Source organism: Megalops cyprinoides, chromosome 10, assembly GCF_013368585.1.
Source record: "Megalops cyprinoides isolate fMegCyp1 chromosome 10, fMegCyp1.pri, whole genome shotgun sequence".
NCBI classification, from domain to species: Eukaryota; Metazoa; Chordata; class Actinopteri; order Elopiformes; family Megalopidae; genus Megalops; species Megalops cyprinoides.
In genome coordinates this window covers 15910609-16053957 of record NC_050592.1, presented here as the reverse complement: position 1 = coordinate 16053957, position 143349 = coordinate 15910609, and the positions used below count along the sequence as shown (strand labels likewise).

Sequence of the window (143349 nt, the reverse complement as noted above, 5' to 3'; positions counted from 1 at the left end):
AGACTACTGTGAGCTCAGTATTCAGACAATTACCAATTACTTTTTAAACGAATTAAATGTACCTGTTTGCGGATATTAAAACTTAGAGCTCTAAAAAATCAGCCTCTGACTTGGCACAGTCCCCAGTTTTGACACAGAGCAGACGCAGGGTGTTGCATTGGTAGTTCGTGTGTATATCTACCAGACGTACATAAAACAGTACTAACATATTAAAAACAATTGGTTATGTACTTTTTCCTTTCCACTCACTAATCGTAATAATTATTTCAGATCAAGACATAATAATTTGAAAGTTTTCATAATTGTTTGTAAAATCCCTAGATTGAGATCCCTAGATAAATGTATGTATGTAGATGGATAATTATGTAATTAAAGCTGTAAAAGAATAGCCGTATGGCGCGATGGGGTATGAGGAGATGTATGGAGTAGGGTGTAAGGTGCATGTCTATCAGTAGGTGGTTTTGACTAATAACACCACAGTTCCTTGCAAACAAGGGAACCAAAGTTTATTCGTCGTTTTCTGAGTCGAAATTCAAATCTGTGTCTGAAAAATACTATAGAATAATACATCTTATTTTCCTTGTTTTCTGCGAATTTCACACAAACCTTAACATTCCAAATACCAACACTTGGTATTTGAAATATCACAGTAGGTGATGTGTGCATTTGTGATAATAAATGGAAAATTGAAGCATCTAGTTTCAGTGTCGTTTTGTGTCATAAAGTAACCTGTGTTTTCCTACTGGAAGGAATTGGCTTGTTCAAGCTATCTGAGAAATTGTGAACATTTCCATCTATTAATAATGAGATGCAGCATCCTTCTTTTCTCTACGTCTCTACCGTCCATAGGCTACTTCTTCACCTTTCGTCTCCATCTAGTAATCCTGTGCCTCAAACCTCCCATAGCAACATACTTTTCACTCTCTTACATTTGTTATTTATGATTAACTGAAAGAAAAGTTATATGTAAACAGTTTTATGTAAGATAATTAGAAGTTGAGGTCATTTAAAATTACTGGAGGACTGTTCTCGGACTGCTTTAACAGGGGAGTGAAGGTACGGTATTCCCAAATAATTTAATGTCGCAAGTTAAACTTTTAGATGAGTCACACTGCTGTGGTATTGCTCTTGTAGGCAAATTATTTTTAACAGATTTGCCCAGTGATAAAACGAACAACATAACCGAGTAAACGAAACGCTTCAAATCACTACGAAAAGAAGCATCTTGCTTCTGCAAAATAGTAATAGAATATTTGTCGGCGTTCTGAATTGTCATCCGCTGTTGGAGGATGGAGGATAAATATTTGTTAATTGCTTTTGATTTCTCTATGTGGTTCTCCGTTTTGAATGGGGTAAATAGCGACAGTGAATGCAGAAACTACAAAGTAAACATACTCACGTTACGAATGACAGACGTTTAGCAAGTGGATTAACTGCTGTCCCCGCAGCTGGAACTGCGGCGCGCTCACGGAACTCACGGGATGAGTTTACAAAGAGCCCTCCTCTGGGAACCGGAGCATTACTCGTGTACGCAAGACACACCGTCGTGCTTTGCAGAATGAGTTGTATGCAGAATGAGAACTTGTTAAATCAAGCTCTTACTTTACAATCCTGGTTGTGGAGGCAAACACTTACATTAGTATGTGAGGAAGATAACTCATTTTCATGTAGATGCTCGGTGCTTGAGATTGCAGCTGAATCCATAAGTGTTTTGAAAGTCATTTTTTAAAGATAATGGTTTACAATACCTGATTCATTCTTTTGTCTCCACATAATACCGTTAAATGGCTATCCAGCAGGGAAACACCTCTTTGTAATATTCGCATTACAGATTGTGGCAAAACATGTGCTAAATGTTCATAATTTTACCTTAAACCGAGAATGCGCCTCATAGACACTCCTGGGTTGACAAGAACTGTGAGAGCATATTATAACGTCGTGCACTGTAGAGGTAAGAAGAGTGTGTTGAAAAACACTGATATGCCAGTATTTGTATTTTCAGTGAGATGTCGTAACTCCGCGTGGTAAAATATGCAGGTTTTGCAGACTTTTAAAATTAATCATGATGCAGCAAATGATATATTTAAGACACATTTTGGGGGTCAGCCGATTACTTCTGACAGTGTTTTTAACATGTTTCAGGACAGGCCATTCACATCTGTTCTCACAGTTCCGTCAGATCCTCCCACTAAGTCTGCGTGAGAAGAAAATGAACACTCCAGAATGATATTTAAATGTAGTTACTGGTTTCTTTGTTGATTTTTTTTTTTTGAAAGGCAGGCACATGTAACTACCGTTAATTCATTCTTCAATCTGTAGCGCAATTCTTTACAGGTAAGATTTTGTATTATGCAACTCACTGCGGTTTCATGATGTGTTTCAATCAGGTCCACCATTGGCTTTGCTATTCTTTCCAGATAACTTCTTTTTTAACATCATTTTGAGTCACACTTGGGGGTTTCAATCAGGTCCATAAGGTCTGCCAAACTTTTGAGGAAAATGCACAAGGCAGAGCCAAATTCATCAGCAAATGGAACATTCTTCTCATTTTTGTCACTTTTAATAATTTCTAGTCTTACCTAACTGATCAGTGAGTTTTCTTTTTTCACAACCCACATGCTTGTTCCATTTGTGTCTGGCAGACTTTATCTATAGCCACAAATGTAGAGCCCTGCTTCTGTTGTCAAATAGATGAAGCTAGATGGTGCAGTAGATACAACATTTATGTTGCAATCTGGTAAGGAGGCACAATGACACAATAATGACTTAACAGCACTCTTTCGAGCCCATTTCACCCACAGACCTCAAATCAGAATTTCCAAAGCACAGATCTGAAGCTTATCAAGAAAGCAGTTGGTCTGGGTTCTTTGATTTTGCATTGAAAGAGCTGGCAGGGCCATTTACAAATAACTTTAACCCAACCAATATCTGTTCAAAACACAACTACAGACCTTGCATATTTTATAAATTACTCCTTGGCGAGCTATCTAGTGATAATTTAGATAGCAAGTGTTATCTGGTATTTGATAATCCATTATGCTGACCTCAGTCCCCTTCCCTGAGGAGGTATGACAAGATCTGGGTCAATACAGCAGGATATCTGGGGCGATACACTTTTGCTTTCATGATTTCACTTCTGACACTTTGCGCTCACCTCTGAGATGACACTATAAATGACACTTTACATTCAATTATATATACAGTTCTAAATAATGCATCATAATTTTGATTGATTTGTTTTTTTAGTATTGTTTATTTATTTTGCCTCTCTATCAACGTCTAAGATCTTTCCAGTGCAGTTGTCATTATATTATAGCTTGCTTGCTTACAGTCATTTTTTGATCAGCGTGATCAGAACCCACAACTGGTGAAACCACTTGGCACAACTCCTAAATAAAGACATTATTATCTAATTGGAAAAAGTCACTTGTCGTCACATCACATGGATATGTCATCATCTGTTGCAGGTTTACTGGTGCACATCAACCATTGTGTGTGTGTGTGTGTGTGTGTGTGTGTGTGTGTGTGTGTTGGGTGGGGGTGGGGGGGGTGGGGCGGGGTCTGGCTGGCTTCATGGAGACATAAAGGCACAATTACTGCACAGCATCAACATCTCAAAATAGTAGACAAGCAGTTTGCATAGCAACATATGTATTTTTAAATGCAAATAATTTAATGCTAACTAATATTATAATATTGAATTTAAGGCTACGTATATATAGTTTCCACAATGACTAATAAACTATCCCACTGACAACTACTTGGCCAGTATACCGCCACGCCAAGTTGACTGAAGGTGTTATGAAAATACTTATAATTTATACTCATAATTTAGTATAGTTCTCCACAGTTTGTTTCACTTGTTTCATCTGCATTTTATTAATGAGACCAACAATACACATTGTTTCAGGTGGTTTCATATGTTTTAAAGGTCATATTTCTAGCAAATGACAGAAACTGAATCTTTGCGCTGTAGGCACAACTTGCATTGCAATTAAGTATTTTTTGCTCCTTTCGACAATTAATTTTTGTGGTGTGCATATTTCCAGATAGGGAACATGGGCCTTGATATTTATTTTTATCATTTTCTTACATTTCCTTGCACAATCTAAGATAGTCTCTAAGATAGTCTCTTAGCAACAGGTGTGTAGCTGTTGTCCGTAGCTACTGGTCTGTAGGAATGTAGATTTTTACTTTTGGCCAATTCATAGACTGGTATCACCACTAATGTAATGTCTAACATACAGATAATGCATTCATATATGAAATATGAATACCATAAAATGGCTGAATTAAAAATGAATTACATAATATTTTAGGATCACTAACAAAGGTAGTAGTATTACACTAACACTGTGGTAGTGTATTAGCCCCAACACTGAAGAAGAGAACGCTTTCTCACTTACTGTGAAAACATTAAAATGATTTATTTTAGCCTTGCTCCTATTCATCACTTTTAATTGTAGCACGAGGCTCTGGTAGACACAAGTCTGACTAAAATGCTGCTTCTCTATTACATAATATTCATATGTTCACTCATTTTCAGAATGTCAAAACCCTGTGGTTCTCCACCTCTCTCACAATTATGAATAACCAATCAGCAGGGCAACTGCTGCCTAGTTAGCAAAAAGTACTAGTCACCTACCACCGCTAGGTAGCAGCTAGCTGGAAAAAATAGTCCAACTTAACAGACTTTTATATCCTTCTACATGGTGCTGTCCAAAATGTTACAGAATTAATGATTCTATATTCTAATGTCCTATCGTTTGGAAGATTGCACTGTTTAGCTGCCACTTTGCCAGACTACTTCCTCTTTTGTGGGTCCCAGCAACATGCTTCGATCATACCATACTGTACACCATAATAAAATAAAAAGTAAAAAATAAAAAGTGTCAGTTTACATATGTCTACACTATTGCGCAATCCTGATGAAATTTCTAGCTCTGCTCTGCTATGTCTGGTAAGTCAGTCACTCTCTATAGTATTTTGCTGGTTTTCTTGTGATGTACTGGCAGGCATTCTATATTGTACCAGTCATAGATCCTTTTGTAGGGATGTGTGAACAGGGAGACATTTTGCATTTCCTCCTCACATTAAAGTTGCCTTGTTATGCCAAGGCATGCTAATGGAAAAGGGGTACAACTATATCTGGAGCTAATTGTTTTTAACCTCACCTCATACAGAGCTGGCTGTAAGTGGACATGGCCTTGTAAGTGCTGCAACATACAAGTGCACCTGGAAAAATAAGTGGATATAAGCTTTTGGCAGTGTCAGGAAGTGAATATGTGTTAAAAGCAGTTAGTCATAATATACATTAGAGGCCATCTGTTTAAAATGTGCATGTAATGTTAATACTCATGAAGCCATGTAAAGCAAAAGTATCTCTTGCTTGTCTGTTAGTCCCGGGGAGAGCCTTTTTTTGTAAGTGCCATGTAATCAATGTTTCCCCGAAAAGTTGAGATTTGTTGTGGTTTACAGGCACCGCACAAAGAACTGGAAGTTTCATATTCACTCACCTGCTGACACCAACAATGTCTTTTTTTCTCAATGGTGTTCTCTGTCTGATTCACCAACGCGTGTAGCACTTTTGAAAAAGGCAGGGTGGTGGATGGTGTGATAAACAGCCAACAGCTCAATGGTTCTATGACAAAATACAACTCAGGAAAAGTGCTGAATGTATCAGGCACTCTGGAATTAATCTTGTAAAGGGCTTTGACTTGATCTGTGCTTCACAGAGACACAGCCATTTTATTTAAAAATGAGAGGCTTGTAAGACTGACACGGTTAGATCACAGAAGGTGAGTAAAATAGTCATCTTAGAAGAATCAGTTGGAATAAAATTGGGCTGCTGGAACTAATGCAGGTTGTTCCACCTGTAACCACCAGGGGGACTTATGCTGTGATGGTATGAATACAACCCCAACTGGCAAAACTCCAAGGGGAGTCTGCCCTATAATGTACATTGCATATACATTTGTATTCAAGTCATTGTAAAATGAAACTCATAACATAACCCAATCAAATTTTCCTGAACACCATCAAATACATATGTACTGTTGACATAACCACCAAGGTGAAATATCATATATGTATCTTAAATACTTTTTGAAATACAATTTCTTGAAGTGGTTATCTCTCCCCATTGCATGTCCTTGTGACTTTTGTAAAAGCTTTTTTAATTGTGTCCCTACATTCTGTGATAGATAAAGCTTATTCAACAGTAGTAGCAGCATATTTTAATGTTGGATTTTGACTGTTAAGTTCACAGTTTCACCATTCTTTATGGGGGGTTAACTTCCAAGACCATATGAAGGGTCTCAAAATGCTCATGTCACAGTAACAATACATGGTAAATTTTACTTTAAGCTTTTTAGAATTAAATAAACTATAGTTCATCAAAAAATTTAAAGCAAGGTTATTTTCCAGTTTCCGAGCACATTGCTTCTAAGTAAAGGTAAAACAAATACATAATGATCTTAATTTAAAAGAATAGCAGACGATGTGGTCCTGAAACATCTGTAACAGCATTACATTGCTGGAAGGAAACTGGTGACAAGTCAGCTACCCTAGAATTAATGTTTACATGCACAGTAGTATCTAAATGTAGTTGACATCACACAACTTTAAAAAGTAGATACATTTTAATCACAGGCATTTTAAAATAAGGCAGCAAAATCTGTATCTTAATTGCCTAGTATTTATGTTTTACTGGTATCCTTTATTTCTATGTAAGTTGTGCAACACTTGGGGACAGAGTGCTACACAACGTCCTCACCAGAACACTCTGCAATTCAGTTTGTAATAATTTCAATAGCACAATCTGACAAGACAATACTACACAAACTCCTCACCAGCAACAGTCAGTCACCCATCAGTACACAATCGCTTCATTAACGCTGCATTGAACTACACTGCTGCTCTTCATCCAAACTCAAGCTGACACTCTGATATCACTGCGGCAAGCATCTTGCGTACTGATGGTGACAGGGGTCGAGTGTCCTGAAGCTACTCCACTAAAATGATCAGTTGTGGCACTGAAACTATAAAGAGGGGCTGTAGCCCTGATCCCGTTCTGTGTTTTCCAAGTGACCTATAAACGTGAACGTATCTGGGGCGATGGGGGCTATGTTTGGATATCTAACTGGATGTGTCATGGCATATTAAACATGCACACGCTACCACTGAAGCTCCGTTAATCGCCATTCATCAACCTCAGCATGATGTTTTGCTTTGTCGGAGAGGAGATCAGAACAATGTTCTAAAGAGCCAATTTCAAAGATGAAAATGATATATAAGAATGAACTGGAGTGGAAAACTGACTTGAAAGCAAGCACAGCGGTAGCTCTAACAATGTCCCAATCCGTTGGACTTAGCCTTCTATAAAATTTATGTTTCTTTGTCAAGCTAATTGTATGCTCAGAGGTCTAATAGTGTATCATATAAAATAGATCCTACTCCAATTATGTCACACCACACACACACTTTATGTATATATGTATATTCCATTAACATTTTATTTTCTTACTTTCAGGTACATTCATGAAAGGTTGCAGTGCAGCAGGACCAGATCACAATGAGGCAGAAGAACATGAAATAGACAATGTAAGGATATGTTATACTTTATCTACCTAAGAATAATTATAGTAGCTTTTCTATGCAAGGTTCCACAAAATTACAGTAACAAAATTACAGTTACAGGAAGACACATTTTTCCACCTTTCATAAAGATTATCCTACTTTTCTGATTATCCTGCGATTATCCAGCTACTTAAATGTGTGTCCTCTCCCTAGTGATAAACAGACTCTGATTGGCAAGTTACCTCCTGTCAATCAAACAACTCATACTTTTTAACGCATTTATCCCATTATTCTTGTTTAGAATTCCAGCCCTTGAAAGAAGTGCCTTGTCTGTATGAAAAATGAATGTGCTGAGTACTTACTTGGTTCCTCTCAAGTACTGTCATGTTTCTCAACAGAATGCCCGAGTCACAGCATGCCCTCATATCTCAGAGAGTGGTCTATTACCCCCGCTTAATTAAACTAATCAGATTAGCCAGCTCCAAATTCATGCAACTGGATTTCTATGAAGCGGCCTTGAGTGGTGACTGTCGCGCCTGAGTAGTCATTATTAAAGGTAAACTATTAAAGAGAGGCACGCCTCTCAGACTGCCAGACATTTGATGTGTTAATAATATGTCTATTTATAAATTAAATACATGTGACACTTTAAAACCTGATGCAAACTTGTTAACCATTCGCTGTTTCTTTTTAATTTAAAGTGGCAATCTTTATTACCGTGAAATATTATCTTTGACCGTTAAACGTGACTAATAAATATCTGGAAATCCACTGGTTTGTGAAATCTAAGTATGCTCTCTGATCATTGCATTACATTATTTATTTGCTTAGCAAATGCTCTCACCCAGGGTTATTTGCATACATTATAGCATGTACAGTATATTACAGAAAAATATTTACCTATTATCCATTTATACAGCCAGATACTTACTGAGGCCGTTCAAATTAACTACACTGAGCAAGCATACAACAGTGAGTCCCACTTAGGATTGAGACCTGCAACCTCTGATTACAAGTTGAATCCCTGTGACACTGCACCGCGCTGTCCCATGTAATGATTGTAAGTATTCAATCGACTTCTACCCATTGTGCAGCTGATCAGCATCTGCATAGATCTGAACTTATGTGATGAAGAATGTTGGAACCTCTGTACAATTTGTGTCTACTTCTACCTAGATAGAAGGTCTTTACTTTTATATAAAGTCATATTAGCTGTGCGTCTTCTAAATATGTTAAATTTGCACTGCAATTCATATGTATAATATATTTTTGATTTCAAATAAATACCATCAACAAGTGAACAGTAACATTTCTCAAATAATTCTGACTTTAATGAAATGTACAGTCATGTTAGATCAGTTTCCCAAAAATTCTGAAAAATGTTTTCAGAGACATTGGTACTATGGATATCAATATACAACAAGAATTAGTGTGTGCGTGTGTGTGTGTGTGTGTGTGTATATATATATATATATATATATATATATATATATATATGTAAAATAAATCAAGATTTTCAATATGTTTTCTATCAGATCAGGTTATCAGTATTTGTTGAAACATTTACTTTTTGCTGATGTGCAGCATAAACCAGTTGTTATGGAATCTTGCCATTGATGTACATAATTATATATGACTGGAAAGCATGCTATAACCATGGCAACGCCTGTGGATGCCACAGCACACCTGTGCTTGGGCCAATCAGGGAGGTTTGGAAATCCACATTCCAAGTGTCAGCTTCATTAAGGCCATCAAAACACTTCAGTGCAGCATTTAGGCCCTGATTCAATTAACATTTCCTCTAAGAAAAGATATGTTTGAGAAAGGGTGCCTAAATCCACAAAGAATGATATTTTACAGTGATCAACATAGAAATATCAGATTTTATAAATCCATTAAGATTTTTAGAAATATCTCATGATATTTTCCCCTTGAGAATTTTATCATTTAAGTTTTTGTTCTAGTTTCAATGATGAGAGCGTTCTCAAGTCCTACATTAAAATTCTCCTTCAAACCACTTTTTCCTATGAATGCAGATTTATGCACATGGTCATGCACCCACCGATATATAATCATTTGACCTGTTATATCATCCATGCAAAGTCTGTGACATACTGTCCCTTAAGGTTTTCTGCGAGTGCATCCATTTCAAGTGCCCTATTTAACACCCTAACTGTACATTGATGATTACAACATTGTCAGTAAGCCCCTGGGTTTTTAAGAGCTAATTATTTGTCTGATCTCAAATAGGTTTTTCATCTCTTCTTTTTCGACTGAAATCGTATAATCTTAGGACATGGTGGGTTGCTTTTGATGATGTCTGTGATTCGTTTCTTTGGAAGAATGGAAGGAAGTCCTGGTGATTCTGGAACAGGGCAGGCCCCTCATCAGCCCTCTTGCCTACGGTGATGACGACAGACTGTAATTGCATGTATTGCATTTATCAAATGGCCTCATTAACATCAGCATTGTTTCTGCAGCACAATTACAGTAGATCCAAGAGAAGCCATAACACAATTACTGCTGTGAGGTGACAGGTGGGGCCCGCATTCTCTGTCTTTAGGGGCCCTGCAGTGCCTGGGTAAATGGCAGGATCCAAATCATTTTTCACACTCCTGTCATTAGCTAGTAATGATTTGATTATTTTGTTGATGAATCTTGATATAAATCTCTTTCACAAACACTACCTCTTCGTATTAATCAAAACCATTAAGGCAAAGCAGTCAGAGCAAATTAAAAAAAAAAGATTGCTTGTCTAAATTAAAAATTACAGCAATACATCATCAATACACTTTTAACCCTTCCCTCAGTATAAATGTTTATCATGTAAACATTTATAAATAATATACCGAAATTATATAGCCTATTATTTATTTTCTCTTCGGAATGTAAGAGGGCGTTGTTCTGCGTTTGCTGTTCTTGGACCAGGTAGTGTGTGTGTGTGTGTGTGTGTGTGTGTGTGTGCGTGTGTTGAGGGTTCGGGGCCATATATCTATACAAGGATACAGACCATTCCAACATCAGCATGCAGGCTGTTGTTCTGATATTTTTGTTTTTGTCATTATTAAATGAGATGGATTAATCCCCCGGGCTGTCAAATTCATAAAGCAGTCCAACTCCCTCACTGCTGAGAGTGTGCAGGTGGGTGAAATGGGAGGTTGAGAGTAGTGTTTCACTTAAACCTGCGAGTGTTCACATGGGCAGAGTGAGCTTGTTTGGGAATAGAACGTTCCTGTCTCCATGGATATGCTGGCTCTGGCTCAGCATTCATTGGATATTAGTATGGTGGAATTCTGATGGTGATATACTTCCCAACATAGCACACATCACTACAGATCAATCTATCTCTTTCTCTATCCCCCCATTTCCTCTCACTTCCACACTATCTTCTCTACTCTATTATCGATGTAACTATGTTTGTGCCATGATATTTTTGGGGTTTTTTTTGTCATAGCTGCTGAATAATTAATCTCCAAGACAAGGTAGTGGGAGTGGGAGTTAGGCTGTAAGGAGGCTTACTGTGGCATCAAACCCCATCTATTGTACAAGGTTTGGTACCACTGTATGTTTTTGGTATGAGAGATATATCTACTCTGTACTGTGACATTGGAGGTGACGTATTTACTACAGCCCTATTAATATAATTGAATGGCTATTTGGTTTCATTAACGACTTTGAAGAGAGTATGTCCTCTTTATGTGGTATTGCTTTATTGCCTAAATGTTATATTGTTGATGTGATGATGTACAGAATGATTTGAAATACCATAAGTTCTTTGCTGAACTAAGTAGCAGTATTTGTGACAGAATTGATTGTAGATATCTAGATACAGTATAACATCATTCACAGAATTTATTGATATTTTTTCTATTCTAATCTAAAACACAACTTAGATGAAGGCTAATATGTGTTTCTCAGGCTTCAAGGCACAGTAAAAATGTTTCAGACCTGCTGATGGTCAAGACAAGCTCGCTTTGAAATTTCATCATTGGCATAAGATTCAACTTCGCCTGATAAAGTATTCTAAATTCTGATGCACAATACCCTTCATTATCACCTTATAAGGCAACTGTTTTTTTTTACAGCTTGACACAGTTTAAATTTACATGTATAAGGGCAGCTGATGGGTCATGGGTGTGTGGGTCTACCATGGAGGGCCTTTTGACTTACATCAGCATCTAACTGTAGGCTTCCATGTGATGCAGTGATGTGGTGCATAAGACCCAAGCTTATGACCATAAGGTTATAGGCTCAAGGAGTAGATGCAGTGCCTTTGTATCCGAATGCGATCTGAATGTCTTTGGTAAATATCCAGCTGGTTACACAGATCATGTAAATGTGCATAAGAGGCAGTGGATAAGGGCATCTGTTAAACATTGCTGATTGACAATTAGCATTTTAGGTGCACTTGTATTTCAGATAAGCAGAAAGTCTGATGACAGGCCGAGACCGTCCTGTTCAAAGACACAGCAGCGGCATGCTTTGGTTTCCGTGCACGCAGCCGTGTCTGGTGGAAACATTAGTGCCGTATCCTGCTCCTGAGGGGAGGGTATGTGAAGGCAGCTCAGAGTCAAGACTTTGCCTGTGTGCACATCAAGGCACCTCACACACACACATCCCTTTCCCCCCTTTTGAATTCCACATGACGCAAATAGCCCTCGGTGAAAGCATATCATAGCCATCCATTGCTCTGGGACCCATCGGGGACAGCCAATGCCAAGCGCTCCCGTTGGCCGAGATCCCCTTGGGGGCCGGGGCTTAAGTCTCCATGGGCCAGTAAGCCTGCAGGCCCCCCCAGCCCTGGGAAATGTGGCTAATTGCGAGAGCCTTGGCAGTGGGTCTCCCCTTGCCTGGGGTCTGTCACAGCTAAAGACTCCTAATGTTGCCCAAATATGGAGCAAGTAGGCCTGAAATGTTGGGAAAGCGTGTCTTTTGGTTCATCTGGATCAGCGTCGATAAGGGCCGCTGTCCATTCCTCTCTGCTATCAGCACCTTGCATTGGTGTCTGAGAGGCGAGCGCCGCGATGCGTGTGTCTGCGCTGCGTGCTGGAGCTCTCTCACAGTGCGCCTCCGAGATGCCAGAGCTCAACGGCGCTTTACAAACCAAATTCCTATGATTTATCACACCGCCGCGGACGACTCGATGGCAGCGCTAAGGCCTTTTCGGGAACAGTTTGTGAAGAACCTCGGCTCTGGAAACCGTCTTCTTTCTCCTGATCCAAAACATGTATAAGGAAAGATTAAGGCAGGATCACAAAGGGGAGTTATAAAAAGAACATGAATTTGAAAATTAGGAGCGTGTTCTACTGGATGGACTTCTTATGTCAATCTTGCTTATATATAAACAGTTTTCACTGGTCACAGATATTTGGTCATACAGCACTGGGCAGTGATGACCCACCCATACAGAGCTCTTGTGAACATGATGAACACCCTTAAACTTGCATGTCTGTCCAGCAGCAGATAAGGTCAGAGGACAGCTGCTCGCTCACACACTGGCAGACAGAACTAGGAAGCACAGTCAGATAAAATGCATCAGATCAAAGTAATTCACCAGTGCAGTAAATGGCAAAGCATCATAGACAGCCAGGAGCAGAGGTCTCTGGGCAAGAAAAAGGATGCTTGGACGTTTCCCTTCCCATTCGTTGGATGAACAATAGTGACACCTGATGATGTGCCAGTCTGAGGTAGTTGAACGGAACTTCTGCTGTTCCACATGAGTACAGCCATTGCGTCTTTGTAAAAACAAAAGGAGTAAAATGCAGTGAAACAACATCTCCGTGTTGTATGAAGTGCCTCACATAATATCAAAAGGTAGCATTCTGCTACCTGCGCTTACCTTCAGGGGAAAACCTGTGAGTAGTTCACTTCAGCTTGTGGTTTTGTTTTCGTCAAAGGGGAGGGGGGGAGTCCAGTGGAAATACCCAGAGGGTGGAAAATTGCACTGTCAAGTCAACAACCCAGTAATGTAATTAAACTGTGAAAAAGTCTCAAATTTACTTTCTCTGAGATTCACAAGGTCTGTTATCTGCATATCTATTTTCTGTCTTTTTCCTTTCTTTACAGGAAAAATGTACTCATTATACAATATTGTAAACTGAATTTGCAACCAGAGGTTTACAGTTTCATAGCTTGGGTGGAATACTTCTATTCCACTCTTGACCAAAGCCATTAACTATATGCTGCTTCAGTTAATATCTGGCTGTGTTAGTGGATAATATGTAAAAAAAGGGAAAAAGCAAGTCATGAAAGCTGCCCTTGTTAATGGTGACTGCTGAGCAAACAAACAATGCAGTGAAAAAAAAATTGTTTTCAAACTGAATTCAACATTAAAATGGTATCAATTAACCTGGGATTTTAACACTGACCTTCTGGTTGAATGGCTCTGTAGTGGTCTGTAATGGAGAGTGAAATATTGCCCGACAACATGATGAAATGTGGTCTGCATTGCAATGACAGTAATAGAGTAACAAGCCGTTATTACCCACAACTCTTCCACCAGCCAAGGTTATGACACTAAATTATTATGCTACAGTAAAACAAATCAGATGTAACCAGGTAATTGCTCACATTAACACCCCTGTATGTCTCAGTGGTATAGCAAGTCTCCTTTTTACACTTTTTAATTAGTATCGATAACACCATTTAAGCTAATATGCACACAGTCCAACTCGCTAACCCAGAATTCTCAGGATTGTACCATGCATACTCTTTTTTTTTCTACATCTCCAGGTGGTCACTGAATGCACACATTGTTCTCGTAACATATCATCAATTTATGATACCTGCTACTGGAATTATTTTGTTCTTAGCTGTGAATTCCTGTCAAGGAATAGGAAATCAAAGTAATTTTAACTGAAACAGGTTGTTGATAGCTCTACAGATCACATGGCAAGATATTTCTCTGTAGTCTCTGTAATAATCAACTTATTTCAACATAGTATTTTCTGGTATACCATGGAAAGGCTGGTGATGATTAACTTCAGATATGGTGTAGGAGGTGAAAAAAAAATCTGCCACAACAAAGAAACCAGAACACAAGGTATAAGGAGAGAAGAGTATAGTTCGAGTCATATCATCAGTGGGAATGGCATTAACATGGTGTTCACACTGACTGTGACATAGAAAATATTAATCTGATTACCACACACTGATGACTGTACCTTTCAGGAGTTTATCACTATCTCTGTATGTTGTGGGAATGCATGGAGTGACTCTAATAAGTATCTTTTAACAAGCACATGCTGTGCATGACATGGCAATGTTTTACATTTGCATCTTTTTCAAAATGTGAAGAATTAAATACAACTTTGCCATTTATAAGCTACCAGTGGCTTTGTTGCACCCAGTGAAACTAAAGCTTCAGAAACCGGTGAACAAAATAACATTGAAAAAGACTGAACAACCCCACCATAGAGCACTCAGGCTAGAGTAGCAGTATTTCAATCCAAACATGGGTTTTCATCAGGTGCTAGCCTCTCAAGTGAAAGCACTCCATCACAGGTTTTTTTTTCATTTGCTGTTAATGTATGTAATTAAGTATAGATTATTAATAAATAAACTTAATAGTTTAATGATAAATACTCCAGACTGACTCCATTATTTTTAGCTGTATGAACAGACATTAAAGGAGTGAGGGTATGTATGACTGTTGAATATGTGTGACTTTGCGTGACATTTGCACGAGTCACTGTGTGTGTGTGTGTGTGTGTGTGTGTGTGTGTGTGTGTGTGTGTGTCAGTAGGTGTGTGTGGTTGTCTGGTCCCCTTTGGCAGGGGAGTACCAGGCAGAAGAGATTAATATCACCAGAGCGATGAACGTGTGTCAGGAGAAGACAGGTCATTGGACCTTGCTTTGTCTTCAGGCAAACAAAGAACAGGAAGAGTGGCTGGTACCTTATGGTTCAATTCAGTGCAGGGCTCATGCAGTTGTCTGGGACTGTCAGAGTGAAAGAAATACAGTCCTTGCTTGGTAACCTGGTTACATCGTTTCAAATAAACCATGTATCATATTTCACCTTGAGAGTACAGATACACCAAGATGTCGCATTGCAAGGGTGGCTTAAAGCATATGTTAAAATAATTCTTATGAGTTGATTTTTTTTTTGTTTTGTTTTTGCTGAGTTTTCAAAATCCCCTTTGATCACATGGCACTTCTGGACATGCCTATATGGAGACAAACCGTAATTCACACAGTCTTATGCAAGAAACGAGATTGGGATTTATGATATCAAACTTTTTCAGTAGGCATTTTTTACAACCTAAAATAGTAGATTTGATTACAAATTTGTGACAAAGTTGGGTTGTTTTTTTTCTGCACAAAATTATTGTATTAGCACTTGAAATGTTCTCATAATACACGTCCAGTGCACTGTCTTTATTCCAGTGTGCTTGCAATGAATTAAAAGAGGAAAAAATGCTTTCTCTCTGCAGTTGTCCCACTGGACTCTGGGATTGACTGCTGTTCCAGCACTGCCTGTTTCTCACAAAGTGGCCACCAGGGAGCCCCAATTAGGGGTTCCCATGGAGAACTGTGTTGTTCTAATAAGTAATGCAGGTAGACAATGAATCAATTAAAATACTGCTGACCTTCCACGGGAACATGAGAGGAGGAGCATGCAGTACACAAAATCCTCTTAAGCCCACACATGGACCTAACTTACTGCGTGCTGCTTTCTTCCGCAAGCATTTTATCACATGTAATATTTAACAGTTGACATGAAATTAAAAGTCTATTCTTGTAGTCACACACAAACATATCTCACACGATTGTTTTTCAAAGTGTGTACTGTATTTCAAAGACATCAGGATTCATTTTTTTCAATCTTAAGAAATCAACAAAGCTTGAGATATCTTGGATTTTAAAAACAAAATTGTCTTTTTGGTTTGCTGTTTAAAACAAACTGACTTTCTTGCATTTGAAATTTTCACACTGAAACAATACTTGGATAAGCACAGATAAAAGAAAACACAGTGTTGCTTTCCAGAGGGAGATATAAAAAGAGGTTAAAAAGGCAAAGGAGCATCTGCATCTACTGAATAACTTATATATATATAGGGTTACTGTTTTGCTAATGAACTAGAAAGGTTTGAGAAAGATGCTTGAGAAAAATAAATACAGGCTTGGGACTCTGCTGTACACAGCACATTGCAAGAAACACTTGCATTGTGGCCATGGTGCAGATATCCTGGTACTGATGCCAGTGGCAGGTCTTTCATTTTCCAGGCTGTATTTAGGTTTATGCATTTTTTACCTTCACCACTGAAGTTATGTTTTCACACCTTTGTGTGTGTTTCCAACAGTGAACAGGATAACTGACGATGCTAGGGGCAGCTTTGCATGAAACATGTCAAATGATTGGCTTTGGGATATAGAGGAAATTATTACATTTGAATGTCACTTCAATAACTGTTATGGGCAGCAGAGGTATACAATCTGCTGGGTGCCACTCCAGGTAATCATTCCTGTTGAATTTTACAAACTTTTTACATATGTGGATGGTGTCTCTGTCACGTTTTAAAAAGATGTTAATAAACATATTCATGAACGTATCTAAATCTTGTTTACTTAAAAATGAAATACAGACTGTAGACACATGAAAGAGCAAAACTGTGCTAAAATTAACATCCAGAGACAGACAAGACATAAATTATGTAAATTCCACAGATTATAGCAGAACTCAGTTAAAAAAAGCAGACTTAATCATTATCCTGAAGAGGTTATATATGTTTAAAATGTGCTGCTGGGGGTTTTTCAGGTGAAGATTTGCTGCTAGAAAACCAGACATGCTATGGGACATATGACACAAATATGACTCTTGAATGACTAACGCTAAACAGGACTATTGAAATGCCTGGACTAACAGAAACAGCATGTCTGGTGATGGCAGCAAGTTGAAAAAAAAACAGTTTTTGTATTGTATTATTATAAATACATGTTCACAGAATAACTGATGTGTGCATTGTGTTTGTGCTATATTGCTTCTGTAAGCCATTGACCTGGAATAGACAGAATTTTGTCTGTGGTTTAAGTATTCTAGTTAAGTATATATAGGTACACCCAGAAATATTTAACATTGAATTTAGGTAGGCGGTGGGTTTTCTTAAAGATCGTGTTTGTCCTGCAACTCGACGTTTGAAGTTAGTCTCACTACATGAAGCTGTGCCTAATTTAACACATACTGACAAATTGTTATTTAATGAGGGGTGGGTTTCACATTATACCTAGTGTAATTGTCACGATTTGCAATGCATTTGCTTTTGGAATTTGGCTTCAGTCTCAACAGAGTTTGAACCCTGAGAATGTTTTGCATTATACCTGTGACACACAAGGCTCACACTGTGAAAAAGGAAACTTGCAAGGGAAAAACAACAAATTCCCAATGGACCTGTGCAGTGCATCATGGATGTTTACCTAGCCTTTACTTCTGTGAAGTAACTCTCAGCAACAGTCAACAAAGATGTAAAGATCAAGAGGAAGCAGTGAAGGCACCTCGAGAGGAAGGAAGGATAATGAAAAGTTAGATTGTCTGAGACACTCCCCCCTCCCATTTTGAAAATAATTTATACGTGAAATTAAATTCTGCACACAGTTCTCTTAATTTCACTTTAATTAAACAATACTCTATAAATGGTGCTTTCAGTGACCAAATGTTCATACACAGCAAAATGGAGGGTCCCCAGCCATTAAGACTGAAATAAAGTTAGTCCCTGGGGACTACGCCAGTATCTGATCTACCTAAATGACAACTGATGGTTTCAAAAAGATAATTAACTTTTCAATTAAAGGCGCATCTGACATTGCAGTGGTTTCTTCCAGCACAAGTAGTCTGCTATTTAAAGAGGGAAAGAATGCCGCATTATCAAGCTCAATACCACACAAGCTTTGTACTGGTATAGCAGGGTTCTCTTGTGCTTTGGTTTGAAATGATTTGCTTAGCATTTTTAACCAAAAATAACTTCATAATTTGAAGGTTTGTAAATGAACCTTTCTACAGTCATTTTTATGGTTCTTTAAATGAGGTAATTTTAAATTAAATTAGGAAAGTATGTAATCACGCACATATTTACTTGCCCTTAACTTGTCCTTATTTGCTCAATGCTGCATCATGCTGCGTGTGTGTGTGTGTGTGTGTGTGTGTGTGTGTGTCAAAGGTACAGTGCAAGATTAATAATTGCAAGCAATTGCAGTAACAATTGAATAACAATTGCTTGTACAATTACAAGAGTGATATCACAGTTGCACCACCTTGCAGCAGAGACTGATAAGATAATCATAGATGCTGTCTGAGAGATCTACATTTTTGTATTGTTTTGTTGACAGTCAAGACAAACACAGAGGTCAAATGCACTACTGCACTAAAATGTTCAGATAAAAACTGAAAAGTGTATTGTATCCAGAAATAAAAGGAGAATATTTGTGTAGCTTGGGCCTCTGAATTTTCATATCTCAGTCCAAATCTGTCATATTCTCTCTGTAAGCAAAATTGCTTACTAAGACAATTAAGGTAAACTGATGAACTATGCATATAGCAAGACACTAGAAATGCTTGTTCAATGTTTTAAAATGTTTTGTTAAACGCTTTATTTTACAGTCTACAGATACCAATTATGTTTTTTATCACTAAAGCAGTTCATTTTATTATATGTCAATAATTTCATACATTTTTAAACAATGTAAAATATTCACGTATTACTTTGCCTTTGTCAGTGCAACATCTAGCTGCTGAATTTTAATCAGGATCCATTGCCTCCAATTTCAAACATTTCAGCCATTGAAGTCACATATGAGCCAAGTATATGTTGTCTTAAATCAGCAGTTAACCTGCCACTACATGTTATCAAACTGTATATCATGGCTACTACTCACTATTTGGTAAGTGGACAGGTTGTATTTCCATTAATACAGTAGGAGCTGTGGGAAGGCTTTTTCTTTGCATAGTACAATTAGCTCAGGACAAACTGTGATAGCCTGATTAATTGATTGGCTAACTTGTTTCTTCTTGGCACCAGCCCACAATATAAGAGTTAGCTTCTCAGAGAAACCTCAAACAAATGATTTATTGGTGTGTCATTAGAGAGTTTCAGCAGTGGGGCTTGATTTCCATTGGCAGATAGGCTCTTGATGAATGCTGTGGGCAGCAGGGCATGTTTTCTCATCGGAACAACATATTCTTCGCTGTCAACTGAACAAAATCGCTCATTGCACACTTTAGTATGTGGTGATACCCATGAATCAACTCATGTATTTCCAAGTCATCAAAGAAAACAGATTTGTCTTTGCTGTTTAGAGGTAAATGTAGCTTGCTCACTGTACACAGGACAGCTATGGCCTTCACCCGTTTCTAGTGCAGAGGACAGTTCCACTGCCCAATAACAGCCAGTAATGCCTGCAATTAGACATGCCTGCCAACTGTTCGACTTTCAAAGGAGAAATGGACATTGATTCACCGAAAGTAGAAGCCATGGTGCAGTCTGCATCAACTATTGTTCCAAGTATCTCCTTCTTTGATCACTGTATTTCATTTACAAACCTGAGAACATCAGGAGGTTTGTGTGTTGTGTTAGGCACCTTAAAATTAATCAATTTTCAGCTGATCTGATCAGCACTCACATAAAAAAGGTTGGGCAGATATTCAAAGGTAATTTTTTTTCTCATGGCTCAATTTCAGTTCAATTACTGGTCTGTGGTTGATGTGAAAGGCTAATATTGGCTACAGTAGCCAACTGGTGTCCTGGATGTGAGTGATTCATTCACAAACTGAATTGTCATTGCCTGATTGTCCAAATTTTCTCCTCCCCAGCAAAATATATTTAAATATCATTCCCCACGCCTACAGAGAAATTCAAATTACAACCTCACCAGTTGTGAAGGAGTGGTGACATCACACGTTTGATCTTATAACAATATATAGAAACATAAACTAACCCTTGACCCCTAACTAAAGACTACAAAGCTGTGCACAAAATCATCTATGTCTTTATTAGAGTGTGACAATGCTTCAGTAATGCTTCAGTATGTGCACTCTGTTTTTGCAACAAAAAGTAAAATATAGAGCAGACTATGTTTCCAAGGTTACTTCTGTATTTGCCTTGAGAAACAGCAGCATAGTAGTATCTCAACTGAAATACAAGGATATGATTCAGATTTAACTTGAAATCATAAAAATATCATCTGAATTTAGTACGAATGACACACAGAGTCATTGATTAAACAAGCAAAACAGACATACCAGTGTGGAGAGCATTTGGTTTGCGTTGACTAAATGTGACTTACATGTATCCTGCTATATTTTATTGTATCACGTCGCTGTTTATTTAGAAGCCACAGCATCACTTGAATGTGATGTTTTTCATTTATGTTTGATTATTATTTCCTCCTGATATTAAGGCGCACTATGTTTAATTGTAGTGGCTGGATGGCTGTAAAGCAATGCAGAGCCACGAGTCGAGAACAATGGGGGAACGTTCATCTGCTCATTAGGCTGACAGTCCTACACCTGGGGTTCATCCAAATCAGGGGTTAAGAGTCAAAGAAATTTGTACGATAATTATTGACAAGCAGATGCTATAAAATAATTTATGATAATGCAATCATAATAAACAGCTTTGTGTTTGAAGGAAGAGAAAATACTGTCCCCGCACTGTCTTTGAGGAAACCAGTTATTCTATACTTAGCAATAAGAGACCATAACACTGCAATGACTCAGACAAACACACACACACACACACACACACACATACACACCAAGGACTACTGTACTGTAAGCTTTTTGACAAATAATCATTTGTGTTAAGAGACAAATAACGCTGCATAATGTGTTTTACGAACAGTGGGTGTTTTAAAAATGGCCAAAAAACATTTATAAAAATAGAGCAAATAGAGCTATTTAGTCTATTTATATTTGGGGTCACTTCTTCATTCTCCCTGTACCTGTGTTAGTTACTTGTAGGATGTAGGAGCTGTGGTCATGAGAGCAAAGTTCACCACAGACCATGCGCCTTATTTGTGCTGATAGCTATGCTGTAGCTGTGGTCCATAAATATCCACATTATAAAGAGGAGTTCAGAAATAAAACAGGAGTGGCTGTAAGGAAAAAAATGGCAGTTTTTGATTGAATTTACATATTGTCAACAGCTGCGAGACACCCTATCTGCCATTCAAAACGTGTCAGGAATTACGGCTTTTTTTTGTTGTTTGTTTGTTTTAAATTCCAAGAACATGCATTAACCCCCTTCTAAGGTGCAAGAGTTCTTTCAGTGTGAGCAAATATCACAACAAAACACGGTTGTTTGAAGCAGCAACCTGGCAACGGGAGGAGAATAACCCTGCACAGGAAGAAAGCATCCATGTTATCACGCGCACACATGTGGCCTCTGTGTGAAGATTAAGCCGTATTCATCCCCGGCTGCCGTCACTTCTGCCTCAGTCCATCCCAGATATGGCACAGATTCAGCTGGGAACCAGGAGAGGAGCTACCGATTTACACACACGGTAGGAAACCGGGGCGTACAGAGACAGAGAGGTGTGGCGATCCCAGTCGCCCTGTTTTCCTGAGTGTATGGGTGTGATTTTTTTTTTTTTCCCGTGAGGTAAATTGTTAGAATGGGAAACTACCATCACACTCCCCTGGTTTTTATAATCACCCGCTTCTCCTTATGGGTTACCACACAAAACAGACAAAGCTGGGAATGCAAGCTTGTTCAGCTTTACTTTCAATACTTTGTGTCACAGAAAAGTAATAGTCGATACTACCCAGAATGAAAGCCAATACTCGGGATAGGCAAAATTAGTGCCTGGCCCTAGGCAGCAAGGCTGCTCTATACTGATTTCATTTGACCCAGGTTGGCCTGGATCAGGCCGCTGATGCTGCAGCACAGTATCGGGCTTAGAGAAGAGGCTTACCCCACTGAATCCACTGTGGGCCTCTCAGTTTACAGAGCCCCTATTAATCCCTCCATTTCTGTTCAAATTGTGAGACACTCAAAGGAAAACAAATAAATACATGAGACATACATAAAAATAGCTGACCATAAAAACCACCTACTTGGAACATTCAGAAGTCTCATTTGATTATAGGAACTGCCCATTTGTGCTGGTTTTGCAGGATGAAAACTCCCTAGCCTCCAAATTTTTTGAAACATTAATGTTTGGCCTTTGTGCTGTGATAGCCTTTAGTCCTCCCCAATGTACAAAACTGCATATGAGTTACAGGCAAAAAAATATAGAAATATTTTCATGATCTCTCTTCACAAAATATACAGCTCAATTAAGTTGTTTACACAATAATACCTCAAGGTTAACTACCACCACGTTTATTTAGTCTACCACCTTGAAGTTTTCTAATCAGATATATGAAATATGAAAAAAGACTGAGATGATGATAGCCAATAGAAGGCCTATGAAAACATACTTCTAAGTCACAACCTGTCATAACAATGGCAGAAATCATGGTGACATCTAGGTAACTGATCTTTTTTATGTACAGGAGATTTGGCCTTACAATGCAGGCATCATTTGACGGTATTGCAAATGCCTCCTTATTGTTTCACATAAATTTGAACATTTACACATGAATGGCATTTACAAAAATGTTTTTAGATGAATATACACATTGTTATGGAATCCATAGTGATGCATAGTGATTTCAAAGGAAAGGACCATATAAGTTGACCCAAAAGTTTACTCTGACATAAATGAGATATGGGAGCCTACATTTGTTGGAACTCCTGCAAAGAAATTTGAATCGATCAAGATACAATATCCCGAAATAGCGATGCTTTCAGTTTACCTTTTTTCGCATCTTGGATAAAGGACTGCGTGCGTACTGTGTGCTCTGTAGATACACTGAAAATGTCTGTGACTCAAAGCTGATATTAGGGGCTGTGAGTAATCACGCTTGTGTGCTCAGGCGTGAACAATGCAGTAACACATCTGAACGTTCAAGGTGAAGCGCAGCCGCGTTTGGCGTTTGTGTTGTTTTTGCCGAGGGGTGCGCTTCAATGGGCACAGATTAGGGCTGTTGTGCCGCGGCGGTGATTCCTAAGTGTTTTCCCTGTGTCAGTAATTTTTATTTTTGAAAAATCACTGGTGCAGTATATTAGCCATAATTTATGTTTATCGTCTCTTGTACCCGAGTTGACTTCAACAAACCGTTTAACACTTAAACCAGTGCATATGGCCTCCCTAATAACTACTCTGCTTGAAGGAGCACTTTACAGATTTTAAATCATTTCTTTGGGCAAACATTAATGAATTATGTCACCAGTGGTGCAATTTGAAAGTGCTTATTACCTGTGGTAATTATCGAAAGACAGGAAGCATTTTGGGGATGTGGAGCGCACCTCATATTAAGTATTCCTAATGAAGGTAAAAAAATAAAGACTGTAGGACTTATCTGTTTAATGCTTAGAGAGTAGCTGATGTCTTCATTGAACTGATACCAGTGCAGGGCTGTTGTTGGGTGATTTTTGTGATTGCTATTCATAAATTATTTTTCTAAAGCTCATTGCAAAGCCTGTATATGTGAGAATGTAATATTGGTTAATATCTGACAAAAAAAAACATTCTAAGGACATGACATATTTTCCTGCATTGCTGTTAAAACAAGTACAGTGAAATAATGTCATAACAAAGCCAACAAAGTTCTCTTAACAGTAAAGCATTTTGGCTACTTAGAAGCTACAAATTCAGAATTGCACACTTTACAAAGAGGGCACAATACCTTTTTTTAAGAATAGTCATTAACTAAATTACCAATGGACTATCAAATTCATATAATCAATTTCAAAAACCAGTCCAGTTCAGATTTTGGAAAACAAAGGTCAGTGTGAAATACATCATCTGGGTAATTTTCTACAGGATACACTATATTATGTAAGCTCTTGTACAGTCTCTTTAGTTTTAAGTGTAGAATGTAATGTGAATAACAAGAGTTTGCATGTATATGTATGTATTTGTGTATGCATGTTTGTGTTTATGCATGCTTATGTGTGTATCTGTGCAAGTGCAGGTATGCTTGGATATGCATATGTGTGTATGTGTATGTGTATGTGTATGTGTGTGTGTGTGTGTGTGTGTGTGTGTGTGTGTGTGTGTGTGTGTGTGTGTGTGTGTGTGTACCTAGGTCTTTATCTGTGCATGTGTGTCTTTGTGCATGCTCATGTGACTATTTGTGCGTGTGTACATGATTCTGCATGTCTGTGTGTATTTGTGCATATGCATGTTTGCGCCTGCCTATGTGTGTATCTGTGTGGGCATTTGTTGTTTGCATGTAGCACAGTCAGGACAGAACACTCTGTATACTGCATCAGGCCCTGAAGTGGTTTTGTAGCTCTCCTCTGTAAACCACATTTGTACAGTCAATTACACTCTAGAGCATGGCCTATTTGCTTCATAATTTCATAAACTTGCCTGCAATTTGGATTAAAAAAGGGCCGTTAAATGATCATGTCATGTCACAAGTAATATTTCTTCATAGATATTGCACATTATGAACATGGACCATTCAGGTGTTCAGCTGAATAAATGAAATATTATTGCCTTTTTTCCACATTTCTCATTAACAGTGTGTTCAGATTTTCCACAGGCATCAGTATATAGAATCTTAGTGCTTGTTTTAAGGAAAAAAGGGCCAGAGTTTGAACATATCCCTGCAGGTAGCCATTATTACTATATTATATTAATTTCTTCCTACTGTAACATGTACTGTACATCCTGTACATTTGCTACATTCTATTACTCTAGTCATATCAGAAGCATATCTAATCTCATATCTAATTTACTCCATTACTCACAGATTTCTGTTTGTTTTACTAGACAGGTGGTATAATAAATGAGCATGTTGTCTTACTAACACTAACAAGTGTTTTTTTCATGGCATTTGATAGTGTAGGTGAATGTAATTGTGAAATGTACTGTTGGAAACAGTAATGAAAGAACAATTAAAATGGAGTTTGTTACATGGCCTTCCAACAGATAATTTTATCAAGACAACTTGAACAATCTTATAGCAACTCTTTTTCTGTAAAAAAAGTTCAGTTTGTGATTTTCTAAGGCTAGCATGGGGATTTAAACATCCTGAAACATGCAGTTTTAGTCAACTATTACTGTATAAGCTGTGAAGGTGGGTTGAATTTAATTAGAATTTCAAGATTCATTTGGCAAATATTTCAAGGTAAAAAGCAACAAACTAAAATGAACAGCAGGACTGGCAAGCACTTGAAATGGATGTTGATAAATGGCAGCAGTCCTTGAGGAAGGCAAAAAATATAATTATTTATTTGGAATTATTGTCCATAACTCTGAATAATTTATAAAACTGGTTAGTAAAATATTGAGAATTCAAGAATTGTTCAAATTCTTACATGTGTACACACGTGTAATTAACACACATACTTTAAAATTAATACGGAGTTTGTAGTTTATCTCTGAGATGTATTTAAGCTTTAATGTACAATCTATACATGTGCAGCAAGGGTCATTTAAAATATGAAAAATATATAATTGCATGTGGAAGATTTTACCTAGCTTACAGGTGACAAGAAGCACTGCCTTTTCATAACCTCATGGTTTCTGATGTTGCTAATTTTGTGACATTGTTGTCCATTTGATGAAAACAATAACGTGACCACGCTTCCATAGTCACATGCAGTGTGACAGTTCACGCTTACAGGTGCAAAGGGCTAAGCTGACATGCATGGTGCGGTGCAGACGGTTCAGCGTACTTCGTGTCACACCCTCAGAGAGTCACACTGCGGTTCATTCTCCTGCGAGACACCAGGAAGTGGCCTACTTTTTTTTTTCCTGCGACGCGCCTGCCCGCGCGATGTGATCTGAAGATGAAGCTCTGACGATCGCTGTCATCCTGTGCTTTAAACCCAAGGAATGGTAAGGCTCCAGAATGTGTAGGCGTGGCACGCGTGTTCGGAAGATGCACGCCGCACCCCGGCGCATGCTGGGGCCTCGAACTCGAGATTACATCAGAGCTCCTGCCTGCGCTCTCACCCACATGCTCCCTCACAAACACGCTCCTGCAGCCAACAGCGTCACTGACAATACAGCAGCCCAGCTTTATTTGGGACTCAAGTTGCCACACGGCAGCATTTAGTCTAAGAGACACATACACTAACACAAACACATACACACACGCACACACACACACACACACACACACACACACACACACACACACACACAGACACACACAACCACACACACACACACACACACACACACACACACACACACAGACACACACACAGATGCATTGACCTATTTAACCTGCAATTCTGACAAGTGTTAACCTAATTCTGACAAGTGAATAATATACTTTTCAGTATGGCATTACTCAGAGAACTTATTTACTTATATTTTCACCTTTCAAACAGCATCAACTTTTATTCTGCTTTTTAAACAGTTTATACAAACATTTTACACTTCTTTAAAAAAAAATCAATAAAGTTATTTATGACTTACCATCTGTATCTGTCATCACAGACACATTTGAATGTCAGTGAGTGCAAATGTGGTGCAGCCCTCAGGAAATTCTTTATGAGTCTTGTCTTGAGGAATAGAATCTACAAGTTGTATTTATTTCTGGAGAGGAAAACATTTTGGGCTCATGACAAAGGTGTGAGCTGTTAACACCTCCTACCGCTAAACCGTTACATATTTGTGTAGGCATACAGAAAACATATCTCGTGCACTGAAAGGGGGTTTTTCTGACCACAAGTGGCCACAGATGACATATTGTTAATACACTTACTGGCTTATTTTTCTGGCCTTACCTTGAAGAGTCACAGCATTTCTCATTTAGACTCTAGGCCTGTGTTCACTGAAGCAGACTGGGAGCTCCCTAGCCCTGCTGGTGGAATGCTGCCCCCCCCCCCCCCCCCCAATCCCTCTGTTCCCTGGGGATGAAGCTGCCTCCCCACACCCTCTCATCGCCCCCAGCAACACCTGCTGTACCACAGGGCCGAGGGCTTCTACTATCACTGGAGACAGGCATTGAGGAAAATAAGTATTTGCTGGTGAGAGTGAGGTGGAGTAAAAGCAACAACAGAAGGGGGTGGCTTTATTGGATGCATGTGGAGTTTTGGATATTCCAGCCCAAGTTCAAAATCATTGCACTTGAACAAATTCCATTTTGCGGTTATATAAAAGCACAGCAGAAAAGAACTGATGGAACCTCTTTGGTGCCTTAAATACTTTAAAGAGACATTGCTCCCACACACAAAAAAAAGATGTATCTATACTGACATTCCAGCCCCAAAGAATCCAGAATGTAACGAAGGACTGTAGTGTGGGGGACCAGCCATGTGGCGGCAGTAGAGAGCTCCGGGTGGCACTAATCAGCGGGGTCTAAGGGATAAAGGCTTGTTTGTGCCACGGGGCATTTAGTGCTCATGAAGAGGCAGCAATGAGGGGCTGGTGGGAGTGGGCATTGTTTGCCGTGGCCGTGTGTTATAGGATTGAGCTCAAGTTTCCTTTGTGTGTAGGTTTTGTTGCAGGATTATGTTCTTTGAGAGAGTTGTGCAGGCAGGCACACAGGGTGGGGGCGGTGAGTGCAGGGGACGGTCGGGGGGGGGGGGGACGGGGGGAGGTGGAGGGAAGGGGGGAGTGGATGTCTTTGTTCCGACCGACGATCAGGAACGAGACAGATAGCGGAGTGCGAGCGCCTTGGAGAGGATGTCAGTGAGCAGGATATCAGGCCATGTAACCAGCCGTGTAACAATTTTAAATCAATTTGCTTCCTAAGACGGAGTCGATCTCCAAAGGGACCTTTCTCAAAATGCACCAAAGGACTTTTCTTTCACAAAAAATAAACATATGTAAATGACATCTCCAGTTTATTTTCCCTCTCGTCACCACTGATTCTGCACAACTGTGAAACCTGCCTTTCCCTGTTGGATTATTGTGATTATTTAGCGTTGACTTGAGGTGAATTTCTGAACACTCATTGACCAGGCATAATGTGCCATTTATTCAGAGAAAAGAAGGTGTCACGTTCAATGACAAGAAATGTCAGTTTGACTTTTTGTAGCATTGTATAGAAAACTCAAGCAAACTTAGCTCTCCAACTAATCTCATGCAAATTAAATTTACGTTTTAAAAAAATGATTATTGGTGTCTAGTTCTTCATCGTTCCAGTTACATTCAGTTTTTTTTTTTCATGTGTCCCCATTTTTAAAACACTTTTAGGTGTCCCCAAAGTGTTGAAGCACCACATGGTACATTTGCATAGGATAACCAACATATAGCACATCATTTGCACGTCTGAAAGTACACTTGAGTAACCGTAATTACACGTGACACCAATTACTCTGTTACTTTGTATTAAATTATAATGGAAAATTCCACTAGAGAATTGGAGCCTAATTGCATCTTAATTTGCATAATTTTGCATATTAATTACATCTCGGATGAATAATAAATTTCAGCAGATTTTTTAATTTATGCATGGATACAAAAACAAGTTGAAAAATAATTTGCAGAAAAAAATCAGAAACTATTACTAAGAGCATTTGCACTAATTTTTCTCATTATACTGCGCCAAAGTTAAAGTGAAGCATCTTCTCCAACCTGATCCTAACGCTTATAGTACTGTAAGAACGCGTGTAGCTTCCCTGCTTCGGTGTAGTTTAGAACGAACACACAGGCAGAAACTTGAGTGTGTCTATGTGTGGGGCGCACATGTGTATGTTAATTACTGAAGAAGAATTCAAAGCATTCTTTTGGTGACTCACTGCCACAAGGGCCAGGGAAGTAGCGAATAGAAAAAGGTGAAATTGAGAATTAAAATGATCAATCATATACCTGAATTAGCAATGAAAAGTCTCTTAAAACCATTGACCATTGTTCTGTGGTAGAATGTGTCGATTTCGCCGGCCATAAATTTCATCATTTGTTGATAGTTGTCCACGTTTTTACGTAATTTATGCCCTTCAACTATTAACAATAAGTCTATCAATCTACAATCATCGATGAACCTAAAACAACTTTATTTCACTGCAGCAATATTGATTTTGAATGTCACATGAAATACACAGTTGATTTAAGAAGTGCACACTCATAAAGCATCTATACTCTAAAATTATATTGTAAAATTTGCTAACGGCAATCATGCATGTGTAAAATCATGTTGTTATTCCCCCATAACATGTATTTATGTATTCCTGTTGCTCTTCGTGTTGTTGAAAAAGTTATTGTGGTTATCATCGTCACTATAAATAATCATCTTAAATACTGTATATTTTCCACATTTACGCATTACAGGCGCATAATCAGTTTACAGAATAGCATTGTCTTTTAAACATGGATTATGCTCCTGAAAAAATAGTCAACGCAGCTTTTTAAAATGAACTATTTTCCAGCGTGTGAAGACACGGTTGCTGCGAGGAATTACCCTCTTCCATGGGGCCACAATGTTTGAACGCTCCACTCGCTGCCCAGCACCGTACGCGCGTACATGAAAAGTTGAGCGTACTTGTGGACAACAGTGCCTCCTAGTGGCTAACGTAAAAACATAGAAAGCCCCTGAAATGGTACATGTGGAATGTTTGTACTTTTGTGGTAGGTGCTAAAGCATATCAACACAATAATGTGAATATTCAAAATATTTAAAATAATAACACGTTGACGTTCAATAATAATTTTGAAAAGACATCAAAATCTGAAATATGCTCCAATGACCGCAGCTTTTTATTTGTTTAAGTGGTCACTGTATAATGCAAAGGAGACAGCTTTTAGATAGTCATGAACAGAATACAGATTTGGCTTTTCCTTTTGTACTATTAGGTATAGTAGTTTAATAAGATTTGCATCAAAAGGCAACAGAGAAAGCGGTCTTTAATAGGAAATAAATTGCATCACCGATAATCGGTTTGACTGTGAGATTCATACTACATTCAAGCTATGTCTAGTAGAAAATATAGGTTTATATGAGAAGTGTACACGTATACAAATAATATGCAAACCCTCGGTCAACGCGAGCTGAGATCTTATTAACATAAAATATAATTCGGCTCTAGTTCAGTGGTCAACTCTATAAAATTCATTTAATCGTTCTTAGTTATGTGTTGTTTAATGTTTAGAGCCTTATATTTTGCACCTTTTCACACTTTAAACGAAAACGAAAATATAGAGGAAACAGGTTACCAAAAAGAAACCACATGTATTTGTCGTCTTTGCATATATTATCGAGCTAACATCATTATAGAAAAGAAAAGCAACTAATTAAAATCGGTGTGGAATCAGTGCAGCAATAGATTTTATTATTCTGTTCCATTCAATTGCCAGATGTAACAGCGTTTCGAACTGACAGAGGTAATTACTATAATACATCTTAGAAAGGTTTCCATATCTGAGCGCAATTTCAATAATCAAGTACGGTGGTAGCAATTATTTATCAATAAAATTAGTTACAGTACTTAGAGGGGCGGGTATAAGCGCAGGTGTCCCTCTATACTGTTTGGAACAATATCTCAAACCTGAATACATTGTCGTCATTATTCCCATATCCACTAAAAGATAATAAAAATATCATGCAGACACAAATGCTCGTGACCTGTAATCACCAGGAGCAGCGTGAATTTAATGATGTTTTGGTCTACTGATCAAATTTACGCTTTACAAACAATGATTTTTGCACCTGTGCAGCGAATTCAACGGGACTTTTTTGAAAACAAAGCTTTCTGAATACACACAGAAGGAAAGAACATAGCCTACGTATATTCATTACTGGAGAAGTTTAGTCATCCAGCAATTTTTGTCGTTTTACGCCAGAAATACAATCTTTTGGAGTAGGCCCATTTCCACTAAAGATCTACTTTAACTTCATAGTTGGTTGACTGAATCGAAGAATGAGTTTGATCAACCTGGCAGTGGTGGTGGTGGTGGTGGTGTGTGTGTGTGTGTGTGTGTGTGTGTGTGTGTGTGTGTGGGGGGGGGGGGGGGGGGGGGGGGGGGGGGGCAGCTGTAAAGTCATCTTTAACATAACTGTTCCATATGTCTACTGCTGGTTGACTGACAATTTGTATTTTGTGTTAATGTCTACGGTAGTTGTTCGCTCACTCGTTGAAAACACCTCGTCATTATTAAGAGATGCAATTAAGATGTCTTCAGCAGGTTTAGATTACAGCTCTGACCTGCACCGTGCTTACCACAAAATAGCAACGCGTCGCCTTAGTATAATTACCGCGAAATCGCTTTGAATGTGCTGTTGCACAGAGAGGACCTCCGTTTTCTCTCCATCAGTAAGGAACGTACAGATATTTTCCTATCGCACTAGTGTGGGAGAAAATGGTAGATATTTAGCCATACCGACCTCTGTGGAATTAGCTTCCTACCTAACCACAGACTGTGTTCGATTTTATCTGCCCCCAGCATACCCGATGACTCCCCGACCAATGCAGCAAAATACTGCTACATGTGGAATGAAAAATCTGAATATGGCACTGTGCTTCCCTCTACCGGACGAAGTCCATAGTTGATCAGCTGTGTTGTGTTGTTACGCAACGACTGTGGGTACAACGTGAGATGGTTGCATAAGGTTGCCGGAAGAACAATTCGGGCTTAGACCTCATATACCAATTTTGCACACAGCATGCTCCTTTTATCCACGTTGTGTGCGACCGCCATGGCGTTTTCGTGATGCAGTGGTTTACGTTAATCGCTGCCTTTCGTGAATTTGGTGGAAGAGCAGTGCGGACGCCTTTGGCCTGCCCTTGGAAGCTAAATACGACCAAGCAGCTTGCGAGCCGTCAATTTGCGTATCAACATACATGCTGCCTGCACACCGAAGAAGCGGGGGCTGTCAAGCTCAAACTGCATAACCTGCGGAAACAGAATGTGTTTCTTGTCGGTCAGAAAACCAGACAATACAGTACAGGAAGTGATAAGGAACCGAATACTCGCAGTCATCCGGGCATCACTGTGGTGGGAATACCGGATCCAGTCTCGTGGATCAGAAATAAATGTGTATTGTTTTTGATTGAACTTTATTTTGGCCTTAGTGTTTCATCTGCGGAATTCGACAATGGCGCTAAGCAGGTATTTTAATATTTACAGTCCTATTAAAAAAACAAGGATTTTCTGGTGCTATCTCATGTATACTACTGTCCTTTGCATTACAGACGTTTGGATTACATTGTCGCGACAGCTGCAAATCAGTAGAGGATGCCGTAATTGTAATGATTCTAAATAATTAAAGTTCGATATTGCATGCAATGGTACATGAATTGCAGATTCAGAGTAAATGATGCTAATTAATTTCCCTTGTTCTTTAGGCAGTGGTCTACATCTCCAATCTTATGTCCCTTGGCAAGTTTGAAGATCTGAGAAGCGTGGTGTCAAACGAGGTACACCTCCACATGCTTAGTTATAACAAATGAGCTCAAAAGTAGCACACCATGTGTGCTCTAGTACCAGGCTGTGGAATAATGCCACCTTCTCCCTGCTATGTTTCAGGCCTTAGATCATGCCAAGATGAGGTACAAAGCTCTCACAGAATCCCAAAGAAGAAATCTTGCCATTGGACTGGATGATATCATTTTTCTAATTCCAGAAGATGTATCACTTTTCTTTGACAGCAGAGGTACTGATAGTATCATTCTGGTCTATTGGAGTGTGGGTGGGTGTGACAGCTGGCCCAGTGCCAGGAGAAAATACAGAGGGGTGCAGTTGCAATCCACGGTAGGATAAAAAAAAGTAATGAATACTATGTAGACATTGGGATGTAAGGAGACAACTGGGTGTGCACTGAGGTCCGTCTGGGGTTGCAGTGCACCCCTAAGCACCCCCATAGCGCTGGGCCTGTGTGACAGTGTGTATGTAGCTTCATCTGCTTCTCATGGTAGGATAGGCTCTTGTTTGAAATCCTGTCTTAAGGCCAGTATTAGAATTTCTTTGCTTATGATACACCCCAGAGACACATAGAAAATTACAGCAGCTTAATCACATGTTCTTTTACCCAGACTTGTCAGTGCAATATTTTGAGCCAAGCCAAAAGGTGTTGTGTAGAGCATGCAAGCATTTGTGTGATTAATTTGTAAATCAAAACCAAACAGCCTAGCATTTGTAAATATTTAGAGACTGGGGAACCTCTGTCTCTGAGAGTTCATAGTGAAGGGCATCACATAAAAATGTCTGTGTGTCTCTCCAGGCAGAAAGTTCTGCTACATCCTGATGAGATTCTGGTACCTATCGAGTGCAGACTTGCCAGAGGACCCAGAAAGCACACGGATATTCAAGGTGGCTGAGACAGAGGGAGAGGACCCCCCGAAGAAGATTGTTACAGCGGTCTATGAGTGAGTGTGCAGTGTGCACCATACTGGCAGTAGTAATGTTCATTCAGCAGGTTTTTAATGGGTTCAAGACAAAAGAAACTTCTATTAAATTATGGTAATTTAGTTACTTTATTTGATTAATTTCCCCCCACAGCGCTTTGAGAAACATTCATTTTTCTTTCATTTTTACAGCACATATACATTCCATGTGATATGGAGTGCCTTTGGTTCCCTTAGAAAAATATTGTATAGGTATTTCCTGTGCACAGGGACATTTTTTACTTTTTACATACTGATGGGAAGTCTTATATTAGAGTATAGTCCCTAAACAGTATTTTGTCAAAATTATGGCACACATACACAGGGAATAACAGAACTTCCCAATTTTATTCGATGGTTTGTTTGGAGTAAGCTAGGTTTGATCTAGTCATGACCTCAGCCAACACACAGGATGCTGCCTTCAATAAGAGAATTTGGCATGCCAGGGCAGAATACTTGAGTGTCCAACACAGGTGACTCAGCTGATTTCTGTGACTTGAGTGCACTACTATGTTCACAGGTATGACAAGTATAAATGTATATAGTAGTCATTTGTACAGCATAATTGTGACTAGCCCCACCTGCACAAACCAGTGGACCCCACTTGCGTCAGCTACTCTAAATTAATGCTTGATAAATATCTCAGCCACATACAGGGAAATGGACCCTGCAACACTCTAAAAGAGTTTCGAACTCATGTGGACCTTCTGAGTGGGTGTGCATCAGCCACAGGATTTTCTGCGGACGCAAACAGCGGCAATAAATCCACTTTCCAATCCACAGAGAAGGACACGCTTTCCGAAGCGCTGGGATCTCAAATCCCGTTAGGATTTGGACCGAGACATGTGGCCGTCACAGAGATTGCACTCCTCCATATTGCGAGGATCTCTCTTCCATTGTCTCTGGTTTAAAAGTGGGCACCTGTCCTGTGCAGGCCCGGGCAAAGTCCGGACAAACTTAAGCACATTGACTAAACCAGAGGAACACAGCATGGCGGTAATAACGAGGAATCTCAGTCTCATTATGAAGCTGGTGATTTGCATTCATTGCCTTATCACTCGTTGCCATACTCTTGATATTGAGAAGCTGGAATTCTTTACCACAGTATTTGATTACAGCAGAGGTTATTATAAGGCGAATAAAGAGCTAGTGTGCCTTGATTTAGGTGCAAAAATATCCTTTTGGATTTGCTGTAAGAGCACAGAGTATAAATATGTCAGAATAATATTGGTTTTGTCAAAGTTATGAACCGTTCAAAATTTTTCCATAGGTCCCTTACATTGCTCAGTTTTCTTCAGACTGTCACATTGTCAGGATTTACACTTATATTGGTAGGAGATTGGAATTATTTGTAAAAGTTTCTTGGAATAATTTAATACACATTAGAATCACACCAGGAAAACTGTTTGACTGGACATGATTTGCAAGAACCTCACACACCATCTCTGTATTAAATATTTTCAGATGAGGCCTAGGTATCTATTAAGATGTAGATACCCTTGGTGAATTTCTATGCAGGTATGATAAAGCAATGCCAAGTAGTGAAGATAGTTCTATGCATTATCTGATCCATATTTGATCGATATCATTTTAGATTTGATCTTCATATGTTTCCCCTCATAGATCAACTACACACTGTGTGTCTTGAGAAGGTGCTCATACATTTAACACTGTTGACTGTGCTAGTCTCTGTATCCACTGGAAATTCATCCACTGAGAAGCAACATTAACCCCTACTCACAAACACGCACACACACACCAACCTCAGACCTCCTGTTTTTACTTGTAAGGGTGTGGTCACTGAACCTGTACTCAGTCATTATCTGGTTTTGCCTTGTAGCTCTGACAGCATGGGTTCTGTGTTCAGGGCTCAGTAACAATTACTTTTAGTTTAGGATTTGGTTTCCTTGATTCATTACATTACATTACATCGTTGGCATTTAGCAGATGCTCTTATCCAGAGCAACATACACAGGTTACAGTTTTTTACATGTTACCCATTTATACAGCTGGAGATTTACTAAAGCAATTCTGGGTTAAGTACCTTACCTAAGGGTATAACAGCAGTACCCTGGCGGGGAATCAAACCAACAACCTTTTGGTTAGTCCGGCTCCTGCTCCTTACCACTATGCTACAATGCTGCCGGGCAGTAGCAGTCATATATTCCAGATAGGTGTTTTTATTTTGTTTTGTAATATGGTGAACTCTAATGGGTAGCTGTGTCACAGTAGCTTGTTGTGTTATAAACCCACTTATGGCTTGAATAAGACACATAGTGTCAGTGTGGTGCATAGTTACTGCAGGGTGTAAGAACCTGAGCTGGATGGTGATATATGGGCCAAGCTGACGTACGTCTTTCATGGCAGGTTCCACCGGGAGCTGACGGACGGAGCCGAACCAGAATGGACCGTGACCAGTATATGGCACTGGAAACACCTGGAGTGAATGGGAATGATGTTGAAGTGTTGCTCGCCTTTCCTTTGGAAAAGCGCTTTGAAAGAGACATGTGCCTACCTGCAGCTGCAGAAAACCCAAGATTCATTCCATTCACCACAACTGAGCAGAAAATGGTCAATGCAGCAGAACCAAACTAATTCACTTGAATTCCTAAAGTCCTGATGACCACAGGCAAAAGATATTCAGACCACAGAACCAGATAGAATACTCATTCTGATTCAGAGAAACAGTTTTTCGTTTTACAGGAGAACAATGTTCAGCCTTTCAGGTTTTTTTTTTTTTTTTATGAGCATATTCTCTGTCTGCTTCAGTGCCTGGAATTTAAGATGTATCACTTGACTGAGACCAATAAAATGGTTAAATGGATCGAATGCTTTGCTAGACATGAAACTAGGACCAAAATGTTATCCTCTTTCTTTGCAGTGGTGATATAATGAGACAGGAGCGATCACAGAATTTCAGGCTTATGACAAAAAATGGTCTTGGGGATCTTGATCTGTGACTGTATTTTCAGAAATATACTTTTGAAGGGTTTGAAGGTGCATTTTAGGTAAATGGATCACTGCTTGAAATGTTCCAATTCCCACTAGTCTTTGCAAACTTTAGTTTTACATGTCAAGGGGGTGCTGATGAGTCAACCATAAATAAGGAGAGCTATAAAAAGATCCCACTTAACCCTGCAGTAGGCCTTCATAATCATACATCATATCTGTATGAGCATGGTCTTACTACACATCCAGATGAAAAGGTAGTACTGTATGTCAGCTCACATGTTCATATTTCAAGAATGTGTTTATTATATACTGTACAACAATCATTTTGAACACTTACTAGGTAGTAATGCCTTGCTTGTGAAGATATTTTGTATGTTTTATGATAATCCCCTTTCTTCCCTTCCAGTTTCAACCCACAGGCTGAATAATTACCACATCTCAGGGGCAAACATTTCCTCACACTCAGCTCAGTGTGTTCCACTGAAAATAATCGCCATTTATATGGAGCATCAATTGTACTCTTACCACACTTATTTGTGCTTCGAAGCGTTTGTGCACACAGCCACCTCTGCTCTGTAGTAGTTTTGTGATCAACAAACTCAGTTGAGTTATGCCAAAGTTACCTTCTGTATAGCCAAAATGTTAAGAAGCTTTAACTGGTCATTTTTTAAAACTATTTTGCACAACAAGAGTCGTCCTCTTTCCAAAGTCCAAAAGTTTTTATTTTTTAATGCAATAAGCATCCATCTGTTATGCAAATATTGAAATGTAAAAAGAAAAGGTTTGAAAAGTTATGCCTGAGAGTGGAGTTTTCATATAATTGAGGCGGGGTTTGAGAAAATGTGGATCACCATTATGCTCTGTTAATAGGAAGTGCCTTCCAAGCCTTACTGCAATACACCAGCTTTGGAAAAACTGTTTCACACCAAATACCGTAGGAAAAACCGCATGTAGTCCGATTTCTGTATTTTGTCTTCCCTCTTTGCATATATTTTTTCTTGCTACATGTAGTTCTCTATCTGTGTGTGTTTCCTTTTTCTACATGTAGGTTTTCCCCTCTGCGGGTATTTCTTTCTCTGTACATATACTCCTTTCTGTTTCTTTCTGGACATGTGGGATTTTTTTCTCTCTAAATGTAGCCCTCTCTCTGTAGTTTTGTGTCTCTACATGTCGCCCCCCTCTATGTGCTTGTAGCCTTTCCTTGTACAGGCAGGTCGTTGTACTCTTTCCATGATAGGATGACTAAAAGTAGCAAAGTGATACATGCATAATCTCTCTGGCTTTTCACTTAAATGTAGAAGAGGACCATGGGGATGCTAATACATTCTCAGACATTATCATTATGCTTTACAACCATGAATTTAGATGTAGCACCTGAGATGATACTTCAGATATTCAGTATTTTGTGATATTTTCCCTCTTTCATTTGTGTTTTTGTATGTGTTTAAGTAGTACTGTTCAGCGATCACAGGTACAGTATGTGCATATGTCAGTGCTATTTAATTTGCGTTTTTGAGGCATTCCCATTATTTGTGAGGTTTTGGTTATGTATAATTTCACCTGGGTTAACCTTGACTGCTTCAGTTGAAAGCTTGTGAGGAATTATATTGGTATGTATGTACAGGTTTGAAGGGTTTCAGTGCATGTGTGTGTTCATAGAATTGTTTCAAATTTATTTATCAAATGCGATCTCATAGTCACCAAATTCTCACAAGCCCAAAAATTCACTGATGGATGATAAATTGTTTTGCTTCTTATCATCAACAGGGGGCGTTATAGTTGCACAAACTGATCTGTCAGACCAGCTGCTGACAAACCCTTCTAGTTCTTAGCCTGAATGTCTGTTATACAAAATACAAATTGCACCCTCAATATTTGTATTGACACAAGACACACAATAGCTATTTTGAACTATTCTGTAGCAAAAAATTACAAAATCCATGAAATGAATTAGAAAATGGTTAAATAAATGAATGAATGAATAAGTTACTATTGGCTGCACTATATCACAACCTGAGAGAACACATGAAAAAGAAGAGATTAAAGAATGGTAACTTCTTGCTCTGTTTTTGACCCAAGACATGCAAACAAAAATAGATATTTACTCATAAGTGGATATGCAGTGCCTCCTGCTTGAAGCACAAATCTTAAATGTAGACTGCCCTAAATTCCTAGTTAAAATGCATGCTATGTGTCTTAATTCCCCATTAAAATATATGCTATGAGTGTCACAAAGACATATAAGGATCTGAACCTCTCTTGTCTGAAATGATTTGTAACATGGGGCTTTTATGCCCTGTTATTCCACCTTTAATGTCTTGTCTCACTTGTCTCCCTCAAGTCTTAGCTCCTGCCTTGTGATGGTCCTGTGAATATTTACTGCTTTTTACTCCCATATCTTTGTGAAGCCTTTCAGCAATAATGTGCAGCCCCCTAATGGCTTTCCTGTGAAATGTCCCACCTAATTAATGCAGCAGACAGTAGATAAAACCAGTATTCTGTAGAGAGTTTCATCATAAGTGGTGGCAAAGCGCCAAGCTCAGTTTACTCTGAAGAAGAAAGTGAAGATTGAGTGCTGTGATCGTCCTAATAGCGCCGCCGACAACTCTTTTGGAGCTGTCAAGTGAACACAGACCTGTCAATCACTGCATAAAAAAGATTAGTAAATGGCCAGAACTGTCAAGGTCTGTAACCCTATTGTATGTCAGGAACTACTTTTTAAATGGCTTGTTTGCTCATGATAGACTATAATGTCAGTAATTGTGGTCCTGAAAACGACTGTCTACGTCAGCAGCAATGACCATCTCTATTTCATGAAGACAGCCTCTTGTTCCTGCAAGTGTGTGAAGTTGTATTTCAAGATCAGTGATGTGTTTTACGTAACAAGGAACCAGTGACTCTAGGTATGTGACTGAAATCTCTCAGTAGCTTCCAGGGTTGTTACCAGGAACCCCTGCATATGGACATAGGAAAATGGAATTCATAAGTGAGAGGACTGTTCATAAAAATATCTAAAGTATTTTATTGTACAATGCAAATTGCAATGCAATTCAGCACATTTTGTGACTGAAATGCCCCAAAATAATGTGAAACCTAAATACATTTTCATTTACACTATTTAATGAAAAAGCAAAATGTGATATGTCAAAACAACACATTTTATTTGCAAACATAAATGCCATAGTTGTGGGTTTTACAATGCATAGTCGTGTTTTTACAATGCATGCTATATTATTGAGTCATCTAAAACTGCTCTCAGGTGCTGTATTATCCTTTGTATAAGGTGCTACTATTAAGACTGCAACGGTGGAGATGGGCAATCATTAAGTCTATTTGCATTGCCTGTTATGCAGACAGAAAGAGTATTAAGCTGATTTGATTCTCTTTCCTTTAATAAACATTAGAAAATCCTAATGAGAATGCGAACATGTTTATGTAGAGTAAAGCCTTTTGACATAAAGCATAAAATCAGGACTGTATCCCTTTGATAACCAGTCTGTCAGTAATTACAAGTGGAGGTACAGCTCGAACAATAGAATGGTATAATCGCATTGTGGATTTTGCCACGGTGTGATTGGCAAATAGTCTCTGTTCATTTAAAGCCTTCACAGATTAATTTTGCCGAGCAGGCTAATATTTAACAAGCCCTCATTTGAAGGACTCATTACGACATGTCTGAAGCACAGCCTAATAACAGCCTCCCTATTAGAGCAGCAAGACGAGCCACGAAGGAGCTTTCACATCTGTTAATATGACACTGACACAGGGCCATACTCCTGAGAGAGTGCAGGGAGACCTGCCACCAGCAGAGTCACAGAGACCTGTTGAAACTTGTGAGACAAGGGAATCTGTGACTCTCACATGAAGCACTAGACATACCCACAATGGAATCCATCGCCAAAACAAAAAACATGCAAAAGAAAATGAACCCTTGATATTTTACCGGCAGGATTTTTCACAGTATGAAAGTGTGTGATGTCCCATAATTTATTTTCTAAATGAATTGTTTGCATTTCTTTTGTCAATGTACTGAAATGTCCCTTGAGTGGAAAACAACAACAAAAGGAAACCACACCCCTGGGAAAGTGCACTGGCTTCGATTGTCTTCAGACTGTAGGTACGGGACTGCTGTCTCTCTTTATTGTATTACAATTTTGCCAGTCAGGTGCAGCACTGCACTGCTGTTATTTTCAAATTGCCCGTATGTTGTATTTCATTGATGGAAAATGAAGGCTAATTATATAAAATGGAAATACAGAAAATTATCGGTTGGTATAACATTTTAGCTTGTGTACTGATTTAAGCCTTTTACAGTCCTCCTATTGTGGAACTGACTGTTAGTGTAGTGAAATACACTAAAATTGGCAACCTGTTCAAAACAATGGAATAAGTCACATGACCAGTAAAAAACTGCCCGAGTGAGCCCCATGTATGTGTCTGGCAATTTATATTAGGTGACCCCCCCAGACAACATACGACAGCCCCTGCCAAGTAATGAGTTAGAGTACCGCCACAGGCCTGAGGCCCCCAGGGATGCAAGGGAGCCAGAGTGGCAGAGCTCTAATTGCGTCACATGGCTCTGTGCTCCTGCATGTGCTTTGAGAACTATACAGGAGAGACTCTCATGCAATGCAGAAAGGGGTTTCACAAGACTCAGAGATCGGCGATCTACTATTCAGGACAAAGGACACGCCAGTGTTCAGTATAATGGCCACTCTAACCTAAGTTTTTGTAAAATTTAAATTACAAAGAAAATGGTTACTGATTTACTGATTTATTATATCTTAGGCTACAATGCACATATTATTAAATAAATAGGTATATTTGTGTTAAATGTTTGTGTATCGTTTATATTATGCCTTGCATGTGCCCAAAATCACTTTAAAATAAAAAAGGAGGCAGGGTAATCCAGACCATTTTGCATTAGGGTGGGGGTATCAGAACAGTTTAACAGTTTAATATGTATGTTTGATAAGACAATCCAAAGATAACTTGGTCAAATGTTTTGTACTTCCAGTTGAGTAATTGGATTATCTCATTCAGGGCTACCTACTATAAATAGCACTATGTTCAGGGTAGGATGAAATCAATTTGTCATCTAAGGTACATTTAAGATTAGTTTAATTTTGCTTCAGAAACACAGAGACGACATAGAAGAAATGTTGATAAAGCATCCATGTTGCAAGCTTGTGACAGATACTGCTCAAAACCTCTTTCATCACCTTTTGACGTGCATTTAACATTCTGTTATTCTTCTTTAAATTTTGAGAAACATTTCATTTTAATGGTACACCAACGTTGCAGTCTGATATTGCATTTCGATTCAGTTTATACAGACCGTAAGATCAATGCGAAATGTCGTTAATGGATTTCTACAGTGGCTTCCTTTGCAGACCCGCGCACCTTAGAAACTCTCGGATACTACCTGGCTCGCACCTGCGGGGGTCATCTTAAACCAGACTTTTCGTGCTCGTCACCGCAGCCTATCACAAAACTGCTCCGTATGCGTGCAAGTGTCGCTTTCTGTAGTCATTATGAGTCGGCTGAGCGGAGATTTGGAACTCTTTTCGCATGCTGCGGTCGTGCGCTTCCTCACAGCAATATTACCGTGCCGTGTCTCACCTTTGTTACACCTTTAATGGGGACGTCCACACCTCAGATCAAAAATGCCTGTTATGAAAGGATTACTAGCGCCTCAGAACACATTTCTGGATACTATTGCGACGCGTTTTGACGGCACACGTAAGTCGTCTGTATTGTTTATCCGTATCACAGGGGTTGAAAGAACAATGTAGGCAACTTCACGTTGTGAGACCATAGAAGTAAACAGAGTTTACAGCTACCGCAGATTAGAATGTGCTCTGAGACTTGAATTGCAAAAGTCATATAATCACCACTTTTGGCGCCAACATCTTATAATAGACATAAAACTTACGAATGCAATCCAATTTAACGTTACGTAGCTATTTGGTGTTTTCTATTACAAGACATCAAACAGTAAAAAACAAGCTGATCATAGTTTACAGTGCATTTATAAGTTTATGAACGATAATGTTTGATGAACTTTTTTATCCTGCAGCTGAGTTACAGTGTTAGTGTTGTGATGTTATTTTATGGCTGGTTTACTGTGCATATCATCGCACACTGTTGGTGCAAAGGTGAACGGAGCGTTTAGCCGGTCATTTTAGTGCGTTGTATCTTCTGCAACCTTTCCCTCTGAGTGCACGAGGACATTTCTCAGCCAGCACCATGGACAGTAAATAGCCTACGGAGAGGTTCCCCTTATCTGCGTGTTTCCCGGTCACTTTCTAGGTACAATCATAACTGGATAACATTTGCGTACAAGAAGGGGCGATACCATTACTATTCACTCCAGATTAGTGGAGTGACAAAAAAACCTTGCCATATTACGTTTAGCGCACCATAAGCGTCCGGTAAATGATAACCTGCAGAATACGGAGATGCTTTCATCACGTCCCACGTAATGTCTTATAATTACTATCTGCCTCGTTGTTGACACACAGACAGTATCGTATCAGCGAGCCATGTGAAATATGTTTAATGTGAAACTCTATCAACACTTACTGAATTTGACAGTATTCTCAGATAACGATAGTGGGCATGTAGTGAAGGATTCTTGGCTCCAACAAGATGGTTGGAGCACATAGCCCGGGTGCTATGGTGTGTCACGTTGTTGCTTTGCCCAGCACTGGTGGACAGAGAGCGTTGCTTCTTGGGTTATTGACAGGAAGTGTAGCTCTACATTGGTATCACACTGCAACCTGACAATGGTAAAACAGCAAATCATGACATTGATATACAACCAAAATCAAGTGTGGAGATGTTGTAAAGGAAGCAAACTTGTAATGGTAAAGGTGTTTGTTGTATCCCCAGTTGGGACTGATGTGTGTCTCATTGTAAAACATATATTCACCTTGCATCCAGCTGTGTAAAAGGTCATTTGTAAATATATGTAACCAGGTGTAAGCAATGTAAGTGACCTTGGATAAGAATATCTAACCAAACAGTTTGCAATGTAAGTGTTTATCTTTCCCAAAATGATCAAATCAGTCTCACAGTGTATATTGTAAAATCTCTTATAGAATTTTCAGTTGGAATCAGTCATATTTAGCTCTGATGCCAGACTTCAGTACTCTGCAATGCTTCAGAGTGTCTTCAGGATGATGGTGCAGGTTACACCAAGCAGTATTGTCTTTGAAGCAAGATGTCTTCTGTTTGGTTTGGTACAGATGACCTCAGTTTGAGAATACTTCCCTTCTTCTCATTTTAGCATACATTATATAATTACAGTGACTGGTTACTCAGATTGCTAGCATATATTACACTTTCCTTTTTATTCTTGTATGTAACTGTACAGTAATCATTAATGATGCAATGTCCACATATGACGTGTTACCATCACTACGGATTTGACTGAATAATACTGATATTTAAGTATTTAACTGATATTTAACTGATATAATACTGAATTTAAGTAATGTTACTAAAGGAACTGTTTTTCTCTTTTTACTTGAAATTTGGAATGCATACTCTTTGTAAGGATTTCAGTCAGTTTAGTCAAGATACCACAGACAAGTTATTAAATCAACAAAAGTGGTAACTGCTAACCAATGAAATTGGAATCCTCTTAGATATTCCTGTGGTTCTTACTCTATAGTCCCTATACTAAAGGGCTATAGTGTTAGATTACATGTAGGCTCTGTGGAATGTGTATTCAGCTTAAGCTTCCTCTTTTGCCTCTTTGTTGTGTCATATATCTGGACTTACTTATGTTTATCTGGTCATATTCCAAGATAATACCCTAACAGCAGTATGATAATGTAATACCAATGTAATAATCATAATGTACTTAGACTAGAGTTTCTGACAGCATGGATTTATGCAAAAGTTTATATCTGTGTTATCATGCTTTTGTCAAAGCCAGAATGTCAAAAGGTGCAGATCTGACAGACTTTCTAATGTTTGATATGTCTGTGTGATGTGTGAATTATATCATATATGATATCATACATATATTTATATATAGATATTTTAATCTTTTCAATATGGCTATTGCAGTTTAACGGAATCACAAAAACTGGCTGAGAAACTTCTAGAATACCCTCTGGCAGGATACTTGAATTGCATCAGGAACATGGGTGATTTAGTGTTCTGCATGAGGGTGTTTGACAAAACAAAAACGTCATATAATCAGTGTTAACAGTGCGGCATCGATTTCAGATTCCTGTGTATTTTTTAACGCACGGTTCAGAAACATCTCGTCAGCACAGTTTGTGTTATTACTGTAAAGTCAATCCTGTTTCTGCCACTGGCTGTGATACCTTGAATTCCAGGGAGCTGTGCCTGAAAAACACATTTAATCTATTCTGCCTTGTGCAGGGAAATGATGTAGACCTGCTGTCCTTGACTCAGTGGGAAAGAAGATTACATTTGTGCCCATTCAGGTGAAACAAAGAGGCCTTACAGTTTATGATAACTATTTTTAATAATAGTTTTCGGTCTAATGGGTATAGTTGAATACCCACTGGATATGAGAGTTTATTTATGATCTGTAAACTTGTTGAAGCACATAATTGATTAATCTAGCTCATTAAACACAGGATGGATAATTGAACAGTCATCGAGATTTTAAGTAAGAGCATAAATTCTGCATTTAACCACGTCAGTCTTGTCTTTAAAAATGAATTATTGCCTTGCCAAATTATATAAAGAGACACATAACAGACGAAGTGGTGAGCTTTTAGTTGAGGTGAAAAGTAAAAGGAAGAAAAAAAAAAGAATTTTAGAAATGGCTTCCTGTGGCATTATCTCCATACTTCATACTATCCATACTATCTCCATACTGTTTTATCTATATCCCGGATGATGCACTGCTCATGTTCCCTTGAGCAAGGCTCTTTGTTTGAATTCAGTAAACATTACGTTGTATAAATTAAATGGATAGCACATCAAATGTATTCTTTGTAAGTCACCATACACAAATGGAGTCCCCTAATCTACTATACTTTAATGTAGGCCAGGTGTCTATTTTTAAACCACACTCAAGCATGTATATATTTCCTGAAGTGTATTTGCATAACCTCTGATACGGTATATGCAATGATTTCAAAGTTCAGTTTTAATGAAACATTGTCACATGATTAAACGTGTTGCCAAAGGTTTTGGACAATGCATACTGCACATCTGATTGAATTGAGGCTATACACAGTGGCTTCATATGAAGCAGAAGGGAAAGTCGTGGGTTTGGTTAGAGCATCGTTTGTGTTTCTGTGGACATTAATCACATCTTCTGGAAAGGCTACATGCAGCATGTATCAGATAACATGTATATGTATTAATCTAGAATATGAAGGCTTTTGCTGTTTACTATAATTAAATGTCGCTCAGTTTTTCCTGATTCCTACAGAAGTTGTGAAGATGCCTCCTATCTGCAAACACCTTGCCTTCGTTACTGGATGTGATGAGATATCACTGGTTTCATCTCATCTGTTTGTCCTCTTTTATGGAATGCTTTGCACTAAGGAACACCTTAGAAGGGGCAGTGGGAACATTTCTGTGTGATGTCATGGTATACACCAAATGATGAACATAATTATTACTGATTTTAACGGCTCTATATGCAGGATGACGTTGGGTCGCTGTTCATTCACAATGTAGCCTACAGTCAAAATATTTTATTTATTTATTATTTATTAAGTCTTGGCAACAAGCAAACGAACATTCAACAACTAATGTTTATTGATTAATGTACGCTTACTAACTAAATTCACAAGACATCATTTTGAAATTGTATTTAAATGATATAATGCTCTGCAGTTAAACTGATTATTGGATTAATACAAAACAAATGCTAATTAATACGTCTTGTAAAGTTGTGTGGGAGTTTGGTCACAGACTCTGTGAAGTGTGACACGATTAGATGAACCTTTTGTCGCAACTTAAGTCAATTCAGCATATTAGTGAATTAACCATGCCTGAGCGTCACGTGGTTGCTTAGTTGAACGGTAGTAAAATGGAAGGAATAACTGGTAATAAAAAATGACAAAACGCGAATGCACATTAATCTATCAACCAGATTATGGCGTTCGAGGGTTTCGACATGGATTAGTCCACACTTTATCCCCGGTTTATCTGCACGCGTTGCGCAAATTTACGTCTCTAGCGGTTTCATATGGTGAGTAATTATTGCAGTGTGCTGACACTTCTCCGAGTGAGATCGCTGTGTGTGTGTGTGTGTGTGTGTGTGTGTGTGTGTATGCGCGTGCACATGTGTGTAATGTGATTAGTTTCTCAAAAGCAACAGATTTAATTAAGCTTTTTTATGATTCACACTATGAAGCAGATTAATAGAATTACATTGCAAATATGTGTTTAAACCTTGTCTAAGATTCTAGAATTAAGACACTGGAATTAAGTAGGCTTTTAATTCTGATGCTCAGAGAACACATTACTTGTCCCACTCATTTACACAGTTAGTACTAGTATGTGTTATAAATGGAATTTTTCAGATAGCCAATGATTAATATGTTGAAATTTATATTCATGTACATTTGGGAAAGATTCCTATTTTCAACAAAACCCTTGTCATGATGGAGGTTACAGTAGCCTGAATAAGTAAAGGTTGGCTTCTCAATGGCCATTGGAGGCACCTATTTCATTAATGTTTAACTATTCGATGTGTTTCAGTATGGAGAACAGTCTTATTCATTTGTAAGGCTAATTCAGGTCATAAGTATATGGAACAACCCCTCAGGGATCCACCTTCAGGAAAGTCCCCCTTGCGGACAATTCATTCATATCCAGTGCTACTCTGCCCACTCATGTCCTCATTGGTTACAGGTGTGAGTGAAGCCTCTGCTGCATGGAGCCACCTTGTGACCTCCTTACCTAAATAATTGAGCATCATCTTTATGTGGTCACTATTATACATACACACTGACTGGCTAAAGAATACAATCAACTGAGAGCCCAGTGTATAGATGGGTCTATGTCGCACAGTTTTAGAGGACCCTGATTGGTTGTGTCGGGTGTGATATCCCAGTACCATTATTAGAATAATGCAAAATCAGTTTGTCAGTGTTGGTCAGAATCTTCAATAATAGGGGTGTTAGCTGTGTTTTCTGGGTAAAATATGGGTAAAAGACAGTTGGAGGCTTGCTTAAGAAAATTATAACTAACACAAAAGTGTAGTTTGTAGGGTATAGTACATTGTTTATTGCAGCAAGCTAAATCATGTGATCTCCACAGGTTTAATGTAAACCCTATCTGATTTATTCAACAATAAGAAGTTAAAGTTATTATTGATACCTGTACTGAATTATATGGATTTTATCAAATAAAATGCTTCAAGTACACAATTATAGAAATGGAACGTTGTTTACAATAACCTGTGCAGGTTTGTCCTTGATTGTCACTATAAAACTCATCGTTGTACAATGTGTACTGAACTATAAAACTCATCCTTATGTAATGTGTACTGAACTACAGTGGTTTATCATCCCAAAAAGAGGTCAACTGCTTTGGCTTCAATTTTACAAGTGAATAACCATGGTCTACTTAAAAGGTGTTATTAATTTAGTAATATGGTGATTATTCTCAAACAACATGTTTGTTTCAAAGTCTTTAGGTTACACAATGAACCTGGAAAAAGGCTCTTAATATTTAGGTGCCTACTGCTTGATATGATCAGCCAGCCCAGTTGAAAGCCATTTGCCATGTTTTACTGCATGTAAAAAAATCCCTATATACATTTGTAAAGCCAAAGTGTTCTTGGAAACATAGAATTTATTGTTCATGTTTTATTGTATTAGGCAACTTTTTTTATTTATTGATTTTTTTTTGTTATATTATCCACCTCGATTCCTATCCAACTATGTTGCATCTTAAGGAACTTTATTTCATCATGCATACAAGTTTCTAATTAAAATGACTACATTTCCAATAGTTTAGGTTTGCCAGATGGGCATAGCTTTAACACCACTTTTCTTTGCTGTTGTATTTATTTGCACCCCTGTTATTACACACCAGTTCTTAATTACACAGACACAAATAAATTCCCTAAATTCCTGTTCTCACAAAACATTTTGTGGTCTCACAGTTATATTATCTTTTGTGTGTGTGTATATATATATATATATATATATATATATATATATCTGTCCAATAGTTTCAATGAAAGCTAGTTTAAGTCTCAAGGTTTCACGGGGAAAACGTCACCAAAGTTTCCCTGTGTAGCGGTATTTAGACTAAACTTGGCTTAAAATAGCACCGTGTTGGCAAGATCATTTATTATAGATTCCCTATGCAGTTGAAGCAGGGCAGAGTAGTATTTCTCTCATACAAAATTTTATTCATTCTAACTATCAGTACACCAAGGGTTCTGTGCTTTCATGGCATATTGAGGACTTCCTGTAATTAAACTATTCCTGGGATTTAGAACAAGCTATTTTCATTTGTTGAATTATGTGATAAGTTAATTTACCACCAGTCTAACATATATTAAATATAAGATCTTTATTAGCAATAACCTATTTGAAAATTCTAGGTCAAGACTTCTATACTTTTTCACATTCTATGCCCTTTTTAGAAAATAACTATAATCACAGTGTACGTTTGATATTATGGTATCAATACTCACATTTTGTTTTATCTTTGAGCAATATGCTTAATTCACCCATCTGAATAAATGGGCAACGGAAAAAAAAACATGGATTGTATTTTATATGCTAATAAATAATGTACTGTGATAAAAATACTTCTTGTATATAGGTGAATTCTACACATATCAAAAAGAATGGCACAAAATATCAGCCTGAGAAGCAAGTCACTAGTAGGGGACTCCGTCAGAGAAACAGTTATTTATCTTGGTTTAATGAACCCCCTGCAGACTGGCCAAGAAGAAACATCTATTTATATCCTGCCATTGATTAAAGAGGAAGCCAGGTTTGCCTTTCGGAATTTTCATGTCTCCCAGAGAATATGTGTTTTCCACTTAGTCATTGCAAAGCCTTTAAAACACCCAGGGGGCCCAAGTGAATTATTATAAAATAATATTAGAAAGGCTTTAATGAGGTCCTTCAGTGGTTCATTGAATGAGAGCCTGTTCTGTAAATGGATTCTCATCACATAATTTGGACATTCTTTCCTAATAGTGCTGTGTCAAAAGCATTGATGTACAGGAGGAAATCTGCTCAATTAAAGATTTTTTCCGTGGTTTTTATTTCTAAAACTAGTGTGAGAACTGAACAGGTCTGTGCACGTTTTCTCCTCAGATCTATAAATCAGCTACAGGTGTTGCAGCCTAAACTGCAACTGAGAGATGTATAACTACAAAACAAGAGTAAATGATAAAAGACTTGGCATTTGTGCTCATGCTACATGGAACATGCATTCCTCCCTCTCTGTCTCTAGGGCTTTTACAGACCCAGCTTTTAACCTACATAAAGTTTGTGACAAATAACCTGGCCCTGGTTATATTCTGCTCTGTTAAACAACTCCTATGTGCTGTGTTGTTGTAAATCCAAAAGCTGAGTGTGAAAGTTTATACGACAAACTGTTGTAACCAATTTCATTGCCACTGCATTCTGTTCAAGACATATTCAGTACCATGAAATGTTGGATCCGTCATGACTCTCAGCACAGAGGTCTATAGAGAGGGAAATTTCGAGAGTCTTTGACCTCTCCACACCTACCACATCCATTCTACTAATAGCCCAGGTGTTAGAGTACAGACAGGTAATAAAACTACAGGCAGCGCTGCTAAATTAGGAATGGAGGTCAGGCTTTAGCCTTAACATTTCTGACTGTTTCACTTTCATCAGAATGTGTCCGTTACTGCAACTTGGAAAAGCAACAAACCAGTCTGCCAGTGATGTTGTACAACACAAGATTTGAGCATTGTGCAGAAGACATTGGTATATACCAAGACATTACTGGAACTATTACTGCTTCACTAAAGCAAGGTCTCATACCTGAGTGGCCTTTCTTATCCTCTGAAGAAGCTCTGGACATGCTTGAGAAGCTGAGGGTGTCCATATCAACACAAAGACTTGTCATTTCCCATTTCCAGGACTGAAGTTCACGGTCCCTTGTCTGTAGGTATGAACCACAACCACAGCTGTGTAAAAGTGTGAGGACCTTCAGTCCTTGTACATACGCTACTACAGTGGCTGTGTCAGGGGCATTGTACAGTATCAGATATGTTTTCATTAAAGTACTTGATTGATCGATTGAAAAGGTGGGCAGCAAGCTCAGGGTGAATTCATACAGTTCTATGGCCAACTGGCCAAAATATAGGAAGGTGTAACGGAGAAAGGTATATTTCACACATTGTTTTTCGGGCCTCAGCATCAACAATTATGGAATCCACTGAAGAGTAATATAATTTTTTATTATTCTCAGTTAATTTCCATATGGTTTTCTGTGTCATAAGACTGAATATGGATGTAAATCCAATCAATTAAAAATCAATAAAATGTAACAATAGACCTAACAATACAGGAACATTTTAAATATCAAGATATTTAATGGAAACACTATTTATGCATATTACTTGGAGCAAATTTCTAAAATGCTAGATGAAAAATCAATCATCACTGTCATGGAAAAATTGCTAGCAGGCACAATTAGAATGTAATTCATTGTGAAGGGGAATGACTTAGACCAGCTCCAGTGAGGCTGGGTACACTGCAGTGGTTGCCCTGTTGTGGCAGGAACCGTGTCACATGCCTCAGTTGGGTTTTTGAGCTTCTATTCCTAGTCCTGCATAAATAATAAGTTTTCTCATTACAGACACACAGCCTAAACCAAAACTGGCATTGTTAGTTTAAGACTAATGATTAATATTAATGTGCTTTTCTTTGCACAGTGTTTACATTCAGAAGTGTTAACTGCAAGCCATCTTAGGTAGAGATTAGTTTGTATACAAAAATGTGTAAGAGAAAAGGTAATTATACATGGATGTGACTTTTGGATGTGCTTTGTGCTTTACAAAGTAATTTGTGTCAATATTAAAATGTAAATGCAAGCTTGAGATACAGTGGTAATTGCAAATGGACATCTTTTTGTAATGTGCTGCACTAATGGAATGATGTATCTGTTGTTCACCTTTCCATTAAAAGTAATGACAAGTTGATGCTCTCAGGAATTTTACTTTAAAAAAATAAACACAAACTTTCACAGGACCAATACACTACACACAAAAACCAATACACACACTCTCACTTCAACAATTGTCACAGATATTGAGCAGTGCTTGTCCAGTTCTCGCTTTTCTGACCCACTTAACTTTGCTAATGTCATTTGTCCTGCGATACATTTTACATCTTTCTGTATTTGTAAAAGACTTACACAGTCTACTTTGTGAGCTGTGAGAGCAGTGTTGCTCATCTCCTTTCATTTTGCTGCAGAGAGCTCCCATGAGCACCCTCTCTTGCCTAGTCGCAAACCCCTAAATGGGAATTCAGTCACAGACCACCCCGAAGGAAACTATTCAGACTCACTTGACAGGACCTCAGACTTGGTTTGTGACAAGTTCTAGAGTCTCCATCCTGTATCAGAGCTGTGGGACGATGGGAATATCAATCAAAAATATAGCCTTTGGCACCATGAATATGACATTTTAATGTCCCTTTTCATATATAGAGTTTTATCCCAATGGGTTACACAAACATTGTGTAGCAGTCGGCCATTTTTTCAGTTTATTATTATGAGCTGACATGAGACATAGACTGGTTCAATACTAAAAGTAGCATTGACAATTTAGCAAGGAAACCTTTAATAAACATGTCATAACTCACCAGGTAAAAGCATTTTCAAACTGCAGTCCAATTTTTATGAAAATTAATCATGCACAATAAATTGTAGCACTAACATAAGCATTTTGAAAAATTTTGCTGATAATTATCATGAACAAAGAATTATGATGAAAGAGAATCAATGAAAATAGAGTCTACTTTAGGCTGCTTTGTTCAAACCTACAGTTCTATAACCACAATTCCACAATGCTCCTTTTTATTTCTGTTTTTTTTCAGATAGTAACTTCATCCTGGCAAATGCACAAGTGTCAAAGGGCTTCCCGATTGTGTACTGCTCTGATGGTTTCTGTGAGCTCACAGGCTTTGCACGCAATGAGGTCATGCAAAAGAGCTGTGCGTGTAAATTCCTGTATGGAACAGACACGAGCGAGCAGGTCATCCTCCACATCGATAATGCCCTCGAGGAGCGGAAGGAATTCAAGGCGGAGGTAACCTTCTACAAGAAAAATGGTAAGCAAAGAGGCTTTCAACGTCTATGAGGGTGTGTATTGCAGACTCCATTCAAAATATTCCATGATGTTTTTAGAGCTTTAGACTGAAATACTCACCTTTCTCAGGTCATTATAAAATACAGTGCCCCTTAAGATATAATAAAGCAATAATACATGAGAGAATGTGCGTTATTGCAATTATTGGCATGAGGGTGTTGCAGTCACTATGTATGAAGCGAAGCTGAGTTCCATTGGCATCATAGAGTTATGGCTAATATCAGCTTGGCTGGAATGACAAGTTGACCAATCAGATTACATGGCCAAAACTATCCTTTTTATAATGGAGGATATAACACAGTGTTGCAAGTTATATCATGCTATATCCGTTATATGAGTTATATCAAGCAAGTCTATCAGCAACTGCTTTTCTGATGTTTTTTAATCTATTTGTAATTCTGCTCCATTCTTGGAAGGACATTGTCTTTTGATTGTATGTTTAAAGGCTCATCATATTGGATGTACTATGTCATATATTGAGGTCATATGTAAGGAGAAACCAGTACGCTGTGGAATGATTTATAAACTATTTTTGGAAATTGTGCACATTGTGTTTTTTGATAAATTTGGTTCATTTCTCTATCAGGATGAATGTTCATAAATTTCTCTACAAAGACATGAAGAGATTTGCCCACTGGCCATTAGGGAATCCTCAGTGGTGCTATTCCAGCATTGTTCCAAAGCTTCCACATAATTGTTTTTAACAGGTTTGTTTTCCCAAGGTTATCTACAACCTCAGAGGTGAAAGCAATTGTATCAAATGGATATAGGGGGTGGCTGCCGTCCCTGTTACATTGTGATGTGATTACATCCCTATAACTCTAAAAATATTTCATATGAATGATGGTGCTATTGAATTTTGGGTCTAAGAGGATAACAGTCTTCATCAGCAGCTGCCTGGTGACACAGGAGTTACAGCATTGCACTTACAAACCAAGAGTTGTGGGCTGTGAATCCACACTGAAAAACTGAAAATACACAGAAATAAGTTATTATCAATTATTACTTGTAATTACTTATGGAACTTATTTAATGAAATACAGGATCCCATGTCAGTCTTACATCTCAAGTTTTTGTGTTTTAATTAAAAAATGTGATTCATTTCAGTCCATGATGGTGAATTTTATAGTTGTTTGCATTTGTTCCTTTCCTTTGTTATCCTCTTGAGTTATGCATGTCCCCAATGCCACTTGGTTTCTTCTTCAGTATCTATGCTCAGTATTTATTACTGAGCTGTGATGTGATGTAGAGGCAAAGTGGGAGAAATGGTAACAAGCTGGTTTAATTATGAATCCTGAGGGGACAGCAGAACCAGCAGGAACTGTGATGGACAGTCTGCAGCAATCTCTCTTTAACCAAAATCCAGGAATCCCTAAATTTTCATCATAATTTGTGGCACAAGACATGGTGTCTGTTGTTAATGTTGTTGATCTCAATGGAAAATGCCTTATGGAATGTTTACCCTTCAACTATATCTTGTGAGTTAGTTGTGTTTTTTAAGCAACATATCTCCACAGGTAATTTATTCTCGTGCCTCCTGGACATAGTCCCCATAAAAAATGAAAAAGGAGATGTGGTTCTCTTCTTGGCATCATTTAAGGACATCACAGATACAAAGGACAAGATTATTCCTGAAGAGGGCAGGAAGGAAGGTCAGTATGAGGCTTATTATTTAATGTCGTATACTTAGGTATGAGTCATGAGAACTCAGGCACTCTCCTGCTGTATATGCTACTCACAGGTGATAAAAAATTAATACAGACATTATTTATTGCTGATCCCATTAAGCAATTCAGAAGTCATATGTTACAAACCTTTTTTTATGAATTAAACTAAAGCTAAGCAACATGTTGTGCATTACAAGGCACCTGGGCTTTGCTATGAAAAGCAAAATCCAGGAACTGTGTGTAGTTGAATTAAGAAGTCATGTATAAATCAGCCTTTTAATAGCATTGGACTTCATGTACACCTGATAGGTCCCAATACAGATTTTGCCTGTGATTCATGTTTGGATACTTAACATTTTCCAGAAAACCAGAAGTGTCAAACTTACATATCAAGACACTATAGGATAAAATAATCTTAATGATTTTTCCTCACAGAACAATTCCAAGGTTCCCTTTAACATTATAAATGTTATAGTAATATGTAAATTATATGTAAATTGGTTGTAGACACTTAGATAGACAACTTTCTTGTGGTGCTCCATGGAAACCTGAATTTACATGAGGTCAGGGGATTCCTGCAGAATTCCCCCTCTTAGGTAACCCAGATAAAAAGTAGTAGTCAGGCTCTGCTTGCCATGTGTCGGCTTTGCATTCCGATCAGCAGATCCGCTGCACAGGTGGGACTCCATCATGCTCTCTGGCTCACTGCTGTGCAGAGGCAGCGATTGGCATCTGCACGGAGCCGGGCTTCAAGCCCTCCTGTGAGAGAGAGAGGCAGGCCCGCGCTCACTTTCACTCCCTTTCCCGGGGCTGACCTCAGCGGTTATTAAGTGAGGGGAAATTCATTACAAGCTAAAAATAAGCACGCCGCTTCGGCAGGCTCCCCGGCGGCTCGCAGGTTTATAGATTATTTCTGTCTTCTGCAACTCCTGCCTCGGTCCACTTTTCCCGTGCATCAATAATTAACCGAAAATCGGCTACAAGGTCATAGCTCCTAATAAGAAACGCCGCTGCGATGCCACCACTGAGATGCAGTCATGACATTGCGTCAAACATTGCAATGTAATATATCAGCGGTCTGTCCAAATAAGTACTTCTCAGTTAACAAGTGGCTGATTATAATTTGAATTCCTCCTGTATTTATTCTTAACTGAAATCCCTTGATTGCTTTATTCTTATCCATGTACACAATAAGCTGATCATTACACGGCACCAAACTCAGCCTTTGGGTTGTTAATACCCAGAGTTCATTTTAGTAGGATGTTGTAGATACACAGGGAAATATTTCTGATAGTGTGGGGTATATCTTATTGTTAACGAGGATGATTAGCAAGGTGATTCGGAGTATCACACATTTTCCTGTGAAATTATATAGTGTATATACATAGTTCAAGAGTCTACAGTCAATTTATGCCATGGAGGAATAGTTCTTGGTTGCAATAGCTGCTTGAAAGCTCATTGTTTTCATGTGGAACTGGGGGTGTTAATGTTATCTTTTGACAGAGAGCAACAAAGGTAAAGTCAAAACACAGTCTCCCCTCAGTTCTGCTCGAATTCGAAGCCGCACGGTTCTCTATCAAATCTCCGGACACCTGCAGAGCCGACAGAAGAAGAGCAAAATCAAACTGAACAAGGTGGGAGCATCCCATTCTTACACACACAGACTCAAACCTGACTACATTTGTCAATATGTATATAATCCATGCAAAAGCAGACTGATGCTCCACATAAAAAGATGCTGAGAATACCTCTGTCTGTGTGGCTTCCAAAAATCCTTGCATCAAAAGCATATCATTGTGACAGAAATGAGAAATTAAGCTCTGATAAATTTCCAAAATTTCTGTTTGAATACAGTCACAATATAACATGACAGCAGTATTGCTTGAATGTAGTATTACCTTGATTCATTTAAGTGTCCTCTGAAGCATTCTTTCATTTCATTGAGGTAGTGGTTAGATAACACAAGGATTGTGTTGCCACACAGTAAAACATACAATGACCAAATAAAAAGCATTCTGAATCTAAAACTGACTAAAAAAAGTTGCTGTGGTTACATACCGTGTAATTTATTCATTGGGGAACTATCCTTTTGATGGATATGAATTGATAAAGTATGCTTTTTAAGGTCAGTGATGGTGCTTTCCTCTTGTCCTTGGACAGAATGTGTTTGGAGACCCACCGGCACTTCCAGAGTACAAGGTTGCTGATGCAAAAAAATCAAAATTCATCCTGCTCCACTTCAGTACCTTCAAAGCAGGCTGGGATTGGTTAATCTTATTGGCCACATTTTACGTGGCTGTGACAGTACCATACAACGTGTGCTTCATCGGAGATGACGATGACATCACGCGAAGCACCACCGTCAGCGACATTGCTGTAGAAATTCTTTTCATAATTGGTAAGGGTAAATGTAAGTGTACAGGTGAAGTGTACTGAAATAAATCCTTGTGGCCTTCTTAAAGAGTAACTTCCCTGAGACGTCAAAACTCACCTGGTGTCAGTGTATGCATGAGACGATGCTATCTGAAGGTTTTTAAGCCACTTTTATGGTTCAGTTTAATGGGGCACAAATTGTGTGTGATAAGTTAACAAAACTATAGCCTTTTTTATTAAATGGCTTTTTAGGTGTGTGTATAATCTGTCTGTATTCAGCTAATATTATTTTATAATCTCTTGTTTTCAACAGATATTGTTTTAAATTTCCGTACAACCTATGTGAGTAAGTCAGGACAAGTTATATTTGAAGCTCGATTAATATGCATCCATTACATGACCACATGGTTCATCATTGACCTTGTGGCTGCTCTTCCCTTTGATCTTCTTTATGCCTTCAAAGTCAGTGTGGTGAGTATTGATATATTAAACATTTCACTACTATTCTGAATGCCTCACCATTGTTAATTGTCACAGTTAATGGTGAAAATTTTTATACATAGCCACAAAGGAGGTTCTTATTCCAAATATCCCATACAGGTTAACATTACTTGACATATTACAAATGACTTGGTACAAGTGATGCGACAGCATAGCATGCCAGGAAAAAAAAATCTGAATCCTATTTACCAATGTTTACCAAAAACACTATTTTTTATTTAAAATAGAATGCACCTATTCCATTGGTACTTGGTCGTGTTGTAATGTGAATAATGTTTTAATGTTTAAAATAAATTAATTTAAGTTTAATTAAAAGGCACTGTCCTTCTGTAAAAATAAAGATTAGTCATATCTAAGGCCTTGACCTATTTTCTTGACATGCATTCTAATGGTACTGTCAGGCATCTCCCTAGCCAATGCAGATTAAGCAATTAAACCATCTTAATAATTAATAAGAAGATGGGAAAAGACACTAATTATGAGAACTATTTATACTCTGTCCCTTACAGGCCACCTGCAAATGTGCAGGACCTCTATATAAGTAGTTAAATCATGTGAGCGTGTGAGACCATATCAGCCAGGAATCCCTTTTGAAGACATAATAAATTTGTTAAGTGCTACCAGCAGTCTGCCTGGCAGCCACACTCGTGAGATCACAGTCGACAGACATCCACCATCTCAGAAACGTTTGAAAGGAAGAGCTGCGAGTGACAGATGCAAAGCTGAACCCGGGAGCATCGGCTTCAGAACAGCATGATCTAAATTATGATTTAACAAAGGCATTTGTCAGTGGAAACACTCCACTGGAAACATGGCAATCCACCTCCTCCAGCAATTTTAAATAAGCATGTTATAAATGAGTGGGCGATTCCTAAAGCTTGTCATCTGACGAGGGTCATTAACAGTCATTATACAGTCATTAAACCCGAGCACAGAGCTTAATGACTGTATAAGTAGAGCATATTGCACTTCTAAAAGAGTCATTCGGAAGACACATACACCATGGCCTGGTTTTAATCCTACCGCATTGCACTTTGCCCATAACTTTAAAAATTAACATGAAATGGACAAAAAAGAGTGTGGTTTGTGCTTGCTTAAATTTGTTACTCAAAGGTTAGGTCAAATGTCTTTATCCTAGGAATAAATAGAAGCTCATATGCAGACCAGTATATCATGCTCTGTATATTGAAACGTGTGGGCCATATTAACCCATATAAGTTAAGAGGATGGAATGATTATGTCTGTGGTGATGGTCAATGGTGTACGCACCTGATGAAACATACTGTCTTTCCCCCTTTAAACAATAGAGAAAGAAATTTGCAGCTATTCCACAGGGCCCAATTAAGAGGGGCTGGTGTGGAGGACATGGCAATTTTGTGTGCACTCAGGTCTGCTGTGCTCAGAGCCATGAAATATGGCCCTCAGTGTTCTGCAGGACATCTCTCAAAATCCTTGGCAATTATGAGGTGACCTAGATGTCCCTTGATATTACCGAACTCACGTGCTGCTCTGTCTTGGGACTGCTTGGCATTTCCATTATTAGACACTAAAAATCAGCTGCCGTTCTCTTGTTGGGGAGTGTCATTTTCTCATACAGCCTGAGGTTAATCAAATTAGCGATGAGACAATTCCCCCACGCTGTGAGTAGACAGGCTCTGTTAAGTTTGCCGTTTTAGTCCAAACAGCTGTTAGGGCAGGTCACTGGCAGTGTAGTTATTTGCGCTCCTGTTCACAAATCAGTACTTTGTAATTGACAGATGTTTTTTATTGTAGTTTATTTTATTTTCTTTTATATAGGATGAATGAATTTTGAGTTGTTTTCACATAACCAGATCACCAGAGATTTTGATTTACACGATAGTCAAGACAAGCACAATTGAGAAATGTTGTTCTGTACTAAGAATCTCAGAGGGAGCTAGTTTTGTGAACGTTACAATTTGTACTACTTTGCATTTGTTTGTAATTTGTACATTAAATTGCAGCTGTAGGAAAATAAGAGTTAATTTATTTGTTATTATTTAACTGATAGGTAGTGCCAAGATGAAGAATTTTTCCTCGGTAGACAAATGAATCTTCATGCCTGATTGTGTTTGTGTTGGGCCTCCAAGGTTTCCTCTTTGGTTGTACGTGTTTGCTTTTCATTTATCTGTGGTGGCGCCTCCTGCATGTCGGCGTCCGTATCTCCGCTGCTGAGCTCTTTGCCAGACACACAGTCTGTCTTCCTGTGTGTTATAAAATTAGAACTGCCCTCTGATACCAGCGCCAAGCACTTTATTACGTTTCTGCCCATTTATTATTCCATTTACTGGCTCCCACACGCGCATCTGGGTCCCCCTCCTGCACGGCCCCATGTGTCACAAACACAAAAACAAAGCACACACGACTGCCATCTCAGCGCCCGTCCGCCACAATCCTCCCCAAACATACGCAAACATACACATACAAAAGTGTCTGTGGTGAGATCTGAGGAGCAACTGCTTAAACACAGATTTATACATGACATGTGCAGGAATAAGGAATGCGTAAGTTGTTGTTGGTACATATAGTGTTACAGCTTAGCATCGTGTGTTTCTGGGTAGTTACCCCAGTGCATAATGAATATGCAACTCTGCAGTTAATACCATCTCATTCAAAAGTAGGCCCAGAGCTCACAGGATTGTAGCTTTTGGTTTCAACTCTAGAGAGAGGCTCTGTGGCTGTCAAGCTGTACCACAAAGCATGTTAAACACAAGTGTCTCTGAGGCAAATACACAGGGGAGTTACAGCATTGCATGAGTTACTGGTATTTGCCATTTCACACAATGAAAGTAGTTAGTTTGGTTAAGGTTCTGTCAAATCAGTGATCTGCAGCTGAGCTGATGAATGGAACAGGTATTAGGAGTGTGGCTGATACGCTTGGTGCTCACATTCGACTCACTGTCTCTCACAGTTAGCATATTTCCACCAGGACTCGCATGGCTGCCCGCAAAGCCAGACCACTGCAGTAGACAAGCTTAGAGTCAGTTATGTTTGCTGGAAAAAATTGCTTTTGCTGTCAAATAAACAGGCTGGCAATCCCTATGTAAGACACTCTTACTGTCTGCAGAAGAACACACATGTGCATTTTCATATCAAACTGTATATTCTTATATTAATGATATTATAACGTGCAATTCAAAATGCAAGAAATTTATTCTTAATGTATGTCAAAAAACTTTGCACTGTGCTGCAAGTTTGAGGAGAAATATATAAATATTCTAAAATACATTTTATGAAATATGCATACAATATAATTAGCATGATGTGTGGTATGTCTGACTTCTGAGAGGTTTTTAATTGGGACCTCGGTCTGTGCAGGTGTCAGTGGTTCACCTGCTGAAGACGGTGCGCCTGCTTCGCCTCCTGCGTCTGCTGCAGAAGATGGATCGCTACTCCCAGCACAGCACGGTGGTTCTGACCCTGCTCATGTCCATGTTCGCCCTGCTGGCCCACTGGATGGCCTGCATCTGGTACGTCATTGGAAAGAAGGAGATGGAGGCCAATGCATTCTCCTGGGACATCGGTGAGTGTTACCCCCAATACAGGAGGGTTGACCTGAGTTTGTGAGTAGTGATTTTATTGGTTTTGAAGTGGTTTTAAAATGACTGTGTCCCATCCAGAGTGTTCGCCTGTGCGCCTGATAGATTTTAATTTCAGATAATATTTCACAGCAGTGGTATGTGTTTGCCATACATGGCAGAGTGCAGTGCAGCACATCCAATACATGAAAATATTCCATTATTGTTGAATATTACAATATTACTGACATGATGTTATTGTATGAATAGCATGAGATGTCTGTTCATGTTTGAACATTATGGGGTTTCCAAATACCTATGTGATTTACTTTACTTATGTGATGAACTGTCAGAAGTATTAAACATAAGATAAATGTCTTAATAACATAAGGTAAATATCTTATTCAGAATATCATTCTCAGAATTCTTATCCTTCAGATTCTCAGACATTCAGAATAAGGTCTATGAACATAGCCAGTGATGCTTTACAGCGTAGAAGACTAGGTGCAATCTTTTAATTGTATCCCTGACCAGCGTGGTTGCTGTGGGCTGCAGGTTGGCTCCACGAGCTGGGAAAGCGTCTTGAATCCCCGTACAGCAGCGGGAACAGCACAGCTGGGCCCTCCCTCCGCAGCGTCTACATCGCCTCACTCTACTTCACCCTCAGCAGCCTCACCAGCGTGGGCTTCGGGAACGTCTCCGCAAACACCGACGCCGAGAAGATCTTCTCCATCTGCACCATGCTCATCGGAGGTACCCCCCTCATTATCCATACACCACCTCAGCTCCTGTTTGATACTGTACCTCTTAATAATTGCATCATCAGAAAGCACCGAAGAGAGAGAAAATTTCTCCAGAGCTAACTCCACCCACCACCACCAAAAAAACCCCAGAAAACTCAGAGGCAAAAAAATCCTTGAAAGGCATTCAAGAAGAACTCCTGGACAACAGTGGAAAGACACTAATAAAAGCTACTCTAGCTCTGTGGGGAAGTGCCAATGTGGTGGCTATGATGCAGAACAGTCTGGGGAGTTGCCAAGGGAGCAGTAGTGTGATACCAGTGTGGTGAACAGGTAGGGGGTGGCAGTTACTCTCTGCTAGAAAAGCAAGTATAAATTCAAGGGTTGAGTGCAAATTAATCTCTCTGGAAATTTCTCATATTTTACAAGATAATGTACTTGTGGCTCTGTTTGGATATTAGTAGTATCCAGATTTGCCCTGCCTACTTTGGAAAGTACCGAATAGCCCATTTTCATGAAGACAGTCATGTATTTACTAAAAATAATTAGCAAAGCTGAAACGATAGAAAAACTATTACTTGAAGTTTTATCTTCCCGTAACACAAAGAATGTTCTGCTCAGTTCTGAATTAAACACCATATTGGCCCAAATATAAGGTGGTCCTGATTGTGAGACAATTTTGCCCTTTCAAAGAGGAGAATTTGAATACAATGAAAAAGGGCACTTTAATAAAGCAAAAAAGATGATAATGTCAGTTAGCAACAATGCTCTCTTATTCAGCATCAGCATCCCAGAGTTTATGTTTTCAGTACAGTAAGAAGGTTTGAAATCCAATGCCATCATAAACTATTCATGTATGTGGCAAAACGTTTGGCAAACATTATCTTTATCAGTTGTAAAATGTAATGCCAAGTCGTCATGAGAGTCTTGTACTATGGGGCTTTCAGTGTGTAAAGTAGCCTTCATTGCCCGTGGGCAAGTGTATCAGAGGATTGCACTTGCCTTGCTTCAGCATTTCCCAGTGTCCATTTCCACTGGCAATACTCTGGCTAATGGCAGCACTTTTTCCCACTTACAGCTACTGTTACAGTTTCCAGTCTTGACATTTTCACAATTTTAAAAATGTAGCCTTTTTAAAACATATTTTGTGGCATATAAAGCCTTACATGCAAGCCAAGACGGTGTGTATCCATCAAAAGATAGATCTTGGGAAAATAATAATGCATAGAACATATGACTTAGATGTAGTAAATTACCTAAATGGAAAAACATGACTTTATAAATACTGCTAACTTCACTAATATTAAAATGTGCAACTCAGTAAAATTAAATTAACACTTTGAAATTAGATTTTCTGTATTTCATTTTCTGAGAGTCTCTCTGCTACACATCAGGAGAACAATGAGATCAGGGGTCTACGGATTCATGCAGCATAACAGTTAAGGAAATGGATTTCTCACCAAAGGGGTAAAGGTTCAAGGTTATAGGCTGAAATGCGAACTCTAGCTCCACAAACCTTGAGCAAAATACCTGACTTGAATAAAATATTTGAAAATGTTCTACAGTCTAAAATGATAATGTGCAAAATGTCTGTCACTCTGGATCAGGGCATCTGCTGATCAAATAAATCATAATAACCGTTGGCTGCATACTGTAATATTTCAGACTTACATTCACAAATCTAGCTATGCATTTCCTGAATTAAAAGTGGGTCTGTCTGTTCGTGATTCATTGGATCATGAGTCACATTATGTGTGGCTCTGTGAGTATGTGCCATGATCTTTTCAAAAAATGGTTTGGGGTCATAATAGCTATGCGTAGTCTGTTCACAATATTCACTGATAGAGTGTACTATTCTGCCTAGCCTTGGGGAAGTTTGATTTTTAGCTTCTCAGTGTGTTACTGAACAGGGATGGCATACCTGAAACAATCAGAATGTTAAGTCTTGTCAGTTGTTTACATGTCAGTTTAAGCATTTGCCCTGCATCTTATGTTTACTTATTTGTTTAGTAAAAGAAAATTAATAATTGTAATATACTTATGAACTTGCTATCAGTAATTATTGCAATAACTCATTTCCATTAGAATATAATTATGAAAAATGCATTCTACCAAAGGTCATGTTTTCGTATTCATATCATTTTTATTATAGTGATAATTCATGAAGCTCATTTCAACTCCTAATTCCAGTTGCAAGTTCAGTTTCGGAACTTAAAATTACAACTATTACCTAAGACACTGATCTTAAGAACCATTCTGCATTTTCAGCCTCAGCTTTTCCCTGCTCGCTCTTAATCCGATTATATCTGCATCTTCTCGTGCAGCTTTGATGCATGCCCTGGTGTTTGGGAACGTGACCGCGATCATCCAGCGCATGTACTCCCGCTGGTCTCTCTACCATACACGCACAAAGGACCTGAAGGACTTCATCCGGGTGCACCACCTGCCCCAGCAGCTCAAGCAGAGGATGCTGGAGTACTTCCAGACAATCTGGTCGGTCAACAACGGGATTGACGCCAACGAGGTACTAAATTCCTTCCGTGCCATCTCCATCACCCCATCTCTCACTCCCAGACTCCTTCCCATGTCCCATAATCAACTATTGCAGCAATAGTAAAACACTGTATATCTTTTCATTAAAGTATTAACTTATTAATTAACTTGTTTCTAGACCAGACATTCGCAAGCCATTGATTATTCAATCTGTGGGCCCTTTCTGATGCCAATTATAGGGTATGGTCTTTAGATGTTACAGCATTTTAGCATTATGTCCCTCTCAATCAGTACAAGTACTGATTTTAAAACAGCAATAACTACTCGTTCTGAAGCCAGCTACTGACACTTTCTGCATTTGTCAGTAAATATGCCCATTCACAAGGCAAAGGTTGCTGCTTCCCTGGTTGTCTTTAGTTTGCCATTTGTTTTTTTCCAGCCACTGGCTATTAGTGAAGTACAGGTCTGGCTTTTGATTCATTATCAATGCTTTCTACAAGTATGTCTCCCTTAATAAGGAGTATATTTTAAGTGGGTAAAAAGCTTTAACAAAACGTGTCTACTTCAACTGGAATGTTGATCGCATAGACTTCCAAGTATGAAATGACCTTGATGGCAGCATTTAACTGTCAGAGTGCACACATGGACTTGCTAACTGGCGATGCATATGAATAAAAGCTTTGTGTGCACAGCTGCTGAAGGACTTCCCTGACGAATTGCGCTCCGACATCACTATGCACCTCAACAAGGAGATCCTGCAGCTCTCACTGTTTGAATCGGCCAGCAGGGGATGCCTGCGCTCCCTCTCACTCCACATCAAGACCTCCTTCTGCGCCCCGGGCGAATACCTGCTGCGCCAGGGTGATGCTCTGCAGGCCATCTTCTTCGTCTGCTCTGGCTCCATGGAGGTCCTGAAGGACGGCATGGTTCTCGCTATCCTGGGTATGAGCGGTGCCATTAGGCTCCAGCTGGAGCAGACTCTCGCTGCAGAAGTAATGAGCCAGGAAAGACGGCCACTGACCCTGGCTCCATCTCAGTATCTGCCAGAGCTGACTGGCATTGTTTTAGAATATTAACCTCAGCTCAGATTCGGTGGCAGAAAGAGGACAATGTATGCACATAAATCCATACTCAGCCAAGGCCCTGCAGTCGGTTAGAGGCAGAAATGAATATTTTTGTTATGGGATATAGTTACAGCACAAGAATTGCGTCCCTTTTGTCTGTGTTTCTAAGTGAGAACATTGTGCATGCGTGCATGTGTGCTCATGTGTTAGCGTGGGTTCGTGTGTGTGTGTCTATGTGCAATGTATGCTTGATAGAGCCTGTGCAGTTCTTTGTGTGCTGTATGATTGATTGTATTTGTATGGCGATTGAGAGGGAACCTTTTTCCCCCTGTCTAAACCCCGGCCAAATGCTTATGAAGGTCAAGTTGACGTGAAGTAATTCTGAAGCTGCTCTCCTGCTAAAAGCCCTGTCAAACTCCTCAGAACATTCAAATCAAAACCAATGACATTATGCATTTGGAACATTATGAATATATTGGAGTAAAGTTGTTTTAGTTCATAAAAGGCAGAAAGTACCATTTGCTTGGTGTTTACATTGCATGTTTGCATGTTTTTCCTTGGCTGAACTCAACTAATGTAAAACTAGGATTTATTTTTAAATACTGATTGGGTTTTTATGAAACAATTTATTTCGAACTCCAGTTAGATACAAGTCAAATGATAATTACTAAGTAAACCACTCAAAAGTATTCAGTTGATGCAGCCCTTAAAAACACTTTCACGATAGTTACAGTGTGTTCATGAGTGTAACCCACAAACCATATGCTCATCCTGAACAGTTTGTTGTTATGATACAAGTGTGCTTTTAAACTTTTTTTTTTTCAGGAAAAGGAGACTTGATCGGTGCAAACTTGTCCGTTCATAACAGAGCAATCAAGACTAAGGCAGATGTTAAGGCTCTGACATATTGTGACCTCCAGTGCATTAGCCTGAAGGGGTTATACGAGGTGCTCGACCTTTACCCTGAATATGCCCACAAATTTGTAGAAGATATTCAACAGGATCTCACATACAACCTGAGAGAGGGACAGGATAGTGATGTGAGTGCCATCATTCTACAATACTTGTTAATTATTCATTAATTAGCTTATGTGATCACTGTTGTGTGTTGGTGGGGTAACCGGAAAAAGTTAATAAATGTACTATGTCCTGTACTACAACTTAGTGTACCACAGATAATGTTGTATAAACTCTTGAATGTTTGATATGCATTCATTTTTTCCAACTTTGACATCAGAGGAATTTTTAAGTCAACAGCAGGTGCACCATTGCCAGTTGCCTTCCCTGTGAAGCTTTCCTTGATTTTGAGTACTAAGGCTAGGTGTCCATCTCCCTGAGCTAAAAAAAAAGCTTTCAAAATATTGTGCTGGCTGATGGCAGTATCGACTAATATATTTACAATGCTTCAACAGAATACCACGCAAAGTTTTTCCCCATTAAAATTCACTGAAAATTATACTTGCTAGCTACATACTATTTCAGCTATCCACCCCTAGCTATTGTATCTAGCCAGTAATTTAAGTTGCTATTTAATATATCTCATTCAATTTGTGGAAGCAATTGGTATTAAACAGCTACAAAAATGATTTACAAGAAGCCTTCACTTCAGTGAACCATTATTAAATGTGTCTAATCAGAACAAATGTTCTTAAGCTACCTATACTTATACATGGTAGGTTTGGTAAGCTAATGTTATGTATACTTTGTCTTAATGGTTGTGAGTTGTAGATGTGTATTCCTGTCTTTAGGCATTGCATTCTGAGTCAGTGTCTCCCATCTGTGTGTAATCATACTGATTGCTGTGGGTTTAATGCAGGTGTGTGAAAGAAATCGGGAGAGGCGTTCTCTAATTCAAAATGAGGTGAGCCAGGCAAAAGCTGTGAGCTTTCTCTTAGTATGAGAAAATGAATGTTTCATTTAATTTCTTTTGGTATTTACATTTATGGATCCTTTTTTGGTTGTTTTACATAATAAATGTGAACTCTTTATGTAATCCATTCCCAAATAATTTTTAAAAGCCTTTTGAGCAAAACAACAGACAGCTTTGTCACAGGCAGTACAGTGCAATTGCAATATCAAAGAGCTGTCGTATTTTACAAGGATATTATAACCTGTTCAAAGCAAATTGACCTACATTACATTAATACCACTTGGGTTTTCTGATGTAGACATCTTTTCTTTTTTCTGCGGTGTTGCAGGTAACTGTAGCCAACTGCAATTCAAAAGGGCTCATGAGAAAACACTCTAATATGAAAAATGAAATTTAGTCCTTTAAAGTATCTATTAGGCTTGTGAGCAGGGCAGACATTCTCAAGTGTGGCATGGGTCTGTGGGGATATAGAGAATTAAGAGAAGGGTAAAACATCACTTCAGCATGATAAATTGCTCCTCCACAGGCCAGAGTAGCACTCTGTTGCAGAAAACACCTGTCGTTATTGAGTGTACCTGTTTCAGAGTGTATCTGTAAATTCTCTGCCTTGGTTTCCAGGGCTCCAATCTACCTACCTGTCTGTCTATCAGTTTGTCTTTCTGTTGTAATCTGTTATGGCAATGTATAGTATCTATAGAATCTGAATCAATGTAGTGTTCATGTGATCTTGTGCAATCCTAAATATTTAACGCTTATGTAACGTAATGTAATGCTTCCTTTGCCAGGTGGTCTCAAGATTGTCTGGCAAAGCATCAGTATCGCAGGTACAGTATGTCAGAATTTAATAATCATTTAGTTAAAAAAGCAATTTTTTTCACCAAAGGATCCCTTTTTATCTATGTTCTGAAAAAAAAGACAATGTATTTTATTGGTTTGCTCACTATGACATGGTGCAATTCTATTGTAAGAAAAACAGATACTAATTAATCTTTCCTGCAACCATTCCCTTGAGTCGATCTACTATTTCATTTTTCATGTGGTGGGCCTTTTGACTTGGAGCTTAATTGGCATCCACCATTGTTCACTCCGTCTGTCCTTTTTTTAAATGAGCGTGCTTTATTTAATGGGCCCAAAGGTCATTTTGGTGGGTCTGGTGTGGCAATCAGACAAGGCATATAAGATGGTTATATCACACTATGGTCAAAGTAATCAAATACACAAGACACATTGTTATTGTTTAGATCTCATTACAGGCCGTGACCTGTTTCCAGAGGTACATTTCCTATTCCACAGAGGTCAAAGGTCACATTGGCCAAATCGTTCACCAGCGCGAGTCAGAGCTCCTGAAATTGTGGTTGTTTATTTGAGAATGGTGTCCTTATTGCCAGTTAGCCTGTGATTTGTCACTCTCAGTTTATGCATGCAACCAGCACTGGATTTTTTTTGTTTTGTTTTTGATTTGCTTTTTTTGCAAGGTCTGTAAAAATACAAATTTATATTTTTTGTCATTGTGGCCCACTTCAATATATGTCCACGTTTTTTCATAAAAACGGGACATTTATTTAGAGTAAGTCTATGCAAGAACTGTTAAAAGTGTTCATTCATTTATCAATGTATTTTAGAGCATGCATTCTCCTTAGGTAAACTGATGACAAACAGAATTTTTAAAATATTACAGCTTCTGGGTACCTACATAACGCTTAGGTTTGCGGTCACAGATGGGCATTTGCTTTCAAGCGAGATTGATATCTCCTCTTCAAGCTCATGAGTGAACTGCCACCATTCACATAAAGGAGAAAGTGGAATAAATTGCCGTGATCCCGTAAGGTGTTTTACAGTCTGAATGCAACTACACTAAACTCCCCCTTTTCATCCATGCAAGGATTATAGGCACATGGACTTGTGATCAATTAAAGTAAATGAGAACGTGATCTACATTATATGTTTATTTTTCATCCTATTTCATATTTATCTTTCAACTGCTGAGAGCATTGAAATTGATTTAAAAAAAATCAAGTTAAGCCATAATATTGGAACTACATGAATGGCATCTAGATGGTGGCTTATTTTCACAATTGATTTTGATTTCTAGCTCTTCCTAAGCTGCTCCAGGTTAAGGCAGAGTGTCACAAATCCACTCATTGGTATCAAACTGGAACTAAGTAGTGCAGTTTGTTTACATGGAACTACATTGTGAGTTTTCATTCAAAATGGAAATTTTGACACTAGGACTTGCCTGTCTGCAAATGCTGATGAACAAAGAGAACTGAATCCATGTCTTGCACCCCTGTAGGGGGACGGGAAAGGTAACGGACGTGCTACCCAGCGCTGCCCATCAATTACAGAGGACCATGAAGAGGAGGAGGAAGCTGCCCCCTCTCCACTTTCTCTTGATTTGGACAGAAACAGGCCTCTGTATCTGAGGGATGTGTCCATGAGGAAGTCCCCACCCACTCATGGCACCTCCAGACAGGAATGTGGAGCCAGTCAAGTCACAGGGACAGACAGAAACACCATGAAACTAGGAAAGAAGCTGAAGATTAATCTTGTTACTGGTAACAGTCTGGGCCCTCCTGACCTTAGGTATCTGTCATTCATTATCTATTATGTATTCATATTTCTGTCTGTCTACCTGGCTATTTCTCTGTTTCTGTTTGTCTCTTTTGTTTCTATGTATGTCTTAATATCTTTCTGTCTTTTGGTGTCTATCCACCTATTCGTTTGCCTGACAGTTATTTATTTGTCTGTCTATCCATCCATGTGTCTGTGTCCGTCTGTCTGTGTATCTTTATATCTTTTGCTCTGCGTATAGGATTGTGGATGGTACAGAGGACAGTGCTGGTATGGATAGTGCTACTCCAGACATAAAGCTGTCCCCCCGTCATTTGTACCTGTCCAAGACTTCTGTGACTCCTGCAGGTGACCCTCTGGTTTTATGTCATTGAGTTAGGATTATTATTTTGTTATTTTGTAACAGATAAGAAATGGTTATTTCTCTATATCTGTACCTGTGTTACAGACTTTCGCCAGGTTAGCACGGAAGAGGTAGCGGCAAAGAGCGAGGAAACCAGGAGACAGTTACGTCAGCTCAACCAAGAGGTGGGTCCTCTCTGTGAATCACTGTCTGTATTGCTACAGTCAATTTCAGTGCCATAGAACATCAAAAGGTTGCACAACGATTGACATTTGAACATGGTGATACTCCTATTGCATCTTTAAGGGTATCCCAGACTCCCTGTGTTTGTTGGGAAAAGGAGATTAATAATGGTGGCACAGGTAAGGTGAAACAATATTCAGTCACACTTCTGGAGATATGGGCGAACCAAGGCTTTAGATTGAAAAGAGAACAAAAATGTAGTTTTGATTACTTTTGTAAGTGATGTGTGAGAGAGATTGGGGTCCATCGTCCAATGTTAGATGTTCCATGATGCGGGAGACTTGCAAAGCGGTAAATCGTGTTGGCGTGAGTCACACAGAGCTCAGGTAGGCGCACATAGCAGGACCTTGGTGAAGACAGGCTGGTGCTCAGCACGGCTCTGCGGTCAGGACCCTTCAGCACGCACATGCGTGTAATCATCACCTGGGCAGGCCGCCGGTGCTGGAGGGACGCTAAACCCACAGCTCCAACTGTCTGTCCCTCAATTATTAATGTGCCAGAGACTGGAGCCAAAGTGGGTAATAAAGTGAGGATTAATTGCAGCAATCATTCCAGTGAAATAGATTAGGTTCGGTGCGGTATACTTGTTAAGGTGATGGGCTTGCAACCCGAAAGGCTGCAGAGTTGATTCCTACTTGGGGCACTACTTTTGTAACTTTCAATTACTCCATGTTGCTCCAGTATATGTAAAGCTGTATAAATTGATGATATTTAAAATGTGACCAATATATGTAATATAATGTTAGGCTCCTATGTTAACTGTGTGCTATAACACCAAATAGAGCAGCATGTTCATATGGCTTCCAGGTCTGAAGCAAGGAAATGGTGATTTAATAAATCTCTTGGACATGAACCTCACTCCTCAGGTCTCTGGACCAGGCATGCCTGTCAGGAGGGTCTGGCCTCTTCCCAGATACAGGAAGCACGAAACAGGAAGCAGTCTGTGAGCAGCAGGGGGCAACAGGTGGAGCAGAATGGGCTTAGAATCAATACTCACCGGCAAGGTGTGAAGGGTTTATTCACATATGACCTTGGACTGGAGTTTCAATAATACACACTGTGCTGGGTTTCAGTGTTTCAGTGAGTTGTTCCTGATTAGAGAGGTAAAACTAAAAAAAAAAGTTATGGTACACCTATATTTATTTTTTTTTAGAGTTTCATTTTACCAATGCGTTTCAGTGTACAATTTCAGTATTAGCAACTGAGTAGTGCGTCTCATGTTCTTGAGATAACCCAGAATTAATATTTTATGATGGCCTCAACAAGCCACCATACTTATACTAGGCAAATTGCATTGCTCAAAGTTTTATATTTTTATATCTATCGAGCTGAATATTCGCGTAGGCAGTTCAGGTAAAATATTTTATTCATAGGTACAATGGAAATGTTCCATGAGATTTGGGGACAGGGAAAACGTCCAGGTGACATAGTTACTAGCTTGTTATTAGGAGAGTCAACTCAAAGCTACAGTACCTCCAGTGATATTCCAGCTCAAAAACACACCCACACTCAGGGCAGAAAGGCTCTTGGCATTGTTAGTGCCCCCATGAAATGTCTAGTTATTTCTGCTGCTGAACAGATATAAATACAATTGGAAAGGGATGTAAGCCCTTGTGTGGTCAGGTGTCATCAGGGGTGCAGTGCAGGGCTCCAGGGCAGGTAATGGGATTTAATGGAATTTTATGCGGGGTGCCCTGGCAGATAGATTGGGAGAGGTGGGCAGGGGCGAAGCCCAGCTGATCTCCATCGTGAGTGACACATCGCCGTTTTTGGCAGCGGACAAACGGACACAGGCAAGGCTCTGTGGAGCACGTAGGGAAATGGGCTTGAGTTTTGTGTGCTGTGTTCCACTCCTGGGGTGAGCTTATACATGAGTAAATCTCTGCTGGATCTCACACCTGAATCTCACACATTCAAGGACACAGTCAATACCGGAGAGGGAGGCTAAACAAAGCATAGAACACTCTGTGCAACTGTGATTGTTCACATATCTAAAATTCAACTGAATATAATTTGTTTGCCCCTAAAATATGCTTGCTTTTCCACCCTGTTGCTGAAATATCTTTTGTGTCACCATATGTGCCGTGCTTATTTTTGTATGTTTTTTTTTTCCTTTTGAATTACAAGCAATATCTAACTTTGCTGGTCTGTTTTCAGCTATGTAATCAGAATATTACAGAAGTAGGCCTACATATATTGTCAAATTTGTGAATTACTTATTATATTTTATCATATGATTGTGCAAATATATTTCATTATATTTCAGCATATGATATTTATGATGGCTTTTAAAATATGAAAACACTAAAACATTTTGGGGATATATGTACACTTACAGTATTTCACTCCTAGCTCCCTGTCATAGAAATGCATTTTTCATGTAAGTTCTGTAATGTCCATTTTCTCTGTCAATTGACAGAAAGCAGTTAGCCTAGTTCACATGCAATGGCAAAGAATGTCAGGAAAGATAAAATAGACATATAGAAATAGAAAGAGGCAAAATGATCATTGAAGTTTTCTGATGATTGGTACTCCATTAAGAGATTAAAACCAGGGTTCATTCTCAGTTTTCTACAGTGGTTCTTCACGTTATTGAAAAGAAGCACAACAATAAAACAAATATTACTAGCTTAGGTAAGAGGAGATTAGATAAATGATATTGTTTTATCGTTATACTGTTCATTGCAAGACCTGGTGTTACACTGAGAGCTCAAAGAGAAGAAGAAGCTGGAGTGATTGTTCTGGGAGGGTAGAGGTACAGTATATAGCCTGGAGTAACTGCTCTGATAGAGTATTGCAGGTGTAATGAATGATGGGATTGTTCTGATAGAGAGACAAATGGATTGATGGTCCTCAGAGAGTGTAGTGATATAGAGTCACAGTCACAAACAGCATGTGATATCCTTGTATTTTATTGGGAATTGAGTGGCTGCCATTTTCGGGGTAGCATTTAGGAACGGCATTGTGGCATAAAGGCTAAGGCACTGGGCTTATAACCAGAAGGTTTCAGCTTCTGTTTCTGTTCTTATCTGGGGCACCACCATTGTTTTCCAGCAAGGCACTGGATTTACCCTGATTTACTTCAGTAATTACCCATCTGAACAAATAGATCATCATGTCATGAAACCATGTGCCCTGGGTTGCGGTGTCTGCTGATATATATAATATGTAGCACAGACATCTACAGTCTGTATATATATATATATATATATATATATATATATATATATATATATATATGTATATGTTTCTTAAAAAATTATATATAGATCTTTTTTTTTTTTGCCATTTTTGTTGCCATTGTGTGTCATATGCTGAAGCGTTGTTCGGATTTGTGTGTGTGTGTGTGTGTGTGTGTGTGTGAGAGATGAATCGTTTTGCGTCCTTTGAGTGACAGGGCCAGCTGTCGCCCTGGCAAAGTGCCTCCACTGCTCTCTTGGTAGATGTACAGAAAGGTATTAATCACCCAATTTTCACACTATGAGAGACTGGCCACATGGTACAACTACACTGTAATTCCCTTGTAATTAAAGTAATTTTGTAATTTTATCAGATACTGTTATGTCCTATTATTTTTCACACATGCAGTACTCCACAGAGCTGAAAACCACAGATATTTACATCATGTAAGATATTGAAGACTACTACCAGAGATTCAATAATTTTTAATAATTTCTCTTCCTGTTGTAAAATATGTCCTGCTTTTTATGTATGTAAAATACACATTTTGTCTTATACAGGGTTATTACAAAGTCATTTAGATCTTTAATAATGTCAGTACAGGACTCATAACCTCTACATGTCTCATAACCTGTCTCATATGTTGCCAGAAACATTCATCAAAGGGGTTTGAGGCCTGCTGAGTGCAGAAATTAGGATTTTTTTTTCAATTTTCCATGTTGAGTCGTGACTTGGCAAAGATCATCCAAAAGGAAAAATGTGACATTGAGGAGAAAAATCACTGTGGGCTCCATTTAAACGGCTCTTCTGAATTAGCTTATTTAACCACCCTTCCCTGAAGTTAAAAACATGGTTTAGTTTTGGCATTTGCTTCCCTTTCGCTACCTGTGAATATATGTTTTACACTGAAGCAATTTATAATTATTATCTGACGTCTTATGCTGTTAGACTGGTTGAATTAGCACATTTAACTGTAGTCCACAAGAACAATTAAAGATTTTTAAAAAGAAATGACTACTTCTTTCTTTACAGTACTTATCAACAACCACCCAAAACCGTTCTGAAACACAAATGCTGTGAGGCTAACACACATCACATGGAATGATCCCAAGTTGGTAAAAGTTTCTTTTTGTAATTATCACTGTCCTGCGTAGCAGAAATGTCCTGATGCCTCTGTCTTGTCCTTTCCCACATAGGTCAGCCTGTTGAGTAAGGAGGTGTCTGAGCTAGGTCAAGGCATTAGGAGCCTGATGTTCCTGCTGGAGGACCTGCTCACAGGCCCCAAAACACCTGCGTTCTTCCAGGGCCCAGCAACAGACAGCTGCTCTGCCCATATGGATTGGACTGCTCCTTCCCTACTTTCATCCTATTTGCACTCCCAGCCAAGCAGCACTGCCTGCCCATCCACACAGTTCACCCAGGACCATACCTCTACCCAGGTCACAGACACGGACTCTCCGCAGCACTCCAGCAGTCCTCACAGAACTGTCCCCTCACCACAGAGACACCTGCAATGCGAGCTTCTCAACCCTTTATCCACACCCCTGCCCTCTGTTCCTGTCCCACTTCAGAGCCACCTTATGCAATTGGTCAGGTGCACGACCCCTCAGAGGGACATCCCATTCACCTTCTCACAGCCAATTTCTGCTACCCCGTCCCCCACGTGGACACCCGTCATTGGAGGCCAGCTTGTCAGCTCTCCACGGTCACACAGCCTCAAAGACATTAACGTTTCTTGTGGTGCAGAAGAAACAGCACCCGCCTCTTTGCCGAGGCTGAGCAGTCTGCCTCAGGAAATCCTGCTGTCTCCCGAGGATCTCGGAAAGGAGGGAGCCACAGATTTGTAGGGACTGCACAACTCTGATTGCAGGTTGCACTGTTCTTTGGAGGTCTGGTTGGGCAGGTCACGCTAAAGGCCGCTGTTCCTTCTGATGGTGCATTTCAAGAGCATGTTAGACAGGGATATGACTATAGCTTTAAGATTAGATATATTGCTTTCTGCATGGGTAGTATAAAATATATTGTCCTGATATTGCTTCTTCAGCTGTCTGGAGGCCAGCAGGGGCACAATAAAAGACTTCATCCAATGAGTGGTGGCAGGTAAGTGATTTTTGGGACAGAAGGGTCATTTTTGTCTGCTCTTCAGCCCCCAGTCTGGAGGGGGGGGGCAGAGTCTTCTTTATGCCTAGTACATATATTACTGTAATTGAAAACCTTGAAAGTGAGAGAATTGCAATTGAACACAACAAATCACAAGTAGGCTTTTGTATTATGCTGGAGTTGACACCAGATATGTCACCACTTCAGGTCCTGGTACCATTTTTGGAGCCATGTGGTGCTGCTCTCTAGTCACTGATGCTGCCATATTAGGTTATAAAGCATTCACTATAACTTCAGGAGATACTAAGTCACCAAGTGTTTCTATCAAGCTACCAAGTTATTTATTTCATCATATCCTGCTTCTGTTGTTTCAGTGATAGCTTGTGAAAAAAATGAACAAAACTCTCATGCTTTTGGCACATCTTTGACTCAAACATTTTTCATATTCTGTGTGTATTTTTGACTTGACACTCCCATCTTTTGTATTTTATCATTATTATTTCTCTCCTGTGTTTCTGCTTTTTTGTTGGTACTTTACATTATTTAATGGTCATTTCTCATTGGCAATTATCAGTCCCTCACTGTTCATGAAACCCTGCACTAAGCAGGAATCAGTGAAAATGTCAAAATAGTTTGATTTCCTCTTGCAGCTCATAAGGCGTTCAAAATGGCAATCATCATTGCTCATCAGATCTGACGCACTACGTGCTTTAATTTGTTAGGCTGAGCTCCAATTTCAGTGTGCACATGTTAAGTGTCACCAAGAATCATGGTAAACTCCTAGCAAACTCGGAAGGCCAATCAATTAGGGCTGTGTAGTAGGTGTTAAGTAGCAGAGCACCTTCTGTGATTTGACACATTGACGTGTTCAGTGAAGCAACCTGTAGCTCTGTATGGCACACTGTGTATGCTGGTTTCCTTCAATTAACAGCCCATTCAGACCTAATTAACAGAGAGCTCATCTGGAACAAAACCCGGCATGTATGGTGTTCTGCCAGGACCAGTGGTGGGAAACAGCATACTAGGCAACAAGAGGTTTGACCAGTAGACTCATATTTAGCCATGCATGCCACTCCTATGTAAACTGAGCGTTCATTAATTTACAAAATGAAGATTACTATGTTGCGATATGCACTAGCTTTTGTTGATTGAGACTGGTATAAAAGATATTTATCACCTTTATACTGCTCTCATAAGTGGTTTAATAATTGAAATGTAAGGCAATGTTTTACAGAGCAGAAATGTTTCATTATATTTTATTTTTACAATTCTACAAACATATTAAAGCAGTCTTTTTATTTCTCCCTCTTGGGGGGGGGGGGGGGGGATAATAGATCAGCTCTGTCTATGATAATCTGGCCTGAACTTATTAAAACAGCAATACCATCTTACTGCAAATCCTAACACATTTAAAACTCAACTGCCGTGTAAATCATGTGGACTTGCAGTTTCAAAAGTTCAGATGGTAAACTATTTTAAAAGCAAATAACACTAATGTGGAATGTAACTGGGTCCTTTTTATGTCTTGGTAATTTTTTATTAAACTAATAAAATATTACAAACAAATAGTAGTATGTTTTCTGTTGTCCTGCATCAAATAATTCTTCTGCTGTGTGTACATATCAATTAAAATAAACTTTTTCCTTCACTTTAATTAAAACACTTCACCAATTTTAGGACATATTTTTTCAACAAGTTTCCAGCTTAGGACATTGTATGAGCAAAAACAAGATGTCACTGACAACCCAATAAAGCTGTTGTTGAGTAGTTTTGTTGGTTGGTAGTTTGAGTTGTTGTGGGGACCCTCTGTCAGTTGACCTAGTTTTATTCTATGCTTTTTGCAAGACATCTGGGCTTTGCACAGCTGGGTATATAATAAAATCGATGAGCTGAATGTGTTGTACAGTGACACCACCAGAAATATATTCCTGTCTCTAAAAAAGTACATTTGTTTAAGGTCCATCGGTTCACCTCAGGATTATTATCACCTCCTGATTGCCTGGGTATATTACTACCTGATTTGAACCAGGACAAACAATAAGTTTAGTGCTGGTTTCAACATTGTATTTTGTTGAGGAGATTTCCCCAGCTTATCTAAGTCTTACTGTTGAGGCAAATAATGATCTAGTGCATTATTTTGAATATTCATGTCTTTCAGATTACAGTTACCTAGACACGTCTCTATATAAAGTACTTTCAGAGTGATGCAGATTTATAAGCTCCTTCAGGTTTTTTTTTTTTTTTTTTTTTTTTGGCAGAAGCCTTATGTCTCTTGCAACAACCAACCATAAAAATTCAGATGCTCTACCAATTCCTAGTTGAAAACTGCTTTTCATTGGTCACTGCACATATCATCACTGGCAGTCAAGCAAAACATTTTCCATGCTTCTATGGTCATCTAGCTAAAAATGGTCAGCTAAGACACCGAGTCCAAATGTAGCACCAAATAACACAAGAGCAATTAAAATCGGGTGGGACTACACAGTTAGTCTGGGCAACCAGTCACCTGAGAGCTGAGGAAGCAGGATTGTCAGCTCAGTCATCAGCAGGAGTAGATTTTGACCTTGACTTCTTGTGTGGTTCAGAAAGTAAATTTGGATGTAATGACTATCTGAAACACTGGCAGGAATCTGACACTCCAACAGTGTGGCCATAAGCTTACTCCTAGCATCACATGGAGGTGTGATTTCGGGCAGTGGAATGGACAAAGATTATATGGGGTCTCACACAGGCAGGACCTTTCCATGGAGAATACTTGTCTTAGATCAGAGCTGTCCTCCACAACAGCACATGCACACAAGTGTCCATCTGTACCTGTAATACTGCATAAACTGCCCAGGTGTGGGGCCCTCATGAAAGAAGATTTGAATTCTCATCAAATGAATTTCAAACAAGCACTCTGCAAAATTTTCCTCATGCGTATGCATAGGACTTACATGCATAATTCACATATTTTCACAAACACATTTTTTCCTCTGTCATCTTAATACTCATTTCTCCTGCCTTTCACATGCATGGCAAACCCCTGGTGACAAGCTATTTTCTTTCTAAACACGCACCAGTTTGTTCTCAAATGCATTGCTAAAAGCTCCACACCTGACACTGAGAAGATTTTTGCTTTTTAGTCAGAGGGGCAGGCCCACTGATGCCAATCGTGAAAATAAAAATTGGGTAGAATGAATAATTGTTACTTCTAATGCACATATGATGCACTGATAATACTAGTTTTAAATTAAAGTGAATGGCATGTTCCAATACATTCTGTGCCATTAAACACTTGAATGTATGAATTTTTCACCTGAAATTTATGAGTATTGCTGGCTTACTAATATAAACTATACTGATTCTCCACACACAAACACACTAAGTTAGGTTCATTCAATAAGGTCAACTGTCATTAAAATCTATACGGGGTACATTTGCAAGGGAAGCGCCTCAAAAAAAAATGTTTGGAAAGTAATTCACTGTTGAGTCAATTGTCTCATTCCCATATCTGTATACCCAGATCCACAGAAAAATAGCAGGATGAACAATACCCTTCCATTGCCTGTACTTCACAGAACTTCAGCATAGCCTCACAAACACAGTTCATAAATTTCTGTACATTTTCCTGAACTAGAAAGGGCTTTGGTGGACGTAGAAAAGGACAGAGAGAAGTTAAGAGGGGAACATCGTCGGCACTTGTTCTGTCAGACTGCCAACTCAAACCTCATGATGCGCCTTGCCTTTTAACCTCGTTATAGGCTGTTCTCCATCTGACACTTACAGTAGACAAGTCTAATTACCCATGTTGAGGCGCAGGGCAAACTGTGATACACCCCACTAATTACACTTTTAACTCTTCATTTTTTTCTCTTACCTGATCTCATTAAAATCCCAGTGTGCTGATGTCTCACTTATTTTAATTAATCTTTAAAGTGCTTAAATAATTCCAGTGCTCAGCAATAACATTCATAACACTAGGGCCTTCATTCTTCAAGGCCTCATTCATCACTGTACACTCACATTTTCTGTAAACATAATTAATTTGTACATGGATGACTACTAGGAAACCAAAATAGTACAATAATAGGTAAAACTATTTTTAGTGTTGGCATGGAAATACAAGAAAGTATAGCTACGGTGACCACCCCTGGATCCACAAGGTCATTAAGAATTTCTGGTTTTCATTTCTACTTAAGATTCAAATGTAAGGTATTTAGTCCTTCTGCACTGTGGTTTGTCCTTAAACTGCATCACTTTTTGTTAGCTTGCATGACAGCCTGCTTGCTATCATTAGCCTTTTAGGCAAGCAAATATGAAGCAGTCTGGAATTATGTGAATATTCCCTCTGATTTAGATCAGGATATCTGACTGGCTATGAACCAAAATGAACTCATTTCAAGGGGAGGAAAAGCTCTCAAAGAAAAACTCTCTTTGGGGCCATGTGTGAGCAAAGCAACCATAAGATGACTGAGAATAATTTGACCTGGGAGCAAAAAGGGAAGAAGAGAATATTGTTCATCCCATTCAGAAGGAATTAAGAAAATATTTAGAAAACTGCTTGGTATTCCACCTGAAATAGTGTAACATTGGCTAGCAGACTGGTATCAAAGTTACTATTAGAAACATCAACAAAATCATATGTTTCGGTGTTAAGTGAGTGAAAACATTAAAAGAAAATAAGTACAAATTTTTAAAAATGCAACACTCATATTTATAGGACAACAAATTGGTTAAAGCCAAACTGAAAAGGCATAATACTGACCTGTTCCATGTGGGTCTGAATGTGACATTTTGAAGCATTTCTACAACCTGTAGGATAATGAACCTTAACAATTGTGGTCAGCCACCACTCTTATCAGATGAGTGTGTGTTTGACAGTAATACAGTGGCCTTTTCTCCAAACCTCGGTACTCTGTATTCCCATAAAGAAACACTTTAACAACAGAAACACATCCAAAATTTCCCAAAAGAGCAGGACAAGAATGATATAACAGAAACCTTTAATACTCATGTGTACAAGGAAAAAATAGATAGTGTTTTTGCTTCAGACTGAATACTCAGACCAGACAATTATCACTCAATTTCCCTTTTGTTCAAACACTATTCTGTGGCTTCTTTATTATTTAGATGTCTACCAATAGCATCGGTGCCACTTTTTTAGGCTATGTGCACAGTGACTCAGATAATCCAAAGTAGTCAGAACAGACTGTGTGTTTACACAATGTAACAGACCTTCCATATTTTTAGTCTATTCCATCATTTATGACTCACTAAAGACAAGAGAGTATTTTTAGAGGAACATCTGATATCTTATCAGCATTCATCTGGACTTCCATTAATACTCCCTGACAATGCAGATTTAAATTTTTTGTTATTTAAATGTTTTCCCTTAAATAACTTGAAATAATGCAATTTTCATATTTGGATGGGCCACTTAGAGATTTGCACATGTCACAGAATAGACAAGAATGAAATTTAATTAGTCTATTTCCTTCAGCGCATTCCAGAAGCTGTCCACACACACAACCCCCCTGGGGTGTCTCAGAGATGCCAACTTCCACACCTCCTCAAACGTGTCCTCAGAAATGTCCACACCCACATTACGAAATATCCTTGCAATCTGAAACACAGGGGGATAAACACAGCAGGATAAAAGCTTCTAAGGTGCGTGAGAGGAGAATGTCCTAAAGACACATGTATACTATGATTTGTCAAAGCCACTTATCCAGAAACTAATTTGTTATCATAAACAGCATATATTTATACCTGCAGTACTATATTTACATATACACATTCATACCCCAAAATATAAACTGAACTTAGGGAAACAGGAGGAGGATGAAAAGACTTCTCTAAGGAACACGGAGGTAGAAATAGATTGATTTCTTTGTGGGACAGCTACCTCCTCTTTGGGACGGGAGCTTAAGAGCTGTTGCTCATGGACCCCCCTCAGGGAGTACACCGTGGGGCGCAGCAGACCATCCGCTGTTGACTCGTCACCGTAGTTCGTCCTGTCACCTGTGCGCTTGAGGCGTGGGGCCACCAAGTCTGTGCGCACCGTGGGGATCCCATATGTGCGGAAATCTACAAGAGGATCATGGGAAATACGGTACAGGCAATGAGTGCCCATGTGAGTCTAGAGGAGAAACATGGGAAATACAGAGTGAATTGCCAGTCATGCCTGAAATCTCCATCTGCACAACTGTATGTCATATGAAGTAGGCAATACAGAGATGTAAGTTTCATTTCATATCTCTCAGTGGACCAAAATTGGTTGTCTTGAATATAGTGCATCAAATTCATAAAAGGATCCTAGGCAATTGTATAATAACATAAACTTGGTTAGAGGTACAAAGCCTTTATTAGTATGCCTTTCAAGGGCCACTTTCTTAGAGTGTGCTTAGTATGCCCAGCTGAAAATGTTCACTCTGGTTCATTTTCATCTAAGCTACTAACTGACCTCTTACACACTACTTAAACCAGTTAAAGCTCAGAAGAAAGGCATCTGAATGGAAATGTATGAAGTATTATTGATGCTGAACTATGAACCAAGAATCATGGAAGCAGTCTACATTACAGCAGGTGGTGTTTACAAATGAGATGCACGTGCTGAAAAACCCATGTATGTCTCTGTGTGCATGTCTGACTCACTGGCAGTGGAAGCGTCGCCTACACTGGCTCTGATCAGAGAGGACGATGTCACAATGTGGTCTGGGACTGTTCTGGGTCGGGTCAGGGTTTTGGGAGTCTTCAACGCACTGCCCACCTCAAATGGCTCGAGATCTTCAGGCCTGATCAGGGCCTCTGACAGCGCTGTTTGGCTTGCAGTATCAGAGTCCTGGATTTTGTCTCTCTGCACTTGTGTGGGGGCAGTGCTGGGCTTATACACTTTAATTAAAATAGGAAATTAAAAGAAGAACAAAAGAACTTTCTGATCCTCAGTTGTTTTATTATTCTGAAAAAAAAACAGACATTCTGAGACTTGGTTCCTAGCGTGATCAAGACCTTTTGGTTAAGTACAAGCCTATTCTCAATATTAAACTGTTAAACTTTATAGTGAATGACTAACAATACCCTTACTCAGCTGGCTAGCTATACATAAATTAGCAGTCCTGGCTAGTCAGCTATTGTCAGCTTATTCAATTTTAAAATTTGGTCAGAGATTACAAAGTGCTTTCGAAAGCAAAGAAGCTGGGACTATTATTTAAAAGTGAGTCAGAAAAAAGAGGCACATGGATTCTGAAAGATGTAGTAGCTAGTTAGCTAGTTTAAAATGTGAGAGAATACTTTGAACTGGAGAGTTGTATCACATTCAGACAGTGAAGCTACTATCAGCTTTGTTTCGCCCAAGGTACAGATATATTTTAGCCATCCCTATTCTTGCCCAGATAAACTGATTGACCAGTCTAAATCCTCTCCTCCATCTCATATAAATGCAAGCAGGGTATGAAATAGCTTAAAGAACAAAATAGGGGGGAAAATCCCTTTATATTCCTGTCCATTCACTAATTACCTCCGGTGAGAATTTGTTCCTCCAATGTGTTTATAGGCATCCTGCCCTTCCAGTTGAGGAAGTTGGAAAACTCAAGAAAGTTAATCCGTCCATTCTTATCGATATCACAGAGCTCCATCAGGCTGTCCAGGACCGGGACACTGACGTTCAGATTATATTGTTGACAAACATCTAGCAGGTCCTCCTTGTCAATCCACCCCTGTCCTTTCTGCAAACCCAGAATTGCATCACTGTCACTCACCCATTTCTTGTAACCATGTAACCATGCTATCTGGGTCTTTGAGGAAGCTTTGTAACTGCTGTAGTAGTACTGGGTCATCATTTACTCCACATCTGATTTGTTCATGATCTCATGTACACATGGCAGATTATTAAAATTCAGTGTGTGAGATGAAACTCTTGATGCTGGCATGTGTTCAGCAAGTGTGTATGATTGTTGGATTGTAGGATTTGGTGTGTGCAGATATGGTGACCTGCAAGACTGTAAGTGTGTGTGCCTGTAAGACTGTAAATGTGTAGAACTGTGGGACTGTAGAACTGTAGACATGTAAAATTTTGGTGTGTGAGATATGAATACTGTAGGACTACAGTTTTGTGTGTAGGGCTACAGGACTTGTGTGTGAAAATGTTTACAAGTGAGACCTGGGTGCGGGGGATTGAACATTACCTTGTCATAATACCTGAAGGCCTGCAGCAGGGAAGTGAAATTGGAGAAGTTGGCCTTCTTCAAATGGAGCTGAACAGCACTGGCCAGAGTGCGCTGTCTCTCTGTCACTTTCAGGGACTGCTCGAGAAGGTTTGAGTACAGGAGATCACCTACCCCTGAAGAGAGTATCACTATCAGAATAGAGTCTTCACCCAAAATTTCTACTCTGATCTTTACACATAAAGGACCTATAATAGTGCTTTCAGAACTGCATGTGATGAAGGTCAGAGAGGCGAAAATGTTTCACAGACTTGCTGAAGGCTATATTCCATTATTTATTAGCTCTTAACTCCTTATCTGTTAGTATCTGTGTTTAGTCCACTAGTATGTGAATCAACTTGGGGGCCTCAGGGTTCTGTTAAATATCAAATACAGTGCTATGAATTACTTTGATTCCAAAGAAGAGTCTGTCCAACAGTCTACCTGGTACTTGAATCTGGTGTGTAATCAGCAATGAGTGGGTGGGTTGATACAATACCTGCCTCAGGCTCAAAAGATTACACGCCTAGCAAAACAAGTCTTAAAACAAGGATGACAAATGTTGATTAAATATTCAGAAGGACAAAGGTCAACAACCCAAAAATGATAGTAAGATATCACTGAGATATTTCTGTTTGTCAGTTAATTGGATTTGTGGTATTACATGCATTTCCATTTAAAGACAAGCAAAAAATGATAAATGTACTTCAGATGTATTTAACCGTAGTCATACTGCAAACATTTTTTGTACAGAAATTGAACTGTAATAAATGGGTTTCATATCAAAAAATTGAAAAGATACTTCCCATTAGATATTTCTACTGAAGCAAAAGTTCTGTTTGGTATACATCTGATATTCCTGTGTTAGAGCTCCCTCTACCGAATGAGACCCTAAGTCTATCACCATAAAAATGACTCCTACTCCTATTCAACATATATTTTTTAATGAAAAGCACTTATAATATATATAAGTTTACACCTTATAGAAATATATGTTTGACATTATAGAAATAATATCTGAAGCCTTTAAAAATATAAGTATATAATAATAAAAAAAAAAAAACAATTCTGAGTGACATGACTTCTTTTCTGAGAAAGGATGGATCCTAGACTGAAAACACATTTATTGACAAATGATAACAAATAACCACTGCCAACTATTCTAAACTTCTTTTTGAAATATAAGACAAATCAAGCAACCAAACAGTAGGGCTACTCACCAAAGTCTCCGTTACGCATAACAATTCCAAATGTGTGATCTGCTGGAACATTCATGGTGTCTGCAATTCTGCAACAACAGACTGCAAGTTTTGCTGTGGTCTGGGTACTATGATATGAAACAATATGAAATCAGATACATTACTCAGCACATCCACATCATGATTAAACTGCAAAAGCTAACTTACGGGTCATGCACTTTGCCAATCTGTGGCTGCGTTCTCTCTTTGAAGTCATCACACCGCTTGGAAATCAATATCCCAACTTTCTGTCTGCGAAGACAGGCAGGATGATTTAGAAACCAATTGTGTGAAAGCATAAAGCCTCCCCTGGGCTGCTTGACAAAGAGACTAGACAGCTGTAAAGAAGAGGAAGAACACAATTTTTCAACAGAAGGACAAAGAGACATGAGAGACAGTCTACCTTATGACAATGATCTCAGACTAGGGGATAGCTGAAAGTATGTTAACCAAGACTTGATTAATGATAGAATGGAGAAGAACAGTAAACGTGGAAATAGGTGAGATCAGACATTTTTTTAAGAGTAACATAGAGGAAATAGGTGAACTGAACAATGGAGTAGCATGAAAGAAGTAAAGAAGAGGAAAGGCAACTCAGATGGGGGAATTCTCTGCTATGCCACATATTGTAGAACTGATGCCATCCTTGGAAAAGTCTTTGTGAGATCTTGTCATCGGAAGGGTACAGATTGGACAATTTAAGCTGCAATATTGCAGCTGTAGCTATATAGTCAGCTCTGAGAGAAATAACACCAGAGAATGATAAGTACTTTTCAATTAGGCGTGCTTTTATCATGTGTATATTTCAAATAGAATGATAATGACTGATAAAGTCACCTGATAATGACTTTCAAAACAAGTAAAAAAAAGGATTCTGTATACATTTTAAGTAATTTAACAGTGTCTATAAAAGGGAGAGCAACAAAAACAATTTATTGATTAAATCATTTAGTGAGTATTTACTAATAATTTACTTTTTACTGACATGACAATTTATTTATAAAGTAACAGTATTTCATTGCACACTTTAGATTCAAGTGTCATAAACTCCATGTGAAAACACTAAACACAGTAACCAGGTAAACCAACATATTTCAATGTGCTCACCACATGTATATAACAACCACCATGCAAGCTCACTTTCTTTTTCACACAGACACAACAACATACATTGTGTAGAAACTATTACTCTTAACACATCCCAAGTGTACACCTGACTTCTCCATATTCTGTAATAACTGTTAATGGAGTGCTAACTGATTGTTAACACATACTGCTGTTCAACTAATAAACAGCTGACGCTCCAGAGTGATTTCTCTCCTTGACCAGTTATCTTTTTTTTTTTTTTTTAAAAAATGACTCAGAAGCACCCGTGTCAATCACACAGTTATTCCTCTGGCACAGGCTGGGCTGATAAACACCTTTCACTTCACTGTGTTGAATTTTGATCAGTTATTTGTCTTCAGTTACTAGAGGCTATTGGAAGTGACTGTAGGGTGATTACCTTGTAGCAGCTCTCATTATTATCAATTATGCAGCGTCAGACAGAAAGTTTCAGACAAAGTATCATCGGGATGTTCTTGTGATTGGCAATTGCTCCCAAAGGCAATTACCTGGGTGTTGCTAACCCTCTCATGCTGACCGTCGCAAGATATCCCAATACCGAGCTGTGATGTCTAAATTTCACCTTGAGGATGTATAGTGAGGTAAACTTTTTGCCAGATCGCACAGCACAAGGTCAACATTATTGTACTTGATTCCCAAATAGAAAGAAGACAAGATTTACTCAAAAGGGAGAATTGTGTAAAAACAAAAATATGTCTTTGTAAAGTAACGTTCTGCCTGCCCCCCTCCCCTACTCCCCCCAACTCCGACACCCTTGATTTTAAGTCTGGGGTTACATGCCACTATGAGTGAAAACGATACCTGAAAGACAGACAGGACACAAAGAATCACACAGAATACTCACTTCAGCAGGTTTTCCACCTGGTTGAGACACTTGCTGACCGCCCGTCCATCATTGTAGTGAGGGGTTGAAATTCCAAATCTGCTATCCCTCACGTATTGGTTCCAGTTGTATTTCCTATTGATACGTTCACCTGTGGTGTGACAAATCTGATCAGCTACTGGAAAGCCCTTCACTGACCTGAAGGTATGCAAGGGTAAAAATTAAAGTCATTGGCATGAGGTATTAATGTAAATTGCCTACAAAAAGGATCCAAAAATAAAGAAAGTTAAACTATAAAGACCATTTTTAAATGGTTAATGTTTAGAGCATACCACTTCCAATGAAGATTAACTGATAAAAATGCAGAGACCCCATTCACTTGCAGTATTCATTTCCCAGTGCTTTGTGTCTCTGTCCTGGCTAGTTCATTAATTGCTGCAATAACTGAAGTGCCTCACTCAAGGGTAGAGTCTAGGACACAAACCCATAACCCTGGGCCCAGATCCTGACCAAAAACACCTTTCTACAACAACCATAAATAGAAACAAGATGATTAAGGTCACTCTGATACACTTACCCACAAAGTAGTCATTGTGAGACTTGATGTATAATTGATGTCCTTCCTGCTTCTCTCTCTCCACCTGCTCTGCATTTTTTGATGGATTGACTATCTCACTTGCAGTCACACCTGCACAGACATGGAGGGAAAAATGCATATATTGTACCTCTCACACCAGATGATTAATATGTGTGTGTGTGTGTGTCTGTGTGTGTGAGAGAGAGAGAGAGAGAGAGAGAGAGAGAGAGGTTTGTGATTTATTTTTATGTAGCTTACCTTTCTGGCACTTCACCCCGAACGTTGTTCTGGCCACATCCAACCCATTTGGCAATCCAGGACGCTGGTCATGTGACTTCCCAAGTGGAGCTGTCTTTTTGGTGGAGTAGAGAGCTTCCTGTAGCTGAAGCAGCTTATGCTGATAGAGGGTCTTTGGTTTGGGGTTGATCACTGACCCTGCCTGTCAAAACAGAACAAAATGTCTGTACTTTTTTATGTCTTTGGCCTTGTTGATGGAACTGTTCTCTGAACAGGTTTTTTTTTAAAGTTATAAAAGTATTTCAGTATCTATTACTTCGGCAAATGCCTTGTCCAGGGTGAATTACAAAGCTTGCATTTTACACATTTTTCTTTAATACAACTATATATCATTGACGCAATTCAGGTTATGCAAACATGGCTAAATGGTACAACTGTAGAGTCACACCTAGTACTCTGAACTTGCCTCCCTAAATACTATCATCTTAGTGTCAAATATAGCACTCACCTTGCTTTGACAAAAAAAGAGGACATGGGTGTAAGCATGGTTCAGTTAACAAAGGGCTACTCCAATCAGATGATCTTTTCAGATTGGGTTTATCCCTTCCCTCTTGTTATCAGTGAAGAGTAATATCTAGGTATTCGCAGCCACTGGGACAAGTGATCCTCTAAGGTCCACTTCCTTATATGAGGGTGGATCAATACCCACTCTGTCTTTTGGAATTTCAAGGCAGCATTACGTTCTATCACACCATCAGGGCTACTCTAATCAGCCCATGTTATCAGATTGGAGTTGTAAGATCAGGAAGCATGTGACAGATGGCTGAAAGCCACTGAGGCAGGCCAAGGATGTTACCACAACTCAGATGAAATGAATCCTAACTTCACTTAGCAAAGAGCAATCAGCAAACCAGGCCAATGCAGTGCTGTAATAACCTCCACAATCAAACTGAATAGGCAAGCTTTGTAAGGGCGATTTTCAGAGATGGTTCTCCAAAGCAGACAAATAAAACATCAGTTTTGCATGTGCTCGGTGTGCATTTACTTTGACAGAGCCTGACAGGGAAGAGAAAGCTGGGAGACACCTAAGGACAGACGGAAGGTCTTGGTTTAGGTCTGAGGCAATCATTAACAGACAACATGTAGACTGCCATCAGCAGAGTTGTTTCAAGGCTCTCAGCTGCTAACAGCTTAAGAGCAGTCCTGTGAGTACCTTGAGCACCACATATATGTTAGTTTTCAAGCTAACCCTCGGGCCCAGCAAGCATTGCAAGCCATTGGGGCCACAGTGTTGAGAGCTCTCTGCTTGAAGAAATCTGCTTTTCATCTAAAAAACTGATAAATGACTCTGCAATGTTTCCATCAAATGGATTATGTTTTATGCATCAGAGTTGGAGCCAACTGCATTTCAAATCAGGGAATACATTGAAATTCAATTCATGAATTGAAAATCTCTTATTATCTTCTATAATGACATTTAAATTCATTTTCTGAATTGACAAAATTGAAAATAATAAAAAGGGATAGGCTCATATATAAACTGGTTTTGCATTACCTTCAGGCATATCAAAAACCTTGCTGAATTAATGCATGCAAATACATAGGATAGTGCAGATACAACTAGCTGTCTAGCAAGAACTGAGGACCAATGGGGCCAGGCCCATTTACAGTGAAAAAACAGCCCTTTCTAAAATGTTAGAATTCTAATACCTCATGTGGCAAACATAGCTATAGACATTATATCTTTAGTAAGATCTACTGTTGTCAGGTCTCTTAAACCATCAGAGATAATGCAAATGGAATGTGTTTTGTAGATAAAATACGGGTTCATGATCTTCACACTTCATATGAGCAGCATAGCTGAATGAAATCAATTGCGCATTTAGAGTCAGTTGCTAATCTAGGAGAATCCCTGTTTAAAGTTCCTTCCTGGAATGTGTTTTCTGTGCAATTTTTCACTTCATTAAACTCCAATGACCTTGATCTCTTTTTCATTTTCGCTTGACTAAGTTCAATTACTTAAGCATGCACACTCAACTCTGTGTATTTTTTCCATGCAAACAACCATCAGCTGCATCAAAGCACAAACTGAGAGCTCACCAATGAGCTTGAAGCCTGTATGGGGTGCAACAGAAACATCACACTTGATGTACGCCTCACAACTTTCACCTTACAGTCACCAAATCAGGAAGCTGCAGCTCATGCTAATCTACTGAAATCCAGTGCAGTTTCGCAAGAAACCTAGCTAACACACAACGTTGCAGCAACGTCGCCAGTAAGTGCTCATTTGGTCACATTACCTTTTGGCGACGTTCTTGTGACTTCGCAGCAACGTTTTTAAGAGAATGTTGCCATTTGGTCCCGTGGATAACGTTGTCGCGACGTAGTACACTGGTCGGTTGCAGACGTTATTTCATAGCACCCTGGATTACGTTGCCGTGACGTCGTCCTTTGGTCACTTGCAAATGTTATCATTTGGTACCGTGAATAACGTTGCCGCGACATCGTACCCTGGTCGGAGCAACGTCGCCAGTAAGTGCTCGTTTGGTCACCGCGAAATATGGTCGCCAGCACGTCGAGGTTACGGACTGACAACGTCACAAAATTACGTTGCCGTTACGAAATGGCACCTTTCCACGTTGTAGCAACGTATGTTTGGTCATTAAAATACGTTGCGGCAACGTGATTGTGTTAGCTTTAAAGACAAGAAAACAACCCAATACTCTCAATTTAGAATCAGGTTATACAGGGTGGTATCCTTTGTTAGTGTGGACAATTATTTTCATTTAAAATGTGGTTACAAGTGATTGCTGCAGTAGGCTCTCAACATAAGGACTCACAGTTGTAGACGACTCGGTCTTCCTGCCATGGAGCAGAGTGCTAGCGATGTCAGGGTCGTCGGCTTTGCCATAAAACACACGGATTTCCCCGATGGCTGGACGCTTATAGTTGATGAATTTCTTAACCATGGGTGGTGTGATAGGCTGGAAAACGAGGTAACAGAGACACGATCCCAAGAACTTATTACGAAGCTACAGAAAACGTATCGTATCGTACTGTATCACATCTATCCAGTCTTTGAATGGTCGATTTAAAACCCTACTGTTATTGTTTTCTGACAAATGACAAAACCTAGGAGAAGAGCTTCGTTTGAGGTATTGTTTAAGCATACATGAATTTGCATTGGAACGGCTATTGACTAGGCATTTTCTTAGCTCCAACAAAATGCTTTTCCTGGGTGCTCGTTTTATGATTGAGTATTTCATGAAAAATTTACAACAACAATCCGTGCAGGTGTAAGATAAATGTTATAAGAGAACTGCAAGATAACTAGTTAGTATAATGACTATTTATTACTGTATTGAACCGGGCCTTGTATGTTCTAAATAAAAAAAAACTGATTCAAAAGTTTAAAGAGGTCAACTTGAACGTAGCTACAGCTAGCGCTACATTAAAGGGCTATATTGCTCGACACTGCTACGAAGTGCAGCACATTTGCTAGCAACAGTATGCCGTCCAGATCAACGTTATCGATCTACAGTGTCACTGAAAATACTGTGAATACAAACATGACTTACCCTTGATGTTTCCTCTAAACATGTCTTAGCTCTGTCTCCAAGCGGTATAAGTTTACCTGCCTGTGAGGGAAGGAAAATGTAACCGTGTTGAAATGGTTACACTCTAACTAGATACAAAGATTTTAATAACAAACATAACCACTTGACTAGACGCTTAAACAGGTTTCACAAACGCAATAGATCGGAGTAATTTTTCACATTTGATAAATGTGGTTACTTTTGCCAAACAATGTCACCCTCGTCTGAAAGTAACGTTCAGCTAGCTATAAATTAACTGTAAAATCTGAAGCCATCAGAAACAATTACGTTACCGTTCTTATGTTTGGACATGTGTCTATATATTTATTCCTGGTATTGCGTTGAGGTAGACTCATTTTCTCCGCAGATTATTTAAATACACATTGCGCTAACATTACATTAATTTTATCTCTCGTTGTCTTATTTTCGTCCTCAGTGTAAAGGAATTACAGTGTCAGGATGCTACCCTTCACACAGTGTTTATATTCTGTCACTTGGCAACTAGCGCTAGGAAACCGTAAGACACTCTGTAGCTGATTCACACCGTCGTTGTCCAATAGCCTGCAGATTCAAGTGGGCTAAATTGATTCGGTACACCCGTCCGCTTTTTAAGTGAATTCATAAAGACACATAAAGAAACATAATATACACATCTGAGACCTACTATGTTTTGTTATTGCTATCTATTAACAATAATAACTACTAACTAAACTATCTTAAGATAATTCAAGAAAACATTGAATTTACCTGAGGTGGAAGGTTTCTTTCTTTTAACCTGCAGTAAAATAGGTCTACCCAAGATGCAGAATGGAAGCTGGGGGCACAAATATCATTGATTTTAGCTATAGCTACTGTAGCCAGTATTAAAAACGAAATATTGAGATATGACGGCATAAAGGAACAAAATAAAAGCTGCTTCATCCGTATGGCACAGACACATATTTACGCGAAGTTATCCCTTGAAACAGGACTGGCTGATGGGTGTTAGTTTTCCCAGTTTGGGAAATCTGATTGTTTAAAATTAAACAGCAGCCTACATGAAATAGCCTGCACACTTTATGGGCAGAAAAAAAAGTTTCAAAGCGTTGGAACATACGTGAAAATTAAATATCAATTGGTTGTATAAAACAACTAACTTTAAGCACCCCATTGCCATTACATTGTGTGAAGTAAAATTTTATTTGGAATAAGTAAGTTATGTAATTTAAGAAATAAGACCAATTTTGAAGGCATGTTTCAAAAAACCATTTTGACACAGAGTATCAGAAGAATAATAGATAACGAGGAAATTTTAGAAATCCTTCTGGATCTGGGACGTCTTTTCAAGGATTGCCTGTTACTGGGATGGATTATTCAAATTAAATTTTAAAGCTGTAGTTGTTTCAGTTTGACATTCGCTGCTGCGGATGGCAGTAGAGTTCCTCCAAATATCTGCCCCGAACGCTAAAGAAGAATCCCTCTGCGTGGCATTGCAGAAAGTTGCGTCTGACGTGGCATGAGGGGCGGAAATGCTTGTTTGAGTGAGTGTGTTTTGGTACTAAAAAGGGGGAAGTTGCGAGAAAAAGAAAGGAGGAGACAAGAGCAGGGCCGATGAAATTAATTACTTGTGTATCGTAAACATTTCCATCAAGAGCCTTTCAGTCGAAACCAGTGGGCACAGTTTTGCCCAGCCGCCAGGTAAAATACCTACCTAGCTAGACAATGCTAAGATGGCTAGCTAATGTAGCTAGCGATTCAACCGTGTTCCTTGACTGGTTGGTGGCTAGCTAGCTAGCTAAATAGGCCGTACACGGAAAGAGAGACTGGTCAGTTCCTGACCAAATCGTGGACATTTAGTAATAACTACCTGTTACTAGCTAAACATTATGTTGTTTTGTGATAGCCAATGTTTTTATTTAACGCATCTAACTAGCGAATGTTAGCATGTATTGATTGATGTCGACAGATCTAGTTATCCTTGTATATCACGAAGCTAGCCAACTTAGCTAACCATAGGTAAGCAAATTTCGTTAGGTCACTGGCAGTTCATATCAAAGTCTTGACTAGATAGTTACATTTTTTTGCATTTTTGGATGGCACACTGAAGTGAAGCTAGCACACGTTAAATTTTAAAAAAGAAACAGTGTTTTCAAAATGGCGTCATATTTCAGCATTTTACGAAAAAGGACATAGTACTAGCCAGTTAGCTATTCTTTGCACTGCGATTCTCTGCCTAGCAAACGTTAGCTGAGGGGTGCTTGAACTAACTAGCTAATAAGCTTGCTAACTAGCTACGCCCAAAATGTATTCTACAGCTCGTACATTTTGGTGACACCTGTCTGATGACAGTACTGATTCCCAAGATTAGCTAGCTAACACTATCTGGTGACAGACAACGTCGCTGAATACATGCTACAACGTCTGTTCATCCTATTTTGGCAATACAAGGGAATGTTTTCTCTGAAGAATGTATAGATACCCGGAAAGTTGGTAATATTGTTGACAGGAGGACTACGAAACGAATTATTTACGACGCTAAGTTGGCTAGCTAGTCTTGCTACCTGGTGGATTTTTGCTAGATGGCTAACTAGCGTTAGCTATCTACGTGTTATAGGGGTTGTAAGGCTAGTTAGATTTTAATCAGCTAACTAGTCAGTAGCTAATGACAAGAGGCTGCTCTTAGTGACGTTATATATCTAAGGTTAATTAAATGCACTCAACACTTCTCAAATAAACAACTCTTAAGGTAAGTAGCTAACGTTAACGTTAAGCAGCATATTGAGAACACGCTACGATGTTAATGTAAACTATCGATAGCTAGATTTAACTAGCTAACTTTAGCCAAGTAACACAGTCCGCCATACTTTAAAGTTAGCAAGGTTCCGTAGACTAGCTAACCCCTTGGATACTAACTATCATTGGGGAAAGTGGCGTGAACTAGGCAGGTATTTTCAGTGTGTTTGCTTCACGTATTACGTGGAGCATTAGGAAAATATTTCGTGATGCTGGGTAGCTAGCTAACATTGTACTGCTGGTATTCGTCTTGTATAGCTACGTAGATGTTAATATGTTCTTTATTTAGTTTGTTGTTATCTTAAATGACCGAACAGTCAGTGTTACAGCATGCATTATTAAATGTGCATAATAAATAATGTGAGCACTGCATAGAGCTAGTTAGCTGTATAACAGAATTGCAGATACTGTATACCATCTGCTGAATCACGCGCTGGCGGGGTATTCCTCATACTAATGCCAGTTAACAAATGAAAACTTAAAGATCTGAAGGATCTAGGTCAACTCATCCCGGATGAATCTCTTCACAGAAGTACTAGAACCTCATAAAATGCAAGAACTGTCTTGTCAGTGTAATGCATGCCAGAAGATGATTACTAATCAGCATTAGTGACTGTAACTTACTAACTACCATAAGTTAAGGTGAGGTTATCTGGATTAACTGTTCATTATGTTTCTACAGCTAAGTATGTGGATTTAGGGAGGTTTGGGATATTACACAAATTGAAACTAAATTGGTCAGGTTGTTCCATTGAGGATAATATATATGCACACTAATTTGGAAATTAGCTGTTTCAGAATTTACATTCAGCTATTTGTGGTGCAGCCCGCACTATGAACAGCAACAGTGTTGAACCAAATCCATGCTTAGATCAGGTATTGTGATGCATTATAGAATTGGATGTATTAAGTACAGTGACATGATTATCATGTCAATTAAGTGTCCACTTAAGCTTTGGACAGACAAGTGTGCAAATAGATACAGGGAGAGTGAGAGATTACATTTAATGCCATTTTTAGAAAAGAATACTTTTGAGGTATTGAAATGTCTCTGCTCCTTTGCAGTTCTGGGAGTGAACCATTAAACACTTCTGAGTACAGAGCAGGAGAGTGGGGTTCAGGTCATGGCAAGTCGGGGTGGAGCTACAAGACCCAACGGACCAAATGCCGGCAACAAAATTTGCCAGTTCAAGCTGGTGCTCCTAGGGGAGTCTGCAGTGGGGAAGTCTAGCCTTGTTCTGCGCTTTGTGAAGGGCCAGTTCCATGAGTTCCAGGAGAGCACAATAGGAGGTAAGTCAGCTACTACACCCCTGTGTTGTTTTTTCTGAGCAGATGTTCTTAACCTGGATGACTTGGGCCCTGTTCACACCTGGCATTAACATGCGTCTTGGGTGATCTGATCACAAGTGGACAGCTCTAAGTACAGGTGTGAATGCACCCAAGACGCATTGAGGATGCATTGAGATCCAATCGCTCAGACCACATTCGGAGGTGGTTTGGGTTGCATATGGCCACATTCTTTTAGCAGTATGTACGCAAATGTGTCCGGGGCCACACTGAAGGACTAACTTCACTGCGGCTCTAGTGTTAAATGGGCTATTGATGTCTGGGACACAGTGAGCCGAGCGGCTGCATGAAAGCGTGAGATGTAGAACGTGGGCTATTTGAAAGGTAAACAGGCAGTTAATGACCCAAAATATTATAGTCATTGTTATTATTTTGTCAACCTTTTTGTTGACAAAAAAATAGCCATGGCAAAAATTAAGAAATGATTAAATCATAAATCCTCTTTAAAAATATGATTTTAACTTTACAGGATAAAACCTATTACCGGCTTCCTAGCACATAATCCATCTCTCTGTCGTGATTTGTCATTTGGTACGTGTACATGTACGCGTTTATATGCATATAGAGCGGGGAAGTGAGATCCAATCACAGGTGATCACTTGAGATGCATGTGGAGACGCATTCTAATGCCAGGTGTGAACTGACTGACTTTTAAGGGTTACAGATTATGTGGTGATTATCTATGCAGAGTCAATCTTAAATTTTTACTGAGGTTTCTCTTTTTGTGCTTCAACCTAGCTGCCTTCCTCACTCAGACAGTGTGTCTGGATGACACGACAGTGAAGTTTGAGATCTGGGACACGGCAGGACAGGAGCGCTACCACAGCCTAGCACCCATGTACTACAGAGGTGCGCAGGCCGCTATTGTGGTGTATGACATCACAAATGAAGTGAGTCAACATTGCGTCACACATGAAGTCATACCTGAGCTGTGGAACGCATGAAAGGACATGGTCCTGCCCTCTGTGCAAAAATCTTAGCTCTTTTCTTTATTTTTAAATTTCTCTTGCTAGTTAATGTTTTGTAATTGCTGTGGCTGAAGACATCAGTTGATATATGGATTACTGACTATTGTCAGAACAGTTAGTAAAAGCAACATGATTGTGTTTGAAAACATGCAGCTGGGTTGGGCCTCCCTTGTTTCCCTTTCAAGGACGAGCACAACTTTAACATTTCCAAATCAAGGCACAAGAGTGTCCTTAGACATACTGTGCTTATGTGGCAAAGTCAGCCATTCTGGCTCAACACTTTAAAAGCAGATAGACAAGTTGAAGTGAAACACTGAGTGTTTTGAAGTTGCTGTTTTAGGAAGGAACTAATATATAACCAGCCACTGTGGCTGATGTGCACGTCCGAATAGGTGATTGTAACTGTGTTGAGAGTTTTCTAATTTGAGTAACAAAGCAAAGTGTTCCATTGACTGTCCATCTTTTTATTGATGTGATCATTTCTTGTTCCAGGAGTCATTTGAACGAGCAAAAAACTGGGTAAAAGAACTTCAGAGACAAGCTAGCCCTAATATTGTAATAGCTTTGGCTGGGAACAAGGCTGATCTTGCTAACAAGAGAGCAGTTGACTTCCAGGTTTGTCTTTTCATTAGTCATTTTTCATACACTTAATGCCCCTTCTGTCGCTGAGCTTCTGCTGGTTGGGCTACAACTGTAGTAACTGCTGTTTTGGCATTGAAAACATACACATTTAAACATGAAAAACACTGGACTTGTCTGAATTACAGTTAATGTCGTTAAAGTATATTTGTTCCATTACGTCATTCATTCCATTGTATTTTACAGGATGCACAGTCATACGCAGATGACAACAGCTTGCTGTTTATGGAAACATCGGCGAAAACTTCAATGAATGTCAACGAAATATTCATGGAAATTGGTATTTATTCATGTATTTTTTTTTTTTTTTTTTTTTTTACTTTAACTTACTGTCATTGATGCTGAGATCTTTAAGCACTGATAGCTTGGGCCACTGTGTTACTGATTTAGGTGTCCAGATACTTTTTTCTTTTTTCACAAGTGTAAACCATTTGAAACCTCTAATAGCAGCTTTTTGTAGTCTGTGAAGGAAGCTCGTATTGAATAGAAGCAGCATGACTTTAGCCAGAAATGATAACATACCCTAATTATATGTAGATTTATTTATTTATTTTTTTGGGGAGGTGGGCAGGTGGTGAAGTGCTGATTGAGATTTATAGTGGGTTCAAACTTCCCATACTGTATTTCCCCCAACATTCTGAATTCAAAGAAATGGAATCTAGGTGATGCAACAGAAGCACTTATTTTCAAGGGATGCTGGTTTCCCACGCTTTCTGTCTGCTGCCCATAGTTGTGCTCTGCCAGCAAAGAGTGTGTCAGATGGACTGGAGAGGAATGGTCAGGCAGGCCAGGACAGAGAGACTAAGTAGGATCAGAATGAGGAGAGAATTGTGGAGACAGTAGATCCTAATGGCATGTCTGACGATAGAAAAGGAAGAGGGCTGTACAGGTTGCAATAGTAGATTGTAGAAGATTCAAAGTGAAAGGGACAGCATCATGAAGAATGAAGCACACAGTAAAAGAAAAGGAAATGGCAAGGCACCTGTGGAGGCGGCACTTGGCCTGTTGGACAAGTGTATGATCAAGCGTGATTGCGTCATGGCATAGTAGCCTACACAGTGACAGTTATGAGAGAGAGATTCAAAAATAACCGGACTCTGTTTAAAAGAAACACTTCCAAGATTAGTTTGCGTCTTTGTTGTAGTTTGTTGCCTTTCCTGTTGTAGTTTTTGTTAAGTGAAACTGTGAGGTGGAACTGAACATTTTATTTTGTCATCTCTTTGTGCCCACTGTCAGATTTCTTCCCAGAGACAATTTACGTTCTTCTGTTCTTTGTGTGCCATAATATTTTAAAATATTATAGGGTACTTTATATATTGATAAAGTGTTAATATCTTATAAATATGTGACTTAATCATATTTATGTAGCCTGTGTATGATTTTTTTTTTCATTTCTGAAACCTATTTAATAGTGTAGTCAATCTGTAAAACTGTGCCTGTAGGAAAATGGGAATCAATTAATGACTTTAAGTCTTTTTCATTGTAGAATATTTTGTACATGATCTGAATCCCATAGTATGGGAGTTACAAAAAACATGTATCCAAAGGTATTCTCACAACTCATAAAAGGGTGACTACTAGTGGACAAACATAAAATATTTTGTGAAAAAACCTGTGCAGTTTAGCTAAATCCCAGGATGCTGACATGGCAGGAATAAGGAAGATGTTCTTTACAGATAAAAAAAAAACTTGAGTTTTCTTGAGTCTGACCAGTTTTATTTCTCTTTAGAAGGAATCAGCTCTAAAATTACTCAATGCCCACCCCCCAGATACTGCATTGTTCCCAAGCAACAACTGTAATCAATACATAAAAGAATGAAAGTTTGTCTTTCTCTCCAGTGAAGTGATTTCACTGAGTTACCTGCTCACAAATATAAATTGTTTCATTTTGTCTTCCAGCAAAGAGATTGCCCAAGAATGAGCCTCAAGCAGCAGGAGCAAACAGCGGACGGAACAGGGGCGTGGACCTCACTGAAACAGCCCAGCCTACTAAGGGCCCCTGCTGTAGTAACTAACCCACCCCCAAAATGTGCACCTCACTTCCTAACTCTGGATAATATCTGGACAGGGGGCTCTCCCTCTCAACCTCACCCCCTGGTATAGCTAAAGACTCTGTATAGCTGCATTTCTAATACAACTTCTTCTTTTTTTGTATTTTACTTTAATATTTTTATGTACTTCAGAATTATGGATGCATGTATCACTACAAGGCCTAAACCATAAAGTTTTAACTTTATTCAGCGATAAAAAAAAACTAACAAAAAGTGAGTGTGAAAGAAAAGTCTTTAAAAAAATACTGAGGAGGATTGTTGCGCTGAAGAAAGGTTGACCTCCTATCCCCTCTGTTCGCTGAGCTGTGAGTGAGGGAGTGAGAAAGGTAGAAATTAAGTATGGACTGGAGTCTGAAGTTGTTTTAAATGTATTCATTGCTTTCCAACAAAATCTGTAATCGCACTAGAGCCAAGTTTTCACACTCACTTAGGTCCCATGGCTACATTGTTCTAGCTCTTCTTACAGCGTTGTGCAATGGTTTACAGTATTGATGCAGTTGCTACTGTGCAAGGACCCTCATTCACAGAAAACATTCCTCTTCTTAGTGCCTGCCTAGGCTTTATCAGCAGCACAGTTTGGTGGTCTGCAGGCCTTAGAACGGCATGATCACTCTCTTGGGATTTTCACTAGTAAAACTCGTGGTCCTTTGTGGTGGAGACAGTGAGTGGAAAATTCACTTGTCTGTCTGTTTGAGTCATCGGTAAGGAAAGTCCCATTGCAGCCTGCAAGGCTTCCTCCTTGGGTAGAGCTGATAGATTGTTTAGGTGCCTGGCATTGTATTTTATTGAAAAAAAGGTTTGTTCAAAGCACTCCAATGCATCCAAACCCTCCATATTTAGAAAATCAACAGGTCTTTGATTCACATGCCTTGCACTAACAACTTATGAATTTTCCCTGTCTGCTGCCTGTGTGATATAAACAATATACTGTAAATAGGGTGTTGCAATGTAGTCTACTTTTTTCAATATATGGCTTGGAGGACTAATGCTTGGTAGGGGGTTGCCTAAGGATAATCATATAGTCTGTACAGTAACCGGGGCAGCTCTACTATGGGTTTGAGTTTTTCACAGTATGGATAAATTATTATCAATGGTGGTCTTTATAAATGTATGTAGTGTTATTAACAGATGAACTTGCATTTTCTTAGTGGTCTGTCTTGTATTTTTCTCAAAATTGTCTTTATAATTTTGATATTTCTTTTGCGTTGCACTAATTTTAGTGATAAGACAACAACCCATTCAGTATATTAAACATAGTATCAAAATATGTTACATTGGATTTGTAGGCCTACTGATAATACAAGACAGGTAGCTGAACAGAGTAACTAACCGGCAGTCTCTCTTTAACAACCAAATGGGTGTTCATGATGTATCTACTATAATAGTGAAAGGCTGGTCAGTTTTAATGTTCAGGTACGAGTTCATGAATAAATAATTAAACAGGAAAATATTGTATACTTTCTTGCTGTGAACATTAAGTGCAGCTCAAGCCTAAGTTCAAGAAATTTCCAGGTGTGGTACTTATCAAATGAATACAAAAAGTCTTTTACATTGAATTCTTAAAGAACCATCAGCTGGCTCCATGGCAGCAGTAGAAATTGTCCAAAAGCAGACATTTATATTTTCTGTTGAGACTGATGTGTAGAACTCTAAAGCCTCTTTTGGTAGATTGTTTTTGCAAAGAAAACCTCTAATCCTTTAAGCAGCACTAGAGTGACGCGATTTTCCTCCAGCCCAAAGCCACCATTGTTTGCACAGGTTTTCTACACATGGCAGCTTCTAGGATCTGGTAGTATGATTTTTAAATCCCCATAATTAAGGTTCAAGATCACTTTTAGTTAGAAGTTCCTCCTTTATCTGGGCACCCTCCTTGATTGTAGTTGAGATCTTCTGCCTCTGGCTGTCCCGGGCATTGGGGAAATGCCATCTCCTTCGAGTGGCAGGGGGTTCCTCAGTGTGAGTGTCAAGTGACTCCGTCCTGGGATGGGAAAAGTTTCAGAGTGGCAGCACCCGCAAAATGCTCCTTAGGGTCATCCAGCAGGAGGAGGGATCCACCGAAAGGGACACATCAGCGGGCACGGGGACAACCAGCCTCTTCGGCTTGTGATCCCCATGGAAACAGTGTCTGCGGTTTGCCCATGTGCACTTCTCCATGCCTGCGCTACGAGTGTACGCTGTGTTTCCACACCCCTCAGCTTCCTCCTTTTGGGGCTGTTGCCATTTCTGACAAGCTTTTCTAATGCAGAAAACTGCACACGCAGTCCACCTGTTTTACCTCTTTATTATTAAAATTACTAAAAGTTCTGTCAGTAACTTTTAATGCTTTTAATACTGGTGCAGTTTGTAAAGTGAAAAATATCCGGCTATTATAAAACCCTCTGCATTTTGAAGGGCATATAAAATTGGGCTGCTGGCCATTGTCAGTACATCTTAACATAGGAGTGAGAAATTAAATTGAACTTAAGATCAGGCAAATTTGCTATTTATTTTCCACATAATAAGCCAAAAAGAGGTTTCCACCCATGTAACTGCACCTTTGGTGTTAGGATACAATAAACATGCCTATTGCAGTGTTATTCACACCTGCATTTAGAAAGTTATTAAATGAATCGCTTTGCTTAATACAAATTAAAATGTGGTGTCGTCAGTTCTGTTGCACTTCAGCCCTTAAAATCTGAGGTAATCTTGGGCTTAAAAATTGCTAAGCAGCACAAATGGAGAAATGGTAATATATAGTATATGTTTTTGCATGTGTATACCAAATGATTATGGATCTCTGTGTATCAGTTACACATGTATGGTTAGCAAAACTAAATGTACCAAAAGAGCTGAATGAAATGGCAGTTGGGTGAAAAAAATTTTAAATGTGTTGTGTTGTGCATCAGACCTATCATCACTGCAGCTGTGTCCTGCAGTCCTGGCATAGAACATGGAGTTCTCTGGATAACCCCACCATCCATTATCATCCATGGAACCCTTTCAAACGTTCCAGTCTGCACTCAATATTTGTATAACCCTATACACATCATCCGTCTCTCATTTCAAGTGATCATTCCTGTCTTCACACATGGCTAAACCCGTTATCAAAATGTCTTTTTGCTTTTTGTGCGGTCACATGGTTCTTCAGCAGTGAACTGTCTGCACTAGCACACAGGTCTCTGGCACAGTTGTGGTAAAGTTCCTGGCGTACCTTTGAGTATAACCACACAAAGGTTTGGTACATTTCTAGAGAAGAAACGGCATATTTTGAGTTTCGAAATTGAAAATGTGCAAGATATTTGTTTTTGGTCCCTGAAATAGTACACATTCTTTCACATTCAATTAAAAAGTGACAGCTTCCACATTGGTCATACAGCAATTTAAGCAGGTATGCAGTGACTTCATTTTGCTCCGTACTCGCTGAGGGATCTAACAAGTACCTTGCCCAGGTCCAGCTGTTTACTGGTCTCCCCATGGAAACGGTGTCCTTGGAAACAGTAAATTCAAGGCATGGCTTTGTGCTCGATTTCTAAAATGCATCACTGTATCTGTATCATCACAACAGCAATGTTTCCACAGTTTGACTGAAAAAAGTCAGCTGTCCAGCTGTCAAAAGACAATTGCAGTGCAGAATGCAGCTACCAGTCACGTCTTCAAACAAAACCATATGTGTATGAATATGTAACAAACTGCTTACTATTCTAAAAGCATTCAGACAGCAAGAATATGCACACATCTATTAATCTTCACAGATGCTGGGTAGAAAATGTAATTCTGTAAATTTAGTATGATTAATATTTTATCAATACAATTAATGACACTTCCGTATGTGAAGTGGAAACCTTGTCGTACGTAGCATGTTTAATAGCCATCAGCCAATTAAACAGGATAGTCTTTGGTATAATTTGTTAATATCTATGGACTTATTTTAAACTATTAAGTAGGAGCTGATGGGATAGTTAAATTAGTTTAATTTAATATGTTCTGATCTGTTCATTTTCAGTAGGATATGCTTGATTTTTTTCCTATTTGTAAGCACTTTCAGATAATTGTTTTTAATTGAAGCTATGTGAAAATTTTCACATACAGATGTGGCAGTGATGGTTTGGTTGAACTGATATATGGGCCTGCAAAAATAGTTTCAGGAAGGAAAGGCTAGCTAGACAGTCAGTGGTATAAAAACTATACCAGTATTCACGTTGCAAAGCTCACCATTCTCTAATAGCTGTTGTGAGTTGTATATGCTTTAACAGTGGCTCAGGCTAGAAGAATTAAGAGCTTCGAGACTCCCCTGTACTGGTAGCTTGTCAAACATTACAGACTGTTCCTTAACATTGTTTGTTTTCCAAGCAGGATCTGATTGGGCTGTCATGGTTGATGTATCTCCTAATTTATCCTCGGGATAAATTAGCCTCTGCCAGCTTTTGAACTTCTACATAGCAGCCCTGTACGTCTTGTGCTTGGAAGTCACTTTCTTCTTTTTATTTCATTATTAATACACTGGCCGCCTTATCTTCAGGAGTATTTATTAAATGCACTGTTCTCTTTGTAAGTCACAGGATGAGAGCATCTGCTAAATGACGATTTTGCAAATACACATAATACAAATAGCCAATAGCAAGTCTAAGAATAACCAAGAAGAGTGGTCTTGCTGAATACATGGCTTTTCCTATGTGTGAGATCTGCATCCAGAAACTTAAAATGTTCAGCAAGTGTAAAATCACATGCAATTATGCCTTTATGACATTTTTTAACATGCTGCTTCCCTGTATTGTAATGTTTACTGTTTTCTCATGCCAAGCACTAAATGTGGCGTGGCATTTGAGTGAACATGCCTATGATGCATGAGCATCAGTTGTGGAAACCATGTGCTATAGTGATGAAGGAGGTATGGCGACAGGTTCAAATTCTGGCACCGGGGCACTACTAATATACACTTAAACAGGGCACCTGAAATGCTTCAGTAAATCTGTCCAGCTTCATAAATATAGAATGTGTAAAATGCATGGCACAAACTCCATTTTACTTTGAAGGTGTCTGTAAAGCAAATAAATAATCCAGTTGAATCCTCCATCTTGCCACCAGAGGGAGACTAAGTCACTCAGGCTGGAGGATTCTCATGTTCCTTTTTGTTTTAAGATTTGTCATAAGAACAATGCATTTCAAATATGCACCTTGCTGAGGGAAGGATATTGACAAAAATCCACCCCATTTTCCACAGCAACGTATCCAGAAATGCTGGAACTTATTTTCTGTAGAAATACATACTATAGTTAATCTCCACAGCTAAGACGACAAAAAATAATGTGCCATAAATATTGAAAATAAAAGGCTATAAAGAGGAAATAAGGCCTGTAAATCTGCATTCAGGTGAAATTTATAGAACATGGGTTTGTGAACTGAGATGATTATGTCGCTGGCCATTACAAGTTGGTAATATCAGAGGACAGTATATTTTTTGGAAAAAATCTAATTTTCTCATCTTGTTATATGCAATTAATCATGGCATTCAAATGAGCCTCTGTGGTGTTTTCTCACTGACTTTATTTAACAAATTTCAGTAAGTGTTGCATTTTTTCAGTTCTTACCTGGTATGTATAGGACAGTCATCGTAATCACAATTCAAGTCAGCTTTAATTTTCATAATGCAACCTACAGAACAAAGCAACATAACAGTTTGATCGAAACGGCTACTTCACGCAGCCGCAGCCTCTGTGCTTTGTGACCTGTGCTGTCCTCTCATACCATCACCTCCCCTTTTAGATGGGAAAATAATAAAAGAAGGTAATAGGAACAGGCCCATCTCCCAGGGGCTTGTAAATCCTGGATTGCCTATTCGTTTTCCTGTCCGGTCTCGGCTGGAGGAGCAGGATGCTGACGTAAAGCGGGAAGGTCATGTCCGCAGCTCTCCCGGTGCGCACTCTGGAGCTCTGATGAGATGTGGCTCTTTCTCCTGGCCCCCCCACCCTACCCCACCTGCCGCCCCATCACGTTATCGCATGTCCTCAGTGTGTGTGCTCTTTCAGACGCGTTCCCATGGACCGTGTGCGGGGAAAGTGCCTGCAACATCCCCCCTCAGAGCCTTGTCCTTGCCAAGTCTGTTCAATGGGCCTCAAAACAAAGACCCCTGGCCGAGTGGAGAGACATGGAACGCTGAGCCACGATTCAAAGGAAACAGGCACAGTCTATGTTGTAAAAATCAGGGAAACTGTTGCTTGGTTTTTCTTCTCCGCGGCGGGGTTAGAGTCCTGTAATGTGGATTTCCGCTGGATTCACTTCCTTCACAGTATTGTCCTCATTGAAATACAACTGCTTTGGTGAGGGGGAAACAAACAGGACATGTGCAACACAGATTTTGTGAGGTTTTGTCTCTTACATAAATTAAATGTTACATTTTGGGTGTTCTGTAGTCTCCCGCAGAAATGCATGCTTACTCTCAGACATTTATCATCATTGCAAAGTGACTGCTGCTGGCAGCTGTTACACAGCCAGGGAGACCTTACATTCTCTTCTCATTAGATGTTTGAGGTATTGCATTTTGAAGATTGCCTTTGTGTTCCAGAGCAGTGTCAGGGAGAAAGCAGGGATAGGCTGTCCGCAAAAACAGATGCTGAAAAGACACAATCCACAGCTTATCCATTCCAGTGTTGTGGGAGATGTCAGTGCAGCCACTCACAAACATATGTTGTCACTGACTCTGGCATTTTACATTATCACGTACAGCACCATTAAAATTACTTCAAATAATTCTCCCATGTTTTCTATTGTGTTAAAAAAAAAAAAAACGGTTTAAGATAAAGTTTATTTTGTTGTTGCCCCCCCCCCTTTTAATGTTCAGTGTATTGCCCAGCACTGTGCCATTATTAATTACATTTTTTGTAAGGAAGGTTATCAAGACCAGCTTTATGCATATGCAACCAGAGACCTAAATGAGGAAATCTTTAGCTCTTCTTTCTGTGGTATACTGCAGAAGCTTCATCAATGCACTTGGTTGAATGCAGAAGACAGAGTGCTGTTACAGAGACTGAATTAACCCTGTCAACAGTCCCCCAAGCCTACACTTCATTGGATATTTTACACCTTAATGGTTACATCTCATTTGTCTTGAAGTCTCACTTCAGCCAGTACATTTGCGGTTCAGTACAAACATGTGTGAGTCCCCTATGATTTAGATAATAGGATCATGATTGAGAACATGTTTTTGGCTGACTGAAAAATATTTTTAGCTCCGAGCAAGGTTTGAGCTTTATGTTATTTTGGATCATAGTTTTTTTTTTTTTTAGAGGGTTTTATTTAGTTACATTTGTACACTGTCTTCACATGGCAGTTATTATACTGTATGTCTTTGTGCCATATTACTGTAGATATGAGTACTCAATAATGAATCGGCTTCTAATAACATACTGCACAAGGTGAAAACTATAGAGGCATTCAATTTAGAAGTTAAAATGTCATATTCATTAACTGGAAAATATTGATGTTTTAAAAGCATCTAAGTGTTTTGGAAGAATATTTAATGATTCCACAGTATAATAGCCACTGTACATGGATATTGTATATAAATACTACTGCTGTTTGTAAGAAGCACAATATGATTTAGGCCTGAGAGATATGTGATTTTTCCTGTCCATGTCAATGATTTGGGCTGCTTTTGACACAGATTTTTTGGTACTAAATTAAAGAGGTATGCTATTCGTTGCCTTGTAATTGATTGTGGGAGCAAATGAAAATTTATTTTGTGGCTCTGTGATGAGATTTTCAGGGCTTGTTTTTGTTTAGAGACTTCCTCAACCCTGTTCAGGCATAACACCCCTGCACTCTTTTGTTGGTCACTGTTCAAGGTGTTCACGGCTCACAAAGGTTTTACCAATCCTCACACGTTGCATGGGTCAACATGATAATCACGCAATTAGCAGACATTCCAGGCTAGAATATCTTATTTTTTTTCTGGCAGTTTTTTTATATCACTGAGCCTAGCTGCTGATGGGTACAACTGCAGAGCCCCACTAAAGCCCAGGACCAATCCTTCAGTTACAAGTTCAATTCTTTAAACAATACACCACAGTTCATTCTCAAATACTTTTTCATTCTTCTGCATTGATGCTGCATTGAAAATCTGTATTGTTAAAACACAGTTCCAGGTATAGCATCCTTATACTTTGGTGTTGTGATGTGAGGGAGACTTTAGATTGAGGTGAATTAGCTCATGTGGTGGTTGGAAGCATCAAGAAGAGGCAAATGGGATTGTCAGGACCACCACATGATTCGTGCGAATGCATTAAATGTATTTGAAATGCAAGGTGGCATTTTGGGTCACCCTAAAGTGAACCCTTGTTCTCTGCTGCAATCTCAACCGTCTGAAGCCTGCCTCACCTGTCAAGAACAACCCCAAAATGACACTTCTTTGGCAGCCCTGTTTAGATGATATCTCAGCTGTCTGATTAAATTATGGGAATCCTTTTCAGAGATTAAAAATAAAATAAAATGCCAAACTGTAAAATATATATCATAGAACATATCAGTGTCAGCATTATCCTTTAATTTGTTTCATAATTTTATTTTTAATGTTTCCTGATGTTGTTCTTTGTAGTAATCAAAACAAGGTGAACTTCAGGATATTTCTAAGATGTAGCTGTGACATGTAGAGACAAATATGCCAAATTCACATTTCAAAGACACAAAAATAATGAGACAAGAATCATAAAAGTTCACTCATTCAACACATTTTAACAGATAAGGCCTTTTCTAAAGGAACTGCAGCAGAGGATATTGCATAAAATGAATGCAGATTGACTACAAAATTCTCAGCAGTGCAAACATGGCAAAACAGAAGAACCGGAAAATATAGAAAGTTTAACTTTAATTAAATAGAAAAATACAATTTTAAGAATTATGTTACCATTTGGGAAATCAGAATATTAATGCCTTTAGGGATGATAAGGTTAATTCAGGCAGTTTACGTATCAGTGCTATTGGGCAGTCTGAAGCAAATCATTGCAGAAAATGAAGAATTCCCTCTAAACAATGTGCAGGATATCCCCAGTGACTAAGCACATGGAAAACACAGGTAGTGGGGTAAACAGTAGGGCATAAGGAACAAGGCTTGTAACCAAGTTTAGTTCTCAGCTGAGTTACTGTTGTATCTTTGAGAAAGGCAGTATAAGTGGGTAATAGTGGATAATACGTAATCAGTGTGTTTTACCTCGGATAAGGCACATTTCTAATCAACCACACACATAAATGAATGCTTACCAAATTATTAAAGCTTCATTGGCTATTGTCACTGTGATTAACTACTACTGAGCACTTCACAAGTTTGTAACTGTGACTGACTGCGAGTGATTGAGAAGCAGTTCACTTAACTCTGCTCGGCACCTACACAGCCTCACAGGGTCCGTAGTTGCTGACCTCCATCCGGTTTTATCTGTGATCATAAATTGTCCTCTATCTGACACCTGCCATTGCACACCTTTAACATGCATTTAAAGTTGAAGTAGTAGAGCGCGGGGCTTGCTTTGCACCATTACATTTGCCTGAATGGAATGGCTGAAAGCAGATGTTTTGTGTTTCCAGCTCATGAATATAAATGAACCGGTTTGTTTGCTGTAGGGCCCTGTTCTTGACATCTACTATTTTTGCATGTAATTCTGAAGAGCTTTCAAAACTGAAACTGAAAAGAGCAGAAGCAGAAACATAATTATTCTGTGTGTTTGCTGTAGTTACATAAAAACATTCAGCTTTGAATAAACTGTAATATGATCAACAAATAAAGCAAAAAAGGACATATCAACAAGGAAAACATTTAGATTCATCTGAGGTCCATAAGCAAGTCAGAGCAGTGTGACTTTTAATGCATCACATCATGAGAAGTTCCTGTTTGTTGTCATCATGGCAAAAGTACAGATAAAAAGAACATTGCCACAACATCCTGCATTTACCCACTGAATGGTGTGTTTATATTGGCAAACTGCAACAGTAACAAATTGCCAAATACATTCACGTTGTCAAGTATTTGGTGGTAAGCTCTATCCGAAATTCTCTTGCTACTGTGTATTCTTCAAACATTTTACATATGCAGAGAAGATAATGAAAATTGTGTCTAGGACGAAATGTTCACTTTAGTCGAGTGTCTCCGTTAGCTATTTTGTTCAACTGTATCTCAGTAGTGAGGATCAGAACCCGCAACCCTCTGGTTACAAGAGCAACTCCCCTGTTACTTTTTCATTCTTCTGAATAATTATCTGCTTTTAGACACTGAAAAAGACAACTGCAAAAAATTATCAAATTAGAACCTCAAATGTTTTAAAAGTTTTTTCATTTAACAAGGCAACTGTGCACAATCAATTTTTAACCAGCTAATGCTGTACAGAAAATTACAGAGCAACTCCCCTTAAAACTTTAACTGAGGTTTACTGAACTGAGTAAAAAGGGGCATCTGTCTGTTTCTGCAAGTGGGTGTGTGTATGGTGTTGACATATTTTGTGTTGTGAGGTATATTGCAGTACTTATAGAGCAAGGTCCTGTGGCAGGGATAAAGAGCAGTATTTTTCAGGTGCTGGGCAGCAAAAACAGATCATTACATGATATTATTTTTTGTTTTCATTGTTATGATTTGTTTTGGGGTTTTTTTGTGTGTGTTCAAAGGGATTCCTGAAATTACACTCTTGAGAAGATATAGGCTACTGTATTTAATGTCAATGTCAATATGTAAAAATAACATTTCAATATGCATTCATTACTCTTTTGTGCATCCGAAGACAAATAATGCAACCTGAAGTACAAATACATGTTGATTCAGAAATATTTGTTTTCTTCTTAGTCCTAGAATATTCCTGCATACTATAGAAATGGTGTTTGCAACAAATGATTTTCCAGCCCACAGAATCATACTTTACCTTGTGTAGGTAAAGGCAGTTTCACACGTCTAGTATCACAGTGTGTAAGAGCACATTAGCAGAATTTGAATTTCTTCATCAAAGATGCCTATTCAATTTGTCATAAACAAACAGGTTTACTGTTAAATAGTCCGACTTGTTGCGAGTAGAATGTGTGCGTTCTACTGCCAGCAGGTCAGAAATCTGAACAAACGTTTTCAACATACAAAGATATAATATATTCTCAGTAACGTCATTAAAAATGTTAAAAATAAAGTCATCAAAAACACACTGGCATATATATGCATGCCTAAAAATTATAAATTATAAATTATAAATTATAACAAATTGTTATAATGAACAGTTTGGGCCATATTACCTTATACCTGATAAATTTCAGAGGGCTGAGTGCATGAATACTGGGAAGGGTTGAGAGGCATTACCCAGGAACGATGGAAATGTTAAAGTTAACTGACTTGCCTGCATTGTTGATGAAAGGGTTGCGGTTGGGAGATGGAAAAGCACAGCATCAGACATGCAGCTGAGGGTGTGGATCCTTTGTGTGTGAAGGGATGTATCATTTGTTGCTGCAATGTGACACCAACAACTCAGAACAAAATGGACTGAGCTGGAAAGCAGAGGACCAGGAGGCTACTAAAAAATGTGTAATGTCCTCTTTTTGGTGGGCGAGCTTGGCTAGGTATAAGGTGGTCCAAGCTGAGTAATTAAGCATGTACCCTGAATGTTTGGGTTTCCCCTCTAAATACTTTCAAATGCAGTGAGTGAATCCATGACTTTATTTTGTTTTTACTCTCAGCTCAAGCATGTGCTCCACTCATTTAGGGGTCTTGTTTGATGGCATACTGCTATGTAAAATTTGGCACAAACTGACATATCATTATGTTGTAATGTAGATCAGCTAATATAGTCAGCAAAACAAATGCACTGGATCAGTTGGATGTGTGAGTCAGCTCAGAATTTTGTGTCATTAGACACTAAGCTGACATGACTCATAAAGCGTGCATGATGGTAATATAGCCAGTTGTCCTTTTCACTGAAAATCTTGAGCTCTTGCCAATTTACCAGTAGCCAGGTCTGCTACCCAAAAAATACACATTTGGAGCCTGGTTTCCAGGGCTGTCGCAACGCACAGTTCACACTAATCGGTCAATCCCTTGCTCTGAAGTAGTGTAATGTTAGTGTTTGCTATGCAGTCTAAGAACAGCAATAGCCTTTTTATTGTTTACGTTTCAGGTACCTCTAGCTACTAGCAAGTGAATGAAAAGCAAGATAAAATAATTCAAGTATAAAAATAGCCTGCTGGCAAAATTACTAAGATAATTTGATAGATAGGTAGCTTGCTAGCATCTGACAAGTATGTCACCAGTATGACTCGTACATCTGGGTAGCTTAGTATAAAAACCAATTGTTCTCAACATGAGATTTCATGTCCTGTGATTCTGAATTGCTTTCCCTTTACCTTACAAAACAGGACCGAAAAATTACCAAAAAAAAAAAATCACAGATGGATTTAATGCAGGATTCTACGTTTTTAAATTCTAATGTGGTTGCAGGCTAACCAAAGAAGTATGCTTGTTCTTGATAGGTATCTGCACATCTAAGAGTGTATCTTGTTTTCAGATAATTATACCAATTATTTTGCAAGCACATGCAGAGTAATATGGACTCATCCTAAGGATCATTAACAGTTATGGGTCTCAGCTGTTAAAATGTTTACTCCAAGCTGTTTCATGTCTAACTTTTATTCAATTACGTCAGAGATGAAGAAGAAAACCAATTATCCATGAACACTGCAACTCTTCTACTGCACTAAATCTGTATTATACTATAAAACAGAAAACTGGACTTCCATACCCATTATCCCATACTCATAATTGGGAGTCTGTGGATGATTCTCATTATTCTCTTAATTAATGTTTTCATGACCTGTTTCCCATTAATGTAATGGAGAAAATGGTAACTGTTTCTGCACTGTTCTGCATTCTGCAATGGTAACTGTATTGTTGAAACGCATAGTCACTATTATTTCACTGGTGTGTAATATTGATTGTTAAGATGTGCTCAGGGAGACCAAGAGGGTCTGTCTTACCAACCCCACTTCTAGGGGGCAATAATTCAGTTTCACTCCATTCCCATCTTAGGAGGATGAGGATAAAATGCAAGTCCAGGGAAAGTTCCCCAAATTTTCACAAACACATACAGGTATGTGCGTGCATCCATACACAAACATAAATGGAGAGTTTAATAGCAGGGTTATTTACCTACATTACATATTCATATTCTTATTATCACGGGTTAGAGAATGACAGCAATGTCTAACAGTTTTGACTACTCATTAATCAGAGCCATGCAGTCAAGAAACATTTCAGTCACCCAACTGTAGATTCCCTACCACATTTGTTTGGAAATGCATGGTTGCAAAAAATGTATAGAAGAAAAGAGTTCCTTCTCAGTGGAAAGTTATCAGTAGGTGTTGGAAATGAAACCCATGAAATGTATTTAGTCAGGCCATCTTCTCTCTGTGTTTGGGGCACTTCCAATCAAACACTTTCACTGGGTTTGACTTTCAAAGAGCAATGTACTTTTTTTTTTCTCCAGGCACCTAAAAAGTAATTTCAGGCTCCATTTAGATAAGTAATGATAACTGTGAAGCAATTTACTGTTCTTTTTTATACAACACATATAGGTGTCCTTGAAAACATCCTGACATTTTATATAAGTAATATACTGTCAATAGGTAAAATTTGCCAAATAAATATGATAACATGAAAATCACTGATACCCAAAGAGACCCCATGACTAATCCCCGGTAAAGCTTTGCACTCTCATTGAAATTACCAGGAGTCTTTTAGTTCTCTGCCAACATAAGGCTAAACATATAGAAGTTTGTTCTCAAGGGATAACTTATTCACTTTCACTTTAAATCTCCCTTCATTCTCAATCTCAATTCACTTCATCTGAATACGAAACTCTTAAACTTCATTTTTAAAATATTAAATACAAGTTTCAGTGCCTGCTATTCAAGTTTATCAACATTCAAGTTAAAATATTATATATCACATATATATACTGTGTGTGTGTGTGTGTGTGAAGTTTTATATTAAACTTTTAATATACATTTATAATCAATGAATCAATCACAGTAAATATCCAGATGTGTAAATGGATGAAGTCAAGTGTAAGCTATATAGGGATTCACACCATGGATCAGCTGCCTCCCCCAGAGAAATGGGCACTCCTGCTCTGTCAGATTCCCCCTGATGTTTTAAGCTTTCTGTGATGAAACCTGTTGTGAAAAGTGTTATGAAAGAAAACATTTGATAGGCTGAAGGACTACATTTGTGAATATGTTAGAATATAATGTGATTTTTTAAATATGTGATTTTAATGTGCACTACAACATTTACAGCATACTGTGAAATTCCTCTCATCTTCTAAATAATAACAATTCAGATACAAGAAACCAAAGCAAGACTCAGCCTATAATAAAAAGTGTATATTTCAAAAATTACATTTAAAAAAGAATCAGCTTCTGTTCTAGACCCGGTGAGTGAAATCCTACAATAGCTTCAATTCCTCCTTAAAACTCAGTATGATAATCAGCATGATTGTATTTGTGAGATAACCTATGGGGTAATGATGAATAGCTTGGTCATCTTCTGTGTACATCTTTTATGAAAGTGAAGTGGTACATGGTCTGAGAAACATGTGAATAAAGGAGAAAATTTACACTCACAGATACTTCCCAGGCAGCAGGCAGTAAAACAGACAGGCACATAAACCACAGGCAGGGACCTGCCGCCGACTCGACATGGACAATGACAGTATTCCTCTGAATTAAAAGAGACCCCCATATTTTCATATCTTGCCCAAATACCCAGAGACACATAACACATAATAGATGACTCTGAGGTGTCTTTTTGGAGTGAAATGACTGGCTGACTGAAAGAAAAAAAAAATTAAGCTCTTCTCATCAATTTGAAACGAGGGCTGCTTTGCCTGCAAAAATATTAATGACACTGAGGCTCCACTGCAGAGTGGGTGGAGAAAATGTGGATGTGCAGTCCTGGATTTAGATGTGCATACATTCTGCAGAATGTCTGTATATAAACAAAAGTTAACATTATTCCCAGTTGCATATTTTAAAATGCAATACATCAATACACAAACTGCCAAATGCTTCCAAATGATTGACTTCACTATAAACAAATTACTGATGACTAAGGGGGAGCCTGCAATTTAGCCTCTTTGGCTCTTTGTCCCTCCAAGTACTTAAATAAAGCCTCCCTCAGTACCAATGCATATATAGTTGAAATAGAGGGTGAATCCTTGAAATCATTAACTTCACTATAGTATTTGGATGGCTCTTACTTTGTCCACATTGTATTTATTCAAAACAGGAAGTAAACACAGTGAACACTCGCCTGTACATTGGGTTCCCAAATGGACAAGCATTAATTTGCCCCAAATGTAATATTACACTACATTTGAACCAGTCCAGAAATTGACAGGTTTAATATAACACATTTCTAATGAGAAAGGTAAATTTCCATTTACATGAGCTGCATGCAGAATGTGCATCTGAATTAGTGAGCTGTGAAATCACCATGCCAGATGTAGCATTCTGGTGGGAAATTCATACACAAATCATGGAGCAAACACAATTTTCCATTCAATATAAACATTTCATTAGGCCCTCTACACCCTCTCAAAATATTGAAATTTCAAAATATAAAAACTATTACACATTTTTTCTCTCTCAATGTCCAGTGTTTTTCCCTCTACATGTCCAAAATGTTGTGCCCCATGTGGCCCCACACAAGATATGGAGCACTCAGCATCTCCGTCGCTCACCTGACAGAGTGAGGTAAATCACTAACGTAGAACCGTCCCTTTTAACAGCTTTCTGTTCCTAAAATTTATGAGTGTTCCAAATATGTTCATGCTTAGCAGCATGGAGGCAAATCATTTTACATGCTTTCAGTGGGTTTGTAGAGGTGAGTGAATCATCAGGGCTGAAGCTTTCCGCTCCGCTTGAGCGGGGTCTGTGCTGTAAATAGCTCAATAATTTCTCCCATCATGTGGCTGCGGAGAGCAAGGCAAGGGCAATGCATTCTGATCTCGTACTTATGTCAACCGCAACTCATTCCGCAGAAGTGGCAGCAAATATAGGGCTCATTCGCTACAGACCCCAAAGATGGTGGCCTTCAAAATGCGTTGAACGCAAAGTGGGGGTTGTAAAGGAAATGTGAGGCTGGGGACAGGAACTTGTGGCCAATTGTACAACTTAATGTCTCTCCTCATGAATCTCTTTATGATTCTCCTCATGAATTTACATATTTATACATATTGTATGTATGTATACATATTTAAATAAAGTGCCAAGGAACCTTGAATAGGAACAACAATTCCTTGATTTTATTCATTTTTCTGGTGCGAGGGAAGGAAGGACTCATTGCTTCGAGTCATAATTTACACAAAAATGAAGTATCATACAGCGCTTGAGGGGAGAAGCAGGGTTTGATTGTTCAAATGTTCAGTCTTAGAAGGAATAGAATATTTAGATCTCCACAAAAACATTCATCAAACAAAATGCCAAGCTACTCATGTGCAAGCGATATCCTCTCTTACTGCAAAATTACAAAAGAACAAACAATTCACAAGGAAATTAATAATAATGTTACTTTTGATGGATAAATGTGAAAGGGGAGGGGTTACAGAATTACATAGATTTTGTGATTAAGATTGAGTGCTTTTGATTAACTGTATGTAGATGAAATTCTGTTGCATTTGATGTGGCATTAATCGTTTTAAATTTCATGTATGGTTAGCAAGTGTATACAAGATTCATGGGCACAGGTTGAGTCAATGTGTTACCAATTTTTTTCCTTTGATTCCAGTCACAAAGAATAGTATTTTTTGCTGTTACCAGAGTTACAAGGATAGACCTCCAATGCCTAGTTGGTGTATGTAGGACTGAGAGCCCCCAAAAAGGCCCAGGATGTCACCTGTTTTTTTTGTTTTTTTTTTAATAGACTTTCAGAATTACTGAATAGGAGGGGACAGCCCCAGTTCTTGGGCTTGTCCTTGTATTGGATTGGTCAATATTGTTACATGGCAGAGTGCTCAGGAAATAATACTGAAAGTCAGATTCCAGTAGTCCTCCCAAGTGCTTGTCTTTGAGAGGTGGTCATTTTAATTCAGAGAAAATAAATAATGCTATATGATGCCTAATTGTATGTGACTGCATGGTTTTTGAGCACATCTATTCTTGAGCATCATTTGACCACAGCTTGTTGTTCTAAGTACTGCCAGTAAATGATTTATGTCCTGTTCCCAACGTATGTTCCCTCTGTTGAGTTATACCCTGTATAACTCTTGCTGTTTCTTTGAAATGTGGTCTGTGAAGCATCATGTGACATACCTTTGGTATGAGCACTATATCAAATACAATTTTGACTGATTGATTGATTGATTATTGTATGTTCGTCACTTGTGATTTACCCTTGAGCCATCCACTTCTGCACTGCTGATTCTGAAGCACTCCAAATGTCCTCACATCAAGTGCCACCAGCCAATCAACAGAAGCTTTCACAGAGATAGAACACATGGCAATTAAACAATGATGACAGAGATATCAATCAAGAGAGACGCAGGAACTGTGTCCAGCCATATTGGTAGGTTTTTGTTTATTCAGTGTACATATTAATTGCCCAAGTTAATTTAGGCCTAAATCAACTATAGCACAAATGTGCTTTGTGCTTAATATTAAAAAATGAAATCAGGCAAGTGTTCAATTTTTTCCCCATACACAGCGATATGAGTCTGGCACACTGTTCCATAATTGAAGAAACTGTATTTTTATGTAACCAATACAACCCTTACCCAGCACTTCTGATATATGAACATAACAGGGAAATGTAAGAGAACAGGTAAAGATTGACCACTTGATAGGCTTCTTTCTAAAGAATCTGATGAGACACCCCAGCTAGACGCAGCATTCTACATGAGTCCCCCAGTAATGAGCCCCATCTGTAAGAATCCATTCCAGGAACTGTAAGTCACTTTGGATCCTTTTAACGAACTTTATGATTGCCCTCCTTCTGGAGCCAACAACAACTCTCACTGAAGTAATGAGAGCACTTCTGAGAGTCCTAAATTGGATTGACTTGTTCTTAGAGCAGCACTCTACAAAAGATGCATTTTTATTTCTTAGCTACAGGGAATGCATCTTTTCTCTCATGTTGTTATTTGATTCTGTCAGCATTGACCTACACTGTACACTATGCATTACTTAGTATCTATTCTAAACACACTTTCAGGGCTAGAGTAGACTACTGATGTAGGTGACTGGTCAGTGTATGGCATATAGAAAAGCAAATCCTTGGAGAATTTTATGGTCTTTTGAAACCACTGTGATGTCAGATAACATTTTTAAAATATGTATATAAATATACTTTATGCAATCAGCTAACTATTGAAAAAAGCTCTGAATATCAAACAATTCAGTTGATCTCAAAATAATCAGCCTTAGTATTAAAGATGTCATATTCATCTGCTGTATTTATGCCTTTTCAATTTATGCCTTATGCAATTTCAAAAGACATTTCATAAGACATCAATACCTCAAGGTCAAGTTCTTTATAGGATTGTTAAACCAAGTGTTTTTATATGGAACTGAATCACAAAAATGCTGATACAGATGACATATATGATATATAGATGACATATATGTGCACATACATACAGGCATACATATACTGGAGCAGCGCTTTGTTGATGTAGTATTTAGAAGTTAATACACATTAAAGTGTGTTTTAAAATGTGGCCCAGTCCTTGTCATTATAAAGTAAAAGAAAATTTAAGCTGTGATAGAAATCAGAGTAGTTGTGAACTTTCAGCCATTGTGCAAGAAAAAGAAACACAGCAGACTTAAAAATAACAGTTGAAAACTTAGAGAGCCTTAAAGCAGAGTGACTATGGTTGATTTTTGAAATCCTGTCACTGTCTCATAAATGCCAAAGCATGAATGCTTGTGGGTACTTTTTATGTACCATCTGAAACAATGAGTACATTGTAAAGTAAAATTGCATACGAGACAGGTGTTAACTCTGTTGTTGTGAGGCTAGTTTTCCAAATATAATCACCTTGCTTTGAGGGGATAATTGATGGTGCTGAGACAGTAGAGTTAAAAACATCTCACAACACCTGAGAAAATTTGCATATTACAGTTCACAAATACCACATAATGAAAAACACTGGTAATAGTGGATCTCAGATACCTTATAACCAAGCAGTGATGACTCATTAATGTTACCTTATGTCCTGGCAATTGCTTTTTGTTTCCAATATACAGTTTGCATGGGTGAGGCTGAATTTTACAGGATGGTTTTGCAGGGTGATGCTATTTCCAGATTCCTTCTGAGTTCTATGCTTGGACCACTCCTGTTCAGCATCTATATGTTACCATTAAATAATCTAATATCACAGGATCAATTTTCATTTATATGCCAGACCAAACCAGGTCTGACACAAACATACAGTAGCACTTTCCATTCAAAAAATATGGTTGCCATATATAGATAAATGTGGTCATGCAGCTAGGATCTGCTGTGTCCAGTTTTTATTTTGTGTGATTCTTGACCTTTGCCTCACTTTTAGTCCCCATGTAAAATAACCAAAATGTGTTCCAAAACTGGAAAATACCAAAGCAACCTCTTCATTTCATTAATAATGACAGTTCAAGGGAAGGATATATTGTTTCATTCACCAACAAACTTCAAAACTGTATCATTTACATTTACATTTATTTATTTAGCAGACGTTTTTATCCAAAGCGACTTACAAAAGTGCATACAGTAAGTATAGCGACAGTACGGGGACAGGATGTGTACAGTTCCACAATGAGACAGTTCTCAGCTGAGACCAAGGTCTGTTTGAGGACACAGTACTATCAGATTTGTACAACTACAGCATATAGTTATTGTAAGGTGTAATACGATACACCTTCAAACAGCAAACTTCAACAACTTCAAACAGCGCAATAAGCATCAGGGTAAAGGCGGCAACAAGAAACAATTTAAAAAGCACAGCAATTTACGACAGCACTGATTGGGGGGGGGGGGGGGGCAGCAATTGTGTGCTGGGTCAGTCCAGGTAGAGTCTGAAGAGGTGCGTCTTCAGGCCCCGTCTGAAGAAATGGGGTGAAGGAGCTGTCTGTAGCAGGACAGGGAGTTCGTTCCACCACTGGGGAGCGATGTAGGTGAAGTATCAGTCACTTACAGATGCTAAATAGTTAAATTGCTGTGTTAGCTGTGCTATGCCATGGCTAGTTACCTTTGACTTGTCTAAAAATGCCAGAAATAAATGGACTAGATGCAGTTTTCCATTTTAATCATGTTTATTGCTACCATATTACTGTATTGCTACAGGATCAATCACCTGTTTGTGTTCTTATGTTCCCATGATCTTCTTAATCACAACATCTTCAGTGATGCTGTTATGTATTGAAGTCTCCTCTTAAAAACCATCAATGTGTAATTATTAATACTTTGACAATGTGAAAGAGTTGACTTTGACTTTGACTGTATTTTTGAATTGACTGTATTTTTGTATTTTGACTGTATTACTCAAATACTGACCATTTTTGTCCATAATTCATATAAGTACAATAACATTGCTTAAATAGTTTGTAGTAACATAATATATGCACAATATTTTGAAATTATTGGAAGCAGAAAGTCCTTTTTTGTCATTTCATTCCACAGTTTTACAGATGAAAAATGCCCATCCATGATAGGTTTTACTGGCTCCAGAAACGGCTATTCCATCTCTCCTGGTGTTTTTTTTTTTCATGTATACTGATTTGGCAGACAGTAGGCCTGCTACAGCGTGCTTTTTAGAGTCAGCTGTAATATCTAATGTGTCCAGACAGGTGTTGACAACACCTGGTCTATTGAGAGTGTTCAAGGGCTGGCTGTCACAGCTGCTCAGGTTGGAGAACTTGACTTATAAGCAAAATGTTTCTGGTTCAGATCTTATGTGGGGCATTGCAGAGTAAATGTCATTGCAGATGTATAAATAGATAACACATGAAATATGAATTATGCAAGTCACCCTGGGTGTCTGCTTAGCAAGTTAAAAAATAAACTTTAGCTTTCTAAAACAATTTTCACCTTCTTTTTAGAGATGTGATTATGAATGAGCAAATTGATGAATCATAATTGATCAAATTGTTCATGCTAGCACACTACTAGAATCTCAGTAAAAGTGTGGACTGCTGTGAAGATGAAAGTAAATGTGGCCCAAACGAACTCTAGCATTTTGATATACATTCACATTTTCATCCAAGTCAGAGAGCCTGACTCTGTGATGAAACAAACCATTCTTCATAGCTTTCACATCCATCCCAAATACTTTATGCTCATTTTGGTATGTAAAGGACATCATCTTAATGGACCCATATTAGGACATCATAGTGAGTCTTAAACACACACTCCAAAAAACAAAATAGGCTTTCCATACATGTATTTGTGGCAACTAGATTTAGCTTAATGACTTCAAATGGTATAAGAAAACCCATACCAATTTTCCAATTCTCACATTTTGACACATTTCTTGTCAGTTCTTGTCATTTTAATTTCATTCCTGAAGCAGCTACTGTATTTTTAATGTCTTTCCTTTTTAATAGCAAGTTGCACAACATTCTTTAGCTCTGACTTCACTTTGAATGAACACACAGTTGTAGGTTAGAAGCTCCCGTTGTTCTGACGTATTTATTGCAGGTTGGGAGCAGACCAGCATCCATCAGGCTGGAGATAGCACACTGGAACAGTACATATCAAAGCCTGCATCCCATAGACAGATGTTCATGATTATCACTCCGGAAAATTAATGGGAGCAAGATGGAGCCAGCTATGTGGTTCGGGAGAAGCAATTTGCTCCTCAGACCAGTGCTTTATTGGTGTTGGAACAGCAGCAGATTTGAGAATTGGTTTCTTTGGCTATACAAACTACTTTTGCGTGTCAGGAATTTATTGTCGGTTTGTGGGTTGACCCAACACAAACTGTGAGGGGGACAGTGGGTGAAGGTCAGCACAAGTGCTCCCGACTGTTCTACTGCCTGCTATGTGTGCTCATTGCATTCTGGCTCTGAAGCAGTCGCCACAAAAGAGTCACCCATTTGGCTCAGAAAGGAAGGACCACCTACTTTGTTTTTACTCACTCAGAAAAGACAAACTCCATCACAGGTAAGGTATTAAAAGTCAAAGTCACAGATCAAGCAGTGAGTACCAGTATCCCACATGACTCTGCCACTTTGAAAAGTATTTCAAAGTCATAGTAATGCCACTTATGACATTGATAGTGACATTGCACACCTTATAACAATGTGTAACAGTTGGCATGTATTTAAGGAGTGTTTGCACTATGCCTATGAGGTTAGGTAGCTGCAAAACAACAAAAAAAGTTTTTTGTTTGTCTTTATACAGAATCTTTCATGGATCTCTTTCAAGGATTAAGTGCCTTAAAAATGAGAATGGGGGCTGGCCCACTGCATGAGGGTTGCACACACCTGGATGATGAGGTATTGAGGGATTTATTTATGCTTTTAAACTGGGAGGTCATCAGAGGGCCAAATTCAGACAGTCAGATTGGGAAATTTACAGGTGCAGCGGGGAACCCTCCTTATGATAGGTTTTGTTTATGCACTTCTTCTGTGGGACCCTTCTTAGAAAGGGTTACAAATGAGTCAACACAGACATTAAATAAATACAGTTCTCATTCTGGAAGGGAAACGAAACGGACCGAAGGGAAACACATGTCAGAAGTGTTTTGGGACAATAGGCTCAGTCATCATATATATATATATATATATATATATATATATATATATATATATATATATATATATATATATATATATGTATGTATTTGATTTTATTATATTTACCTAATGTTTTGAAGAGATGCAGATGCAACTGGTTATGACTGACCTTTAAATGGGGGAGTGCATCCAAAGTCAGTATACTCGAGAAGAAGGGTGCCATGAATCATCAAGAGACCATAAACCCTCCCCCAGCCCTCACGCCCACTCTCAAAGCCAAGGGCAAAGGCCATTGCAGATATATGGGAAATGGGGGGTCGGAATAGATGTAGCCTCTAAGTAGTCTTCTGATAAACTTCATGTACTTCCATGTTTATTATATATTGTTTTCATTTTTAATTTAGAGGGTCAACATGCAAATAAAAGTACAAAATACTAATGAAAGTATTTGTACACTTAAATGTTATCATGTTTAGTCAAATACCACTCATCAGTAGATTAAACAAATTTGTTGTAGAAGAAACAACAACAGTTACAACAGCAAAATATTTTTTTGAAATATTCATGTTCTGATCACCAACATTCCTGTGGGCCAATGCCATGTGTTGATAAAGTGGGCTGTCTACTGACTGTGAAGACTGGCTTGGCTTATAATTTTGTTTGGTATTCAAGTACTTAATTTAGTGTACTGTAGACCTGACAGAGGATTTTCCACCATTTAATAGAATTCCTCACTCAAACCCCACTGCCGGAGTCAGTAAATGATGGAAACAAACACTACTTTTCTCCCTCTCTGTGTGAAGGCCTACTGTTATTTAAGATCACCTCTGAAGCAGTCAATATACTCAACTTTAATGGCAGATAATGGAGGTTTTATTGTCCTAGGCCTGATTTCTCCTATCCCATATCGATACTGCAGCTCAACATTAAAGTGATATTATCCCTTGGAGAGAGTGAAATGGTTACAGACTCTTGAGACCTTAGTCTAGTAGTACATTGGATTGAACGCGATGGAGTGCAGTGTGCTCCTTGTGTGTCTGTCAAGGATTCATCCAGTACCAGGTAATGTTCCTTTTTTAGGGTATCATGCACCACAGATTCTGCCCAGATTCCCCAATATTAATGGTGTGGGGATCAGCTGATACACTGAGCACAGAGAACAGCATGAGCCATCCAGATGATTTCAAGGTAAGTGAATCTGTGCAGCATGAATCCCTAAATTGTGACAGATTAAACAGTCATGAAGAAACTGTCACTATATAGATTACCCTCTTTCTTCTGATGCCAGTATCTCAAAGGATCAAGTGCCCTGTAAAAGTTGATGCAATGAGTTGATACTGTTCTCATTTTCATAAGTCTTCCAAGATAATCCAATATAACTCCACACCAACAATTACCTCTACTATTAAACATACCCCAATTCTGCCCCATTTCATGTAAATCACATTCAGAAGTTTTAATTACATATACTAGCAAACAGGAAATTGACAGCGTTTTTATATGGCCATGTTCACAAACACCAGATATTATTAAATCAGGGCTATGCACTTCTGTATAGTACACAGGTTCAGAGAGGAGTGTTCTCACAAGGCCGCCCTGACAGCAGCTTGTGTTTGCTAGCTTCTCCTCTTCTAGCCAAGAGAAAAGACACTTATAGCCTGCAGACATTGTTCAACCCAGAGAAAACTGTTATGATTCCTCAAAGAGAGATTAAAAATAACACAGAAAGAACGGGCTATGTTGTAAAAATATTGCATCCACAAAGTTAACAAAGTAAGACTCTTTATTTGAAATGTGTTCATCTTACACACATTAACAGACAGCACAAACTCGGACATATCTGTTCCTGTGGACCGTGAGGTGGCCATTGGAACCGTTTAGTAACCGTTGGGTAACGTCTGAGATGGCTTCAGAAAAGCGGGTTCCAGCTTCACAGTGATTCCCTCCCTCCCTTCCTCACGCTATCCCTCTCTCTGCCACACATATGTAGGAAAGCATGTTGCTATGCACAAGGCTACAAACACACACACCAAAGACAAAATGTACACACACACGCACGCGTGCACACACGCACGCACACACACACACACACACACACACACACACACACACACACACACATCCACAGACATACACGCACACACGCAGTAGTTAATGCCCTGTGAATTACATATTTCTGACCTCTGCTCTGAAGATATCCATGGGGAGGAGTTATAGTGCAAACAGCACAGCAACATGAGGTTCTTTAAGCACTCTAAATCTATTATCATCATCATCATTGTCATTATTGATAACATCACTGTTATAATCACTTAATTCTACTGAAAGAATGGTCCTGGTGAAACATTGTGGAACACCTGTGAAATCCCCAGTCCCTTTAGCATTTCCAGTCCAGCCTCTCTCCTTGGTGTCAGTCAGAAATAACACTGCATAGTTCCCTGGTTTTGCCTTTAAATTATTGCAGCACATTATAATGCAAGAGTCCAAGCCACCTCAGCGCCCAATGGTGAAATAAGGGCCGCCAACAGCCAAGTATGTGAGTAGACGGCAGTCCATTCGAGTTGCAGTCAAAATGGATTGCAGTAGGGGTTGGCAGGTAGCTCAGCAGCCTGGTGAGAGGGCCCCGTGATGCCTTTAGGCCACAGGTCCCACAGGCATGGCAAGCATTCCACATGTGTATCAGTAAGGAGTAAACAGGACGGGTGTGTGAGAGGTCCGGATGGGCCCGGGGGCAGGGCGGAGCAGTGCCGTGGGGAGGGTCTGTGTCTGAAAGATCGTGGCGGCGTGGTTGGACCGCAGAGGAAAGGGGGGCCCCGCGGCCGCCGCAGCAGCGACCGCCACCTGCAAGTGATTGGGTAACATCCTGGCTGTGAGAGTCTGCCCCAGGTCTTTCCTTAGCTCCACCTTCACCTGGATCAGACACAACAAAGCACAAGCAAAACCCCATTATGGACATCTGTGGTTGGTAATACTGCACAGTTCACAGCAACCTGGAACTCATGGTGTCTTACTATGCTTAATAATGCATGAAGCATCATGCTTTGTGAAAAGATTGTGGTAACAGAGGATGCAGAAACTCACTGACTGCCCATTCGGCCCTCTTTGAATCTTGCTGTAGGGGCTGTATTTAGGTTTGGGCGGTTTCCCTGCTGCTCTGTCTTTGTGCCGCCTGCTGCTGATGTGCTGGAAGGGTGATGGGCAGAAATGTCAGCTTACACCCATAGCGCACAAACATTTTACAGATCATTTATACAATTTCTACAGCTTAGCATTCACAGAGCCTAAGGCATTCTGCTGCGGTGGGCAGAAGGAACAGACAGAAGAAAAGCAGAGGTAAAATTGTCGTGGCCCCTTCTTCACCCCCTCCCGTTTACCTGTTTGAGCTGTGTCTCCGAGTTGACGTGCACGTCACAGATCTCACAGTGAAACGTCTTATCCTGCAGACCTGTGGCTGACTTGGAGGGTAGTGCCAGTTTCCCCTTGATCCCCGGCCTGGGAAAAGACTTGATGGTTCCGCTGCCATTCCTGGCCTCTAGCATTGTCTTGTGCTTCGTACCTGATTGATTCATACGTAAAAATGATATTCTCATTAAATACGGCACTGTTAGAGACTGAGGGTAAAACCACTGATAGCCACACAGGGTGGCAACATATGGGTGCAGTGTGCAGGTGAGGTGCAGCTCCAGGGTCTGAAAGGTCCTCACCGCTGTTGTGGGCCTCCAGCTGGGAGGCAGAGTTGACGGCCACCTTGCAGAGTGAGCAATAGAGCAGACGCTTGGCCTTCTCCTCCTCTGTCTCGGTTTCTGCCTCTGGGCAGGGGGGTGGCTTCATTGCCGGTGAGGTCAAGGGCCCCTCTTTCCTTCCTTTTGCTGAGGCGGCCTCTGTCCCCATCGGAACACTGAAGCTGCACAGCGATGCCACGGTCGCTGGAGGTGATGGCGGCAGAAGCACTGCCCTGCCAGTGTCTACAAAGAGGGAAAATGTTTTAAAGTGAAATGCGCTCACTGAATGGGATCTGTAGTGGGACAATACTGTTGTTCCTGTGGGTAAATCACTTGCAGATAAAGTGCCACATCAGTAATACGACTGCGTATATGTTTTTCACTTAGTAAAATTAACTTAAACTTGTTTTAACTTAAATTAATCTGTGATGGTAATTCCTAAATCCCATTAATCTCTACACGCTCAGAAAGCTCATTCATATATGTACATACACTCAACTGTACATGAACATACAATATAACTAATAAAGTAAGTTGAATATTTTATCTGTGAATTTAGTCAAACTGCACAAAGAACCTTTTTCACAGTGTGGGCAGTGTGATGGCTTTAAGAGCAAAAGCTTGCATACAATAGCGGCTCAGGAGCTCTGCTTTTTACCAGGTTAGAGGTTCATGGTGAAGCACTATGGTACCTTTGAGCAAACTGTTCAATCCCAATTGTTTGTGTCCAGCAGAAAAAATGTGAGCTATTTCAATCTCCCAGACTAACGCGCTTGAATATTCTGCACTGAATCACTGGATTCATGTGACTGCGTAGCTTCAGAAGTGATAATCACTGAACTGAATGTCACTTGGAGTGTCAAATAAATAAGTAAAGCCCAAAATGAGTGTACTCCGCTTCCTGTCAGTGTCATCTGGTATGACAGCATCTCATTTAGAAACACAAATGAGCACAGTCAGATGACAGATCTGCATGCTGCAGGGATCTGTAAATGAAGGATTGCCTCTTGCCAGCCATATATTAACAGGGACCCCAGAGGGGGGTCGCTGACAAAGACAATTTCATTTGTGACCTATTTTGAGAGTAGCACAATGTGTTACATCATATTATTTGGTATTCATCTGGACTGTGATTGGTTTAGAAGAAAGCACAAAGGATGGATGTTAGGATATTGAGAATAAACAACAGTTTTAGGGATCTTAATGGTGGAAACAGATCAACAAGTAGATCATTTTGACTCTGTTCAGACTTTGCATTTTGTCCTGACCTTGAAGCAACACACTTAAGGAAATATTATTTTTTGTTTCTTACATAATGTTTTTGTTAAATCTAATGACCATATAGGATAATATTAGGCTTTGTTCTAATGCAAAAAAGAGGTTCAGATGTGCTGCTCAGTTCTGTAGCTTGGCCCTGTATAAGATATACACAAGAAAGAGTTAAGATTGGTTAATATTGAATATTGTATAGATATTAAGTTGGGACCACATTCTTCATACAGAAGTTAACACACATTTGAATTTGCTACCAGAATTTAAGGAAACGGTACATTGCAGTTAGACTGAACAAAAGCCAAAGTGACCACATGATTCTTTCTTACTGAGCTGGAGAAGGGCACGTAGAAAGATTAATGTACTGCATTAATATATAATATCTGAAGAGTGGCGTTGCACTGCATGCCTTTCTGGGGCAATATTATTTCATGCATCGTGCACCAATATCATTAAATTAAACTATAATGAATGACTGAGATGAAATGTGTTATCCTAACCGTGATGGGGGCTCGTCTTGGAGGCACATCCTGATCAATGTGGTCCTCTCTCAGTTCTCCCTAACATTACTCACAAGAGTGACAAACAGTGAATACCCAGAGGAAAGAGGCAAGGATCAATACTGAATTATGTCTTTCTATTTTTGCTGTTCGTTAAGCATAGCTCCTTTTCAATACCCCGGGAGACACTGTAAGACTGCAGTCTAATCCTGATGACCTTTATATAAAAAGACAAAATATGTTAATTTATTAAATCCCAAACTTTAGAAATACACTTTAAAATGTATTTCACAATGTATGCTATGTATGTGAATGTGTACTCATTGTTGATACTTTCTTTTTATTACACATTGTTGATATTGGTGTTACAATATGTACATGAAGCAACTGTACTGATTTAAAAACAGTTCTATATTGCTATATATTTATGTATTTTTTTATATGTGTATTTCTATACATTTATATTGGGGGGGGGGGGTGGTAGGAGGCTGCACTTATACACCATATGCAGTTTCAGGGGATTCATGTCAGGATAAATTCTTGTGGAGTCCAGTTCTTGTCTATTAAAGTGTTAAAAGGGGAATTGCAGCTGTCATTGCCCAATAATCAAACAAGTACACTTACACTAACATTCAGCCTGGGTAGCTTGTCAGTCTTCAAATATCCTGGTCCATTCAACATTACATTGCATTGTTTATTTGCATAGCAGATACCATGATTCAGGGTATCTCATAAAACTTACATTGTCCATATTTTCCACTTATACAGAGGAATATTTCACAAATGTATGCCCTCAGATTAAGAACATTAACGAAGGGCAAAACAGTAGCATCCCTTCTTGGATTCTAATCTACCACCTTCTGGTTAAAAGTTCAGCTACAAACCAACTGCAGTAATTCACACAGCTGCTCCATACGTGAACCCAAAAAAAGCATGAATACACAGAAATATCAATGTGTCATTCTGTCAAAGCACAACACACTGAGACTCTATAACAACTATTGCACCACTCAAGAGACAAGACATGTACCAAAGAATGGCTGCTGATGAGGCAGACTAAGTATGTGAACTCTACAGATTACACAATTCAACAACTCAACCCAACACAAAAATCAACCCAAACCATTTTAAACTGTGAGTGCTCATCTGCTAGTGCTGTGTTCCTCAATTTTTCATAGCCAAGAGAGGTGGCTGTTTTGTCTATGAAGCACTTTCCTCAATAGTCTACTAGGTTAAATTGCCCACTGGGATGTAACTGCGATGAAACATATTTTGTCCTATGTTAGTACTTCAATATTTAGCATGCTGCGACCAAAACAGCCACACTTATATTAAAATTGTATATAAATCAGTGTGTGTCAAATACAGGGAGCTGACTGAGTCGGTCATCTGTAGCTCATTGCCCACCACTCTCTTATAAGTCCGAATTTATGCCCACAGATAAAATATGCTGAGGGCCAGAGTCTGAGTGCATGATCTTCTGGCTCCATTACGGCACGTTAGCTTTTAGAATGTGAATGAGTCTGCATCTGCATGCTCCGAAAGGCAATTAATAGAATAATTAGCTTCTGAAAACTAGTCATTAAAAAGTACTTTGAGTGACCCCAAATCTACTTTAATTCTCTGTCAGGACTCCAATAATCCATACCCCTGATCGCCGTGACCCTTGTGCTTGTGTAAAGGAGTGTAAATAACTCAATCCTCTCTCATTACTGAAAGTAATGACAGTGATCAATCTGGAGGGGAAGTGGGAGGCCGGGCTGACAGCTGTGGTCTACATCCAGCTACTTACATTCCCTACCCACCTTGTTTCTCCAGGTCATTGCTGTGAGAGACATTAGTTCTGAGTTGACCTTCCAGATTAAGTAAAGGTTAAATAAATATGGGCAGTAAACATAAGCATAACCCTGGGTCTGACAATCATGGAGAAGAGAGCAAAACACTGAGAGAAAATGACATCACGCCTCATGACACCCCATCCAACAGACACCCTACATGCACACTGTACCTCTGAGAAGCATACCAGTCTCCCTATTTTTAATTACCTCTTACTGAGAAAAAAAAAAAAACAATTTAAATTTGTGGAATTATTCTAGACTATTAGTTTACCAGATAATCAAAGAGTCCCCGTGAGATCTGATTGACTTTCTCAGTGTTGGAGATTTGAGCACTTAAATTAAAATTATTAGGCTCCATTATCTGCCTCTGCGGCAAAAAAGTAAATGGTTTCCCCCAGGGCTTCATCTTGTCAGATGTTTTGTTTGTAGTTATTGATTTTCATGATCAAGTGAAGTCTGTGCATACCTCCTTCAAGAGAGCTCCCAGCCAGAAGCACTTCAGAGTTTATGAAGACTTTGATTTTACAATCCCATCTGATTCAGTCTGAACACCCAGAGGGAGAGCTGTTAATGTCACATTATGCAACGTTCAAGCAATTAACTCCTCAGAAAGAGAAAAAGAAACAATCATTTTAGCTAAAACGTACAGACAGCACACAACACCTCTTGCAGGTCCACATAGTTTTCATTTCAAGGGTCATGGGGTACGTTGTATTTCTCACTTTGCCGTCTCCGTGTGCGGAGCTTTTTTTGACGTAACGGATGGTAAATGGTTGAGGAAACGTCTGAAAGGCGCGCGGAGCTGTGCTGGAAATGGCTGATTGAGCCGAAGCTGGTCTTTGTCTCTCCAGCAGCCACAGTGCAGCTGTCAGCACTGGCACGTGGCCTCCCTACAATCTCCTCTTTAATAGCTAATATCAGGGTACATTTCCTGCAGCACTGAACTGGAACAGGAGACAGCGGCTGGTCTACCGGCATCTCAGGCTGGCACAGACACGCATGCACATATGCATATACACACAGACACACACACGCACATATACACGCATGCACACGTGCACACACACTCCCCAGGCTGCTAACTTGCTGGCTCTGCAACCTACATTTTTTCATTGTTCCCAGGATGTCTCAGATCACATAAATATATGTATGCATAAGGTCTGTGCTTTTGCATTTCAGTGTTGAGAATTTCTGAAATGTAAAAAAAAAATCAGAATATCAGCATAGTACACCTCATGCTATCAAACCATGTTTTGTTTATTATCATTAACAGGCCGATAAGATTAACAAACAGTCTGCTTTCCAAAGAGACCCGAGCAGTTGACTATTTTTCTTTCTGGCAGAGACACGTTTAATCCCTTAATTAAATATTCATCAAGCCACTGTTTCCACTGATCACTGATCTGTTGCTGCTATAAGGCTCCACTTTTGGCATCCGTCTGGTAACCCAGCTGTAGATGGGTGTTGAGACCTGCTCTGATCCCCCCTGACTGCCTTTGTAATATCTGTGCTCCCCAGCTCTCCCATCACTCTTCACTGACCCCTGCTTTTCATTACTATCTCAGGCAAACATTAATGTACCATCAGATACCCCAGTCTGGCACAACGCGCTGCATTCCCGCACGTCGGCAATTAATTTCACTGACACCTAAATGCATTAATATTCATTGCTCAACAACATTTGTGACACCAAATGCTCAAGAGCACGTCTGAGGACATGCACAGCCATAAGTTCTCTTCACTATATATAGTATGTATTCTTGTGTTATTATCTTCTATTATTTTGCATGTCTTGTGCAATCCATTGAAAAATTTCACACAAAAGAAGAAAATTCATGGAAAATATTTCATGGTCTTTGCGCTTTTAGACATTGTGCAGACAGTATCAGCCAGCCTTTTCATAGGTGGTGGCAGTCACGCTATCAAGATCACTTGTTGTTTAGAGGTTTGGAGGTGATTCATACAGTATTCATACACTCAACAAATTCAAGGTTATCAGGGCAACAGTGTATGTCTGTGTGTGTGTGTGTGTGTGTGATTGGTGGGATGAGGGTGGTGCTTGTGGTGGAGTGCTGTATGCTGGTGCAGTAGGTGAGCTAAAGGGGTTTTGTGTGCATGATAACTGAAAAATGTACACAGCTAGTGAAGCAAAGTCTATATTAAACTTATAATTAAAATATTACATTGTTTGGGCCTTAACTGTAGAGGCATGAAGAGTCATGAGCCATGGTTGATGGTTGAGCTTAAGGTGGAACAGAATGTGGAATGAACTTCTTGTTGGGGAGGGCTAGAATGTGATATGGTAAGGCAGCGAAGGCGTCCCAGTATTGAATGGACAGTAGCAGGAGAGCTGGTGTTTGGGACCAGTAGAGTAAATTACAGTTAGTTACACAGTTCCAGTGTCTAGGGTGAATTACATGCATGTATAAAGGAATGTTACAAGGAAGATTAGACTACAGATATCAGACATTTTTTTCTTGTGGTTTCACTTCTATTTGTCATAAGATCATCTTTCACCTCAAATTCTTTCCTTGGTAAAAACGAATGTGGCGTAAAAAATAACATCTGTTTAGAATTTCTGTCCAACTTTTTTTTTCAATTCTTCACCATCTGCTCCAAACGTAGCTGCTGAAAGTAACTGTTGGAAGAAAAGGGTAAAATAGAAATAAAAAAAATAAATAAAAACAAAAAGAGTTGGTTGGAAATGTATCTATTTTCCCACTGGTTGAAAATGACTAACTTGAAAACTAAAATGCTTTTGTTTTTTGTTTTTTTTTTATGTTGTCAGTATTTTCATGCAGTGCACACCTTAGCTCTGTGCCCCCTATTAAAATGTTTCTTTCTACACTGTTTTACCACTATATGAGGGTATTGATGTTTCAACCAATGTTCTTATCAAGGTCATTTATATGCATACAGCACTAATCAAATGAAAAAGCTGGAGACATAGGATGATACAGAAAGACACACAAAGGGGACACAAGGAGCAAGAACAAAGAAATTTGCTTTTAACCTGGTCTTTCAATGCTGGTGGGGATCTGAGGGGTGTTGGTGCTATGTAGGGAGTCCTTGTTTGTGGTTTCCTTGGTCACCGCAGTAGTTTTTTGCTTGCATTTAGGGGCCTCCAGGGCTTTGAGCTTCTTGGCATGCTTGGTTCCTTTGTAGTGGGCTGAGGCTTGGCTCTGTAAGGAGAACATCCCATGCAGCTGGGGTGAGTTCACATCCTGGCATGCCAGTACTGCATCACTGCAAATATAGATTTGGCTTTAAATGAGCTGTTATGACACTAAGCAAGGTGACATCAGAACAGATCAAACAAAAAGGCAGTACCTGGATAGAAAGCTTCTTGCACCATTTTTTTTTCAGTTTTGTCTTGGGTTAATGTCTCTCTCTACCCTAAGCTAAGCTTGTTGTCACAACTGTTTTATGAAAAAGAATTCTCAATTCAATTTTCAGCAGCAGGGTGACAAGTCTAGATTAAACATCGCTATCTAATCAGGCAATAGTGCACTGTTCACCTAATTAATATTTATTAGCTCCCACATGCTATTGCTGTGGCTGTAGTCTATCATCTGTCTTTCTCCAAGTAGTGCATTTGGCAGTCACTTAGCTGAGGTGACCAGTTAATATAATATATATACATGTCTATACAATCAGTTACAAACTCTGAAGAACTTAAGCCAGTAAACTGAACTCATAACATCTTCATATTGAAGGGAATGCATCCGCCACTTCACCTGTCTCCTAAATATATTTAGTCACATCTGCAATCCTTTCCAAAGACGTTAGTGGTATAAAATGTCAGCTATATTGCTGAAAGGGCCATAGCCATTGGCACTATATTAGAAGTGTTAAACACTGACCTATGGAGTAAAAACTACTTTTACGATTTTTTTTTTCTTTGCTTTTGTAGCAATTGAATAATACAGGTATGGCCAGCACTCAACAACACAAAAAAAAAAACAGCTTTAAAAGCTCTAAAAAGGGATGCAGTATTTCAAAGGACCAAACATCTGCACACAGTCTGCTCCCCAAAACCCACTGTGGTACTGGACAATGTTTCCACCCAACACAGATCTTTGTCAAGATTTGTCAAACACAGCAATCTCATAGTCTTAGGCCAAGTATTAACCTGGGTTAAAAAGCATGTTAGCTAGCCTTAGCCCAGGGCTAAGATATACCTGTGTGAAAACCTGTAAGATACATTAAAATTTCTCCAGAGAGAGTCAGGCTTAGTGCCTCCACCCTCCCTGGAGAAGTGTTTCTTGACAGAACTAAGTATTTGATACTTTCTCTTTTCTTCCACAAATAAAAGCACTATGGTACTGTTAAATCAATGTTATGTTAGTTTGTATTTTATTTGCTCTGCTTGATGTCAAGGATAGCAGCTGGCAGCAAAAACAAATTTTCAGGGTTAAAAATACAAGAGCTCATATATTCTACCAACCTAATAAAATAAGGTTATACTCCATGTTTATTCTCTGAAAGACAGCAACAACACTTGCAAATATAGACCTGCCATTAAAATTGATATCTGTGAAGATGCAATCTTCACTACGGACACTTTTTCCTGTTTTTATTGAATGTGTAAATTTGTATGAATATATTTGTGTTTGGCCCTATGAGTATTTGTTTACAAACCAGGCAATATTGAAGCTTTTGTCAGCTTTTGAGGAGTTTCTGCCAGGTTCTTCAAAATAACAAAATGTAGCCAAATAAAACTATATACTTTAAGCGGAACTACCAAACAGAAACTAAAAAAGTACAAATCCAAAGCAATCCCATCCAATATTTCCCACATTTTTGTGCAACTTAAAGATGTGTAACTTGAAAAACCCAAGTTACACATTTTTGTGTAACTTAAAAAAAGAAAAAGTTGAAAAGGGTCCAGGTTTTGCTATTTATTGTATGGCTACATGAGATTGTATCCATATTCTGTAAGCTATGTTTAAACAAGGTTAGATGGCACAGAAGTTAATTCTTGTTATTAAGATCACTAAGATTACTATGGTTATTGCTGTAGGAAACCCCAAACAGACTGATTCTCCAAGCTGTATAGGTATGGGGTATGCTCCACCAACCACAAACTTGGCAGATGGCATAACTGCCACACAAGAACAGCAACTACCTATCCATGTAAGCAATAACCCATGACACACTGCACTATTGTATTATAATAAACAGGGTTGTGTGATGCTTCCTTAGGCCCATTACCCATTACTTTATCTTAGTGCAACAGTATATGCAACTGGTGAATTCTACCACTTATACCATGGCTACTTGTCACCTAAATAAAAATAAACACATTGAAGAGTTTTATGCCCTTTAAAAAGAAAATGATTGAAAAATGAAGGAATATTGTTAATTTATATTAGGTTGTTAAAGGTTATTACTATTACGTTATTTATATTATTTATGATCATGAATGTTAAAGCTGAACAAAAGAAGAGACCCTGCAGCAACATCTTCATCATTTCTACATTTTCAACTAACACAACTGGGTGGGAAGACATTGGATTTTGGCAGTTATTATGTACCAATATTGTTTTACCATACATAAAATAAACTCAGTCAGCCCAAATTGCTGAAAATGGACATACTTAAAATTGTTATGGCATGGCATAGCAAACAATACAACCATCTATGTGCCAGTTTATCTCTGAAGTTGGTTTAATTGTATTGAATTAGAAATTAAAATGACAACAGAAATGTGATTAAACAGGAAACGAGACAGAAAAATAAAATTAACAAAACGTTTCTCTTGTATGTGGGAAGGACATTAGTGTAATGAATGCATTTTCTCAGAAATCTATGAAAGTATTATTTCTAGGGAAACCTTATGTGAGGTGCAAAAAATATCAAAAAAAAATAAATAAATAAATAAAACCTCTAATGCAGGGACTGGCCTTTAACTGTTATAATCCTTGACTGTAGCCTACGATGCAGAGCAAACCCCACCCAAAGTGAACATTCATCACTTTCTGAAAGGCAAGGCAATTTGGGCACATTTATTTTGGGTCCATGCATTTTATTAGAAGTGCAAACTCCGAGACTGGGAGAGGGGACAAGGTGAGGTGAAGGCCAGAGCCGCTCTCTATCAATGCTCACCAAGCGCGCTCACAATGTCTCAGCCCACTGCAGCCTCTTGTTCCCCCTTAAGAATACCAAACTGTTCTTTTCTTAGATGCTGTTCACATCACACTCAGATGGACAAAATTACATCTTAAACAGTTGCCAGATGTCTTCACCAATGATTTTTAGATCAGAGCGCCAGCCTATCTCATTCCATGTGGGGCAGAGCGGGCTATGTTTGGGCAATTGCTGAAAAAGTGTCATTTCTAATAAAGACCATGTGCTGTGCTCTTCCTGTGCCAGCATTTTATATTACTCCAGGACGTCTATACACTCACACTCCAAGCATCTAAGGCTGATCTTTTATAGACAGGACGCCAAATTCTTTTCTGGGGTTCTGATGCGATGGAAATGTGCAAAACAAATGGAAAAATAACCTCACATCAGTAAATATAAGTGAATAGCTAGATGTAAGAGGTGATTATGGAAGGGATAAAACATGAGGTAAGCAGTGATATCAAGAAAGGAAAATCAGTTATTATTAATCTTTTTTTACTATAGACAAGATGAGTGTATCACCATATTAGGCCACTGAGAACGAGTGTGGTGCTGGACTCTAACTTGTTTGTCAAGACTCAAACGTTACAGACTCCTGCTCTGTAACGTTTGAAAAATCCATCCATTTCTCATGACCAAGTCAAAAAAACTCTTGATCCAGGCCCTTGTGCTTTTGAGACTAGACTACCATCTTCTCTCTGGTCTCCCTACAAGTGCCAGCTGATCCAGAATGCAGCAGCTCAACTGATCTACAAAGTAACTAAGACCTCTACCTCTAGTCACCTAGACATTCCTTTTTGGAAGAGCTGCTCAGTTTCATTTCAGTTATGTCCCTTCTCTACTTCGGCCGCCCAAAACGTGGAACAACAGTCAGGGCAGCAGGGTCACTGTCTATTTTAGATGGAGACTAAATACCTACAAAGCAGAAAATATCTGGGCTCTCTGTTCTGTGACACCTCCCCTTACAATATTAATACAAGCTAGTAATGTAAAACTGCAGTTTAAGCATAACGGATAAAAGATTGGTGGTACCTCAAGATTTTGCAGTAGCATAAGTTGAAGTGAAGATACAAACCTGTGGGATTTATAGTTGTACTAGTTTTAAGGTTGTAAAGTAACAGTTTAAGGATGTAATGTTTCCCAAAATGGCACCAAATTTCAGGGATGGCACTAATGTTTTAGTATCTGTGCAGCTAATTGCCTAACTCTATTGAGAGCACTTTTGCGAGTCGCTCTAGACAAGAGTGTCTGGCAATTGATTAAATATAAACAGGCTGTCTTAGCAACTGTGATCACAAAGAAGAAGATAACATTATTTTGTGCTGCTTGCATTGCCCTTAATAACTAAATGTTGTTTCAGTAGTTATGAATTTCCATATAATCAAAGCATTAAGGTTGTGTTTGATGTGGTTATAGCAGTACTTTTATTTGGCTTGGAGTTCAACAAAGGGATTTCACCTGCTGTGGGCTGAGGTTGTTGACCCTCCATGTGGACATCTTAAACAGGGAAAAGAAAGAGTGGATGCCATGAACAGTTGATGTGGAAAGGAAGTGGTAAGTGGGATTTTTATAGTTGTGGACAGGACTGGTTTGTCTAGGTTTGACTAATTGTGTAAGGACTCTATGAATATTCTCCTACTTAATCGCTGTTTGTTACTTCAATTGTTTAGAGATTGCATCTTTTTAAATAAGTATAAGTTAAATAAGTATTTTTAAACAGTATAGTACCTGCAAAAAATGTACCCAATACAATAACAACTGTTAACCTAACAAAACAAGACACGTATTACAGCTATCAAGTCACAAAGCTGGTAACTACTGTAGCTTTGTAAAACCTATAATAACTGAAGTTCCAGACATATCTCAGTGACATTTGAATTCACCTTCACAGCAGACTTGTTTAAAGGCAGACTATGCCTTCTTCATAACTCTGTTTACAGCAATAAGTTACTTTTGTGACGGAAAGCCTCGATGACGTTTGTAAAGACTTTCAGATGTCCTTGTTTACTGCACACATTCCTCGCTGACTGTCTGACATCGCCTGTAGCATGGTGGATGGTATCAGGAGAAATACAAACGCCTCAGAGAATAAATAAAGCTGCCAAAATTTCCCCGCCTGCTCAGTGGTGGTGCATTCTGGGAATCTGTACCGGGAGAAAATGAACATGTTCTGCTGAATACAAATCGAGATCAGGAGCGATTCTCATCCATTTTCTTCCCTGATTGACTTAAAAGGTTCCTAACCCTGGAATGAACATTTCACAGGCCTTTTCCACACTCACAGTTCAAGCATTAGACCAAAGCAAAAGAGAAGCACATATTCCTGAGTTTAAGCTCTTTGAATTTGATACTTCCAATTTAGCACCTTAGGTCTGTGCTTAATATATTACAACGCCACCAAAAACAAGCCCAAATTCAATCTCACCCGAGTGTTCTTTGGCCCTCACAATAAGTAATGACTTAAAGCAAGTGGTACAATTTTTATGTAACACTTGGATAAATCTACTCCTTGAAGCTGAGCTTACATTAAATTGTATATTATTTGTTTAACTTTTTGTATAAAGTCTAGCTATATTATAAAGTCTTGCAATGTTTAGCTATATTATTCTGACCAAACAAACAGACAAAAATCTGTACTATAAATACCTCCCTGAGGTTAATGTCATGATGCAGTTTTCACAAACATAGACATGTTTCCCTCCATAGAGCATGATCTTTACATCACTATGTTTTAGCATTTCCTTCCATTTCCTATGGGTTTGTCATATCTTAACACTGGGAGTTTTGGAGTGTCACATTGGACTGCTGTGATACTTGAAATTATTGTTACTTATTATTATTATTATTATTAATACTTGTTTCTCAATGGAACTGGTGATTTATTTTAACTCATGTCCACTACAGTGACCACACGTGCAGGTGGTGGTGCATCTTATCCCATCAGTACCATGAAGTTACATGTACTATTTGTCTGTATCTCATATGCTGTAAAATTGTCCTACAGAGAGTTAAGCAAGTAAAAGACAGACATATGAAATGCTTTAAATAAAATATAAATGTCTAGATATGAGCCGAAATAGTCTTTGCCATAGCCAAGAAAAACACAAGAATAAGAACATCACTCACAGACAGATGCAAAATACACAATCTTCAGCCTTGCTTAGCTTTTCACCTTGTAAAAACTCAAGTTTCTCATGTTACCTGGAGGGGTAATGTGTCAATGGAGTGGTGTCGTGGGCATAGAGTTTGCCCAGGATGCATATATGCAGTTATTCAGATGTAGAAAAAATGCTTCCATTAGTCTTCTCTCTGAATTAAGTGTATAATCTGAAAGACTTTTAGGCTATGCGTCCAAATTAATAGGAGCAAACACAAATGCGTATATAAAATTGTTTCATTATTATAATTGTTTACACTATAATACTAAAGTCAGGACTACCATTGTTACCTACAACACCACAATAAACATACAATTAGGCATATGTACTGTGTCCTGTAAAAGGCAGTTATAGCCTATTGCGCAGTTTTCATCAGATTGGGAGATATTTCCAAGGGTCTGACATTGTTCATCTAAAATATAAATCTGCACAGCGCGAAGTGTTGTGTACCGGCACTCACAATTGTTGTCTAGAGTATTTCATTGATACTACAGCAACACCCGACACTGACATGTTAAGAGTCAAGCTAAAGACATCTATTCATGTGTAAGTGGTTTCATGACACAGCCAAGGATGATCTTCTCGTTAGTCTACTGATTAAGTGACGCTGCAGTGGGACCGGAAGATAAAAAGTGTCATGATACGGCCAAGGCTTGTTGGTCATTATGAGATGACCATGCTCTGAGAAACTCTGCCCTTGCTCCGCCCACTCATCCAGTGAATGGTGAGACTCTGCTCATTGAATGAACTATGAGACCATTGCAACAGTATGAGGAAAATAACTTTGCATTTCAGGCTACTGAACACTGTTGCTGACACAGCTGTGGGACTGGAAGTTCAAAAGTGTCACAACAGAACCAAGGTTTGTTAGTATTGTTAGCACTGTCTCATGCCAAGGGATTGGAAGTTCCAAAGTGTCATGACACAAAGACGAGTCTGCTCATTGTTTAACTGACCACCCCTTGCAATTAAGAGCACCAGATGATATAAATGAGTTGAGGTTGTGAGTACAGGAAAGCAAGGATAGCACAGAGTGTTTTGAGAGATTTTATACCCTAATCAATTTTAATCAATTTTATACCTACTTGATCAATTTTAGTCATTGTTTTGCCCTGTTTACCTTGACAACAATGACCACTATTATCTATTTATCTATGATAATTGTTTAGTTTTTTGTTATCTCCATTGTTGTGTTTATAATAAAAAATAAATAAATAAACTTGTTTTCTGTGATAAGCAATAGCCAGCTTCTTCACATAAAGAAGTGGATGTAAAGGTCATAAGTTTCACAATCCAGGTATCTAAATGTCATAAACCATTTGATGAAGCAAGAGAAGTAATATGGATGAGTGTTCTGTGTAATCACTACAGAGCAATTAATCTTTAATTAAGCGATGCCAGCGGAATTGACTAAGTGAGATTTAAGTTCTGACCTGACAGTAATAAAGGTGGGGGTGGAACAATGTCATTAACCTTTAGCTGAGCTAAGATGCCCATTAAATGGATATTTTCCTTGTTTTTTTAATTAAACATTCCCATCAGCCAGTCATTACTATAGCAAATGCTGTTGCTTTCCTTATTGTGTGTAGGAGTCTGTGTTTTTTCTTCTACAAGGAATACAACATTTAAGTCCTTAAAGACAGTTACTTTTCATGACTTGTATTAGGCCTGTGGCTTCACGAGAGTACACAGATTTTTTAATTTCCCCTACATTATTTATCTGACGAGCAGGCAGCCTTATACAAGCTGACTTGCATATCTAACATATTAGTCATTTAAACAACTGGATATAGAAGTGATTTAGTCTCAGTACCTATCTCAAGGAATCAATATCAGAGCTTCACATATGGTGTGAACCCACAACCTAACGATAAGTCCTCTTCCCCTGCCACAATGCCACATTACCATTTTGCCTAGCTTTTTGTTAGCAGGCAGTTTTTCAGCACTAAAAGAATCTAAAACCATTCAGTGAAACTCTATTCCATCACACCTGTGATGGCCAAATTAATGATACCCTCTGTCATCAGTTTTACACATCAAAATGAATTTTTTATTGCCATATTTATTATCATATTTTCAGTATTTTCAGCAATGATAATGAGCTATTTCTGATGGAGATGAAGTTGCCTTAGTTATCCATGTCATCTAAATGCAAAGCCTCCCAATGTTTCATGAACCCTTTGGCTCTGAGCAGAAAAGCATGATGGGTAGACAGGAACTATGATTGATGGGTCTCGGTGCAGGGTGATTATCCTGGAATGATCTTTAGTGCAGGGGAAATAACAACTCTAAAGTCCATAATGACATATTTGGCCTCTGACAGAACAAATAGCCTCTTTAATGACATTTTGAATATGGTGTATTATAACAATTTAAGCAAGCACAGGTAAAAAAAAAAATATGGGGGAGGTAAAATGTGCTTCTTTCTACTTTTTGTAGTTACTGGTTACTTCATTGTCTATTTTCTTCCACTAGCAGTTGGAGTACAGGTGGCAAGAATGAATAGGGATTGCTTACAGATTACATTTACAGTGATGTAAGATACTATGGTTGCTAAAACTTGTTTGGGATGGCAGGTATGCCATTCGCCATACTGGTTAGTAAGGCACACCCCATACTCATACAGCAATCCATCACCAAGAGACAGTCCAGCAAGCTTTATAAAATACACATCATCTGGCTGATCAACAGGCCTAACTCTGTGTTATAAAAATGAACTGTCATCCCCATAGCAACTGCTGTCATTTCCAAAACTCCACTACTTCTGAAATATCATTTCATTGCTATAACTTTTCTTGTGCTCATATTACAAAGAGCAACCCATGGGGATTTGAAATGATGGATGATCGACCTCACTCACCTGCGAATTAAATCTTAGCTGGCACACACTGCACGATACAGCATGTTTTCGTTTAGGGGGCGGAGGGGCTCCAAATGTGTGATTTATAACTGCTTTTTGAACCGGGTCCATCTGTGAAAAGAGAAACGAGAATCCAATTAACATGCTGCGGTCTACACAGCTTTCAGACTTTAACTTTTCTTTTCCTTCTTTATGTCTATATGCTTTTATATGTAGTGAAGTGACAAAGCCCTGGAGACAAGACATTGAATTAAAAGATTTACCCCCAGTTTTTGCCCTCATTGTATATTTACCATGTTGTGGCTCCTGAGAGTTCAGTACTGTCCTTCTAATACTGTTGACTCCTTATGGGGCTTTTCGCTTATGTTGTATTCTGCCTCACTTGTAAGCTGCTTTGGATAAAAGCGGCTGCCAAATGAATAAATGTAAATGTAGATGTAAATGTTCTCAAGAGTCCTGAAGGGTGGGTGTGCTGATGGCCATATCCCATTTGGATCCAGACAAAGGAATCTGGACCCAAATGACGGTGATACACTATAATGCAGCTTAATGGAAAACACTGTTTTTTCACCAAAAGATTTGCAGTGAATATTGTATCACAGTAAATAAATCATTCATTTGCCTTATTTTATGGCTTCTTAATAAGATGGCCATCACGGTAATATTATCGAGAGTGATTATCTTATGATTATGGGGTAATTTCAGGAATTTTTTGATGCAGATTTCAGAATTGTAAGGATCTTCTGAGTCCTTACTTTTTTAATGCATTGATGTCACTTTGTGAATAGGACAGTTGGAGTTGGTCCTATTAATGCATATATTCAATAAGAAGTATTAATAATTATTTTTAAACAAATGAATTCATCATTATTTTAGAAATGTTATTCCTGACTTGTACTCTTGTATTTGTCATCTGTTTTTGAATAACTGTACTATAATTTGAAGTTAGACAACAATGCCTTAAAAAGATTGACAGGTACAGTTTTAATGCATCAGTACTATTGGCTAATAGGCTTACAAATTATATGCATCAAAGGGCCTTTTAAGAAATCATTAACAAAACATTCACTTCAATATTATGCTTACTCTTGGGAAATTAGTGACATGACAAAGCCTGTTAACTCATAAAATAGAAAAGAACTATAAAGATGTATTAACAATAAGTTTTTATGAAAACCTTTAAGAATCTACTTACATTTGTAATAGAGTTAATTATAATGCAATTTCACATTATTAATGTCCTTAATATAAAGTGTTTATATATCTTCTGTTTGTTTTTTTTTTCCTAATAAATTGATCTGCATTAACTGTGTTGTTAGTAGTATAATTTATCCTCTGATTTAAAGCACAGAAAATCACAATGTACAATGTACAATGACTGCTACAAGAAAACACTACTATTAGTGCTGCTATTACAACACCACTAGTACTACAACTGCCACAACTGCTGCTGCTGCTGCTGCTGCTACTACATGGACATACTGATACCATGTCATCAGCTGCAGATCTGTTCATTCAAACATCAGATTTCCAGATCGCTCTGAGAGACTACTAAGGACATTCGAATCACTGATGTTTGATTTAAGACCAAAATGAACAAACCCATATCCCCAGCTGAGTTTGAAAATGGAGGAGTAACACATCCTCCACTTTCTCTGCATGTGACCGCTCTCCAACGCTGAGTATTGTTCCATTTGCACTGTGTTTGAGCCTACCAGCTTGTTAACAAAGCTGAAAGGAGTGAACAAACATCAGCC

General features: G+C 38.8%; 5 protein-coding genes across 5 annotated transcripts; 3 read left to right on the top strand and 2 right to left on the bottom strand.

The window, feature by feature from the left end:
• The first annotated feature begins 32114 nt into the window (after positions 1 to 32114).
• On the top strand, positions 32115 to 36604 carry si:dkey-82o10.4 (uncharacterized protein LOC797793 homolog). The gene is made up of 5 exons (XM_036539809.1): positions 32115 to 32628; positions 32865 to 32936; positions 33046 to 33172; positions 33740 to 33884; positions 36270 to 36604. Exons 1-5 carry the CDS (start codon positions 32230 to 32232, stop codon positions 36346 to 36348), a joined length of 822 nt encoding a protein of 273 aa, XP_036395702.1. The 5' UTR covers positions 32115 to 32229; the 3' UTR covers positions 36349 to 36604.
• Positions 36605 to 42444: 5840 nt separating this feature from the next.
• Positions 42445 to 75606, top strand: LOC118784485 (potassium voltage-gated channel subfamily H member 8-like). The gene is made up of 17 exons (XM_036538727.1): positions 42445 to 42596; positions 52907 to 53140; positions 54696 to 54830; positions 56349 to 56479; positions 57006 to 57243; positions 57532 to 57689; positions 61056 to 61260; positions 61811 to 62008; positions 64320 to 64519; positions 65181 to 65430; positions 66378 to 66592; positions 67369 to 67413; positions 68208 to 68246; positions 69716 to 70030; positions 70155 to 70341; positions 70442 to 70521; positions 74956 to 75606. The coding sequence occupies exons 1-17, from the start codon at positions 42521 to 42523 to the stop codon at positions 75604 to 75606; spliced, it is 3357 nt and encodes a 1118-aa protein (XP_036394620.1). The 5' UTR covers positions 42445 to 42520.
• Positions 75607 to 81279: 5673 nt separating this feature from the next.
• efhb (EF-hand domain family, member B) lies at positions 81280 to 92098 on the bottom strand. The gene is made up of 13 exons (XM_036539776.1): positions 91932 to 92098; positions 91621 to 91680; positions 90883 to 91026; positions 88080 to 88244; positions 87806 to 87953; positions 87250 to 87379; positions 85449 to 85532; positions 85263 to 85330; positions 84025 to 84179; positions 83358 to 83565; positions 82496 to 82732; positions 81747 to 81928; positions 81280 to 81464 (listed from the first exon to the last, which is right to left on the bottom strand). Exons 1-13 carry the CDS (start codon positions 91992 to 91994, stop codon positions 81324 to 81326), a joined length of 1785 nt encoding a protein of 594 aa, XP_036395669.1. The 5' UTR covers positions 91995 to 92098; the 3' UTR covers positions 81280 to 81323.
• A 1025-nt stretch (positions 92099 to 93123) lies between these two features.
• On the top strand, positions 93124 to 100880 carry rab5ab (RAB5A, member RAS oncogene family, b). Its single transcript, XM_036539152.1, has 6 exons — positions 93124 to 93315; positions 95476 to 95700; positions 96496 to 96647; positions 97218 to 97340; positions 97551 to 97644; positions 99264 to 100880. The coding sequence occupies exons 2-6, from the start codon at positions 95535 to 95537 to the stop codon at positions 99377 to 99379; spliced, it is 651 nt and encodes a 216-aa protein (XP_036395045.1). The 5' UTR covers positions 93124 to 93315; positions 95476 to 95534; the 3' UTR covers positions 99380 to 100880.
• Positions 100881 to 124220: 23340 nt separating this feature from the next.
• On the bottom strand, positions 124221 to 126195 carry znf385d (zinc finger protein 385D). Its single transcript, XM_036539417.1, has 4 exons — positions 125818 to 126195; positions 125488 to 125669; positions 125195 to 125296; positions 124221 to 125023 (listed from the first exon to the last, which is right to left on the bottom strand). The coding sequence occupies exons 1-4, from the start codon at positions 126002 to 126004 to the stop codon at positions 124793 to 124795; spliced, it is 702 nt and encodes a 233-aa protein (XP_036395310.1). The 5' UTR covers positions 126005 to 126195; the 3' UTR covers positions 124221 to 124792.
• Between the last annotated feature and the right edge of the window lie 17154 nt (positions 126196 to 143349).

What these genes read in the sequence shown, in the direction of transcription:
- si:dkey-82o10.4 (XM_036539809.1), top strand. Translation starts at nt 32,230, where the DNA reads ATGCAGTGGTTTACGTTAATCGCTGCCTTTCGTGAATTTGGTGGAAGA. An exon ending in GAAGCGTGGTGTCAAACGAG is followed by an intron (nt 32,937 to 33,045) that starts GTACACCTCCAC and finishes GCTATGTTTCAG; the next exon opens with GCCTTAGATCATGCCAAGAT. An exon ending in ACTTTTCTTTGACAGCAGAG is followed by an intron (nt 33,173 to 33,739) that starts GTACTGATAGTA and finishes GTGTCTCTCCAG; the next exon opens with GCAGAAAGTTCTGCTACATC.
- LOC118784485 (XM_036538727.1), top strand. Translation starts at nt 42,521, where the DNA reads ATGCCTGTTATGAAAGGATTACTAGCGCCTCAGAACACATTTCTGGAT. An exon ending in ATGCCTTCAAAGTCAGTGTG is followed by an intron (nt 57,690 to 61,055) that starts GTGAGTATTGAT and finishes CGGTCTGTGCAG; the next exon opens with GTGTCAGTGGTTCACCTGCT. An exon ending in GCAAAGCATCAGTATCGCAG is followed by an intron (nt 68,247 to 69,715) that starts GTACAGTATGTC and finishes GCACCCCTGTAG; the next exon opens with GGGGACGGGAAAGGTAACGG.
- znf385d (XM_036539417.1), bottom strand. Translation starts at nt 126,004, where the DNA reads ATGGGGACAGAGGCCGCCTCAGCAAAAGGAAGGAAAGAGGGGCCCTTG. An exon ending in GCTGGAGGCCCACAACAGCG is followed by an intron (nt 125,670 to 125,817) that starts GTGAGGACCTTT and finishes TGAATCAATCAG; the next exon opens with GTACGAAGCACAAGACAATG. An exon ending in CGGAGACACAGCTCAAACAG is followed by an intron (nt 125,297 to 125,487) that starts GTAAACGGGAGG and finishes TCACCCTTCCAG; the next exon opens with CACATCAGCAGCAGGCGGCA.
- rab5ab (XM_036539152.1), top strand. Translation starts at nt 95,535, where the DNA reads ATGGCAAGTCGGGGTGGAGCTACAAGACCCAACGGACCAAATGCCGGC. An exon ending in CCAGGAGAGCACAATAGGAG is followed by an intron (nt 95,701 to 96,495) that starts GTAAGTCAGCTA and finishes GCTTCAACCTAG; the next exon opens with CTGCCTTCCTCACTCAGACA. An exon ending in AGAGAGCAGTTGACTTCCAG is followed by an intron (nt 97,341 to 97,550) that starts GTTTGTCTTTTC and finishes TGTATTTTACAG; the next exon opens with GATGCACAGTCATACGCAGA.
- efhb (XM_036539776.1), bottom strand. Translation starts at nt 91,994, where the DNA reads ATGAGTCTACCTCAACGCAATACCAGGAATAAATATATAGACACATGT. An exon ending in TCACAATGACTACTTTGTGG is followed by an intron (nt 87,380 to 87,805) that starts GTAAGTGTATCA and finishes GTCACACCACAG; the next exon opens with GTGAACGTATCAATAGGAAA. An exon ending in GGAACAAATTCTCACCGGAG is followed by an intron (nt 82,733 to 83,357) that starts GTAATTAGTGAA and finishes TTTTAATTAAAG; the next exon opens with TGTATAAGCCCAGCACTGCC.